This window comes from Homo sapiens, chromosome 14, assembly GCF_000001405.40.
Source record: "Homo sapiens chromosome 14, GRCh38.p14 Primary Assembly".
In the NCBI taxonomy this organism is placed as follows: domain Eukaryota; kingdom Metazoa; phylum Chordata; class Mammalia; order Primates; family Hominidae; genus Homo; species Homo sapiens.
In genome coordinates this window covers 63,204,044-63,312,786 of record NC_000014.9, presented here as the reverse complement: position 1 = coordinate 63,312,786, position 108,743 = coordinate 63,204,044, and the positions used below count along the sequence as shown (strand labels likewise).

General features: G+C 40.5%; 1 protein-coding gene across 3 annotated transcripts, besides 2 other annotated features; it reads right to left on the bottom strand.

Annotated features, from left to right (window-relative positions):
* Window positions 13,531-14,030: an enhancer, noted in NCBI's record as "H3K27ac hESC enhancer chr14:63765475-63765974 (GRCh37/hg19 assembly coordinates)". NCBI's record gives its function as "activates a minimal SCP1, AML or CMV promoter by ChIP-STARR-seq in primed H9 embryonic stem cells {active_cell/tissue: H9 hESC(primed)}" and the evidence as "EXISTENCE:reporter gene assay evidence [ECO:0000049][PMID:30033119]".
* Window positions 14,031-14,532: an enhancer, noted in NCBI's record as "H3K27ac hESC enhancer chr14:63764973-63765474 (GRCh37/hg19 assembly coordinates)". NCBI's record gives its function as "activates a minimal SCP1, AML or CMV promoter by ChIP-STARR-seq in primed H9 embryonic stem cells {active_cell/tissue: H9 hESC(primed)}" and the evidence as "EXISTENCE:reporter gene assay evidence [ECO:0000049][PMID:30033119]".
* RHOJ (ras homolog family member J) lies at window positions 19,279-108,344 on the bottom strand. Of its 3 annotated transcripts, none has more exons than NM_020663.5 (5): window positions 107,740-108,344; window positions 43,619-43,677; window positions 31,652-31,816; window positions 29,571-29,666; window positions 19,279-21,909 (listed from the first exon to the last, which is right to left on the bottom strand). In NM_020663.5, the coding sequence occupies exons 1-5, from the start codon at window positions 107,915-107,917 to the stop codon at window positions 21,763-21,765; spliced, it is 645 nt and encodes a 214-aa protein (NP_065714.1). In that variant the 5' UTR covers window positions 107,918-108,344; the 3' UTR covers window positions 19,279-21,762. The 3 variants fall into 3 exon arrangements, with proteins under 3 accessions (NP_065714.1, XP_011535295.1, XP_047287569.1); XM_047431613.1 differs by lacking the exon at window positions 19,279-21,909 and adding an exon at window positions 24,470-24,599; XM_011536993.4 differs by lacking the exon at window positions 31,652-31,816.
* Between the last annotated feature and the right edge of the window lie 399 nt (window positions 108,345-108,743).

Below are 108,743 nucleotides of genomic sequence, written 5' to 3'. Positions count from 1 at the left end.
CAAATGCAGCCTACTTATGCTAAAAGTTCAAAACAATATTCGTGCCTTCACCAAAATAATTTCTCCAGCTCACATACCTGCAAATTAATTTTTCTTTGCCTTGAGTCTTGGAACATAATTTGTGTATCACAATCCTCCCCCAATTTGGACTTATAATATGCTAATGATTTAAACACATGGGATGTAATTAGGATATGGGGCTGGAAAGTCTTTAAATTCTCATGTTCTATTTAACCTCTGATCTCCAACCGGATTTATGATTAAAGGGCTAGAAATGAACAAAACCCATGTACTAGTCTTCCTTACCCCAGAGGAATTCCAGCTGCAAGCTTCTTTAGGGAAAATGCTCCCTTCCCCTTTTAACTGAGCAATTATCTACACAAGAAATAAGACTGCTCAGATATACAAAGAGAGTAGCTTCAATGAAAAGATGTTTGGATTTGGATAATTCTTTTCCCTAGCAAAATTCGCTAGCTCCCTTAAGAGTCTTAATAAAGAGGCTACGTTGGGATTAAAAGAAAAAAAAACAGAAATAAAATATGTAACTAATAGCTATCTCATTTAGCCTTAAAAACTTATTAAACTAAACTCATGTTTTAGAGTATGATGTTCTCCCAAAGCTATGGCAAAATGGCCAATCACAAGTATTCTTCCCCATTTATCATATTTTCAATTTAAGTTGTAACTTACTAAACTCAGAAATTTTATATGCGTTTAGGGGTAAAACTGCATGGCTGGCTCAGAGGAAAAAGCCTGTGATTTTCTAGCTCCTGCCTCTCTAAAATCTTACAGTAGCTAATTCTGTGGCTGGAAAAAACCTCCAAAACTCTAATGTTATGCAAATGTCTTTAATTCTGGCATTTTTGGGGTTGAATTTAACCTTGTTCCTTTTTCATAATGTGCCAAGAAAACCTATATTAATGCCAATAAAGCATGTCCTCTGTCTTTTGGATTCATGACAACATTCAAGAAAGTCTTTTTAATTCTTAGTATACTTGGAGTAACAGTGAGAAGCACACCTCAAATACACTACAAGGTTATTTTTACTTAAGCATTTATGTGGCATGTCATGTTTAGTAAGGGACACAGACAGATGACTCTGGGTAGCATGAGTCCCAACGGTGGCACAAACTGCCCAGACATACCCCTGGGAGCCAGGAGTCCTTCTTGAATAAGAACTCAAGGAGTCCCCCTAAAACACAGTAAAGCAAATGTTGAGATTGACAGTCAAGTACTGGGTTGCGGGGTGAACATCTGGGAACAAAGGGCAGGAGCAAAATCCACCCAACCTTTAGCAGATGTGTTGGTAGGAATGGAAGTCACTCTAGCATAAGAAGAAGGCAAGTACTTGGGGTCTCTGCTGGAACAGTGGGTGATGATTAGGGATGAATCCTGAGTGGTGCCACTCAAGTGTTTTCAACCCACCCCTAAAGACTCTCCTCAGAATTTTCTGAGGCACAAAGGGCTTGCCAGGATTTGAGAAAAGATGACCGTAGCATGAATAAAGGTCCTGGCAGGAAACCGGTGATCTATTGTAGTGGGATACAGAAGAGACGATTTACAAATGTGTGGGCAGAATTAAGGAAACCAACAAGTGGGGTTGAAACAGATCTGGTTCAGCGGCAATGGACAACCCTAGGCTGAAGGAACAAGAGGAGGGAGTGATTGTCAGACCCCAGAGAGAACTGTAGGAGTGAGATCCTTGACAGGAGCTGCAGCCTTTGGTAGGAGGATGCAGCCCTTCCCAAACTGAGACCTGGTAGGGAGGGAGGTGGGGGAGCAGATACCCATCCTCACTCTCCTCCCATCCCCTGGTCTTCTGTTGAATGAAATGGGAATCAAGCTGGGCGTGGTGGCTTATGCCTGTAATCCCAGCACTTTGGGAAGCCGAGGTGGAAGAATTACTTGAGGCCAGGCGTGTGAGACTAGCCTGGGCAACACGGTGAGACCCTGTCTCTTCAAAAAATAAAAAAAATTAGCTGGGTGTGGTGGTGCGCAGCTGTAGTCCCAACTACTCAGGGCGCTGAGGTGGGAGGATCCCTTGAGACTGGGAGGTCAAGGCTGCAAGTGAGCTGTGATTGTGCCACTGCACGCCAGCCTGAATGACAGAGCAAGACCCCATCTCTTAAAAAAAAAAACAAAAACACGTGGGAATCAAATGGGAAAGCAGAGAGTGAGAAAACCCATTGATTCAGTCCATAAATGTTGGCCTTCTAGGCAGCAAGTTGAAGAAAGGTAGAGAGTGGATTTAAGGGGCCAAATGAATAAACTCTGGCTTAGCTGTCTTTTGGGAAGCTCAGCTTTAATGCAGGACGTAGCATGCTGTAGCATCACAATTACAGTCATGGGTCACTTAACGAGGGTACGTTATGAGAAATGCATCATTAGGTAATTTTGTCATTGTGAGAACATCATAGTGTAATTACACAAACCTAGACAGTATAGCCTACTACATAGCTAAGCTATGTAGTATAGCTTATCGCTGCTAGGCTACGAATCTGTACAGCAGATTACTATACTGAATGCTGTAGGCAACTGTAAAACAAAAAATACAAGTATTTGTGTATCTAAACATAGAACAAGTACAGAAAAAACATAATCTTATGGGACCACCATCATATGTGCCGTCTGCCATTGACCAAAATGTGCAGTTCACGTACTGACTGCCTTGTAGTGAATTGATCTGGAATACACATGGGAAGGCATGCACTGGCTAATACAGTAACATTTGGGAGATATTGAAGACCATGGTAATTATAAGGACAGTGGGATTAGTTGGTCGTTAAGTGCAATAAAAGCCCTCAGGCATGATATGAAAGCTGATTTGAAGAGATTGTCTTCGAATGCAGCTGAAGGACAGACTGTGCTGAAAATTAGGCCTAATATCTAATTGAGAAAGCAGCTGAATTAATAAAAGGGCTGAATTTACCACTCTGGCAAGTCTCCTATACTTAAGTCCAGGTCCTAATAGGGAAAAAGTGAGACATAGAGACCTGGAATGGGAACAGTTAGGTGGATGATGGACTTGAGGTTTCCCTGCAGAGGAACCTCCTGGCCCCTCCTTGCTAGTGGAGAGCAGACTCCCCTTGCCTGGAGACCAAGCTGAGGAGGATGCTTTACATGATGATACTTGCCTTCCTCAAATACTGCCCACAATCCCGTATTATTCTAGATGGTTCATTATAGTCAAGTCTCAGGATGATCTGGCTGGGAAAGGACTTGCTCTGTGGTGGGAGGAACAAGTGTCTCCCCTGAAGGAGCTTCAGGATTTGACAGTTTCCAGGAGGAATTGGTGGAGTGTGCTTAGCAATGGATCTCGGGGGGTTCAGACAGGGATATGGGGGGTGGGGTGCCAGAATATAAGACTGGATAAGAAGATTTCATCCATATGCAGGCATTATCAGAATGTAATGTAATCAAAAGGACACCTGGATCTGGTCCCAGTGTGCTGTTGGGAAGTGTCCTTCAAGAGTGAGGAAAATGGTGGCTTGCATTAATGAAAAGAAGATACCAGAACTGTCCTGGCAGAGTACTGAGGAACAAAAGGCACAGAGAGGTGGGCCTGCCAGAATGGATTTATTACATAAGACCAGAGAACTCGCCAGTTGGCTGTGTTCATCTGGAGGGTTTAGTGGCCATTTCTTTTACAAACCAACAAAGAATGACTAGTGAGGGGTGCGTCTCAGAAAAGCTTGATCGTCACTGTCCTTTCTAGGCTGAGGTTGATGCCAGGGGAAGCTGCTGTGGCACTGGGCTTCTGGTGTCAGCGTAGGAGACAGGGATCTAGGACAACAGGGACCAGGTGGCGACATGCAGCTGTGAGAGACAAGGTGGGCAAAATTGTTCTAACAGGTAGCAAAGCTGCAATGGCCACCAGAGGGCTCTGATCTGCGGGATCTGTGTGCTAATAGTCCATGGTATTCAAACAATTTCCTCAATAGATCTATGTTATAATCAGAGAATTTATTAGTGAAAAAGAGGAAAGCCTCTATCAGGATTTATACTGTGCTAAACTGGAATCTTTTTCGTCTCCCTTTTTCTTTCTCCCTTCCTTCTTTCCACAAATATTTATTAACTTAAATTTTGTGCAAGGTACTGTGTTTGGAAAATAAAAAAATATGTATTGTTACTATTTATGAATCTCTTACTATAAGCAGAATCCTTTATATTAATACTTCTTAGTTATTGTATTAACTATGCTAGTAAGCATTGTCATTGTCATTTTACCATTAGCATTTTACAGATGATGAAATAGAAGCTCAGAGAGGTCAAATAACTTGCCCAAGTTCACAGAGCTAATAAGTAGCACATGCTAGGTTTCTTTGAATCAGAACCAAACGTTTTCCACTAGAGCACAGTGCCTTTTTGGAATGCTTCTTACAAGTTATTCCTGCTTGGAGAAGTCTTTAAGTTTATCGTCAGACTATCTCTTACCATTGATTAGCATTTCTGCCATCTTTCCTGGAGGTGGCTCCGTGCAAGGTTGGGCTGTTTTATGGAGAGTGGAAGTTTTCTCTGGTTTGCTGTATAACCTCTAGGAAGATAATGTTTTGCTGTAGCTTAAATGAAAGCTTACCATGGAGGAGACTGAGGGAGAAAAAGCAGAGCCTTGAAGGGAAATTCAAAGAGACTGTTGCGGAACTGAGGGATGTATGTTCTAAACTTGTTTCCTAGGCATGTGAGGAGTGGTGCAGGGGAATTGACTCTGGTGCATAAACTAACTCTCAGCAACTCCTTACTCTTGGAAATGTGTTTATTTTTTATTTTTAACATACGTTGTTGGGGTACAGGTGGTATTTGGTTACATGAGTAAGTTCTTTAGTGGTGATTTGTGAGATTTTGGTGCACCTATCACCTGAGCAGTATACACTGCACCCTATTGGTAGTCTTCTATCCCTCACTCCCCTCCCACTCTTCCCCCAAAGACCCCAAAGTCTATTGCATCATTCTTTTGCTTTTGCATCCTCATAGCTTAGCTCCCACATTTCAGTGAGAACATACAATGTTTGGTTTTCCATTCGTGAGTTACTTCACTTAGAATAATAGTCTCCAATCTCATCTAGGTCACTGCAAATGCTGTTAATTCATTTCTTTTTATGGCTGTGTAATATTCCATTGTATATATATATATGTATATATACATATATACATATACATATATATATACATATGTGGTATATATATATATATGTATATGTATATATATATATATCACAGCTTCTTTATCCACTGTTTGGTTGATGAGCATTTGGGTTAGTTCCACGATTTTGCAATTGTGAATTGGGCCACCATAAAAATGCGTGTGCAAGTATCTTTTTTGAATAATGACTTCTTTTCCTCTGGGTAAATACCCAGCAGTAGGATTGCTGGATCCAATGGTAGTTGTACTTTTAGATCTTTAAATAATCTCCACACTGTTTTCCATAGAGGCTGTACTAGTTTACATTCCCACCAGCAGTGTAGAAGTGTTCCCTGTTCACTGTATCCACACCAATATCTACTGTTTTTTTGATTTTTTGATTATGGCCATTCTTGCAGGAGTGAGATGGTATCACATTGTGGTTTTGATTTGCATTTCCCTGATCATTAGTCATGTTGTGCATTTTTTCATATGTTTGTTGGCCATTTGTATATTGTATATCTTCTTTTGAGAATTGTCTATTCATGTCCTTAGTCCACTTTTTGATGGGATTGTTTGTTTTTTCTTACTAATTTGTTTGAGTTCGCTGTAGATTCTGGATTAGTCCTTTGTCAGATGTATAGATTGTGAAGATTTTCTCCTATTCTGTGGGTTGTCTGCCTAATCTGCTGACTGTTCCTTTTGCTGTGGAAAAGCACTTTAGTTTAATTAGGTCCCAGCTATTTATCTTTGTTTTTATTGCATTTGCTTTTGGGTTCTTGGTCATGAAATCCTTGCCTAAACCAATGTCTAGATGGGATTTTCCAGTGTTATCTTGTAGAATTTTTATAGTTTCAGGTCTTAGGTTTAAGTCCTTAATCCATCTTGAGTTGATTTTTGTGTGAGATGAGGATCCAGTCTCATTCTCCTACATTTGACTAGCCAATTATCCCAGCACCATTTGTTGAAAAGGGTGTCCTTTCTCCACTTTATGTTTTTGTTTGCTTTGTTGAAGGTCAGTTGGCTGTAAGTATTTGGGTTTATTTCTGGGTTCTCTATTCTGTCCTCTTGGTCTTTGTGCCTATTTTTGCACCAGTACCACGCTGTTTTGGTGACTATGGCCTTACAGTAGAGTTTGAGATCAGATAGTTGCTTCTGTCTCACAGCTCTTAAGATTTTTTTCCTCCGTCTTAACTTTGGATAACCTGATGACAATGTACCTAGGTGAGATAGTTGAGATCAGACACCTCCAGATTTGTTCTTTTTGCTTAGTCTTGCTTTGGCTATGCGGGCTCTGTTTTGGTTCCATATGAATTTTAGAATGGTTTTTTCTAATTCTGTGAAGAGTGATGGTGGTATTTTGATGGGGATTGCATTGAATTTGTAGATTGCTTTTGGCAGTATGGTCATTTTCACACTATTGAGTCTACCCATCCATGAGCATGGGATGTGTTTCCATTTTTTTGTGTCATCTATGATTTCTTTCAGCAGTGTTTTGTAGTTTTCCTTGTAGAGGTCTTTCGAATCCTTTGTTAGGTATATTCCTAAGTTTCCTTTTTTTTTTCTTTCTTTTGCAGCTATTGTAAAAGGGGTTGAGTTTTTTATTTGATTCTCCACTTGGTCGCTGTTGGTGTATAGAAGAGCTACTGACTAGTGTACATTAATCTTGTATCTGGAAACTTTGCTGAATTTTTTTTATCAGTTCTAGGAACTTTCTGGAGGAGGACTTAGGGTTTTCAAGGTAAACAATCATATCGTCAGCAAACAGTGACAGTTTGACTTCCTCTTTACCGATTTGGATGCCCTTTATTTTTTCTCTTGTCTGATTGCTCTGGCTAGGACTTCCAGTGCTGTGTTGAAGAGGAGTGGTGAGAGTGGGCGTCCTTGTCTTTTTCCAGTTCTCAGAGGGAATGCTTTCAACTTTTCCCCATTCAGTATTATGTTGGCTGTGAGTTTGTCATAGATGGCTTTTATTACATTAAGGCATGTCCCTTTTATGCTGATTTTGCTGAGAGTTTTAATCGTAAAGTGATTCTGAATTTTGCTGAATGCTTTTTCTGCATCTATTGAGATGATCATGTGATTTTTGTTTTTAATTCTGTTTATGTGGTGTATCACATTTATTGACTTGTGTATATTAAACCATCCCTCGTATGAAACCCACTTGATCATTGTGGATTACCTTTTTGATAATCTTTTTGTTGGATTCAGTTAGCAAGTATTTTGTTAAGGATCTTAGCATCTACATTCATCAAGGATATCGGTCTGTAGTTTAGTTTTTTGGTTAGGTCCTTTCTTGGTTTTGGTATTAGGGTGATGTTGGCTTCATTGAATGAATTATGGAGGGTTCCTTCTTTCTCTATCTTGTGGAATACCGTCAAAAGGATTGGTACCAATTTTTTGAATGTCTGGTAGAATTCTGCTGTGAATCCATTTGGTCCTGTACTTTTTTTGTTGGTAATTTTTAGATTACCATTTATTTCAGTCTTGCTGCTTGTTGTTGGTCTGTTCAGGGTATCTAATTCTTTGGTGATTTACCTAGGAGGGTTGTATTTTTCCAGGAATTTATCCATCTCTTCTAGGTTTTCTAGTTTATGTGAGTAAAGGTGTTCATAGTAGCCTTGAATGATCTTTTGTATTTCAGTGGTGTCAGTTGTAATATCTCCTGTTTTGTTTCTTAGTGAGGTTATTTGGATTTTTTCTCTTCCTTCTTGGTTAATCTTGCTAATGGTCTATCAATTTTATTTATCTTTTCAAAGAACCTGCTTTTTGTTTCATTTATCTTTTGTATTTATTTTTGTTTCAATTTCATTTAGTTCTGCTCTGGCCTTGGTTATTTCCTTTCTTCTGCGGGGTTTGAGTTTGGTTTGTTCTTGTTTCTCTAGTTCCTTGAGGTGTGACCTTAGAATGTCAGTTTGTGCTGTTTCAGTCTTTGTGATGAAGGCGTTTAGGGCTATGAACTTTCCTCTTAGCACTGCCTTTGCTGTATCCCAGAGGTTTTGATAGGTTGTGTCATTATTGTCGTTCAGTTTGAAGAATTTTTAAATTTCAATGTTGATTTCGTTTTTGACCCAACGCTCATTCAGGAGAAGGTTATTTAATTTCCATGTATTTTCATGGTTTTGAAGCTTCCTTTTGGAGTTGATTTCCAGTTTTATTCCACTGTGGTCTGGGAGAGTGCTTGATATAATTTCAATTTTCTTAAATTTATTGAGGCTTGTTTTATGGCCTATCATATGGTCGATCTTGGAGAAAGTTCCATGCACTGTTGAATAGAATGCGTATTCTGTGGTTATTGGATGGTAATGTTCTGTATATATCTGTGAAGTCCATTTGTTCCAAGGTATAGTTTAAATCTATTGTTTCTTTGTTAACTTTCTGTCTTGATGACCTGTCTAGTGCTGTTAGTAGAGTACTGAAGTCCCCACTATTATTGTGTTGCTGTCTATCTCATTTCTTAAGTTCATTAGTAATTGTCTTATAAATTTGGGAGCTCCAGTGTTAGGTGCATATATGTTTAGAATTGTGATATTTTCCTGTTGGACAAGGCCTTTTACCATTATATAATGTCCCTCTTTGTCTCTTTTAACTGCTGTGGCTTTAAAGTTTGTTTTTCTGATATAAGAATTGCTACTCCTGCTCACTTTTGGTGTCCATTTTCATGAAATGCCTTTTTCCTCCCCTTTACTTTAAGTTTATGTGAGTCCTTATGTGCTAGGTGAGTCTCCTGAAGGCAGTAGATGGTTGGTGAGTTCTTATCCATTCTGTGGTTCCATATCTTTTAAATGGAGCATTTAGGCCATTTACATTCGATGTTAGTATTGAAATGTGAGGTACTGTTGCATTCATCATGCTCTTTGTTGCCTGTCTACTTTGTTTTTTTTTTTTGTTTTGTTTTTGCTTTTTAACTTGTATTTTTGCTTTACAGGTCTTGTGTGGTTTATGCTTTAAAGAGGTTCTGCTTTGATGTGTTTCCAGGATTTGTTTCAAGATTTAGAGCTCCTTTTAGCATAGCAATTCTTGTAGTGGTGGCTTGGTAATGGCGAATTCTCTCAGCATTTATTTGTCTGAAAATGACTGTATCTTTGCTTCATATATGATGCTTAGTTTCGCTGGATACAAAATCCTTGGCTGATAATTGTTTTGTTTGAGGAGGCTGAAGATAGGGCCCCAATCTCTTCTAGCTTGTAGGGTTTCTGCTGAGAAATCTGCTGTTAATCTGATAGGTGCTTCTGTGTCACAGCTCTTAACATTTTTTTCCTTCGTCTTAACTTTGGATAACCTGATGGCAATGTACCTAGGTGAAGATTTTTTTTTTTTTTTTTTTTGAAATGGAGTCTTGCTCTGTCGCCCAGGCTGCAGTGCAGTGGCGCAATCTCGGCTCACTGCAAGCTCTGCCTCCCGGGTTCACACCATTCTCCTGTCTCAGCCTCCCAAGTAGCTGGGACTACAGGTGCCCGCCACCACACCTGGCTAATTTTCTTTTGTATTTTTATTAGAGATGGAGTTTCACTGTGTTAGCCAGGATGGTCTCGATCTCCTGACCTCATGATCTGCCTGCCTCGGCCTCCCAAAGTGCTGGAATTACAGGTGAAGATCTTTTTGTTATGAATTTCCTGGATGTTCTTTGTGCTTCTTGTATTTGGATGTCTAGGTCTCTAGCATGACCAGGGAAGTTTGCATCGATTATTCCCACAAGTATGTTTTCCAAGCTTTTAGAATTACCTTCTTCTTCAGGAATACCAATTATTCTTAGGTTTGGTTGTTTAACATAATCCCAGCCATCTTGGAGGCTTTGTTCATATTTTCTTATTCTTTTTTCTTTGTCTTTGTTGGATTGGGTTAATTCGAACACCTTGTCTTTGAGCTCTGAATTTCTTTCTTCTACTTGTCTATATGTGGTGTTTTCTGCCTGGAATAAATTTTCTCTCTCTCTCTCTCTCTCTCTCTCCCCACCACCCCCAATAGCTAACTAGAATCACCTCTCAAGGAAATCTCGCCTCCATGAAGGTTCTTAGCTTTGGTGGTTTAATGTTCTATTTTTGTGCTGGTCGGCCTCCTGCCAGGAGGTGGTACTTTCCAGAGAGCATCAGCTATAGTATTATGGGGATGACTGGTGGGGGGCAGGGCCCTAGAACTCCCAAGATTATATGCCCTTTATCGTCTGCTACCAGGGTGGGTAGGGAAGGACCATCAGGTGGGGGCAGGGCTAGGCATGTCTGAGCTCAGACTCTTGGTCAGGTCTTGCTGCTGCTGCTGCTGTGGGGGATGGGGGTGAGATTCCCAGGCCACTGGAGTTGTGTACCCAGGAGGATTATGGCTGCCTCTGCTGTGTCTTGCCGGTTGTCAGGGAAGTGGGGGAAAGTCAGCCGTCACAGGCCTCATGCAGCTCCCACGCAAACCAAACAATCTGTCTCACTCCCACCGTGCCCTCCCACCCAACAGCCCCCCAGACCGTTTCCAGGCAGAGGGGAATCTGGGCTTGAAAACCTGCCCCAGGCTATCTGCCTCCCAGCTTCCAAAGAAAAGGGCTTGGTTCTTCCCCGGCCTGTGGAGTCTGGACACCGGATTTGCGTCTTCCCCTGAGTTCTGGCCAGGAGGCTTCTCACAGAGTCCAAACTGTTACAAAGTTCAGCTAGACAATTCCTTCTTCCTGTGGAGTTTTACCCCCTGCTCCTCTGGCCACCCTCCTGATGGATCCCTGTGGTGCCATGCAGGAATGGGCTGCTTGGGGACCCAGCGAGCTCCCAGGGCCTTTCTGCTTCTTCCTGTACCCCTGTATTTCCCTTGGCTTTCCAAATTGACTCAGCTTCTGGTAAAGTTGGAAACTTTTCCAGCAAACAGACCTTCATCTTCTCCAGTGCAGGTGTGTGTTCAGGAGAGGAGGGTTTCCCTTTCCCCCTTCCACAGTTGGGGCACTCACAGTTTTGGGGGGGTCTCCTGGGTCCTGCAGGAGCAGTCCGCTTCATTCAGAGGGTCTGTTAGAATCAGAAGTGTGTTACTTTGTAGCTAATAAATGGTAAAAAGGGGAATTTCCTGGAATTTTATTTTTCAGTGGGAGCTTTTTAATTTTGAAACAGTGTTTCTCTCTGTCACCAAGGCTGGGGTGCAGTAGCACGATCTTGGCTCAATGCAGCCTTGACTTCCCAGGCTCAAGGCTCAGGCAATCCGTTGGTTTAATGAATGGGATTGTCTGGAATTGTATACAGGGAAGTCTAGTAGGCTTAGAGGCTTGTGGTTGTGATCCTAGAGTGTCTGAAGAGGGTACTGAAGCTTTCTGAGCAGGTGATATCTGGGACAAGAACTAGGGAAGGATGAGAAAATAAGGGGAGCAGGTGTAAAGCACTGTAATTGGCAATGTAAGGCAGGGATTTGTCTCCAATGTTAAGAAATGTAGAGGGATTATTCTATTCTCTTTTCCAGGTCCTCATTATCAGAAATAAAGTAAACCTTTCCAAGCTCTTTGGATTTATATTTGACCCTAAGTTCCTCTGGCTGTACAATTTCTTTAGCATACTAAATAATTGAGTTTTTTTAATAAAGGCTTCCTGATACACAAGAACAGTTAGTTATATGCTTTGACCTTGATTGTGAGCCACTGGGGCTTTGGAAAGTCATGCAAAGCCAAAAATACAAACACCTCCTTATCCACGCCCCTGACAACACCAAACAAACAGACATTCGCTAAAAGACAAAAAACATTTTATTTTAATAAAGAATATCAATAATACTAAGAATAGTAGTTTTCTTTTGGTAATTTCAAAGAATTACAAGCAAGGAATAAATGTGACTATCTCCAAGTTGCAAATGTGAGTTAAAATTGTTTGAAAGAGCATTTATTCACTGAAAATAAACTGTACACATACACAATAAGGGATATTGATGAACTATTAATAGTTATTATCTCGAGGAAGTATATACATACAGAATTATGCACTTAAAATAAAAATTTTATCCTGTTAGTTTGCAAGTTCTTTCTACATGAAATGCATGAACAGATCATGCTTTCTTGGTTTTACTGTGTTGCTCACGTAAAGATTATTCAGGTGATGGCTTGGCACGGTGGCTCATGCTTGTGATCCCAGCACTTTGGGAGGCCGAGGCAGGCAGATCACTTGAGATCAGGAGTTCAAGATCAGCCTGGCCAACATGGTGAAACCCTGTCTCTACCAAAAATACAAAAATTAGCCGGCTGTGGTGGCACATGCCTGTAGTCCCAGCTACTTGGGAGGGTGAGGCAGGAGAATCGCTTGAACGTCGGAGGCAGAGGTTGCAGTGAACTGAGATCACACCATTGCACTCCAGCCTGGGCAACAGGGTGAGACTCTGTTTAAAAAAAAAAAAATTTCTTCAGGTGACCCAACATGGAGGAGTGAGCCGTCAAAGTCAGACGATCTAAGCTTCCAGACTGTTTTGAACCTCCCATCTTCCATTTCTTCTTGGAATCTGCATATCAAAATTAAAATATTTTGGGGGACCAGTTTTACTGAGTGGAATTAAACTATCCAGCATTTTAAAATATGTTGGACATGTTTTTAAGAGGAAGATCTTGTTCAGCTTTTGGCTCCTGCTTGAGCAAGCTCAAGGAGCAAATGCTGAAACATCTCCCCACTGCAATGTCAACTCATTAATGAGAAGCAAAGTCCAACTGAATTCAGCTGCAAATTTCAGCATTAACAAAATCTGAGCCAACTTCAGGACAAAGCCGAAAGGAACTAATGTACCATAAATTTACCCATGCCAACCTCTACGCTGCAGACAAGGCAAGGAGAATGTGTGGGTTCTGAGCAAGGGCAGGGCAGGGAGGGTTCTCTCCTTCAGGATGTGATCATTTCAATGTGCCTAATTCAGTAGAAATGTTTTTATTCAAATGAAGAGAGGGCTTTAGTTATCCTGGATGGGGAATTTATTTTACCACTACAGAAAAGGCACTGGGAATTAAACATTTTTAAGATTACAAGTAAATGGATTCTTGGAGGCAAATGGATTGTTGATACCAGTTTTCTCCCATTCATTTTTTTTGAAGAGGATAAAATAGACTTTCCTTTGTGGCCTGGGAAAGGAAGTAGCTGGGGCGGGGTGCCATGCTGTGGCAGGCTGTAGGAAGATAGGCAGGCCCTTGTGGTAGAAGCCCTTTTGGCTGCTTGCATCAGTGGTTACAAGGAAGAAATCAGGGATACATTTGCAATAAAGAGAAATAATCTGCTGGGCACGGTGGCTTACATCTGTAATCCCAGTACTTTGGGAAGCCGAGGCAGGCAGGTCACCTGAGGTCAGGAGTTCGAGACCAGCCTGACCAACATGGAGAAACCTCATCTCTACTAAAAAAAGACAAAATTAGCTGGGCGTGGTGATACATGCCTGTAATCCTAGCTACTTGGGAGGCTGAGACAGGAGAATCGCTTGAGCCCAGGAGATGGAGGTTGCCGTGAGCCGAGATAACGCCATTGAACTCCAGCCTGGGCGATAAGAGTGAAACTCCATCCAAAAAAAAAAAAAAAGAAATAATCTTTGGTAAGATTCTGTTTTGGGATTTGCTGAAACCCAAGAATGTTAGCTGCTTTGGCTAGCTGAGTGGCTCCCAGAGGTGACAGCTGTCCCAGTTTAAAAGCGTGTTTTTTTTTTTTTTGAGATGGAGTCTCACTCTGTCGTCCAGGCTGGAGTGCAGTGGTGCGATCTCGGCTCACTGCAACCCTTGCCTCCTGGGTTCAAGCACTGTCCTGTCTCAGCCTCCCAAGTAGCTGGGACTACAGGCACATGCCACCATGCCCAGCTAATTTTTGTATTTTAGTAGAGATGGGGTTTCGCTGTGTTGGCCAGGCTGGTCTGGAACTCCTCACCTCAGGTGATCTACCCACCTTGGCCTCTCAAAGTGCTGGGATTACAGGCGTGAGCCACTGTGCCTGGCCTTTAAAAGCTTTTCAGTTGAAAGGTAATCTTGGAACACAGGTGGGTTCCAGTTGCTTGGAGCATGAGGAACACCTGATTGAATGTCCTAACGTCAGACGTGTGTCTGCAAGTGGAAAGTGAAGCCTGCTGCAGGAAGAGGGAGGTGGTTGGTGCTTCCTAGAAGGGGTGGGCCTTTAATGACTGCACCTGCACAGTGCTATCAGGTCCTTATTGTGGGACCGAATCACTGACATCCTAATGAAAAAATTAGCTAGGCCATTTGCAGGTACAAGAGCACAGGTGGTCCTTGTGCTCTTTTTTGATTCGTTTGAAGGTAGGTGTGATTTGCCTTCAGGACTTCATCAGCAACAATAGGATTTGAATAAGTGGATAGGCTGCTGTATGTGGTTGTGTACAATTTTTAAAGGGCTCTTGTACACAGGGTGGGGTGTGGGCAGGGAGAACAAAGCATGGTCCCCAGTGATGTTTAGTAAAAATATGTCTAGAAAGTTAATAAAACTCTGGTCTGTGCTTAAGGCAATAACAACATGAGTCTCTGGCATGAATCTGTGTCCTGTTTAGAGGACAGGTTGTTTGTAATCAACCCTTATTCTGTCATCTAGAGTTCCGTGTTTTAAGCAATGAAGACAGAAACTCTATCAAAAGTTTCATGCCTCAGAAATTTGTTTTATCTTTACTTTGTGAGTTTATAAAACTTCATGTACCCTGAATCTTTCTTATGTCTTCGTGGAAAATAATTTTGGGGGAGCACTTTTTTCTCACCCTAATAAACATGAAAAAGACTTTCAGAACAGAAGTACTTTAGATCTAGCAGATCTAGCAAACCAGATGCTGCTTTTCTGCTTTTGATTCTAAAATATGCATATTCCTTTCCTGCAGCTGGGCAGCACATGACAAGAAAAAGAAAAGACTTCTGACAGCCCTTTTATTCATCCAGTAAATGTGAGCAACTCAAATATTAGCCTAAGGAACACTCAAAAGGTAGCATCTGAGAGACAGGCTAAGTTGATGGTTCTTCATTAGGCAGCTATGTGTTTGGATATAAAGACTGATGATGAACTTGGTTGTCTCCGAGACCAGTACTTCCCCTATTTCACTGTGTATACAAATCACTTGGGGGTCCTGTTAAAAATGCAGATTCTGATTCAGTAGGTCTGGGCTGGGCCTGAAATTCCACAGTCCTTGGTAGCTCCCAGGTAATGCTGACGCTGCTGGTTCCCAGGCCACATCTTGAGTCACAAGGGGCTGGACAATTTCTTGTTCTAACAAAGGCCTGGAGAAGGCAATTTTCTGGAATGGCAGATGGAGACACCCTCAGATTTCCCAGAAATATGAACAGAAAAAAGACGATTTAATGACTTAAAAGTCAGAACATGGCACAAAATAAATTGTAATGTTAAAAAATGCATAGAATAGGCTGGGTGCAGTGGCTCACGCCTGTAATCCCAGCATTTTGGGAGGCCAAGGCGGGCGGATCACAAGGTCAGGAAGATTGAGAACATCCTGGCTAATACGGTGAAACCCCGTCTCTACTAAAAATACAAAAAAAAATTAGCTGGGCGTGGTGGCGGGAACCTGTAGTCCCAGCTACTTGGGAGACTGAGGCAGAATGGCGTGAACCTGGGAGGGGAGCTTGCAGTGAGCTGAGATCGTGCCACTGCACTCCAGCCTGGGCGACAGAGCGAGACTCCGTCTCAAAAAAAAAAAAGCATAAAATAATATTCCAATAATTATGACACAGGCACACAGAATCACCATTACATAAGATGCAGATTGTAAGAACGCCATCCCGTGAGCAGGTCAGCCTGCTTCCCTTGACGATCATTTCCTCTGCAGAGATTACATTAGGAGGAACATGAACTGTTGCAATTGGGATAAAATTCTGCTGAGATGTACTTAAACAGTAATTACTGTTTACTCAGAGCAGAAAACAATTTAAACCAGGTGATGAGAAGGATGTAGAATTCATTAGTTTTCTTGCCCACAGCTCCTCTAGGAGAAAAGAATCTGATTGCTTGAAAAAAAATTGATTTAAAAAATGGCAAATGGAGGTAATTTTAGATATGTATTCACAAAGCTGCCCCAAACATACTGCCCTATTCAGAAGTTGTTTCTATTTTTTTTCCCCCAAAGAACTAACATAAGCTCAAAAGATTGAGACAGACTTGCACAGAATCACTGGGAGGCTAAGTGTGCTGAGGTTGCTTCAAGGCATGACTCAGGTGTGGGCCCTGGAGACCCTCTCCTTGTAGAGCCTCACACATCATTTCCCCTGTAACACTGATCAGATTCTGTTTGGCAAAGATCACAGCATATACTGGGAGGCTTGGAGGACATGGCTAAAAATACAGCAAAATTACTCCAGTTATAGTATCATGGAACTTCTGAGTCACTGCAGAACTCATAGAACAAAATGAAATGATCAAAGTAGAACATATTTAAAACACACGCACACACTGAAGCAACCCTAGTTTTTTGACATAATATCCTCTAAGGACAAAAACATAGATTGTGACCAAGACTAATGGTGCAGATTTTACTCTAATTTCCGGTAGTGGAATTTCAAAGCCAAGAACTATTGTTGAACTTGAATCTCACCATTTCACAGAGCAGCCAATCCCGCTTTGACTCATTCGTCCCCTAACAGAAAGAGATCTTCAAAATAGCACGGCGGAGCTTCTGATGGCTGAAGTGCTGCTGAGTAGAACTTGTGCTTTAATTTCCTTTCTGGTCTTTGTTGACCGTTGTGGCACTGTGAACTGTTGCTTTATCTCGTATTTTTTTTTCTGTTATTGTAGTTGTACATTTTAAATACAATCTTTCTATTGAGAAATATCACACTGACGGTGAATAAATATTATTCATGCAAGTAACTATCCTTCCAGCTATCCCCAAATCATCCTTTTCATGTTCCTGCTCAATGAAACTTTCAAAATCATTTATTCACTCATATTTCTTGGCAAGTTTTCCTTGATTGCCTGCTGTGTAGAAGCAGAGAAAGTGACAGGGTGATGTCCTCCATTGCTATTAAAGCCCCAAAGGGCTTTGCCCAGGGTTCCGCTTGTTTTTTAGTGAACTGTGAGGTGGAATTACCCAGGATTATCACATGGTTAGCCCTGTTGACTGACTCTGCCTAGATACCCAGAACCCTGGAGTGTTCTTCACGCTAACAGTCCTTTCTTCCTGTGCTTCTAGAGACCAGGCAGAAGTTACCAACTTCCCGGAATAATTGTCAGCTGTGCGTTTTGGTTGTTTGGGTTTAGCTTCCTCTCCGTTCTCTAAATATTTTCTTTTTCAAAGTGCCTCACTTCCTTTGTTAGAAACTAAGTTTCCCTGACCTTCTCTTTTCCTTTCTGTTTCTAATGGTCCTTGAAATGAAAATAGTTCGTTGAGTTTCCTTATGTGTACTTGGGCAGCCTACTCAATGACTCCTGGGAGAATAATAGCTGGTGACCTGTGGCGCTCTCCGTTGAGAGAGAATGCGCAGTTTGCATTTTGGCAGCTAAACATAGGGATGGATTTAAAAACGAATGTGTAAGTAGCTGGATAATAATTTCCAGTATGATGTCAACATTTCTTTAAAACAAAGCCTTAATTTCTAATCTTCTGTCACTTTGGTCTCAAGGATGAGTTTGCCTTTATGAATGTAATATGGCAATCTTGAAAGCCTTACCTCAAGTCAAATATTTCTTCTTGAAGATGTTCTACTTTGCAAGGTACTGCCCACAGGAACGTATACCCTAAATAATGACTTTTTTTGTTGTTGTTGGCTTCAAATTCTGGATTTAGTTTTATTTTCTCCTAAAATTGTGAGTGTAGTCGTGATTGCTTTTTTACTACCATGTCATACTATTTCCTCCTTGGGGGTCCTATGCAAATTGCGTATGGTCCCATCCACTTCATTTGGTACTTCCCTTATGAACTAGAAATCTTCCAAATGGTTCTTTGCATATCCTGATCGGACATATTCTCACTGAAGTCTCAGGACCAACCCCCGCACCTTGTCATATGTGTATGACTTAGTTTTTGACTTCCTGGCTTAGTGCTTTCTGGTTTAGGGTTGCTATAATTATTGTCTTCAGCAATTGTTCATTTTTCTTTCTTTTTATCCATTACTTCTTTTATGTCGAAATTTCCCCACGTGATCAAGTAATTATTCTTTGTAACTTTTCTTGGCAGAGATCAGCCCGGATTTCTTACTGTGGATGTGGCTTTGATTTGTGTCCTAGTCCTTTTTTGTTCCCAAAATAGCCCAAGGAGTCCATTCCTTCTACCAAACAACCAACCATCTGAGTGAAATAAATATGTTTAGCTACTTGATTGAGCCACTATTAGATGGGGGTTAAATTGCCATATACTGTGGATTTCAGGCATCTTAGTATGTAGGTCAAATTCTCTAGTGTATTACTAGTTTGATGGATTACTTTATTTTTAGTGGCCTAACTACATGAAGTTATGTGTTTAAAATGTGGCTGGAATCTATAGGATAAACAGTTGCAACTCTAATAACATGGCTACAAATCTCCAGCTTAATATGTGATAATAAATACATTGTAGTATTGGGTTGAAGAGGATTGTATAGGAAGCAGAAAAACCGAGATCTGTCCCAGCACTGCTACAACACACCTCTTTTTACCCATCTAGGCCTGAGTTTCTCATTGGTACAATGAGGAATTCAACTATAGTTTCTGAGGCCTTGTCTAGCTCTGAAAAGCTAGGATTCTACTTTCAAATGGATATCAGCTGCCACTTCTTGACTTTGGAAGACGGTGTAGACCATTAAAGGATCCTTCTTCAAATTTCTATGTCTCTTCTTTTTTTTGGAGATAGAGTCTCGCTGTTTCGCCCAGGCGGGAGTGCAGTGGTGCGGTCTCGGCTCACTGAAAGCTCCGCCTCCTGGGTTCACGCCATTCTCCTGCCTCAGCCTCCCGAGTAGCTGGGAGTACAGGTGCCCGCCACCACGCCCAGCTATTTTTTCTGTATTTTTAGTAGAGATGGGGTTTCACTGTGTTAGCCAGGATGGTCTTGATCTCCTGACCTGGTGATCTGCCAGCCTTGGCCTCCCAAAGTGCTGGGATTACAGGCGTGAGCCACTGCGCCGGGCCTCTATGTCTCTTCTTATCTTTGGTTTCAGAAGACAGTTTAATCTTATAGCAGAAAACACTTTTTAGTGAAACAAACTGGATCTTGCCGTGAAACAAGGAATAACTGATTAATTTGGCAGAATGACATCAACTTATTTAGGTTGCTTTGTTCTAGATTGTTTTATTCAGTAATTAGCTCTTAAGACCCCTGGGAGCCTGTGCTCTACCCAGACACTAACAACAGTCTCTATCCAGTTGCTGGTTCTGGGTGACGTGATCTCCCCATCAAGATCAACTTACTTCCTGTGGCCCATTAGGGAAGTGGTGACCTCGGGAGCTATTTGCCTGTTGAGTGCACACACCTGGAAACATACTGCTCTCATTTTTTCATCCACATCAGTGAGAAATGAGTGGCCCGTTAGCAAGATATAACTATGCAATCATGCAACAAAGCTGCCTAATAACATTTCATTTATTACAGGACTAAAAGTTCATTATTGTTTGTAAAGGATGAATTCATAACCTCTGCAGAGTTATAGTTCATACACAGTTGATTTCCATTTATAAAGGCAGAAAGTCCTTGTTTTCTCTAAATGTCAAGCTTTGACTGAAAACTCCCGTTTTTCCAGTCACTGGAGTGTGTGCGTATGAAAGAAAATCTTTAGCAATTAGATGGGAGAGAAGGGAAATAGTACTTGAAATGTAGGTTGTTTTTTTTTTTTTTTTGACAGGTTCTTTCTCTGTCACTCAGGCTGGAGTGTAGTGGCACAGTCACAGCTCACTGCAGCCTTACCTTCTGGGCTCAAGTGATCCTTCCACCTCAGCCTCCTGAGTAGCTGGGACTACAGGTATGTGTCACTACAACTGACTAATTTTTAATTTTTTTATAGAGACACAGGATCTCACTATATTACCCAGGCTGGTCTTGAACTCCTGAGCTCAAGCGGCCCACCCACCTCAGCCTCCCTAAGTGTTGGGATTACAGGCATGAGCCACGGTGCCTGGCTATCACGCAATTCTTAAGTGCTTATTCCAGTAGCAGAAGAGATTAGAAAGGCTGGCTTTTTCCAACAGTGGGAGCTTGAATCTGGAAAGTCTTAAAGTTGTTGTAATTTCACACTACTAAGAAGCACTTTGCTCATGCAACTGAAAAAAAAATTAAGTGCCTACCTGGGTGATTCCAGGGCACTTATAAGCAACTAAGACTAATTAGAAGTCCTCATAGCCTCTAATGAAAAGATAGGAAGTAATTCGCTCTATGATACAAAAATTCCTGGATGTTTGGAATTGTTTTACATCATTGGGCACAGGATTCCTTACTGGGAGCTTTTGCTTTCCCAGGGCCAAAGTCCCTGTTCTATGTCACACATTGTGGAGGGCAGGGGACAAATGGATACAGAGCTTGGTATCCACTGATATGGCTCCCACAAAGACATTTGGGAGGATGAGTAAGGAAAGAGAGAGGCAAAATCTCAGTACCAGTTGTAACTGGAAAATGTCATTTACATGGAATGAGAACTTACATGGGGCGAGCTGAGAAGCACTTTCAGTTGAAGCAAATAGAAAAATTAAGGCACTTTCCTTTACTTTTAGTTATTTTTAAACACGTATCTTTATGCTCAGATCTTTCTTTTATAACTGGGTTATAACTGGGGAGAATAAAAGGATCCGGGCATGAGAGAAAGTGAAATCAAGGGAGGAAGAGGGCATGCAATGGGGGAAGGGAGGAGCAGGAATGTCCACTTTACTGAATACAAAATACTGTAAAAGATGGATCCTGCCATATTCTTCCCCCAATCAACTTGGATGAAAAACAGAAATACTACATTCTTAAACACAGTTCATTTTTAGTTTGTCGTGGCAATACATGGAAAAAAATCAGGCCACTACTAAGCATCTATAGAGTGTATCTTTGGCAAAAATGTGGACCTGCAACAATTCAGATGGTTTTCTTTCAATTAGGTTCAAAAATCATGGCTCTGTAAATTTCCAAAACTTTTAAAGTCTTCTCATGTCTTCTTATAATCGGGCATTCAGAGGTACGTGTTGGTTCTAATAGCTTTGGTAGAAACATGCTGAAAATAGAAATGAATATAAAATGCCTTGTCTTTAGGCTAATTTGGTATGGATTAGTAAGGCCTGAGTGAACTGGAAATTAGTACATTTCTTGAAATAATACAAATGAATGTGAGACACATGGGTAGAACAGCAGATTCAGAAAAAAAGGTTAGTATTGTAGTCCCAAGTTTTATAAAAGACATCAAGTAAGGCCAGCAATAGAGGAATCAAGTTTCTTTTTCGGGTTCCCTGGGGTGATTTCCTATCAGCTTCACGTTCATGAGCTGGGGATTTGTAAAATGTGAGATGGCCTTTGACTTTGTTTTTGATGCGATCAGCAGCGGCACTGTCTGCAATCCAGGCCCAGCATTCTCAGACAGCGTGCAGTACGGATGCTTCTGGCTGGCAGGGAGGTCGTGGCAGTGGGCTGACTAGTGTGCTGTGTTGGGAGGGCTCAGAGGGTGATGGGGCAAGCCTCCGTGCAAAGGGAGTTCCTTTCTGGTCGTGCCCTCCTTTTTGGCTGGAGCTTGGCCACAGAGATTGGCTGCCATTCTCATCCCTGGATGGGGTGGAGGCAGGTCCCAGACAACCTCAGATAATTGAACAGCAGCTGTGACCCTCAGAACAGCGTTTCTTCTTTTTCTTGGGGTGGAAAATGGTGAGGATTGCTTCATCAAAAACCGCTTTGAGACCTTTCTGAGTCAGAGCTGAACATTCCAAGTAGCACTGTGCTCCGATCTTAAACACAAAAGAGAGAAAGGCATGAGAGATAAAAAAGAGAGAAAAGCACAGTGGTATCAACTCACTGCCCAGACAAGCACTTACTTCTGCCTGTCCTACAAACAGCCTGTGGGGTGGTTTGGATTATGTTTGTCTTTTTTTTTTTTTTTCCATTTCAATTTGTATCTGCTATCCTATTTTTTTTTTTTTGTATTTTTGTATTTTTTACTTTCCTTTATTTGCAATAAATGGTTGTGGATTACTTCTGGAAAGCAGTAAATCCTAAAATTGACCCATAGCCATTTATTCCTAAGAACATAAAAAATGCAAAGATCTAAAAAATTAGGAGACAATTCAAAACCAATGATATAATTTAAATATGTTTTGTGAAGAACAGGGGTGCATGATCTTGTTTTTCATATCCTCTCATTTGTAGGCAGAATGTGTAAATCATGTACAAGTGAAATGTATCTTCTTTGGTATGATAAAAGGCAAAGTGTCAGCTTGGTTGATAAAGCAGATAGAAAGAGAGTGAATGATATGGTTTTATAGGTCATTCTTGATTAAAATGTACCTCTTTTAAGGTATCCCTCAACAAGGTAATATCCAATTGGCATTATTATTTAGTTTTAACATACTTTATTTATTTATTTTTGAGATGGATTTCGCTCTTGTTGCCCAGGCTGGAGTGCAGTGGCACCATCTTAACTCTGCAACCTCTGCCTCCTGGGCTCAAGTGATTCTCCTGCCTCAGCGTCTCAAGTAGCTGGGATTACAGGCGTGTGCCACCAAGCCGGGTTAGTTTTTGTATTTTTAGTAGAGACGGGGTTTTCCCATGTTGGCCAGTCTGGTCTTGAACTCCTGACCTCATGTGATGCGCCCGCCTCAGCCTCCAAAAATGCTGGGATTACAGGCATGAGCCACTGCAGCCAGCCTTAACACACTTTAAAAGGCATATTTTTTAAAAAGTTAAAAAAAAAACCCACTAAAACATGTAACAATAACAATAAAACATGTAACGATAATCATAAAAGACATTTAATGCCAGAGACATCCTGTCAGTGTACAGTCTATATATTTAAATGATAAGGTATTTCATACTTGCATAGGGCTTCATTTTAAATATTCTGATGATTTCATACTATGGTGTGTTTGATAATCACAAACCTCTCATGAGAAATATAGAAATTCAGGCCAGAACTATAGATTCTCATTTAAAAATCACAGACCAGGGCAGACCATATTTAGCAGTCAGCTTCTTGTGAAGGAGACCTGCGGTTTTATTTGTTCATAAGCTCAGGAAGAGTCAATGATGTGATGTTGGCCTTTTACTATTAAGGACATCTGGAGAAATGACTTTAGTTTTTGATTCGCATTTTAAGAATCACTTTGAAAAATTAAAGCAGATTCAGAAGAGGTTGGCTAAATGGCGAGTTCCTGGAAACTACAGCAGACAAATGGCTAAAACAAGGTAGCAAAATCATAGGCCTATTATGCCCAATAGCTTATGTAAATGATAAAGTGGGGCTGGCGCAAGACAATAGGGAGAGGAGGGGACTATGGTGGGCTGTAAAGCACATGCCCCCTCTAGGGTGTGCAGTCTTATCAGCTTCCAAGTGGTAATGTTGGTTTACTATTGCCCATTTTTGTATTTTTCAAGAGGAGTTGGACATTTGGATTTTTTATTTAATATTTACCAGTTTATGAACTATTTACCATGGGCCAAGCAAGACACTGATGTGGGATATATTTGGCAGCAGCCAGCCAGTTTGCAATGTGTGGACTAAGTGAACTTGTGGTTTAGCTTAGAACAGAGCGGGAATAACCCCAGAGAGGTAAAATGAATTGCTTATGGGCACTCACCTAGAAAGTGAAAGAAATAGACCCAGAATCTGGGTCTCTTGATACATGTTCATTTCCTTGCTCTGTGGCAGTAACTGTGACCCCTATCACTCAGCTCTGCAAGAAGCTGGTCAAGTTGACAGTTAATGAAATGAGATTGTCCACTTATTTCAAAGGCCACAAATATGAAAACTAACCATCAAATAAAGTGGTTTTGGTTGGGCCCAGACACTATTTCCTAAACTCTCCGACAGAGATTATGCATTTTTCATTTTTTTCCTGACAAGAATGGTTACTGAATGAGCCAAGGGAAAATACCAAAAGAAAACGATGTTGGATGTTGAAAATCTATTTTATGGCTTTCATTTTGACCATGGTTTGGTTTTCAGATTAGAAAATAACTTTTTTAAATAATTAAAAACAGTTAGATACAAGAGAGGAATAAAGCGCAGAGAAAATTTTCCTAATAACATAATGAAATGCCTTCTATTGCATTTTGGGACTGTGTTCAATGCTTGATTCAAACACATGTGAAAAGCACATTAATCTAATGGCAACAGCGTTGCCAACTGAATGATTCTGAATGACTTGACTGTAACGTGGTGGCACTTGTCTGGAAAATACCTAGAAACTGCTGTAGCACCTTTCTATCTGGAATACCTCTCCACTAAGGATCCCAAGCCTAGGATTGATTCTGCCTGGAATTCCAGGACAGCTGGGCTGAGCTCACTCACACCTGGAGTCCTGCAGGAGGGGCAGGGCACTCCCCATCCTCCTGCCCCCAGTGTGCAGCTGACAGCATGTCAGGCTTTGCCTTTCGATGGAGCGGGAGGAGCCCAAGCTTGTCTCTTCCAATTCAGACATTTCTGAAGATAATGAAATAGCAGATAAAGGCATTATTGTGTAACTGAGTTAATATGACATTATGTTGTACTGATAGAAAAAGTAGTCATCAGATTATTGGTGTCATTTGGGAAACACGTGTGAGAAACAATCCAGTTATGAGGTAGGTATTGTTACCATGTGTCAAGTGCTATGAGGGTCGGAGAAGAATTCATCCCGGTTCAAGGAAAAAGCACAGCCAGATTGCTAAAAAAAATGATCTGTGTCCTCAAAGATGTGAAATGAAAAATTGTCTCAAGGAAATGTGGCCCTTATTACAGCAGCAACTTCATCTGCTCCTTGGAGCAAAATGACCTACACAGTCAAGTATTTAGAAGCCATCTGGGAGGGTTCAGGATTCAAGCCTCCTTGTTTAGATACACATGCAAGCAAACTGGAATGTGTTCTACCCAAATGACTTATTTTCAAGAAAAAAGTAGAGATTGAGGGTGTAAACTGAAAAAACACTTTTCTTATTGTTTTATAATAGCTAAAACTTATTATCTCAAAAGCAGGGACATTTATCAGCGATGTACAGAAGATACAAGAGTGATAAGAAAAAAAAAAAAAAACCGTAATGACTAATCAAGTAAAAGAAAACCTAGTACTTCTTCCATGTTGTTCTAGTTGGGGCAGGACAAGTTATAGAATAAGATAGAAAGTAACTGGAAGGGATAAAGGCAAAGAGATCTTCCCAGCTGTAGACATGTCTGAGAGGGCTCATGGATTTAACAGCAACTATAGTTTGCTGAGCTGGACCTTGTGGTACATGAGCTAATTTCATTGTCACAAGAACTTTACAAGGAAAAATCTGTCACCATCCTCATTTCACAGCTCAGGAAACTGATACCCAGAGAGGCTAAGTAACCTCCCTTATGGCCACACAACTAAGAAAATGGCAGAGATTCGAATTTGTCTGCCTCCTGAGCCAAAGTCTTAACTACTCTTTTGGGCTGTCTCTAGCAAATGTCATGAAATTGTGGCTGAAAGAGCAAAATTAATGAATAAATGGGCAAAGCTGTTACGGATATAGTAAAGGTGATGAGAGAAGGGAAGAAGAAGGAAGGCATGTCCTGTAAATGGAGAGAAAAGAAGAGAAGATGTTAGTGGAATAAACAGAGTAAGCTCGTATCTAAAGAAATGGCTAGTAGCAGAGTAGTTCTGTATTCCTCATTTGAGAATTAGCAAAGGCACACAGAGAAGGCAAATAGAGAGCCAAGAAAAAGAAAAAGAACCAAACAGGTTGTAAGAGAAAAGCCGCCATCTCAACAAGTCAGCATTATGATCAAATTGGTGAAAGAGGAAAAACATTTCTAGGCCAGACAGATTTGCTGCTGATCTTTGAAGACTATAATGCAGAGATGCCAATTCAAGGCTGGATAATGTAAAGTGTGTTACTTGAGTATAGGATAATATGGAGTGGTGGGGATTGTGGCAGACTGAAGAATACATGCTTAATCTAAGAGACTGTTTAACAGTTTCTGTTGATGAGGAAATGCTGGGCTAGAGTTGCTCGACCTTCTGAATTTCTTTTAGAGGCTAGAAATGTGTTTCCAAACTATTAAATGTTGGCCACTAAATTGCAATAAAAATATGTGTTTGGACTAATGAAAACATTTGTGGGTGAACTTTGGCCCGTCAGTTGCCAATCTGCTCCCTATGCTTTAAAGGATGCCTTTGCATGTCCTGGTCTCCCTGTCTAGAATTTTATGCCCTCCCCAGACCCCTTTGCCCACCTGAAAAACTTTTCCTCATCCTTCAAACCTGGATAAGATGTTACCTGGTTAAAGAAATCTCTGAAACCTCCTTCCGTGAATGTATTAGTCTCTCTCTCTTCTGTGCTACCTGGTACATTGCCCAGATGTGTGTTACTGTGTTTATCCAGGTGGCATGCTTTTGTTTGCCTGTCTCCCTCCTCTTCTGGCCTTTGTAACCCAGACACCAGTGGTGAAGTGACTTTCAATGACCAAGGGAGAAAGGGAAAATGGCCAGCACAAGGCAGGTGGCAGTGACTCTTCCAGTCAGGAAGAGGGCATTAAAGACTCCAGTTGATTAACGTGACTGAACATTGATGACAGGGTGTTTGCAGCAATTTTGCTGCTTTAAATCCCACCTGTGCATGTTAAAAACCCAGCAGGAAACTTAGCAGGTGCCAAGTTAAAGAGTGACAACGACAAAAGGCACAGTGTGAAGAAGATGGCCGGAGAGGGCAAAGAGAACCCAGAGATTAAAAAAGAAAAAATGGCAAATTCCTGTATCAAAAAATACCTTAGGAAGTCTGAACTTAGAAGATCATGTTTAGACTGTATTAGATAGAACTGGGAAAGAGAATGCACAAAGAATTACAATCTTAGAGCTAAACAGTGTAGCATCCAGCATAGCACCTGGCACATATTAGGTGCTTAATCAATTGTTGTTTAATAATTCTAGCAGCAATAGGGGCAGTTACAAATGTGTAAAAGAATGGGAAAAGTAGGCTGAGGATTAAAAACTACAGTAATAGAAAGAAGAGGGAGAATAAAAGAAGTCAAAGAATAATGAATATTTATAATAAATTAGTGCAAAATATGTAAATGTGGTTGACTTTGGAGTATAAAGAATTGTAAATGTGTATGATATAAAAATGTCCTTTGAAAATAAAACACCCTTTGAGACCAAAAAGAGATGTTAGGTGGAAAATGCTTTGGAAATGGAAAAGTATTGAACAGAAAGAATCAGATATGAAAAATCTGAACTTGCAAAGCCTTTAAGTTGGGGGGGAACTTTGCACATGAAAATAAGGGACTCCAGTATATAAAAAAGAAGCCCCAAACCTAAAGGTTTCTTTTCAGATTATAGGAGGGAGGCAGAAGAGCAGGTGGTTAAAGCACAGTTTTCTATCCTCACTCTGCCACTTGCTAGCTGGGCGATCTTAACCTCTCTGAGCCTCAGTTTCCTGTAGGAAAGTGGAGATAATAATATACACACCTCAGGGGGTTGCTGTGAGGATTAATTAAGACAAAGGCTGTAAGGCGCCTGGCACCAAGCCTAGCACATTATAAACACTCCATAAATGCTAGCTGAGATTATAAACTACTTGACAGAAAAGTCAGAGAGTAGAGAAACTTAAAGCATCTCTATAATTACATGAATTGTGATAAAACAAGTTAAAATCTTGCTAGGTTTTCTTCTAAATTGGATTTTGTAAGCTAAACATGATTCCGTCTGTATCTGAGAGCAGTTGCTAGGAGAAACTAGCAAAAGGCAATATAAATGGTGAACTCAGCCATTGTTCCAAAAATAAGTATGAAACGAGATGGGAGGCTTTGAAACGACTTCTTTTCAGACAGAAAAAAAACAACTTCCCCAATGAGAAGTGAGGCTAGGAAGCTGACGGCATGAAGGAACACAGAACGCGAGTTCCTGCAAGAAGCTGGTGCCGGCCAATGGGGACATCCTGGCTGTGAAAAATGTGTAGAAAGGAGCCACCTACAATTATTTATGGAGCTACATATTTAGGTATCTTAATGAGAGCATTTGAGGATGAATGTTTGAGGAGAAGGTAGAAGCACCTACAGGCATAAACCCATTTCACCCAAGGAAAGATACACAGTTGGAGGTCATTTACGTGACGGTCAGGTACACGAGTGGTGATGTCCACAGAGCTGGATTGGAAGTTTTTGACTTTGTTATTAGCTATGTGCTTGTCTTCTAAGACTGTTTCCTCATCTGTAAGCTGAGACCAACGCTATCTGCTTAAGAGGGTTATTATGAGGCTGAAGTGAGAGATATTATTAAGTACTTAGGATCCTAAGGACTCCATGGACGTCTGGCGCTAGTTAGTATTGACATTACTGTGCATAGAAGTAGGAAGAGTTCAGTATCTCGATCAGGTGTTGTGAGAGGTTCTCATGCAGGATACCTGTAAAAACATGATTGTATTTAATTCATTTCTAGTTGAGTGTATCATGCTTAGTTTTAGTGCCTGCAAGCAAGATTTAATAAGATAAATGCATACAATTTTGTAAGTGAAGAATTTGTAGTTAATATTCTTGACTGGCTTGAAGAGAGTGACTTCTAACTCTGCCTGCGGTATGCGTTTTACTAGGTTAGTCACTTAGAAAGTAAGATTGAAAATTTCCAAACCTCTGACCTGGGTCAATAGATTTATGACTTGATGAGGAGTCCGATTTAAGCTCTGGAGGTGTGATTTATCGGCCTCCTCTTGCATAAAGCACGTCCACCCTCTCGAATATTTTTCAGTGGCTGCTTTGCTCACATCTCGGGGTAATGGGGGAGGCAAAGACTTGGTGTCTGGCAAAAACTTTCTAAAGCATTTTCTTAACTCTTCATGTTAAGCTCTCAAGAAGGAAGAAAGGTCCATGAAAACAGTTCCAGCTCTGAGCTATTATCTGCCAAACAGCCACTTAGATCCCCAGCTAGTCACTTTTTGGTATCTGTTATCCTTCCAGATGCTGTTTGTGACACAATCCAGGCTCTCTAAGTGGCTATTCATTATATGGTGAGAAATACTGGACAAATATAACCCTGCCAGATGCTAACCCAAGTCTCTCCCAAGAAAATCACAAAATGCCTCTTATGGGGTTATTTAAATGAGCTACATCCATAATAAGCAGTGAGATTTACAAATATATATCTAACGACTCCCTATATTCATACTAAATATGGCAAGTAGATGTTCTAGAGGTTGCTAAATCAAATGATAAGTGCTTCAGCTGTTTAAATTCACCAAATTGCTTTCTGAATGAAAAACAGACAATGCTGGCTGACAAGAAGGCTAACCAAATGGCTCCTTCCAGCCCGACTAGAACAGAGGGGGAGAATAGAAAGCTTAGAGAAGATTCTAAACACATTGCACTTTAAAGCAAAACCCAGTGTTGCACACCCATTTCCAAAGCATACAACACACTCTTCTCTCAGCATACATTTAAAATGAAATTCAAATCTGACTGTACCGCTTTTGCGAGCTTCACACCATGCTCGTAAGTGAGAGGTTTCTCTTTCATATACAGCAAACGGGCCAAGGTTTTTGGGTCATCACGGAGATCAATCTGGCAAGAAAACACACGTGAAAACTTATTTGTTTTCTCAGGCCTTGCCAGATATTTTAAACTGTGACATCATAGAGTCTTTTTCCCTGTTAACATCTTTGAAGTTGCTAAATTTTCTTTAAGGAAGCAGATTCACATGCCCATGTTATGTCTAAAAAAGTAAAGCCATTTCTTTGTAAATGTACACAACAGACTTTCCTTACGTTTTCCCCTTCAAACAGTTACCCTGCAAGCTGAAGACTACTCGGATGATTCTGTTGCTATCTCAGATGTTTTTTCAAAATTTTCTATTTATTTCTAGATTCTACTTACAGGGCATGCAAGATAACCAATCAGTCTCATTACCTTTCAGTGAGGCCTTATTTGATCCCAAATTATATTACTCATTATTTACTAGTTTATTTCCTGGCTTTGAACCCATCTTTTTTTTTTTTTTTTCGCTTTTCCAAATAAAATCTTCATCCTCAAAGGAGGTATGAAGATTTGCTACCTGTGAGGATATTCTAACAAATGTTCTGCAAGCTCTGGAAGGCAAGTCCCTAAGAGAAGTTTTCAAAGGGTTTGCTCAAGATAAGCATTCATCTTTTCAAAGGTAGAACTTTGAAGATAGCATTTATATATCTGGATTAGATTTGATAATTTAATTACATATTTTGGTTGCTTTAAAGCCTCACTGTGTATGCGAATCCATGTGTTCATGAGTGGGTGTGAATGTGGGAAAGCAAGGGCTTGTGTCTTAAAGAAAGACCAATATATTAGGGTCCCTTTTATAAGCATATTACTCAGCTCTACTAATTGTGTGTGTGTGTGTGTGTGTGTGTGTGTGTGTGTGTGCATGTGTTTGTGTGTGTGATAATTGTTCAATTTTGTGCCTATCTCTAATAAAATCAGCTTGAATCACAGAAAGGTGATTGAATGTTCTGTCACATATTTGGCAGCAGGGATTCAGGCTCCATCAATATGGGCAAATATTATTATCTGGAATTCAAGGCAAAAGACTTCATTTAAACAAACGATTATCTTTCAGAGCAGAAGCGTTAACTATGATTACTCTGATTTATGGAGATGTGTATTCCTCTACTTTCTCTAAGTAAATACATCTACTGTGTACCTGTCCATATCTTCTTCAGGAAATATTTTTCTTTTCTCTCCTTTGTGTTAAAAAATTCTCTTGTTCAAAAAGAACATAAATGAATAATAGAAAGAAATAGCGTATGAAACAGATAACAATGAAGCCCTTCAGTATTCGTATATTCCTATGTCTTTGGGATAGTCATTTGGATTTTAAAATGCCAAAGAACAAAATCCATTTAAAACTATAAACAGTAACAATCCTTAATACATTTGATGTGATTGGCTTACTACTGGAAACTCAAACTATGGAAATTGATTAGCTTTCAGAACACTGTAAAGGCTTTCACAGTCGTAGGTTTGTTTAGCTGGTATATGTGTTTTAACTTCTTCTCTAAGATCTGGAAGACCAAGAGGTTTAAAAGGAATAGACAATGGTGAATTTTTATCTTCCTTCTCCGGAAGTGTAATTAAAGAGTTCCTGTCATAGAATGCCTATTCTGATTGCTGTGGTCACCTTGACACTCCTACCTATTTTGTGATTTTAAAACAACTGTGGGTTTCAGATATAAAAAATACTAGATAATATGTTCAATTGACACCCTCACCTCATTGCTCTGATTCAAGCCTGGCAAAGGGTGTCTATTTTAAAAATTACTTTGTTATTTAAAAAAAATCATAGAGATTAATTTTTGAAGGCCATATCAAAACTTTCTGCTCCATATTAAATAGCTCTATTATCTTTTCCACTATGGGCTAAATCATCACGCACACCTTAAGAACTTCTGTTCATAGGATTGACATGTCTGAGACACACTTCCATAGCGTTTGGCAGAATAGGATGTTCACGAGGTACCTAAAGGGTCTTCCCATTTTTGCAGCCCGCTCCACCCTGCCATCGCCCACATTTTAACCTGGGTCCCTATGAGGACATAAGGCACGTGAGGCATGCAGTCCTTGAGCTCGGGGACCCATTCCTCCTGGACATTGTGGTAAGAGGCAGGGTTTACGACAGAGAAGCAGATCAAAAACACATCCGTGTTGGGGTAGGAGAGTGGCCTCAGCTGGTTGTAGTCCTCCTGTGGGAAGAGCAGACAAGGGTTTGTACAGCCTGTGTAAGGTGTGTCCCATGTAGTTCCAAGGTCAGATTTCAGGTAAGAGTCCACTACAGCGCACTGGGATCCCGTTTCTTCCTCAACCCTGGAATCTGGTAGTTCTTTCTCTACTAGAACTAAAGGAGCCATCAGTCAGAAAAATACCTTTTTGTTACGTACAGAGATTATGTATTGCCCCTTCTTAAGATGAACTTAAAATATTTTTAGCAGTTTTATTGAGATATAACTTATATACCTACCTATATATACCATAAAGTTCACCCATTTATTTTTATTTTTAAATTGTATACATTTAAGGTGTACAACATGGTGTTTGATATACATATATATGCTACAGTGAAACAAATTAACATATTCATCTCCTTACAGCTTACCTTTAAAAATATATTTTACGGTGAGAGGACCAGAGACCTACTCTCTTAGCATATTTCCAGTATGCAATATAGTATTATTAACTATAGTTATCATGCTGTATATTACAGCTGTAGACTTATTCACCCTAGCTAACTGCAGCTTTGTACCCTTGATCAAAACCTCCCCGTTTCCTTTCCTTACTTGCCTCTGGTAACAATAGTTCTACTCTCTGTTTCTATGTATTCAAAAGTTCACCTGACCAGGCACAGTGGCTCATGCCTGTAATCCCAGCACTTTGGAAGCCAAGGCGGGAGGATCACCTGATTCCTTGAGCTTGAGATCAGCCTGGGCAATATAGCGAGACCCTATCTCTACAAAAAAATACTAAAATTAGCTGGGCATGGTGGCACACGCCTGTAGTCCCAGCTACTCAGGAGGCTGAAGTGGGAGGATGGCTTGAGCCTGGGAGTTTGAAGCTGCAGTGAGCCGTGATCATGCCACTGTACTCCAGCCTGGGCAACACAGCAAGACCCTGTCTCAAAAAACAAACAAAATAAAACAAAAGACCAAAAGTTCACCCATTTAAAGTGTAACATTCAGTAAAGATTATTGCAATTCTTCCATCATGTTGGAATTGTGTTATATTGAATATACTATATTTAAATTAGTGAGCTATTTGCCAAGGCAACAGGAATCCTCTCCTCACACGATTAAAAAAAATTATATCCAAATTTAATTTAGAATAAATGAACTAACATGCAAAACAAGAGTTATTGCCAAATTTGACACCACAATATTTGAAGAAATATGTTGAGTGAGGGTTTAGAGCTAAGAATTTTGGATTTGTTTCAAGTATTACTTAAAGGCCAAATAAAATGCTGGCTTAATTATTTTCTTTCTAAAGATTTTTCAGAGCAGAATATGCTCATGGAAGAGTTTCTGGTTACATAAGATATTTATGTATTTGCTATTTTAGTGGGAGTTGATAAATACAAAGTAAAACTGCGCATCATTTCGACTTTGGGAAAATGTTGGCAAGGGCTTTTACTGTATGTAAAATGTTTTAGGAGGTTCCACGGTAAAACCTGATATTTCAATAGAAAGTTTTATATGTTTTTATAGAATTTAGTAACACATAAACAGACAGTAACTTTGTGTGTAAGCGTGCATACACATACCATATTTATATATACATCACATATCGCAACATGACATGTGTCCATACACACCATACATAATTTGTATGTGTATACACACTATATATGATGTGTGTGCACTATATATGTGTGTATACTATATGTGCAACTAAACTTATATGTTCACACCTATGATATACATGTATTCATAGAGATGGGTTAATAAATAATTAACTCATTTATTAGGGGCATGACTACTCTTCATGAAACATTTCAGAAACTTACAAAACATGTATGTGCTCATTGCAAAAATGCAAACATTGAAGAAGTACACAGAGTTGAAGTGAAAGCTTGTTTTCATCCCTGATATGATGTCTAATAGTATTTCCTCTCCCCAGAGGGAGCTACTGCTTAAACATTGTCCTTCCAAACATTTTATTTTACTTTATTTTATTATTTGAGATGGAGTCTCAATCTATTGCCCAGGCTGGAGTGCAATGGCGTGATCATGGCTCACTGCAGCTTCAGACTGCCGGGCTCAAGCGATACTCCCACTTCAGCCTCCCAAGTAGCTTGGACTACAGGCACATGCCACCACACCCAGCCAATTTTTATTTTTTTTGTAGAGATGGGGGTCTCACTGTGTTGCCCAGGCTGGTCTTGAACTCCTGGGCTCAAGCAATCCTCCTGCCTCAGCCCCCGCCAAAGTGCTAGGATGATAGGCGTGAGTCACCATACCTGGCCCATTTTATATTTATGTATGTATACCACATACACATGTTTAGTTTAAAAACAAATTGATTAAATTGTTCATATTGTTGTGCCACTTGTGTTTTTTAAAACAATATATCATGGATATATTTTTAATATCAACCTTTCTATTGACTCTAATAATATATTTATTAGATAACGGGTTGATGGGTGCAGCAAACCACCATGGCACGTGTATACCTATGTAACAAACCTGCACGTTCTGCACATGTATCCCAGAACTTAAAGTATAATAAAAAAAATTTTAAAAAAGACCAGAAAAGGAAGTACACACATGTGCACACTACATACACATGAGACTGAAAGGAAGTACCTTAGAATGTTAAGTATGGTCCACTCCTGTTGGTGGGCATGCATTGATCTATTGTTTAGCTACTCAGAGTATGCAGAACACGGGACTCAGTATATGTGGCCACTACTGCTACTACTATTAAAACTTAAGCACAGGTTTTAGGTACCTAATGCAAAATGCAAAGCAAGAGGGCAATGATGCTGAAAAGTAAAATCCTAAAAAATAAACCCAAAACAAAAAAAACCCCCACTATTGTGGCTAATTTACCACATTTCTAGTCAATAATTGGGAGTTGGGTGCACAGCTGAATAATCACTGGTCATACTGGGAAGTTGTGCCAGGTCTACTGGGTTGCATCTCAGCCAAGTTGTGCCTATGTCTGTGTGTGTGTGTGTGTGTGTGTGTGTGTGTGTGTTTGTGTAGCTGGTGAGGCAGTGGAGAAAGGGATAGCTAAATTCTTGGCACTACCCTCTCCTCTTTACACAACTAGCTCTGAAAAACAAACCTCCTCTTCCATGGTCTCCCCACTTCTCTCTTTTCTCTCTGGAGTGTTCCCTTAAAGAGCAGCTGTAAGGCCCGTGAGCCAAGAAGTCTCCTTCCCAGGCTATAATCTACAGCTGTTCACCACACCACCTGCCCTCTGCCACTGCATGCTCCCATCTGGATTGTCATAAATGGAGTAGGGACCATGTTGATTTTTTTCTCATCCCTACAGGTACTCTTTCCGCAGTAAATATTCAATAAATGCTATTGACAGACTGGAAGAAATGACCTCTACAGTGACCTGCAAATGAACACGTGGCACTTCTGTGGGCCATTTATTGCAGTGACTTTTATTAGAATCACCTGGGGAGCTTTTAAACCATCCTGAAGCTCTGCTAATCAACTCCTTGCTCCACCCCCTTTTCTACTCTGGAACCAGCTAAATTAGAATCTCTGGAGAGTGGGCCTGCGTATCTGGGAGTTCTGACTTAATTGGTTTGGGGTGGACCTGGAGTTGAGAACACGGCTGTACTTCACTATCATCTCCAACATTAATGGAGGATGCACCCAAGGGGTTATTGCTAAAGGTCAGCCATTGTTTCAAACTCTTATGTATGTTCTCATTGCATCCTCCTGATGGAACTGGAAGGATGGTACCATCAACATTCACATTTCATAGAAGAGGAAGTTAAGGTTTAGAGAAGTTCCATGATGGGCCAATGTTACAGAGTTCATAAATACCAGGATGGGGTATTTAGCCTAAATCCAGCTCTGGCTCTCAATTGTGACCACACTGTTTTCTGCAGCTCAGAATTTAAAGTGACAGATTAAGCATTTTCTTAACTCACTTATCTAGGAATCTTGACTCATATGTTACCCAGCAATCAAAATGTTTGACCACAGGATGGATCATCTATTTGATGGCCTGCATCTGCTTCAGATTACCACTGGATGGCAGCAACACTGTATATTTAAAACTTCAAAGCCAAAAACCAAAGCAAAACATCATCAGGAGAAATGTCACAACTAGATTGGGTAGGAACAAATAACTGTTGTTAATAGTCGGAAAGGAGTATGCTTGTCTGATTTTTTAACCCAGTGGCTATCAAAGGATTTCTATTTACATTATGGAAAAGTTGGAAGACCATGGGTTGCTGGGTTGACTGTAGGTGGGGCAGGTGAGAGAAGTCTGTTTCTGATCATTTACCCTCCTGGCCCTCCAGCTGAGTCGTTTTTGATAGTGTCAGTCACTGGGCTCACCGTGCTCTGTATTCTGGATCTCTCTTCTGTGGAAACCTTAGTCCTGCTGTATCATTCCATTTAAAAAGATTTCGTGCCTACTGAATGCGTAGCACTGTTGAGGATGCTGTATGAACTATATAAGGTGAATAAGAATTGGCAATTCAGTTGGGGAAAGAAAATGAAAATACATGAAATTATTCGATTTATGTGGAAGTAAGACAGGTTAAGTTTCTCTTACTCTTTGCTGGCTAATCTCAAAATGGAATGATGTAGAATAGTTATCTGACTGAATTGGGAAAATACAATTCCAACACTAGAAAAGGCCTTAAAGATTAGCTAATGCAGTGGTTTCCAAACTACGCTCTTCAGTCCAGCAGCATGGGCATCACCTGGGAGCTTGTTAGAAATACACATTCCCAGGTGCCACGCAGCCCCCGCCCCCCCCCACCGAAGCTGAGGCACTGGGGGAGAGGCTGCACCATCAGTGCTGTAACAAGCCCTCCAGGTGATTCTGATGCAGCTCAAGTTTCAGAACCACAGGTGACTGTTCTTCCCTCTCCCCTGAGCCAGTTTTATGGTTTAAGAAACAAAGGTCTAGACAGATGGAGTAATTTAACCAGGACAACAGAGCAAAAATACTTTTAAAGAAGGCTCACACCTGGGCTATTGGGAGCTAACCCTGGGCTACAGCTATAAAATATGGTAAAGGGGTCAGGATTAATAAAAGAAAGTGTCCCCTTGGGACTGGGGGTTGGGGGGAGTTGAATTTGTGCCAGCTGGTAACTTAATATTTTTTCACAAGGGAGCATGCTTTGGCCCTGGGTTAGATGGTAACAGGTGGAGATGATGTCAAGCGGCTACGAGAAGTGGATAAGTGGTTTAGTTGGTATTTGAGGCCCTTTCTAATGCTGAAATTCAGAATGGAAAACAGGTGCTTATTTGCTTCTTGAAGAGACAGCGTTTTAATCTAAAAGAGAGGCTCAAATGGGGCTTTGGAGGTAAAGTAGACAAAGAGGCTAGGATTGGGGAGTGCAGGGAAGGATTTGGGGCAAAGTAGGCCTTTGAGTGCCTTTAGCCCAACTTCACCCTGAAGGCAAGAACATGTTCAGTTTGAAGGCAGATCTGGTGCTCTGGGGTGACTGTGGGTGATTATGAAACACGAAAAGTTCAGAGAAAGTGTTAGCATCAGATGCGCCAAACACCTGGGCCCTAAATATTATAGGCTGCATCATGACACAGGTAAGTGAAATTATTTTCTAGATAGCACTTCTTAGACACTACATATATTTGCATCACCTGTGGACCTTGTTAAAAATGTAATTTTGTTTTTGTTTGTTTGTTTGTTTTGAGATTGGGTCTCACTTTCTGCTCACACTGTAGTGCACTGATCATAGTTCACTGGAGTCTTGAACTCCTGGGCTCAAGTGATCCTTTCTCCAGCCTCCCAAGTAGCTGGGACTACAGGTATGCACACCACGCCTGGGTAATTAAAAAAATGTTGTAGAGATAGGGTCTCGCTATGTTGCCCAGGCTAAAGTGCAAATTCTTATTCAGTAGCAGGACTGGAATGGAGCCCAAGAATGTGCATTTCTAGCAAATGTCCAGGTGATGCTAGTGCTACTGGGTCCAGGGGCCACACTTTGAGCAGCAAAGAGAGGCGCTGAGCTCCTCCCACCCCGCCATACCCACATTAATTTGGAAATAGAATTCTGCTTCCAAGTCTTGGGTTTAATGACATTTATCTCAGATTTTTTGGTACAAGTCTCATTTTCATATTCACCCATAAATCAGGCTTAATTTGAAAAATGTGGGCACCATGTATAGTGTGCGTGCATAGCATGGTGCTTAAGAACATGGGTGGTGGGTAGAAATTCTCTGGGTTTGTGACTATGGTGTGATCCTGGGTAAGTTCTCCATGCCTCCCTTTCCTTATCCATAAAATGAGGCTAATAGTGCTGGCCTTATGAGTTGTTATGAGAATAAAATACGTTAATATTTGCAGCCACTTAGACCATTGTCTTGAACATAGTAAGTACTTTAATGATCCAGTAAAAGAGTCCGTCCTCCAGCCCATATCAACAACAGCTGCTGGTCCTGGAAGCATTTCCCTACCCTTATTGGATGCCAGGGCTGATTCAGAAATTAACTTTTTCTGAACTGAGTAGTAATAAGACCCAAATGTTTGCAAACTCCAACTGCAACTCTCAGTGTTCCTACAGCTCTCTTTTTCATAATTTGGGGAGAAGTAAGATTGTGTCCTGAGGTTGCTTTTACTAAGCAGCTGTCATGTGGGCAAACTTCTCCCTAATCTCCCAAATTGCCTACTCCTGAAAATCCCACATGAAGATACACGTGAGCAAGAAATTTGGAGTTGCTCATTGAGGGAAAACATTTGTTCTGAGGTTTTAGGCAAACTTTCCATAGAGGGTTGCTGCCAGATCCTGTGCTCCAGATGGCCCCATTGGATCAGCCAATAGCAAAGGGGAAGGCTTATGTGTGTCCTTCCAAGTGGAGCCTGGGTTGCCATTCATAAACCCTAGCTGTGCTTGCTTCCTTGCTTGGTTGCGTGCTTCCTTAGCCATTGGGGGAAAGCGGGACTTCAGAAATCAGGGCCTGGGGGAGATGTGCAACAAGCAGCCCTGGGCGAGTGAGGGGCTCGGCTGATGGCCTTCCTTGCTTCTCTACTCCCACAGACACTGGTGACAGCTGAGCTGCTGTGGGCTGTGGTTTCTCAGTGACAGACACCATTCTGTGCTTGCCCACATGCAGTGGTTCACCCTTCCACAGAACCAGGCGCCTGGCCAGGCTGCACCTGGCTCCTGACACCAGGAGACGGTCATTCCTCCCTGGCAGTGCTGCTAGCTGCCATTTTCACAGGTGTTGTGTCTGAGATATGCCCATCCTAGAGTCTTGCCCAAGAGGCCACAATCTGAATAGGGCTTTGCCCACATCATCCTTCTAGGTGAGGCCACATCAAGAGAAGGAGGCAAGACCTTGTCTTAGTACTATGGCTGGTTCCACTGTAATGACCTGCAGTGAGGTAGGAGGACATCTGGCTGCAAGCCATAACCTGGGAAAGAGCCCTCTCCCAGTCTGAAGTTCCTCAGCTGGTGAATGCCCAGGGTTGGCTGTGGCGTCCCCAACCCAACCAACACCCTGCTGTCCACTTGGTCTCTCCTGAAGCATTGTAAACAAACTGGCCTGCAAGGACATCATGGGAAAGTCAGCTCTGGGACTCTTTCATAGCTGAGCCAAAGATCTGAGCTCTAGATATCCCTTTAACATTCAGTAACACACTACTAGGGATATGTCTCGTACAGGATGAGTTGGCACAACCTAAATAGATTTGGCTTACAGGGCTGGTTGGCCTTATTTCCTTCCTAGTGTGATCTGAGAAGTAACATGCACTCACCCTGAGAAAAATTCCTCAATTCATTGCCTAATCTAATGTTTGGAATTCTACCTAACAGGGAATTAAACGGAGTTGTGAAGAATCTATCTTCAAAGGGCTCCACTCCAAGTCCAAATGTTAGTTTGTTTCAGGGTTTGGGGAAGGGAGCTAATGTTTAACAGCAGCCACCACATGTTGACAGTGTATGCAAGTGACTTCATTATAAACTCTCTTTCTTTTTTGAGATGGAGTTTTGCTCTTGTTGCCTAGGCTGGAGTGCAATGGTGCGATCTCAGCTTACTGCTACCTCCGCCTCCCAGGTTCAAGGGATTCTCCTGCCTCAGCCCCCCAAGTAGCTGGGATTACAGGTGCGCGCCACCATGCTCGGCTAATTTTGTATTTTTAGTAGAGATGGGGTTTCACCGTATTGGCCAGGCTGGTCTTGAACTCCTGACCTTGTGATCTGTCTGCCTTGGCCTCCCAAAGTGCTGGGATTACAGGCATGAGCCACCGTGCCCAGCCCATTATAAACTATCTTTAGCACATGCTTGCCTGAATTGCGGAGGGGCAGGAGTATCTCAGGCCATGGCTCATGGGGCTGTAGCCAGGTCTGAGGCAGACTAGGTGCCTCAAAGTCAAGGGAAAGCAGGTCAAATGATTTTGTTTAGCGCTGACATTGAGGGTTGAGACAATGAGTTCCTATTACTTTACCTCTCAGAACACATTTGCTTCAGTTAGTTCAAGACAAAGATGTGGAGGATTGCTTCTTGGTTTATTCACGCACAAAAATCTAATTATTCAAGCAAGATGGACTCTATAGCTGGATTCAGAGACATTTTCTTTTTGTGGTTCAGGGATTAATCAATTGGTTTTGAAATCATCTCTCTTCCATTGTAATTGACCAAATGAATATTTTGAATTATATGTGTTCTTTAGCTATCCAGCACATTTACTAGAATACAACTGAGAAGAGGCAGATTATTCTACCTAGGACTAGGAATGGAAATTTTGGGACACTGTTTCCAAATTAAATTTGTTACAAAGTCTTAATAGCTGAATTGTAGAACTACGGGGATACATTTCAGTAATGGTTATTTTCCATTGCATCCTCCTAACTTTCAGAACAATGCCTCAGCCACCAGAAACGTTTAGGTAGTGCTTCTCAAAATTTAGTGTGCATTCTAATGATTTGGAGATCTCTTAAAATGGATTTGCAAATTCAGTAGGCTGGGGATAGACCTTGAGATTCTGCAGTTCTAACATGCTTCCTGGTGATGTTGATGCCACTGGTTGGTGGACCACACTTTGAGTGGCTCTCAAAGTATGGTGTAGGGACCAGCAGCAGCATTGCCAGAAAACCTGTTAGAAATGCAAACTCTTGGGCTCACATCTGTAATCCCAGCACTTTGGGAGGCTGAGGTGGGTGGATCACCTGAGGTTGGGAGTTTGAGACGAGCCTGGGCAACATGGTGAAACCTCCGTCTCTAGAAAAAAAACACAAAAATTAGCTGGGTGTGGTGGCAGGTGCCTGTAATCCCAGTTACCTGGGAGGATGAGGCAGAAGAATTGCTTGAACTCGGGAAGCGGAGGTTGCAGTGATCCAAGATTGCGCCACTGCGCTCTAGCCTGGGTGATGGGAGTGAAACCCTGTCTCAAAAAAATAAAAAATAAAATAAAATAAAAGAAATGCAAATTCTTGGGTCCCACCCTAGACCTGTAGAAGCAGAAATTCTTGGAGTGGGGCACAGTAGCTGAGTTTTGACAAGCCCTACAGGTGATTCTGACACATACTCCAGTTTGAGAATCACTGTTCTAGAAAATGAATTACAAGTTATCCTGTAGTGTAACACATTCCCATTATTTAGTAAGCTTTTACAGCTGAAAGGTCTCCCATGGGTCTAGCCTCAAATCCTTTTGCCTAATTACTCCAGTTCTATCAGGATTTCTTGAGATTATATGTGAAAAGTCCTCATCACAGAATTTTAGGCCTAGAAGGAACTTTAAGATATATTCTGATTCCTTTTCCCCATGCTTTATGGTTCCTTTTGAGCCTTGTCTACCTCTGAATATAAAGCATTCAAGTGAGAGTTAGTTGAAAAAATATCTTATAATCTATTTGTTATATTTTATCAGTCTTCATCGCTTTTGTGTCAGAGGTTTGGGCCATTCTGTTTGCTTTGATGTGGAGTTTAAAGATATTTTTACAATGTCTTACAGCTTCAACTCTTATACCAGTATTATTTAAATTTTTTCTTAAAAGGACAGAACAGTGGGAAAAATAATTAAACTCCACAAGAGCTTTTAAAGAGTTTTATTGGATTTAAAATTAAACAGAAGCCTGTGGAGGTTTTTCTTGGGGCAGTTAACACACAGGAGGCAATACTTGTTGGATTGCTGCAGAAGAGGGGACAACTGACTGGGCAGCAGGGGACAGAGAGACTTTTTCGGAAGCCAGAGGGACCAGAGAGAGGTTTCCGAGTCATGACATAATCATTGCCATATTGAACTTTTCAAACAGGATTATATTAGTAAAATTTGACTATGAGGCAAGAGGGTATAAACTCCTCTCTCTTTCAGTCTATGAGTTCCTGATGAATGGGGACACCCCAGTGATTATGTGAGTGAATTAGAGCAGGCAACTTTGGCCTCCAAAGTGGTGTACCCTTGTTGCTGGAATGCTTTCTGTTTGGGGTATGAGTTATCCCGAGGCTCTTGTATCTTAGATCAGAGGGGCAAATGATTTTTTTCATTGGAGCACATGGGGGGCCTCCTTTCTTAGTCGTATGTCTTGCTATTGGCGTGAGAGGTTGCTACCACTCCCAGTTCCTGGCGGTAGCTTACCAAAACAGGCATCTGCCAATGAGGGGACGCCGGATGCTCTTAGAAGCTTTGAGTCTGGTGCTAGATTTTCCAGGTTCCACACCCTAGCCTGGCCAACACCAGCCTTTGATGTTCCACACACATTTACACAGTGGTCCTTACAAATTTTCACAGAAATCCCCAAAGAGAATTCCATTTATTTATATTCTTGTGAAGAACTTTCAAGTTGAGCAAAACGATGTATATCCAAACAATTGTGAAAAAAAAAAAAAAAAGGCCTAGACGAATGCATCGCTACAAATAACAATTCCCAGGAAACTCACACTGAGAAATAGCAGGGTAAAATGTTCACTCCAAAGAATTTAAGATGTATGAATTTGGACAGACTGAACAACCCGCTGATTTTGACCTAAATAGATGACCCAAGACATACGGTAACAAAAGCTCTATCCAAGAAATTGGGCTACGGCCATCAGTTGCTTAACCACTTCCCCTCCACCAATCCGTGAACTGGATTAGAACATTAGAACTTGAGAAACTTCGTAGCGATGTGTGGGATGCTGGGAAAGACAGATTAAGTGCCATTTTCACCCAAAAAGAGCATGTGCCAGCTGATTAATTGTTGAGGGTTTTAGCCCGTTGTCTTGTGTTATTGGTGGGCCAGTTTCTCCAACTTGAAGAAACAGTCCTGACAAAGTGAGAATATTTCAAGAATCTTAGGGAAGTTAGAGTCAACCTCCAGTTATTCAGGGTTGACTCTCATTTTGGAAAACATCTAGGATCCTGGCTTTTCTTCCTTCCAACACGTAATCCATCTTCTCCCTCTCTCCTCCCCTCACCCCCACCAATCTCTTTTTGGGCCTTTTCACAGTTCATTAGGCAATTCAAATAAAGCGTGGGCAAAGAAATAACCTGAAAAAACATGTGTGGAACTAAAATTTATGAAACTGACCTATGAATCCTGAATCTGGAATAGGTTTCCACAGAAAGAAATTGAAACTCGTGGTCACATATCTGTTATTCTGGTTTTTGATGGTCATCAGTCAAAAGAATCATTATTTACCTATCAATGCCTTGAATGATGTAACAATTTAGATTTTTGTAATTTTTAAAATATTGAGAATGTGCTTTTGGTCGTCATTTAGGCAGACAATAAATTGGCCCCAAATGATCAGAATGGGTAATATCTGTGCTATGAGTCCCATCTGCATAAGCAAATGGATCTTTTTCTCCCCTACACCACCGCCCTCCAATGAATCAAGATAATAAAAATGTACCTGTCCCGCGGTGTCATACAGTCCGAGCAAGTGTTGCTTGCCTCCCACAGTCACAGTAACTAGGGGAGAAGAGAAAAGAAAAGAAGAGGAGAGTCCATAAACACAAGCTTCAATCAGGAGCCTTCACATTGTTTCCATGCCAGCATCTCCTTGGGCAGCAAGAAGAAGCATATGCCTCGCTCATGTACATTCTAAACCAAGTTGACAGCATAATTTCCAAATGAAAGGTAACCTTGGGCTGCAGTGATGGCAGATGGTCTGAGCCAAGTCCAAATTTCTCAAAAGAGATGGATATTATTGGTGCCACCAGGACACTCTGTGGGCTACCCACTGATCCTTATTCGGCTCTAGAACACCAAGCTTCTGATGAAAAAGAATGCTGGGCCCCTTTTTCATTAGGTTATTGCCTTCTTTTCTTCGGTTTGAGACACCTTTCAGGGCACAGAATTGTGTAAGTAGCTTGTCTATTAGAAATCTCTCTGCTTGTATTTGTCTTTGAAATATTTATAAAACCCTAAAAACAAAGAATATTATCACACCTATTAATACATACTTTTATAGCCTATAAAGCAAGGCAAATAGTTAAATGAGAAGGGCTTAGCGTTCATTTTGAAAAGTTTTTTAAAATTAGATATTCCTGTGCTTTTGCACAATTGATTCATTATGATTTTGAACTTTAGTTGCAGAAGATGTTGTATGGGTTCAGTCTCACATACATAAAGGGCGCTTAGAGGGTGAAAAGTAGTGAGTTTGACTTAACTCAGTAGCTTACTACTTTGCCAAGGAATTGTGCCCTGAAAATGAGAAGGAAAACAGGGACAGCAACCACTCTGTACATGTCTGGAAATGAAAGTCTCAACTTGAAACTAAACTGAGATTGAACAGATTGAATGCAGGAGTAATAGAATTCTTTTCGTGAAAGGAAAGAGCAAATTTAAATTTCCAAAAAAAAAATTGAATCGCTTTTTGGAAAAAGGAAATAAAATATGAAGAAAAGTGTGAGTTTTTTCTCTTGTCAAAATGTGCAAATTCAGTGTGAAGATGATTTTTGATTCCTCCTATCATTAGCTGTGCAGGAAATGAAAGATAAACTGAATAGCAATCTTTTATAACCATATCTCTAACAGCCAAATTCTCTAGCCTGCTGCTTAGAGTTGCTGATTCGGTATTGATTTTACTTTTATTTCTTTTCAGGTTCATGGGCTACATGTATACAAGGAACTTCTTAATGGCTCGTTCTTTGAAAAGCAAAGCACTTGTTTAAAAGCGCTACGTCCCCAGACACTGGGAACTATTTTTATAATCTACTCAGATCAACGTGTGTTCAGCTTGATAACATGGCTGCAGCCGCTCAGATGAGCTGTTAAATGTGTATTTTAAAATGGTACACCCAGCTCCGTCCACCCCGGTTACCATGCTGACAGAAGAAGGACATTTAAATGTTTTCACTTCCTTTCACAAGTCAGGCTAGCAATAGGAATGGAGGTGAGGCTGTGTGGCCCAGAGCTCTTGTCCTGTTTAATTTTTCCTCTTCATGCACAATGGTAGAAGAGAGCCCAGTCAGATGTTTCTGAAATCTGCCTAAATGGTTTCTTCAATGACCAGTTCACTAAGTTGTCATGGATTAGGCATGAAGGGAGACATCCAGCTATCACAGCATGGAACCTTAGGTGAGCCCAGTACATGCAGGTCAGGGGCAGCTGTTCCAGAGACCCCTTAGATTGTCTCATGACATACAGGCCCGGGGCCATCTGTGGAGTGATTCCTAGAAGTCGAGTCATCCTCACTGCCCCACTGGGCACTGCAAATATTCCTAAGCAATGGCTCTGACCTATGTTATGGGAGCCCTGGAGTGCCTGTTCAGATAGTCCTTGCTTTCTCAGTCATTCTCTCCAGTCTGTTTTTCCTCGGGCCTCACCCTTTTCTCCTATGGCAGCTTTGATCCCTGGGAATTTCACCAGGCCTGAAGTGAGCACAGGAAGGTGAGGTGGTGGGCAGAGGGTCTGGACGAAGCTTTCTGTTTCCTCTGTTCTTTCCTTCTTCAAGAGTCTACCAGGTTCCTGGACTGAACTCAATGGTAGGAGCAGAAAGACCAGATTCAATTCTTCCTGCCATGGAGCATGGAGACAAGTGGTTTCCTGGTAAAGCATGGGCACTGTGCAGTGTGGCATGAGCTGTGTCAGGGGTAGTGTGAGGGGTGTGGGGGCTTGCGGCAGGGGCACTGCTGGCTGTGCATATGTCTGCACACACACACTGTGGAGCTGGATCAGAAAAGGCTTTCTGAGCAAAATATGAAAAGAGGAAGTCAAACTATCCTTCTTTGCTGACAATATGATTCTATACCTAGAAAACCATAAAGACTCTGCCAAAAGGCTCATAGAATTGATAAATGACTTCAGTAAAGGTTCAGGATATAAAAATCAATGTACAAAAATCAGTAGTATTTCTATACACCAATAACATTCAGGCTGAGAGACAAATCAAGAACACAATCCCATTTACAATAGCCACACAAAAATAAAATACCTATGTCTCTACAAGGAGAACTATAAAACACTGCTGGAAGAAATTATAGATGATACAAACAAATGGAAAAACATTCCATGCTCATGGATTGGAAGAATCAACATTGTTAGAATGGCCATACTGCCCAAAGCAATACAGATTCAACAGCCTTCCTATCAAACTACTGTAAACCAAAAACAAAATTCTAAGCACCCCAACTGACTGAATGGAACCCTCCTCTTGGTTAAGGGCATTCCAAAGTAAACCTGAAAAACTAGTTCAGGCTATGATGGGAAGCGGGGCTGGGTGGGACATGCCTCATCATACTCTCCTCCCTTTGGAATTTAGGCACAGCTGACCAGCATTAACATGAAAACAGAGGTCTTGTGACTGACAAAACAGGCTCTGTAGTAATAAGATACCAAATTGCAACCTGACTCTAGTATAGCATCACATGAAAGAGAACAAGCCTTGAAAGAAACCAAAGTATTTTCCCCTAAAATATCTTTGAGATATTTTGAAATGGCCTTGAAAAACTGTCTCTTGTCTACAGTCCATAGAAAATTCCTTTTCCTTTCCATGTCTTTTCCTGATCCAGGAGAGATTTAACTAAGAGTCTGGCACTTTCAGGGTCTGACAAGAGACGCTTACCGTTTGTTCTCTCTGAAGCCGGCTACCCAGAGGCTTCATCTATATAACTATCTACCTATATATTATATAGATAGGTTGCAGAACCTTGGTTTCTGCAACTCCCCTTATCTTAACTAGAAACATTTATTTCTGTTGATTTCAACTTTTCAGACAGAGCTTAACCCTTTCAACCAATTGCCAGTCAGGAAATGTTTAAATCCACCTATGACTTGGAAGCCCTTGGCCTTTCCAGGCCTAACCAACGTACACCTTACATGTACTGATTTATGTCTCTGTAACTTCTGTCCCCCCCTAAAATGCATAAAATCAAGCTGTAACCAACCATCTTGGGGACATGTTCTCAGGACCTCCTGGGGCTGTGTCATGGGTCATGGTTTTTATATTTGGCTCAGAATAAATCTCTTCAAATATTTTACAAAGTTTGACTTTTTATCATTGATACTACCAATGTCATTTTTACAGAATTAGGAAATACTATTCTAAATTTCATGTGGAATCAAAAAAGAACCTGAATAGCTAAAGCAATTCTAAGCAAAAAGAACAAAGCCAAAGGTATTACATTACCCTACTTCAAACTATACTACATGGCTACAGTAAACAAAACAGTGTGGTACTGGTACAAAAACAGACACATAGACCAGTGGAACAAAATAGAGAACCCAGAAATAAAACTGCACAGCCACAGCCATCTGATGTTTGATAAAGTTTACAAAAATAAGAGATAGAGAAAAGACACTCTACTCAATAAATGGTGCTGGGATAGCTGGCTAGCCATATGCAGAAGAATGAAACTGGACCCTTACCTTTCACCATATACTGAAGTTAAGATGAATTAAAGATTTAAATATAAGACCTCAAACTATCAGAATTCTAGAATAAAACCTAGGAAACACCATTTTGAACATTGGCCTTGAGAAAGATATTATGACTAGGTCCTCAAAAGCAATTGCAACCAAAACAAAAATGGACAAGTGGAACCTAATTAAACTCCAGATCTTCTGCACAGCAAAACAAAAACAAAACAAAACAAACTATCAACAGAGTAATCAGACAACCTATAGAATGGGAGCAAATATTCACAAACCACACATCTGACAGAGGTATAATATTCAGAATCTATAAGGAATTTAATTCAAGAAGCAAAAACCAAAAAACTTTTTAATAAAGACATGAACAGATACTTCTCAAAAGAAGACATACAAGTGGCCAACATGTTTATGAAAAAATGTTCCACATCACTAATCACCAGAGAAATGCAAATCAAAACTATAGTAAAATACTATCTCACACCAGTCAGAATGGCTATTACTGAAAAGTCAAAAAACAACTGATGCTGGTCAGACTGTGGAGAAAAGGGAAACCTTATACACTATTAGTGGAAATGTAAATTAGTTCAGCCATCATGGAAAGCAGTTTGGATATTTCTCAAAGAACTTAAAACTACCATTTGACCTAGCAATCCCATTACTGGGTATATATCCAAAAAAACCAAAGACCAAAAAACTGTTCTCCCAAAAAGACATATGCACTTGTATGTCCATTGTAGCACTATTCACAATAGCAAATACATGAAATCAATCCAGGTGTCCATCCAGGATGGATTGGATAAAGAAAGCCTTGTGCATATACCTCATGGAATACTATGTAGCCATAAAAAGAATAAAATCATGTTCTTTGTAGCAACATGGATGCAGCTGGAGGCCATTATCATAAGCTAATTAATGCAGAAACAGAAAACCAAATACTGCATGTTCTCATAAGTGGGAACTGAACATTGGGTACTCATGGACACAAAGATGGCGACAATAGACAGTGGGGACTACTAGAGTGGGGAGGGAGAAAGGGAAGGATGGGTTGAAAAACTAACTATTGGGTACTATGCTTACTACCTGGGTATGTAGTAAGCATAGTACTCAGGTGATCGGTACTATCACACCCCAAACCTCAGTGTCATTCACGATACCCATGGAACAAACCTACAGATGTACTCCCTGAATCTAAAATAAAAGTTGAAATTAAAAAAAAAAAGAAAAGGCTTTCTGGAGGAGGGGGTGTCTGAGCTGAGTTCCTGAGGATGGCCAAGAGCTACCCAGGGTGCACTGGGGGAGGAACAGCTGTGGTCCTGAGCTGCCCAGGGTGCACTGGGGAAGATGATGCCAAGAAGGTAGGCACACAGGGTGGAGCTGCCCTGGCTCACTAACTGAGGCTTCATTCTGATGGCTTTGTTAAGCTTTGAAGTCCTGAATTATTCTTTTCCTCAAAATGAGTAAAAGAGAATGACTTAAAATAATTTCCTTGAGTTAAGGCAAAATGGTGGGGGAAGGGAGGATGCCATTATGGGTGTGGAAGCCATGTTGGATGTTCAGCTTTGCTGTGTAGTGGCTGTCTAGTCTGTCTGTGTGTGGGGCCAGTACTGCTGGAGGAATCCTAAAAAGAGGGGGCAGAGCTTGTGCCCTTAACTTTTCATTTCCTCTTCTCGGCCCTTTTATTCTCTCGTTCTATCAGAAGGAAGATAAGTAGATCACACAGTTTATGCCAGAGGATGTCAAGGGACAGCCAGAGATAGATCAAATGTCAATCAAACATTGAGGGTTATACGGGTCATGGCTTCGTGAGTCCTTATCTTGGACTAGCAGTGGATGCCTTATTGCTTGCCAGCCTGTGTCCTATGAGGCTTCTTAATTTGGAAATCAGTCAGTCACACCTGCACAGAAGGAAGCTATTGTCATAAAATGCTAATGGTAAACATAGTGAGGTTCAAAGAGCAGGATCTTTCAAGTCAGATAGTTCTGTATTCGAATCCTATCATTGCTATTCATCACTGTAATGACCTTGAGAAAGTCACCTACCATCTCTGAGCCCCTCTTTCCTTATCTATTAAAAATGGGGGATAACATCACCTACCAAAGAAAGTACTTGTGAGAAGGAAATTAAACGAGAAAATGCCTGGAACATAGTCTGACCTATGGTGGGTACTAAACGACTGTTATTTTTCCTCTTTCAGCAAATGCTTACTGAACCCATTCTAAGGACAAGGACTAGCCTGTCTTGCTCTCCACTGAATACTCAGTGCACATTAACTGGCACATGGTGTGATCTTAATATTTGTGAATTACTAGTCATTTTCTACCCTATAATAGGTATTTAGATCTGTCTGATATTCCCCACTGGACAGGAAGATCCTTGAGGGCAGAGTCTCCATGCCCAGTATACCCCAGAGTACACAGCCAGTTCCTGGCATACATAATAGATGCTGAATACACAGTGCAGATATACAGCACCAGGGGCAGAATAAAGTTCTTCGAAATGTACGGAGGGGCAGCTTGAAGCTCCTGGCAAGATTGGAACTGCTGGGAAGTGCCTCTAGCCAGCAAATCTGCCTGGCAGACAGTGGTCAGACTAAAATCTCAGATCACCTTCTATTCCTGGAGCTATTAGTGTTGCTTTCTGAGCTTAGAGAGGTTTTAAAGAGAGTAGGTCAAATGACCTGCTAATGGCTCAGAGGGTTCTCTCAATAAAGTGTGAAAAGTTGTCAGTGACCTGTTAAGTATGTAAAATGAAGGTCCTTTCCCCCAAATCCATTAAACTCTTTACTCTCTTGTCTTTCTTCTTTGAGTGAATTGGAGTGGTTAATTTTGTGACTTGGTATGAGATGCTAATGAAGTCTAAGTCCTGGTCTTGCTGTCTTGAGTTCCACCCAGAGAGAAAATAGCTCAGGTAGAACTTACGTCTACTTCCCTTAGCATTTCAGTCATCTCACAAAACAGTGTGTGTTCTGCAAATCTGGATGAGGAAGTGTCGTTCATGCCCTGTAAACCATCAAAGCCCCTTCCTCATTGGGTTGGCTGTCTCAGCTGCCGAGAGTGGTCTTTTGAAGTCAATATGATGACTATAAGATGGCTTTCAAGAGAAATGTTGGAAATGTCAGGTCAGTTATAGGGACGCCTCCAAGTGCCGTTCAGTTGCTAGCACATAACCAGCTATCTGCATTATTGTGTCTAGTGTACTGTGTTTGCTAGTTAGAATGAGGCATGCCTGACTGTGGTGTATGTAGTACCACAAAGCTGCTTTGTTGGAGGAAGAAACACTAGATTCTGGATATAGCGAGAAATATAATTTTAGGAAAGTTAAAAACACAGCTTTCATGCGAATATAGGATGAGCACGTCAAAGATTTATTAACTCATTGGTGAGTGAACCGGTAAGATGGTAAATCTTGTTCAAAGAGCATTTTGAAGAACTAGGCATTTATAATATTTAAAAAGCAATGTTAGGCTAAGTGCAGTGGCTCATGCCTGTAATTGCAGCACTTTGGGAGGCTGAGGCAGGAGGATTGCTTAAGCTCAAGAGTTTGAGACCAGCCTGGGAAACAAAGTGAGACCCCATCTCTACAAAACATGAAAAAAAAAAAAAAATTAGCTGGGCATGGTGGTGTGTATCAAGTAGCCCCAGCTACTTGGGAGGCTGAGGTGGGAGGATGGCTTGATCCCAGGAGATCAAGGTTGCAGTGAGCCATGTTTTTGGCACTTCACTCCAGAGCTTGGGTAACAGAGTAAGACTCTGTCTCAAAAAAAAGGAAAAAAAAGAAAAAAGGCAATGTTAGCATAGGTGGTTAGGTTCAATAGAAAACTGATTACTGTCCTATAGAAAAGATAACTTTTGATGTTATCAAAAAGAAAGGTAAATACACCAGGAAAAATGGTTACAATATATGAGGGTCAAAGAAGATTATATCTTTGATACATAAACAGGTTTTCTAATCAATAAGGATTAACCCAAAAGAAAAAAAGAAAGAATATAGACAATTTACAAAGAAATAAATATAAAGGGCAAATTAACATTGGAGTGAAAACAATTTAAATTAAAGAGAGATACAACCTTGGGTCATTCAAATTGGCAATGACGAAGAGAAGAAATACCCAGTGCTGGTGAATGTGGACACTTCACACTGCTGGAGAAAATGCAAATTTATGGATTCATTTTTTTGGAAAGCCATTTGGCAATATAGATCAAAGCCTAAACAGGAAACATCTTTTTCACATTTGACTCGGCAGTCTTATTTCTGCAGTGTATCCCCCATGACAGAATAAAAGCTAATGTAGTGTTGATATAAGTACTATCAGGTATTTATATCAAGAGGGCATTTGGTAATTATGGTAAAAAAAAAAAACCTGTACATGTGTACAACAATGTGTATATGTAAGTCTATTCGTCATCAAAGTGTTTATAGTAGCTAACAGTTGGAAACCATTTACACACTCAACAATCAGGGATTGGTCCTTAACAGTTACGGAGCAGCCTTAAGATGGAACCTTTTAAAAAATAATGGGGAATGTGGTAAAATATTCAGGATATAATGTGCAGATAGCAGGAGATAAAATTCTACATGTATATGTAAAATAACCACAGAAAACACTTTATTTTTTCCATTCTTTGCTATCATGAACATGTAAAACAGTTAGAAAAACTAGTATTTGGATGCTCAGCAATCATGGTTATTGTGCTGTTGTTGATGTATATACAGATTGGATTAAATGTCATTTAACTTACCTCCCATCACTTAAATTCTATCATTTCTCCTAGATTGACTCTCAGAAGCTTTCGTCTTAGGCTTATCCAGATTTATTTTAGGCTGTAGGACCAAGCTTATAATTTTACGAGTAGAACGTGTGATAAATAGGTCTGCTGCAGTGGAGGTTTATAAACTGTGTATTGCAGAGCAACTCATCTTTTTCAGAAAACTATGATGAACCACTAATGCTCTACCTATACTTGCTTTCCAAAGGTACCAAGAAAATATTGTGCATTTGAGAATGTGGGAATTTGCCAAAATGTATTAGTTGTAAACTGAAAGAAATATATGAGCTATAAAGACAACATAGTAAATTAGGTTCTAAATATAGCCCTTTATTGACAATGTCTAGGTATAGTGAGATAAACTAGCCAAGTGAATATTTAGTGTGTGTTTCTGCTCTCAATAACTTCTTTTCCATATGATTACAATATAATTTGGAGACCATTAAGCTGTTTTTCTCTGTTTTCTACTTTGGTGCATGGTTGTCATCCTAAGATTATATTTACTTGCCTGTCTCTTTGTTATTCAGTCCTAGAATTTTATGTATTTGTGGTTTTTCCCTTTATTTATTTCATTTATCTTTTTCTAATATCGCCAGCCAGAATATGGGTTCTTTTTAGGTAACGAAACATAGGTTCTTTTCAAATAAAAATAACGTAACCTTATTTTTTATTTCTTAATATATGTCAAGAAATATTCATGTCTGCTGATTCACATTTGATGGTTAATTATGATTGGGGAGGATTGTATATATGATAATTTGCGATAAAACAGCGGTTGGATCCTTTCTGCAATAAGTATATGCAAGACCATCTTTCACTGTTACCTTTATTATTAAGTATGTTCTCAGAATTTGTATAAGGTAAGAAGTCTACCACTTCTCTGTCCTTGTTCACATATTTTTCCTAATTGTTTTCCTTCAAAGCACCTACAAATAAAAATATAATTTTTGGGATGCTTATCAGCAACATAAAGTGCATGGCTAGCTACTCCTCTTAAGGAGAGTTTCAAAGCTGGTGAAAGGATGCACTTAATGTTGACTCCTTTCAGAACCTATGTTATGCGTTGTCACTGAAAGATAGAAAGATGCCTTGTGCATATTTGGCTCCTGGGGTCAGTAGGTTCACTGGATTAGCAATCTGAGGATTTGAATTTTTATTCTTGGCTTTGCTGATGTGTTTCTGCCCAGTTTTAGGTAAGGTACAATTAATTCACTAGAATTTCTGTGCATTTAAAAGCATTTAAGGCTGAGGAGGGTGGATCATGAGGTCAGGAGTTTGAGACCAGCCTGGCCAACATGGCAAAATCCTATCTCTACTAGAAATACAAAAATTAGCCAGGCGTGGTGGCACGCACCTGTAATTCCAGCCATTTAGGAGGCTGAGGCAAGAGAATTGCTTGAACCTGGGAGGCGGAGGTTGCTGCGAGCCAAGATCATGCCACCGCACTCCAGCCTGGGCAACAGAGTGAGACTCCATCTCAAAACAAAACAAAGCATTTAAAAAATGCAACTCAAATATAAATGGGAACCATGTGGTACATTCTCATGGTGGCTTCACATACAAGGAAACACACAGTACCTGCAGCCAAAAATGCTTGTAAACCATTCTGATCTCACCTGAAAGATAAAGACACCAGAGTGGATTCAAATCCTGAACCATAGCACTGCTTCTTAAAACCACCTTCTTCTCAGAACTTTTCATGGCCTGCCACAGCCTTGAAGCTTTGCTTCTACCCTCTTTAACAGCATGCCTGTGTAAAGGGTTTAGTCTCCTTTCTGGCAACTCAGGAAAGCCCAGGGCATGGCTGGTACCCTCATACTCTCCTTTGGGCTGTTGGGGAGAGGGAAGCTGGGTGGCCAAGGGTGCTTTCTCTCCTCAGTCAAAGGAGGGGAAAATAGAAGGGGAATGATGATAAACTTTTATAATTTAATACTTTTTCTTGTAGTCCCAACATAGAACATTTATAATACTATATATATATATATATTTTAAACAGTTCAAGGGGTTATTTGCTAAACTCTCTTATTATACTAACCTCATATCTTTCTCTTGGAACCTGTAGATGCTCAGCTGCGTAAAGTATGACACTGTCAAGGCTAGCATGGGTGGCTGAAACTGCAATCTCTATTAGACCAGAAGGTTAAAGGCTCCAGGATAGGAAAGGGAATTAGAAATAAGATGATAGCCCTTTTTTTTTTTTTTTTTTTTGGGACAGAGTTTCACTCTTGTTGCCCAGGCTGGAGTGCAATGGCGTGATCTTGGCTCACTGCAACCTCCACCTCCCGGGTTCAAGCGATTCTCCTGTCTCAGACTCCTGAGTAGCTGGGATGACAGGCGCCCGCCACTGAGCCTGGCTTATTTTTGGTATTTTTAGTAGAGATGGAGTTTCACCATGTTGGCTAGGCTGGTCTTGAACTCCTGACCTCAGGTGATCCACCCGCCTCGGCCTCGCAAAGTGCTGGGATTACAGGTGTGAGCCAGATGATAGCCCTCTTGGAGTCAGTCACTAATGGGTTAGAGGCAAAGTGAGGTTGTGCCAGGGAGCCCTGTGGATGAGGGGTTGAGACTTCCCCTGGATGGAGGGATGTGAAATCACCTCCCCTCCTCTGTCCCCGTGGAGCAAGGTATTCAGGACCTGGCACGGGAGAAAGGCTGGGGAGGGGTGATATTCAGTGGCTTTGCCAGTAACTGCAGAGAAATGACAGCCTTGTGAAAAAAAAAATCAGAGGAGGGGAAAAAAGTCATATTTGCAGGGGAGAAGGATGGGGTGGGTGGGGAAGGAATATGGTGAGGAAGGAAGGAGGATGTAGGGAGCCGTGGGCTACTGTAACCTGAATCCATCTTTGAAAGCACCTCCTGAGAAGAAGGGGCTGGTTCAGTCTGGTTTCCTAGGCTGTTCGGGCCTGGCTCACAGCTTCCACGGTATCTTCATTGTTGCCCTAACCTGACCTCGTTGCTCAGATAACTTTCTGACCTGTGGCCTCTCTCTGCTTCCATCAGTCTTGACCTATGACCCTTCATCTGGGAAAACCCAAATGAATTCTGGAGGATTGTTAAACTTCTTGTCTAAGCTGGCTCTGCCTGGAAGGGCAACTCAGCCTGAGCTGGGCTTGGCTCTTGAGTGGATAGGGGTCAGGGATGCTGGGGACTGGGTCGGGGTGAGCTGGTAAAGAGACTCTTTTTTTTTTTTTTTTTTTTTTGGAGACAGTCTCACTGTGTCACCCAGGCTGGAGTACAGTGGTGCGATTTCGTCTCACTGCAACCTCCAGCTCCTGGTTTTAAACAATTCTCCTGCCTCAGCCCCCTTAGTAGCTGGGACTACAGGCATGTGCCACCATGCCTGGCTAATTTTTTCTTTTTTTTTTGGGACAGAGTCACGCTCTATCACCCAGGCTGGAGTGCAGTGGTGCAATCTTGGCTCACTGCAACTTCCACCTCCCGGGTTCAAGTGATTCTCCTGCCTCAGACTCCTGAGTAGCTGGGACTACAGGTGCATGCCACCATGCCTGGCTAATTTTTGTATTGTTAGTAGAGACAGAGTTTCACCATGTTCGTCAGGCTGGCCTCAAACTTCTGACCTCATGACCCGCCTGCCTCGACCTCCCAAAGTTTTGGGACTACAGGCGTGAGCCACCACGCCTGGCCATTTTTTGGTATTTTTAGTAGAGACAGGGTTTCACCATGTTGGCCAGGCTAGTCTTAAACTCCCGACCTCGTGATCTGCCTGCCTCGGCCTGCCAAAGTGTTAGGATTACAGGCGTGAGCTACTGCACCCAGCCAAGAGACTCTTGTCACTTCGGTCCAGCCTATTCTTTCCTGGGGGGACTGGTACATTACTGAGCCCTGCCCTCCAAGAAGGGACTGGCCAAGAGACAAAGGATGTTACAGAAGAGCCACGTGTGAGTATGATTGGGGTGAGCTGCAGTAGCATACTGACTACCTTTGCTGTCGCTCTGGCATCCCTATCTTGTGAAGCTTACGCCTCTCCCTCCCCTCCAATCACAAATTTCTAATGAGGGCTACACAGTGGGACTGTGCACTCTGATCCACAAGCTCTTGCTTAAAGGACAAATGTCTAGCAGAGTATTTGGCCCACTATAGGGATTCAACAGATGGATAATAAATAAAAGAATATTTTTAGTCACAGAGATCTGATGCCGGCCCCCGGTTGGCATATAGTGCAGGGAGTAAGTGACACAGGGATGAGCTATGGAAGCATGTGGTTGAGGAATAAGGGATAAACACGTGGCCAGGCATGGTAGCTCACACCTGTAATCCTGGTGCTTCAGAAGGCCAAAGCAGGAGGATCGCTTCTTGAGCCCAGGAATTCAAGAAGAGCCTGGGCAACTAGCAAGACCTTGTCTCTACCAAAAAAACAAGCAAACAACAACAACAACAAAAAACAGTTAGCCAGGTGGCACGTGCCTGTACTCTTAGCGACTTGGGAGGCTAAGGCAGGAGTATTGCTTGAGCCCGGGAGTTGGAGACTGCAGTGAGCTACTACTGGGCCACTGCACTCCATGCACTCCAGCCTAGGCAACAGAGTGAGACCCTGTCTCTTAAAAAAGGTAAAAAAAAAAGGATAAAGGTGCCATAATGATTTGCGAATGCCCCAGTGACACAGAATATCCTTCTGTTCATGGTAGAGTTGGCATTCTTGGTGAAGTCAAGGCCAGAGCCTCTTCTTAAGGCTGCAAGAAATGTGTGGCTCCAAAACAGAGATAGGAAAGCTCACACCTGGATTGGTGGCCCTTCAGTTGAGTGTGAGACAGGGCGGCAAGCAGGGCTGGAGCTGTTTTCTCCTCCTGCTGCCATCACAAGTGCATTTGAATCAGGAGCATGGAGTGGGGGAGGGTAAGGCTGGGGGGAGGTGGGGCTGGGTGGTGGTGGTGGTTCTTGTGAATGTGAAGGTTCTATTTCAGATGGTCTGGTGGGTCCTGAGAATCTATTTTTCTAATAAGCTTCTAGGTAGTGCCCTTGCTACTGGTCTGCAGACCCCACTTCAAGAGACAAGGCTCTCATCCTTCCCTTAAATGTAGCTTCTCTGAGCCCCTAAGGTGGTTGACAGTTACGTATAAAGGGAGCAGTGTATTCCACAAAGGAAATGCAGAGAGGCAACTGGGTCAGGACAGCAGCTGGAGTGCTCATCCTTGCCCCATCACTAGTCACCAGACCTTAAGAGGGTGGGGGCATGGTCCCGGATGAATTCCTGCAGAGAGCTGCAGGGACCTGCTGTGGGAAGAACCTCCCAAGAGGGCTGATGGTTACCTCAGGGGGGGATTTGAGGCGTAGAAGGGACTTTGGCCAAAAAGAGATGAAAGAGATGAAATTATAACAAAGTAACCTTAGGTCTTGGAAAATTTTCTCTTGCTCCCCTGGGTCATTATTAAGGGGATCATGGCCTCAACATTTGAGAGCGTGAGTAAAGGGAGGGAAGTGAGCGATGGGGGCCAAGAAGGCTGGGAAAAGAGCCGCTTTTCTGTTGTTCAGTCCAATATTTCAGTAGATTGTACCCAGCAGCTTGGATCGCTATAAAAACCCAACGTGCTTTCTTCTATATGGGGACTTCAAGAGTCCTTTTGAAGTTCTCTGACATAATTTTAAAGATGTGCTTCTGGACCTGTGGAAGTACCCACTGTTGCTCTCTGTCCATCTGTCCATCTGTCTACCATGGCAGCCTGTGTGGGCATGGCTTTAGGAGCAGCTGGGGAAGTTGCACATGTTTATCTTCTCTGGGTGAGCTCCGCTTTCCCTGCTTTCTCCTCCCTAGCCTTGGAAATTGGTATCCCGCTTCTCTCTTCTCCTTGACTAAAATCTATCCAATTTTCTTTTTTCCCCCACACAATGAGCTACTACAAATGCTTAATAGCTGACTGGACTGTGAACTCCTTACAGGCAAAGAGAAGCCTCTAAGGCCCAGCACCGTGCCTTGCAAGTAATGAGTATTCAATCAACGAGGTTTGCTGAATGAATGGATGGCTTAAATGCCCCCCTCCCCCAGGAGCACATACATTTCTCAGGGGATCACATCAAACGGATAAAGCTCTGCTAGGGATCTCAGGAGCATCTGGTGGACTGGAAGTGAGTTGTGGAGTCTTGTAGCTTTCCCAGCACCCAGGAAATCATAGCAGAAGGCCACGGTGATACTTTCTGGTGTGCATGCCAGGAGACCCAGTTGTTGAATTGAAACTGATCAATTCTAGAAAATAAGGAAGGCTATTGAGCCCATGGCTTGGGCTCACTCCAAGATAGACAGTGATGGAGTGTTTGGCCAGTTCCCAGCACTGACAGCCGAGACAATGCTGATCCGGTCCTGTGTGACATAAGGCAGCCATTGCAGTTGTCAATTTCAGGTCCTGGGGGATCAGCTCAAGACCTTGACCCCCACCTCCACAAGCGGCTGGCTCTACCATCACTCCAACCACTGTGCTGCCTGGGAACACTGTCAGGGACAGTTCTAGAGCTGCAGTGACTCTGCTTCCAAATCTGACTCCCAGCGAAGAGACAGAGAAAAAAACAGAACATACCTGCTAGTTACGTTCCAGACTTAAGAATTAGTGAAAATAAATGGATATTAGCCATACCTCCTGAGACAAACTCAAGCAGTGTGTGTGTGTTTTTAACTATCACATTGGTTGACCCTCTACCAGTCAACAAAAAATGTTCTCTTTTAGACTGTGCTGCAAGGATCAGATCTTCTGCTCTTTGACCATGGCATTTGTAACTAGTTGTTTTTGTCATATGATCTTAGAAACAGTAAGAAGGGAGTAGCCTTACAAATCAATAAGTGCTAACCTGCCTAAAAATAGAAATGGCTGGAGGAAAGCAGAGATAGGTAAGGAGGGGGAAGTGTCCTAGATGAATACAAGAAAATAACTAAGCAAATGATTTCAAATTTTATCTAGGGGCCAGGTACAGTATCTCATGCCTGCAATCCCGGCACTTTGGGAGGCCAAGGCAGGAGGATCACTTGAGGCCAGGAGTTTGAGACAGCCTGGGCAACATAGTGAAACCCCATCTCTAAAAAAAAAAAAATTAGCTACTTGGGAAGCTGAGGCAGGTGATTCTTTAACCCAGGAGTTTGACGTTATAGTGAGCTATGATTGCACCATTGCACTGCAGTCTGGGTGACAGAGTAAGACCCTGCCTCTAAAAAAAATTATCTAAAGCCTATATGCTTTCAAAGCATTCAGGGAAGTGTACTTTTAGCAGATGGAGGAACTAGGAGTTGGCATGTGCAAATGACAGCCTTAGGCTCAGGACCGATAACAGACATGTATCTATTGAATGACCCCTTGCATGACCTTGAGAATGATAGAGGCCTTCATCTTTAAGAGTTTATAAGAAAAGAAAGAATAGGCAAGTGATATAAACAATTTCTATACAGATTCAGGGCTAGAAGGAAAGCTAGAAAAATTGTCTAAAAATCCAGCCAAATGCCAACCTAAATAGTTACAGAGAATTTTGTAATTTGTCTGTTAGAAATGATCTCATCTTCATGTTCCTATTCTTAAGAGGTGCTTCTATCAGGTGTGGAGGCTCATGCCTGTAGTCCCAGTTACTGGGAAGGCCGAAGTGGGAGGGTTGCTTGAGGCTAGGAGTTTGTGAATAGCCTGGGCAACATAATGATACCCCATCTCTTAAAGAAAAAAGAGATATATCTTATTCCATTTTCATGTCCCTTTCCTGATGCTGTTGCCTTTTTGGGAAGGCATGGAGGAGTGAGGGAGAAGATTAGGAGATGGCTAGGAGTGAGAGTCAGGGGTATGGGGGATTGGGGGACAACAAAGATAGTAGTAAATTCTAGGCAGGAGGAATAACAAGATCTTCTTTCATCACAGCTGCACACTAGAGGACTATTGATTAGGAAGGATGTTTTTCTTGGGGTTAAAACAACGTTTTGAAAATATCCCTGGGCTACTTTTTCAGGATGAAAAGTATTTTATATCATGTCTTTGGGCTGAACTGTTTGAATTCATGAACTGGTCTGAATGGATGATACCGGATACTGAATCAGTAGACAGTTCTTGGATATGGTTTTAATCACATCATAAATATATACCTTGGCTTATCCACAGACCTCTAATTATTTGACATAACTATTGTAGGTGGAATAATGGTCCCCCAAAGATGCCCACATCCTAGTTCCTGGAACCTGTCAGAGAAGATGATGTCAGAATAGAAGCAGAGGTTGAGGTGCTGTGGAAGGGCTCATGAGCCAGGCAGCCTCTAGACACTGGGAAAGGCAAGGAATGAATTCTCCCCTGGAGCCTGTAGGAATGCAGGTCTGCTGGCTCCTTGATTTGAGTCTAGTGAAACACATTTTGGACTCTATTTATTTATTTATTTTTGAGACAGAGTTTCTCTCTGTTGCCCAGGCTGGAGTACAGTGGCGTGATCTCGGCTCACTGCAACCTCTGCCTCCTGGGTTCGGGTGATTCTCGTGCACCACCAAGCCCGGCTAAGTTTTGTATTTTTAGTAGAGATGGGATTTTGCCATGATGACCAGGCTGGTTTTGAACTCTTGGCCTCAAGTGATCAGCCTGCCTCGGCCTCCCAAAGTGCTGGGATTACAGGCGTGACCCACTGTGACATTTTGGACTTTTGACCTCCAAAATTATAAGATAATAATAAGTTGTGGTAATTTGTTACAGAAGCAGTAGAAAATGAATAGAGACTTTATCTTATAAAATACTTACTAAATAAATGTTATTAAGTCAATGATGTTTGGGAGAGAGGACCTCCTTTCCCTTGACGTAATATTTCCATGTGACGGAAATCACTTAGGGTCAACACACTTGGCTTGAATGCCCCCAGTGGAGTGAGAGAATCATCTGATTGGTAAATCTGGGAGCAGTAACTGGGTATGCATTGCTCAGCACCTTCCCCTTTCTCTTTGGGTTTGTCTGCAGAGAGCTTGTTGAAGCTTAGGCTTGTGTTCCTCTCTCAGGAAAAACACTATTTCTAGAATTGAGACTGTGAAAAATTCTTTTCTATGGGTTTTTGTAAAGAGAAGACTTACAATAATGTAGTGAACAAGGTTCTAAATGTGATCTTGAGTAACTATGGCTATATACTTCAGAAGCCATTTCTTACAATGTCCTTCAGTTTAAGGAAGTGGTACAATAAAACATACTTCTTTTCTTTACACTTAATAATTATGTATTGAGAATCTACTATGGACCAGGGGCAAAGCTGGGTGCTAGGGCATCCATGGGTGAAGAAAACAGAATTATCCTTGCCTTCAGGGAGCTTATAGTTTGGAAGGGGAGCCAGATACTGTACAAATAACCCCTTGCTAGGAAAATATAAAACAGGACTCAAGGGGAATGTAAAACAGGAGGCTCAGTTGATTTTTTTAACTTTTTAATTTTTTAAATTAATTAATTAATTATTTATTTTTGAGACGGAGTTTCACTTGTTGCCCAGGCTGGAGTGCAATGGTGAAATCTTGGCTCACTGCAGCCACTCCCTCTCAGGTTCAAGCGATTCTTCTGCCTGAGCCTCCTAAGTAGCTGGGATTACAGGCACCTGCCATCACGCCCAGCTAATTTTTTGTATTTTTGGTAGAGATGGGGTTTCTCCATATTGGCGAGGCTGATCTGGAACTCCTGACCTCAAGTGATCTGCCTACCTTGGTCTCCCAAAGTGCTGGAATTACAGGTGTGAGCCACCGCACCCAGCCTCTAGAGGCTCACTTTAGATTAGGGGTCAGGGACAACCCCTTTGAAGAAGTGACATTGAAACTGAGCCCTGAGCAGTAAGTTGAGTGTGCAAGCACAGTGTTTGTGTGCATAGTGGAAAAAAGTCCTGGTGTATTTGTGTGTGTGTGTATGGGGGGACATTCTAGGCAGAGGAAAAAACACATACAGAGGTCCTGAGATGGGAAAGATGTGAGGCCAGGCGCAGTAGCTCACGCTTGTAATCCCAGCACTTTGGGGAGGCCAAGGTGGGCAGATCGCTTGAGCCTAAGAGTTTGAGACCAGCTTGGGCAACATGGCAAAACCCTATCTCTACAAAAATTACAAAGATTAGCAGGGCGTGGTGGCATGTACCTGTAGTTCCAGCTGCTCAGGAGGTGGGAGGATCACTTGAGCCTGGGTGGTTAAGGCTGCAGTGAGCCATGTTCGGGCCACTGTACTCCAGCCTGGATGACAGAGTGAGGCCCTGTCTCAAACAAAACAAAACAAACAAACAAAAAGAAAGGTCAATATGGCTGGAGTGTAGTGAATGAGGGGAGTAAGCAGATAATGGCCTGCAGAGCTTTTATATTTTATAGCTTGGGAGCATATTACAGTGGCCCAGGGAAAAGATGATGGTAGCTTAGACCAGGTGGTAGCAGTAGAGATGTGGGAGATGTGTCTAGCTGGGGCAAAAGCATGCACAAATGGGTGACTTGCTGTCCATGTGGAGAACATTTCCCCCTATTTCCAAATTTGATTTAATCCTGGGTCAACTTTAACTGTTTCCTAACTGGCTACAGCATTTAAATTTGTTGCTTGTGCAAATTTGACATGCTTCCTAGGAGACATTATCTTTGTCTCTAACGTGGTTCTACTAAGAGCAGTGGTTCTTAACCTTGGTTGCACCCTGGACCAATTACAACAGAATCTATCGATATCCAGGCATTGATGTTTTGGGGTTGAGACCTAGGTATTCATATTTCTTAAAGCTCCCCAAGTGGCCGAGGATGAGAACCACTGACTTAGAGCATTAGATTGATGAGGTATAACATATAAGCTTAGAAATAAATCCAGCATTCAAGGTGGAAAACAAGATTGAGAAGGAATATTTCTACTAACATGAGGTTCAAATGGAGCTATTTTCAGTTTTCTCTAACTAGGTCCACTTGTTAATCAAAATTAAATTATGATTAAATGAGAAAACTAATATCCTTGCAAACACTTGAACTTTCAGCAGCTCTTGTCAAATTTATCTGAGACCCTGAACTTCATAAATAAAGGTGAATTCTTAGGCACTGCATGAGTCAAGGCGTAGACTAATTGGACACAAAAGGTTTCACCTCTAAATCACTGCCAGAGGCCAGCAGTGTTGAGCATATGCTGGCTGCTCGGTGGTAGTTTTTAACAGAACACTTGGACTGCATCCTGTTGCTGTGGGAAGATTCCCAAGACTATGCACTTGTTAGCCCTCATCTATCAGAAATGATTCATGTGTGTGTAGGGTTGGTGAGTTCCCATTATTCTGCCAACTCTTTAGAAGCTTTTTGCTCTGTAAGGACAGGGACTTCAGTGGACATGTCTTGTTCCTTCCAGCATCAATTTCATGCCTTCTTTTCTTTCCTAGAAGTGCCCTGAGCTTCTCAGCCATATGCAGTGGGCTCTGACTGTTTGCAAGAATGGGCTCTGATGAGTTTAAACCTGTTGTATATCCCATGTCCTTGATCACATTGATTGCTTAGGCACTGGTACATGACCTGAGTCAGACCAATTGGGACCAACAATACTCAAGTCTAGGTCCTTTCTTTGAGTGAGGGTGGAGATGCGGGGGAAGTGGGGAATGGTTCCTCTTTCTGACTAGTAGTGCATAAGTAAGGAGGCAGCTCCAGGAGCTGCTGGGAGCCATCTGGGAACTGTGAAAAGAAATCTATCTGAGAATGGAAGCAACCCTGAGAAGGCAGGGCTGAAAGATGTCATATGAGTGATGTTTAAAGCTTCATCTGAAGCTAGGACTAACCCTGTAACTTGTAGTGTTAAAGGGACTGTGTCTGCCTTGTTCATTCTGTGGCTCCACCATGCCAATAAATGTTTGTTAAATAAATGAATGGTAAACAGAGGAAAGACAGCAATGTTAGGAAATATAAATCAGTATTGAGTTTATATAATTGCAGAAGAAAAGACCATTCTATTAAGGGCCAAATTCCCATCATTTTTTCTGTCTCTGAAATCTACTCGAAATAGTAAAATATGGAATTCCCTTCTGGATACCTTAGAATGACAAAGGGAGCTAAAATGGAAAAGAGCTATAATAAATAATAAATCTGGCAGTGGAATGGATGGGAGGGAGCAAATTCTTTTTTCCATAACACTGGTATCTAGGGAAGTCTGACTCAGATTTAAGGCATGTAAGTCAAGGAGTTCCAAAACTTGAGTATTTTATTATTTCTTTAGCTCTACAAATGTTCCACTTCTTTTAGTTGCATTTGCCTTGACATAAATTATCAAAATTTTGCCCCCATTTGAATTTATAGAATTACTGTATTATAAAAGAAAATATGTATATGTTTTGATACACTACTCAAGACTAACACACCTAGTCAAAGATCCATATCTTAATTTATTAATATGATACTTAATATGGTTTGGCCGTGTCCCCACCCAAATCTCATCTTGAACTGTAGCTCCCACAATTCCCACATGTTGTGAGAGGGACCCAGTGGGTGATAATTGATTTATGGGGGCAGTTTCCCCCATACTGTTTTCATGGTAGTGAATAAGTCTCATGAGATCTGATGGTTTTATAAGGCGTTTCCCTTTTCACTTGGCTCTTATTCTCTGTCTTGCCTGCTGCCATGTAAAACATGCCCTTTGCCTTCTGCCATGATTGTGAGGCCTCCCCGGTTAGTGGAACGGTGAGTCCATTAAACCTCTTTTTCTTTTTAAATTACCCAGTCTTGGGTATGTCTTTATTAGCAGCATGAAAACAGACTAATACAATACTTGATTAGGGGCTATACATTATATGAGGAATTTATCTTATTTCACACATAACCAATAGGTGAGAAGAAGGCAAAACAGATCCTACCAAAAGCCATGATGATGCCCCTATCATTATTCTACCCAAGGGCACATTCAAATATGAGAAGGAGACAATTTACTTTCATAAGTGGGAATAAGGATAGTTTGCATTTGTTAATAGAAACTTAGTAGTCTCTTCCAAGAGAATTTACAATGAAAATGTCCATCATTTCTTCTAAGATTATAGTTTCTTTATTTTTTCTGTATATTTTTTTTCACCTACTCACTAGAACACACTAGATTGTAGGGCTACAGGAAAGAGAAAAGTAGAAATGGAAGAATGATGAAAAGAGGGTAGCCTGAAAAGAAAGGTTTTAATTTCAAATTCCATGCTTTGAAAGCTCAGATACATTTGGTGAGCAGGGAAACACCACTGGAGGTGCTGTTCTAGAAGGCTGTTCTTCCAAGTTCATTGCTTAAGGGACTTGTTGAGGGTCAAAAGAGCCCACATACTACTTACTGTTTACACTGAGAAAACTTGTGTATTATTTCAACACAATTCTACCAACTTTTTCTTAGTCTTTGCTCTGGCTACTCCATTCTTCATTCTTCACCCAAGATCAAGGCCAAGATTCCTTTCTCTCCTAGAAGCCTCCCAGCCTAGCTCCATGTCTTTCTGATTCCAGACTTGTTCTGAATCCCCTTCCAGTTCTGTCTCAAAATCTGTAAAATGGAGCTGGGTAAGAATGTGGGGAACAGTTAAAATGGATTAATGAATTAATGAATTAAAGCCCTATTTCCACTAAGGGCTGACTCTGAAGCCCCCTCTCATAAACCTGTAAACAGGTTGTGATCTAGTTTGTCAAGCTGAATTTGGAACCTGGAATATATTTAGCTGCCCACCCTCCATTCCTCGTCACTTCTACGTTTAGATTCCTAGGCTGGCTCACAATAGTGCACAGTAAAGCTGACTTCTTATAAATATATAGCAAAACAGAAGGTTTTCTTACTCTACATACTGTTACCTTGAAAAAATTGTGAAAATTTTATTTTCAATCCTAGTGGTCAAAGAAAAACAAGGTGCAAGAAATAGGAGGAGAGAGAGAATCATATGAATAATAGCTAATGTTCATGGCATGCTTACCTTGTAGGCACTGTACCAAGTGCTTTATGTGAATTATCTCATTAATTTCTTACTTTAATAGTACAGGAAAAAAAGAGTCTCAGGTTTTGTAATTTTTCCAAGAACACAGTAGTGGTAAGAGTTGGAGCTGAGAATAGAACACCAGTTTGTCTGGTTTCAAAGTCCAGGCTTTACCTACGATGTGGTTTTTATAGAGATTCCGAAGAAAACCTCTGGATGCTTATTATTATTAAGCCCAATTTCCCTGAACACTCTAGACTTTTAATTTTTATCTTTGTTTTTGTTGTAGGTTGTGCTGTTTACTTATACATGAAATGGGAGGGAAAAGAAATTGCCTGAGATTAAGAGAGAAATATTTCCAAGACTGTAGTGAAAGGTAGTGGGTTAGAAATGAGTGGTGAGTAGAGAGGATGTGAGAGAGAGGAGGGAGAAAGTGAGTAGTTAAGAAGGTGATGGGAACCAGACATGGGGTTGTGCCCTTCTCTGGAGCTTGGCCCAGCAACCTGGGTTGTTGCCAGGAGACAGCTGGGGTGGAGGAGGGGAATCAGGAGACTCCTAAGCCGGGTCTTTGAAACACCAGGAATCCTTGCACTATGGAGTCTCCTTTGGGTTTATGACAAGGTCATAAATCATCTAATAATAACATCCATTACCTGATTAATAGGTGACAGAGCCAGGATTAGAATTCAGGTCTGTGTGAATTCAAAGCTTGGGCTCTAATCACCCCCTTCTTCTGATGACTCTGATGGCCTGGGCCACTGCACCTGTGGACGTCTTCTATCGAGTAGCATCCATGGTTAGTTAAGGATTTTTGCAGTGTCCCAGACCCTTCAGTTTGTAAGCATTTACCAACAAAGAGATCATAGTTCCAGATTTATACATTGGTCTAAGATCAGATTTGTACAGTTATAACCCCTCCACTCCCCTTTTTTTCTTTTTTTGAGACAGGGTCTTGCTCTGTCATCCTGGAGTACAGTGGCACAATCATAGCTCACTGCGGTCTCAAACTCCTGGGCTTAAGTGATCCTCCCTCCTCAGCCCCCTGCCAGGTAGCTAGGATTACAGTCATGTATCACCATGTCTGGCTAATTTTTAAATTTTTAATAGAGATGGGGTCTTGCTATGTTGCATGGTGTCCATGGTGGTCTCAAACTCCTGGCCTCAAGTCATTCTCCTGCCTCCTCAGCCTCCTAAAGTATGGGATTACAGGTGTGAGCCAGTGCACCCGGCCAAGAGAATTTTTTAAATAGTATACCCTGTGTATTGATGTAGTCAGTTGTGTTTTCTGCCTTTTTTTTTTAATGAAGCAAGACAATCTTGAACATCTTTTCTATTATGAGTTTGTATGTGATAACTAAAATGTAGTAATGCTCAGACACAACAGCACTGAAAGAGTTGAAGTTGCTTCAGTACCCTGATGCTTACAGAGTTTTTTAGAACAAGATGGAAACACTTTGGGTTTAATATTTCCAAATATATGATTGAGGATGAGGGAATGTTTGGATTTTAGTTATTCAGCAACTTCTACAGTTAAAGACAGTGATATGCAGAGAGGGTCATATAGCCAGCAAGCCCTGGACACTGTGTGTAAATTCATGTTTGTTGAACTCCAAAGCTCATACAGTTTTCAATATGCTGTGCTGCTTTTGGAGTGTGTGAACACACGTGTGTACACACAAATACCCATGTGTGAGTGGACACAATCAGAGACAAGAATAATGACATCAAAACTAAGCCTTTGCCTACCTGAGAACTCCTTTATTTATTTGTTGAAAATTAATTTTTAAGTAGTTCTATGACCTTGGGCAAATTATTTAATGTATTTCAGTCTCAGTTTTCTTGTTTTTGAAATTGGTATCTTAATACTTTTGTGTTATTCTTGCAAGGATTAGAGATAATGTGTCTAAATATCACTAATGTAATGCTTGAGATTTGATGGGTGTTTAAAAATGGTAGCCATTACTAATTTTCAAAGATGACAATTTTCAACAGAACGTTACCCTTTTTGTTTTGTTTTAGACAGAGTTTTGCTCTTGTTGCCCAGGCTAGAGTGCAATGGCGTGATCTCGGCTCACCACAACCTTTGCCTCCCGAGTTCAAGCGATTCTGCTGCCTCAGCCTTCCCAAGTATCTGGGATTACAGGTATGTGCCACCACGCCTGGCTAATTTTTTTTTTTTTTTGTATTTTTAGTAGAGATGGTGTTTCTCCATGTTGGTCAGGCTGGTCTCGAACTCTTGACCTCAGGTGATCTGCCTGCCTCAGCCTCCCAAAGTGCTGGGATTACATGCATGAGCCACCACACCCGGCCAGAACATTACCTTTTTTTGATAATGTTCTCAATAGCTTCACAAACAACAATAATAGCAACAATAGCAGCTAAAATTTATTGCCTTCTTGCAATATGCCAACTGCCAACAAATTTTTCTGAGCATGTTGTATCGTACGTCTTCCTCCCAACAAATCTATGAAGTCGAAGCTCTATCATCCCTGTGTTGGAACTAATAAGACTGAAGATGAGAAGTAAATAGAATCATCTGTTTCAGAAATGAATGTCGTACATGTTCTGAGTAGGAATATGTACTGTTAATCAATTGATGTTAGTCAGTTATAGAAGGTCATCTATAAAGTATGCTTTTCATCATGTCAATCTTTTGGCATCACATCAGAAAGAGTGCCTTTTGCACAATTACGCAAATGACTGCTGCTTGCCTTGGAAGAGAGTGTATGACCTCTCATAGCCCAATTAAAAAAAAAGTTCACCATTCCAGAGTAGTTACTGCTATTGTTGTATTACGCATAACGTGTTTAAAGGAGTCATGAGTTAAGCCTTCCTCACTCTCTGAGGAGTTGTTTCATGGCAATGCTTTTTAGGATGTCCTTGCCGTTTAGACTTAAAATATGGTGTTGGTCATGGGGTTAACTCCTCTTTGGTGCATTAGAAATGTCAAGTTTTGGCCGGGCGTGGTGGCTTATGCCTGTAATCCTGGCACTTCGGGAAGCCAAGGTGGGTGGATCACCTGAGGTCAGGAGTTTGAGACCATCCTGGCCAACATGGGGAAACCCCGTCTCTACTAAAAATACAAAAATTAGCCAGGCATGGTGGCGGGTGCCTGTAATCCCAGCTACTCGGGAGGCTGAGGCAGGAGAATCGCTTGAGCCCAGGAGGTGGAGGTTGCAGTGAGCTGAGATCACGCCACTGTACTCCAGCCTGGGTGACAGAGCAAGAGTCTATCTCAACAACAACAACAAAAAAGAAATGTCAAGTTTTATATCCTTATGCCATTCCAAACAGCATGGGAATAGGAGCAGCTAGTTTTGGTTCTTCACTCCAACTGAAACACCAGTTAATAATGACACCAGCTGGGTTACCTCAAGACAGATGAGGAAAAATACTTGTTTTCCCTTTGGCTTTTAAAAGAGCTTGTTCAGATTGGGGCTAGAGAGAACCTGAAGGTATATTTTATCACTTTTTTCCCTTTGAAATTTTCTTCAATTTGTTTTTTATTTCAATTTAAAAAGTTATGAGAAGGTGCAAGTACCGCTTGTCCACTTTCCTATGCCTACAATATGCATTGTCATGCCCCTTGGAATCCAGTGGGTTCCTTGTATTTGGGGATGTGGATGACACAACATATTGATCTGAACTGTAAAATTCAATAGGAAATGGAACCTTTAATTTTTAATCACTTGCCAGTTTTTCATTTATATAAAAATACTGCACATAGCAAAAAATTGTGGCATTTCATTTTACATCTTTGAACTACCGTCCTTAACATAACTGGTTGTATAGGTCTGTTGACAGTGGAGTTTGGTTTGGATGAGAGCTTATGAGTTTTTTCTCACAGAATTGGAGTGTGGAATGGCTTAAAGAGAATCACGGCAAAGAAACTTATGGTGATTGTCAATGTGTGCCTTCCCATCACAGCCAGGCTTCTCCAAGTGGGTTTGAGCAGTGAGGCACAGAGAAGGAATGTGTCTTCCTGCACATCAACTCCCAACAAAACCCCCTGGCCCCCTTTTTTCTTTTTTGAGACAGGATCTTGCTCTGTCGTCCTGGAGTGCAGTGGCACAATCATAGCTCACTCAGTCTCAAACTCCTGGGCTTAAGTGATCCTCCCTCCTCAACACCCCAAGTAGCTAGGACTACAGTCATGTACCACCACGTCTGGCTAATTTTTAAATTTTAAAAATAGAGATGAGGTCTTGCTATGTTACATGGTGCCCAGGGTGTTCTCAAACTCCTGGTCTTAAGTCATTCTCCTGCCTCCTCAAGTATGGGATTACATTTGAACTATAAAACTCAATAGGAAATGGAACCTTTAATTTTTAATCATTTGCCAGAGTTGTTCACTTATACAAAAATACTGCATGTAGCAAAAAATTGTGGCCATTTCATTTTACATCTTTGAGCTATCATTCTTTTCTTTCTTTGAGACACAACTACACTTAGGCTATTCCAGAAAGAAAGTATATACGCTTCATTTTCACTTTAAACAAGGCAATATTATGAGGTAGAATGCCAAATTCACAAGGATATTAAAACATGGACTTTCAAAGACATTTTGTGCTCTCTGTTTCTGGATACACTCCCATACCATCTCCAAGTCACTCAGCTTCCTTTGGACTTACCACCAAAGCATTTACTTTGTAGTCATTTTCTGCCAAAGTACTACATTTGGTCAAAATTTTTGAGAGGCATTGGTGATTTCACCAATGAACTTTTAATTCACTTGAGGGTAATGTAGCTTTGAAAAATAGTGTCCTTATACTACTTATTCATTTTTCTTTAGTCCATGGAACCTCCTGGCCTGAATATAAATTAGTTTGACATTTTGCTACTGGATCAACCAGTGCCGATGGGGCTTTGCGCCTTCAGATACCCTGCAGGCCTTAGGCTGACTTCCCAGTTGGCTCTGGTGCCAGCCTGTACTTTTTTTCCTCGTAACCTCTTAACAACATAACTAACTGCTCTGCAAAGTTAACTGGATATTGATGTTCCTGTCATCTGCAAGGCTGCAGAAAGCACATAAAGGTAGTTAATGCGAGTGTCTTTTGCTTGTACTTGCTTTCCTTTGTATTAATAAATCTTAAACCTTCCCTTGAAACCACCAAAAACTATTGGCAAGCCATTCTTCTGAATGTGTGCCCAGAGACAAGGGTAACAAGTATTCTTTTAAAATATAAAAATAAAACTGGCAAGTTGTTGATGGGATTAGTAATCTCTTCCTCTCTCCCTGTCTCTGTGCCTCTTGAGTATTTATGGCTCTATGGAAGACTTGGGAGGATGCAAATGATTTTTGGTCCTGCTTTCCCAGAAAACTTAGAGGACAGATGGTCAATACATTTAGGATGACACTGAATTTTTGACTCCCTGCTTAAAATCCACATTACAAAAACGTAGACTTCAATGACCATGGAATGAATGCGCGTATGGCGTGGCCTCCACTGCACTGGACTTTTCCCTGAGCAGCATTTTGCAAGCCACTCTAGAACTGATGGTAACCTCAAAGGGATTTTCTGGATGTCTTTGTTATCTGGTATTTATATATTATGTTAGTTACTGTTTCTCCTGAGCTCTCTGGGGAGAAAGCAAGGGAAATATTCGGAGAGGACTTGCCATGGGTTGAATTTGAAACCAAAAGCTTTAAATACTTAGTCCACTGTTGAACACATTCTTAGTGAGTTGCCGTTTCATGGAACCATTGTCAAAAATGGGAAAAGCAATACAGTGGAATCCTATTATAAATGTCTTAGTTACATTAAATGAATTGAATAATTTTCCTTGAGAAACCTAATTTCATGGGGAAAATCCTGACATAACTTGATTTCATTATGTTTTGTTACTTGTTCTGTAAGGGTAATAGGTATTTATGAAATATCTATTGTGTGATTTAATAACAGGTTTATAAAACAAGTGACCCTATAGTTTGTGGGCTTGCTTTTTTTTGTATTTTGACAGCTTCTGCTGGGTATCAATCACCCACTCCTTCCCTTATTACTTTTACCACATATTCAATGTAAATATTCCAGTATCTATTTATTCACATTTCTCTTCTCATGCCTGGAGCCCTATACATCTTCAGCTGTATCTTTTTTTCTTTTCCCTTCTCTGAGATCAATCAACCAGCAAGCATTTGTTATACTGTGCTACAGCAGCCTCTGCAGGAATGAGGCTATAATTCCTAAAGAAATGTGGGATTTCGGTCCAAATTGCTCCGCATAGCAACTAATATAGTAGTATCTCATGCCAAAAAACACTTAATGGTTTTGATGACAATAATAAATGTGCATCTTTGAAAAGGATGAGATTTTTTACTCTCTTTCTTGTAGATACAACTACACTTAGGCTATTCCAGAAAGAAAGTATATTTACATACTCTTATTATTAAAACTTTTAATATTTTTGTTTCACCACGAATTACCTCTCAGCCTTTGCTTCTTCCTATTAAACAAATCCAACCTTTTAAGGGTTTTCTCAAAGGCCCTATTTTCAATGTTTTAAATTATTCATTTTCTCATTCTACCATATTTACAGAGTATTTACCATGTGAAATAAAATATAAAAATTCTATGGCACTTTATAAAGGAAATGCAAGTCAGGGCCTTTACTCCTGAGGATTAGAAATAGTGAGATTCAGACATCCACACAAGTTTTTATTTCGGTTCTTCAGAATTTCATCTCTAGTCTTTTAGCCTGGCCCTGACTTTCTTCATAAGCTTCCCTTTTCTCTGCCCTTAATTCCAGAAAATACCACACATAGATTGGTAAAGAAGCTTCTCTTTCCCTTTCTCTAATCATCTTAAGAGAAGTCTGCTTCCTTAAGTCTGTCCTGCAAGTGGATAGCAGTGGCCATCACAAAAATGGCAGCCAAGGCACACTGACATGATTGTCTTAGCCCCTGAAGCAGAGAAGAAGCTCTGGTCGGGTGCAGTAGGTCAGTCAAGTCAGCTTCTGATAACTAAGTTAGTGGTTCTAGTCAAAGCAACTTTCAGCAACAATTTGAATCCATTGTAATTTTTTCAAAGGAGTCCATGTGAGTATGTGGATTCTTGTCTTCAAATGTTCTTAGAATGACAGGAGAATTACAGAAAATCTGTGGGCTCCCCAGAGTTTCCCTGTAACATGGGCCAAATTTGTTGTCTGAATGCTCATTTCAATTCCTACTTTAAAATGAGTTGTTGGCCGGGTGCAGTGGCTCATGCCTGTAATCCTAGCACTTTGGGAGGCTGAGGCGGGCGGATCACTTGAGGTCAGGAGTTCGAGACTAGCCTGGCCAACATGGCGAAACCCCGTCTCTATTAAAAATATAAAAATTAGCCAGGTGTAGTGGCTGCCATCTGTAGTTCCAGCTACTCAGGAGGCTGAAGCAGGAGAATCGCTTGAATCTGGGAGGCGGAGGTTGCGGTGAGTCGAGATTGTGCCACTGAACTCCAGCTTGGGTGAGAGAGTAGACTCCATTTCAAATAAATAAATAAAAAACAAACAAACAAACAGAAAAAAAACCATGAGTTGGTATTCACTCGAATAGGTCCCAGCAGTGTCTAATGACCTGGAGAGACCGCATGCTAAGTTGGGCCCCCACTTTCCAGCCTAGGGTGTGACATAGCAGAGTGGTTTAAGGTTATGAGCATGGGATGCAATTCCAACTCTGCTGCCCACTCAAGCATGATGCCACCATGGGCATGTTTCTTAATTAAGCTGCATCATCCTCATTTCCAGCATTGGGCAAATCACAGTTACCTTCCAGGATCCCCAGGAATATGTGCGGATATATATGAAAATCCCCTTCATAGTTCCTGAGGCATGAACAGGGCTCCATAAGCTCCATGCTGACTGTGTTTACCATCCTATGCACTACTGAAAGTACATAGGCCAGGTGCAGTTTCTCATGCCTATAATCCCAGCACTTTGGGAGGCCGAGGTGGGCAGATTGCTTGAGCTCAGGAGTTCGAGACCAGCCTGGGCAACAAAGTGAGACCCTGTCTCTAAAAAGAATACAAAAATTATCCGGGCATGGTGTTGTGTGCCTATAGTTCCAGCTACTTGGGAGGTTGAGCTGAGGTGGGTGGATGGCTTGAGCCTGGAAGGCAGAAGTTGCAGTGAGCTGAGATGGCACCACTGCACTCTAGCTTGGGCGATGGAACCAGACCCTGTCTAAAAAAATAATAATAATAATAAATAAAATGCATAGCTCAAGACTTTCTTCTGACCCTGATCTTTGAAAAGCTAGTTTTATACCATGCTGATGATGACTGTTGCTTCAACAGTTTACATGGCTTCCTAAAAGTGGTCTGGTCTGAACTACATTTTTCACTTTGGCCCAGGAAAGCAAGCAAGCAAGCAAGCAAACAAATAAACAAGCAAACAAAACACAGGAGCTACCTCTAAGAGTACTTCTAAAATGAATTTGATTTCAACTTTCTAAATATACCTGAATTGTACAATTTTTTGTTCTCATCTGTCACGAATTATCAAGAAAGATTTTTTTCCGTATGTGAAAGATTTGCCATGTTAAGCCGTGATCTACTGCTGGTGGAAATCAAGGCCAAGGGATGAACTCATTAGAGTGAATCTAGAGTGTGGTGAATATGGTCTGAAGCTTGCCAATGCTTGGCAGCTGAAGGACCAGCAGGACAGAGCAGGGTGGGAGAACAACCAGGCGTAAGCGGCAAGAAAAATTTATCTCACACCTAAGTTGTACTTGTTAAAGAAAGAGAAGCATGTGAAAAATCCCTTTGTCTCACTGTGCTGTGATAACAAGACCAGGTGTGATGGAGATAGTCTGACGATCCACACCGATTAATTCAGTCTAACCTTCGAATCCAGTAGAAATTCATAAAAAATCAAACTTTAAACAAATGTATAGCTAAATTATCATCAGCATTTCTCAGCTATTTCTGTTGTTTCTGCCATATTTGGATACTATTTGGAAAACCAGAAGACGAAATTGCCCTTTGAAACTATGAAATTTTAAGTTAAACTGAAACTTAACAAGTGTGTATTGGAGTTTTTGAGTCATGGCTAACAGGATGCATGCCACATACTAGTCTCCTGCTTTGGCCTAAGAGGGAAGCTAGGAAGATTTTAGAAATGATAAAGACTTTCAAGAGCAGACACTTTTTAATGTTTAAAATTAAAAATTATCTGGGGACTGCAATTGATCTGACATTTATACTGTTTCAAGTGTTGTGCAGAGTACTTTGGAAACTAAAGAAAATTATTCTTTTTAAATTTTAAAGCTTTTTTTCTCATAAAATAAACTGAGCTGGTTAATATTTTGTCAGATCATGCTTTCTAGGTTATATCATCTTATTTCATACGGGTCCAAGCTCCTTCTTAAAAAAATAAGAAAACTTTGTTTTTTATTCTCTTGCTCATATTTTCTCTTATTTCTCTAGGCAAGCTGTGTATCATGAAACATCTTCTTTTGTCTATTCAAGTTCCTTTGAATTAAAGTTCTGCACAGTAGGTTAGCCCTCCATATCTTTGGGTTCTGCATCCATGGATTCAACCAACCAAGGATCAAAAATATTCAGGAAAAAAAGGGACAATTGCATCTGTACTGAACATGTTTTTTTCTTGTCATCATTCCCTAAACAATACAGTATAACAACTATTTGCATAGAATTTACACTGTATGAAGTATAAGTAACCTAGAGATGATTTAAAGTATACAGGTGGATGTGTTTAGGTTACATGCAAATATTACACCATTGGATATCAAAGACTTGAGCATCTGTGGATTTTGGTATCTGTGGAGGGTCCTGGAACCAATCCTCCTACAAAGATTGAGAGACAACTCTGTGTGTGTGTGTGTGTGTGTGTGTGTGTGTGTGTGTGTGTTTCAAGCCTCTTCCCATGAAGAGAGAATTCAGGACACTTCACTACTTGTTGGTAACTAGAAAACATTTCATGCCACATACAGACTGGGTTGGTTTAACTATGTCCTCACCTAAATCTCATTTTGAATTTCCACGTGTTGTGGGAGGGACCCAGTGGGAGGTGGCTGAATCATGGGGGCAGGTTTTTCCCGTGCCGTTCTTGTGGTGTTGAATGAGTCTCATGAGATCTGATGGTTTTAAAAAGGGGACTTTTCCCTGCACAAACACTCTCTTTGCCTAACACCATCCACGTAGGATGTGACTTGCTCCTCCTCACCTTTGGCCATGATTGCGAGGCCTCCCCAGCCATGTGGAACTGTGAGTCCATTAAACCTCTTTCTTTTGTAAATTACCTGGTCTCAAGTATGTCTTTATCAGCAGCGTGAAAACGGACTAATACACAGACCTTGAAAAAAATATTCCAGAAGGCATTCAGCTGGGTATTCTACCACCATAGCTGGCTTACACAGCAGGCTTTACTGAAGAGACCTTGTTCCAAGAAAAGGTACTATGTCAGGTGATGCATGAAACAGAGCCTGTAGCCTCTCTTGGAACTTGTTGGCCGTAAAAGAGAATTCTGTAGGGTCAGAGTAAGAAGAGAGGATGTAGAAAGGAAGGTTTGTTATATGTGGAAAAATCTAAAACAATAAAACCTGTTCATGATTGCTGCTTTTAAAACATTGAAATAATTAAGAAATGTATTTAAGGATGGAGAATTTCTTCCATGTGTTTCCATGTGCACATTTTTCTCCTGGGGAATACTTGTTCAAGCAAAAAAGCATTTATTACAGAAAGCTATAAACTTATATTTTGAGATTTCTTCTCTAGGAGAAAATAATTATAACCTCAAGTCTTTTGATAAGTTCTATGGTAAGATTAGCAAATTCAATTTTCTGATTTAAACACAGTTCTGGAGTTAATAATGAATGACCAACAGACTTATCTCTAATACTAAATGACCTTATCAGTTTGAAATAGTGTGTGTTGCAGCAGAAGGGACAGTTATTATTTTAAGAAAATTTTTCTTCAAAGAGGATTTTATTCCAATTTTTTGTTTTGAAAATTTTGAAACATACCAAAAAGTTGAAAGAATTGTAGGAACACCTTATGACCCCCATCTACATTCAGCAGTGTTAACCATTTCCCACAAATACTTTCTCTTTGTATATGTATGCACATATTTTGCCCCCTGAACCATTTGAAAGTAAATTGTAGACATGGTGACATTTTACCTATAAATACTTTAGCAGCATCTCTTAAGAATAAGAGCACTCTCTTAGATAACCACAGTAGCACTATCATAACCAAGAAAATTAACATTAATTTCTTAATGTAATCTAAATCACTGCATATTAAAATGTCCTTAATTGCCTACAAAATGACTTTAATAGCTTTTTTTCTTTTTAAAATCAGGATCCAATCAGCTTAAAACAGAGCATTTAATCTATAGCTGTCTCTTCACCTTTTTTTTCCTTCCTGCGATAGTGCCTCTTTTTTTTTTTGGAGTCCAGGAAAGTTTTCTTGTGGAATGTATCACATCCCGGACCAGTAATAGTTTTGATATGCCTTTTGATAATTTAGAGTCCCGAAAGAAGAACCCCGAGAACTTAGTTTGGCATATTAGTAAAGAGATAGTCACCAAAGTGCTTTCACCTTAGCATAGAAACCCGAGGAGATTTAGATTAGACAGAAGAAACTTGGCAGGAAACATAACAGTATTTTGGGATCACAATGTTTCTGAGTTTACTGGTTCCTAGATATTTTAAAATTAAAAGGAAGGGAACTAATTTCTTTAACGGGGCACCATGCCTCAGTGGATATGTTTAGCAAATGATTGGAATGTTGGTTCGGGGCTTACCAAATAAATTGTGGTTAAAGAAAACAGTTATTTGCATAATAGTGCGGATGGAGCTCTGTGGGGACAGAGAATTTCACCTTTCTTTTCTTAAGTACAAATTTATATATATTTTTTGGAAAAAATATATGTGAAAAGTCAAAAGTGAGAAAAATTATGTTAATGGTTTATTTTATCTGTTTTAAACTCTTTCATGTTCAAATATGAAAAACTATATAATTATATGTGTGTGTACATGTGTGGGTTATATATTCAAAGGCTTTAGATCTGAACAACCACAAAATGGCATTACTATTACTAGTACCAATAAAACATATCTCTTTTATATCAGGTCTTTTATACTGAAGCGAAAGGATGATTTGTAGGTAATGTTGAGCATATTCAAATAATCTCTTTAGTGCCCTTTTTTCACTTATCCAAGGCATTGTTATGTACCTATAATATATCAGGCAGTATATTAGGAGCAGGGATGCAAAGATGAACAACAGAACATGATATCTGCCCTTGAGGGATCGTAGTTTAGTCGGAGGAGCAGAGATGTACAAAGTTCTATCAGTGTGAGCCCTGCTGTAATAAAGGCGCAGATAAGGTACTATATGCTTGACCCACTGTATGCTTGACCCACTCAATAAATATTTGTAGAATACATGGGTGAATTAAGGAATCATAGTATGGGAATCACCCAGTAGAACATCTGGGGAAATAGAGAAGCTTTCAAGAAGGAGGTAAAGTTTGAGTTGTGTATTAAAAGATGTACAAGAGCTTTCCAGGGACAATGACGGTTGTACACACCAGGTGGCTTGCACAAATGTGGAAATGAGAGTGTGGGACTGACATGTAGTGCAGTGCGGCCCAATCCCAGGGTTCACTTGGGTGGTAGGTGGGGATATGGTTGAAAAGAGGAGTCAGAGCACAGAAAATGAAGGCATTTTAAGCCTGTCTAGAGATTCCTAACTCTATTCTGGGAACGGTTGGGAGCTGCTGGATGATATTGGTCAGAGGATTGATGTGCTTGGATTTGTTGTTGTTGTTGTTTGGAAGACCTCTCTAGTGGTAATATGGAGAATGAGTCCCAAGCGAGAAGCCAGGCTGGTTAAAGGGCTGTTACTGTATAATGGTCCAGGGAAGAGAGGATGACTAAATCAGTGACAGTAGGAATGGAGATGACAGATTCAAGAGTTATTTGTCCTGGTAGCCAGGTGTTATTGTAGCTATTAAATAAAATCTAGTTTGTGATTTCAGGAACTAAGGACATTGATGAATTTATCTAATAATTTGAAATAAAATTTTCTCTCCTGTTATTTCAGTTGTTAGCTACTGTCTAGTTTGAGGTTCACTTTCATAAGCAAAGGCATCATATTACTGTCTTTACTTTTCCCCCTTCCAATTATTTTTTCAGCATTTTCATTGGGATATAATTTGCATACCACACAATTCATCCATTTAAAGTGCAATTCAATAGTTTTCGGTAGAATCACAGAGTTGTGCAACCACCACCATAATACATTTCAGAATATTTTAATCACTCTAAAAAGAAACCTTGTACCCAAGAGCAGTTACTCCCCATTCAGCCCTTTCACAGTCCCTGAAAACTACTAATATACTTTTTGTCTGTCAGGATTTGGCAGGAAGTTACTTATTTCGTGAGCTCAAAGGCCATGCTCTTGAGCCCTGTTTCAGAATACAAAGCCCTCTCTTTTTTTTCATTCCCAAGCAACTTTTCCATTTCTTTTTACATACCACTTCCCATGATCCTCACATTCTCCTCAATTAATATTGCCTCACCTATCCTTTGGCTACTCTCCTCAACTTTGAAGAATTAAGAATACTCATGAAAATATGTCTTTATTGAGTGATGGAGGCTGGGTGCGGTGGCTCATGCCTGTAATTTCAGCACTTTGGGAGGCCGAGACAGGTGGATTGCTTGAGTCCAGGAGTTTGATACCAGCCTGGACAACATGGTGAAACCCTATCTCTGCAAAAACACAAAAATTAGCCCAGCATGGTGGTGCATGCCTATGGTCCCAGCTACTTGGGAGGCTGAGTTGGGAGGATGGCTTGAGCCTGGGAGATGGAGGTTGCAGTGAGCTGAGATCGCGCCACTGCATCGCAGCCTGGGTGACAGAGTGAGACCCTGTCTCAAAAAAAAAAAAAAAAAAAAGGCAAGAAAAAAAGACTTTAAATGGATGAATTGTATGGTATAATTATTATGCTTGCATAAATCATATTTATTATTGCCTCTCGATCTTACATGAGAAACATGATAATGTGACTTAATTTAAACCAACTATGGCTTATTGAGTTTTGATATAGACTGTGCAGTGAAGAGCTTCTTGCAAGGAACCAGGGTGCATTGGCTTTAGATTCTGGCCAACTTGCTAAACAGCTATTCAGGGAAGTGGCTCTGACACACAGACTGTGCTTGTTTTCCTTGTTGCCCACTTCCCAGGTACCTTAACATACCTTTCTCCCTTCTGCTACCATCTAAATCCTCTTTCAGATTATATTGGATCAGCAAAATGTAGTTTTTAGGGAAATAAGACAGCTTTCTTATTCTAAATTTAAATTTAAGAAGGACTTGTGAAAAAGTAATCTTTTGAAGTATCAGAAAAGAAAAGTATGCTTGAATTCCCAAGAATGTAAGACTTCACTTGAGGGTGGCGGCTGTGATTCTCTAGTTGAAAATGATTTGATGAAACTCATAGTGTATGGAGCTTTTCCCAAGAAAAATAAAATGTAGGCCTGGAAGAGACCCCAGGAAGTCATGTCGCATCATTCCCTGCCTCGGGCATGCCAGTGTCCTAAGCACTCAACTGTCATGACTGTCTGCTCTCCTTATGAAGAGACTGTCACACATGTGTGCACCATAACTTCCCACCTCATTTCAGTGTTTTAGGAGCCAAACCAACTGACGTTAATCCACACTGGTTTTGTTTGTGGACATTTTGTATTATTTGCTCTTCCCTGGATATAGGAAACTGAGCATAGCCAAAGAAAATATAGTCTATGAGATGAGATATTACAAAAGGACAAAAAAAGTTGTATCAAGTATCTTTCCCACATGAACAGAAACAACAATAGCAGAAGCCACCGATATTTGTTCAACACTGCTACATATATTGATGCATTGGCTTAATTAATCCTCATAAGTTTTAGGTGAAATAAGTCCTATTATTATCCTCATTTCATACATGAAGAAACAATAGCTTAGAGTTTAAGTGACTTGTCTAAAATCAAGTCACCACTGCAATACCGAGCTGAGTGTTTAATTTGTGCATATTTGGTTTAAAATCACATCTTTTGACCACCGTACATGTGTGTGCGTCCATTCCTAACATGGCTATACAACGTTATTGTAATGTGAAGTTTTGCAAAAGCATGACTAGTTCTTTGCCCATGGAACCAGGAAAAACAATGGTTGAAGCAGAGCATGTTATAAAGGAAGTGATTTTACTTTATTTGAGTAGTTGTTAACATCACCCAGCAAGGTAGTTGTGTTCACTAGTGAATTATGGAACTGGTAAATGTTTCTGTGCTTATTCATAAGTACTCTCTTACATCCACTATAAAGGGCTTATAACATCAGAGGAAAAAGGTAGGGATGGATACAAATCATTGTTGGAATTGCGGAAGAACTAACATAAAAATAATTAAAAGTGAAAGTCTCGGCCAGGCGCGGTGGCTCACACATGTAATCCTAGCACTTTGGGAGGCCGAGGCAGGCAGATCACCTGAGGTCAGGAGTTTGAGACCAGCCTGGCCAGCATGGTGAAACCTCATCTCTATTAAAAGTACAAAAATTAGCTGGGCATGGTGGTGGGCGCCTGTAGTCCCAGCTACCTGGGAGGCTAAGGCAGGAGAATTGCTTGAACCCAGGAGGCGGAGGTTGCAGTGAGCCGAGATCACACAGTTGCTTGAACCCAGGAGGCGGAGGTTGCAGTGAGCTGAGATCACACCACTGCACTCCAGCCTGGGCGACAGAGTGAGACTCCATCTAAAAAAAAAAAAAAAAAAGCCTTGTACCCTTGTAAACTTCCATTCACTCACTCAAAAATATTTATTGAGTGCAGGAATTCTTCTAAATGCCAGAGATATGGCACCCTTTTCTTAATAGAGAGATAATAAAGAAGTGTGTATGTGTGTGTGTGTGTGTGTGTGTGTGTACATATGTGTGTGCAATGTATTAGATAGTGATAAATTCTACTGAAAAATAAGGCAAGATGAGTGGAGAGTAGCTCGTTTTTATACAGCATGATTAGGGAAGATCTTGCTGCTAACGTGACATTTGAGCAGGGTTCTGAAGAAGGTGTGAAGGACAGTCATGTGAGTACTGGGGTCATAAATGCTGGGCAGTGGGAACTACTGCTAGTTTTGATGGTACTGTTATATAGAAGAGCAATGTCAAATCAAAGGGAAATAGAGAATAGACACGCCAAATAATACCATATAATAAGAAAGGAAGGAAAGAACTTAAACATAGTTATAGGGAGAAAAACTAGAAAACACCAAAGTCAGTTGAGTTGATGGCAACTTCAAAGTCTTTATGTGAGGGACAACATTTCTGTTTTCAGTAGGACTCCACTACTGAAGTAGGTGTGGGGAATTTCCTTCTATATCTTGGTCAGTCTTAGATACCTATAGAAATTGGACTTACTAGTTTTTTTTTTTAACGTTTTTTGTTGTTCAGTCTCCTGTGACAATTTTTAGGATTGTCCATACACATACCTTTGCTTGCATCACCACTGCCACCCCACTCTGCCCTCCCACACACTGTTTTTCTGTAAGGGTGGTTGAGACAATCTTTAGACACACCAGCTGGTGTTCTCAGGTCATTAAATCCCAGAAATTGAAAGGAGAGAGAAATATGTGGAGAAGGGAGAAAATTCTTAGCGGCCTAAATTTGGGTTACTATTCCTTAGGGATAATTAGTGTTGACATGTTAAGAGCCAACACGGTATGGTGGAAATAGTTCTAAAATAACCCCAGTGATCCTTGACCCGTGGTATTCCATGTTTATGTTACTGTTACCCGGCAAAGGAGATTTTGCAGATGCAATGAAGTTACCAATCAGCTGCCCTTAAGATAAGGAGATTATCTGGATGAACCTGACTGAGTCACATGTTCCCTTTAAAAGCAGAGAGTCTTCTCTAGCTGGTAGCAGAAGGGAAAATTAGATATTTAAAACAAGAGAAGAATCTGTTGTGAAGGCAGTGCTTCACTGAGAGCTTTGCAGATGGAGGGGGCCATGTGTCAAAGACTGCGAGTGACCTCTAGAAACTGAGAACAGTGCTTGGCTGATGGCCAGCAAGGAAACAGGAACCTCAGTTCTACAATCCCAAGGAAATGAATTCTGCAAAAAAAAAAGAATAAGCTTAGAAGCAGATTCTTCTCCAGAGACTCCTGATAAGACCAGCCTGGCCACCAATTTGATTTTGACCTTATGATACCTTAAGCAGAGAATCTATTCATGCCTGCTGGACTTCTGACCTACAGAACTGTGAGCTAATAAATGAGCATTGTTTCAAGTCACTAAGATTGTGGTAGTTTGCCATACAGCAATAGAAAATGAATACATAATACTAACATAGTTAAATTCAAACTAACATTCCTCCTTCTTTTTTTTGCTTTAAAGCAGTTATTTGGACCCAAATTATTTGGACTCACTTTGTAGATATACTATCTAAGCAAACAGTGTTGAGCATTTTACTTCTGAAAGGAAACAACTTATTTCCTATTGACTTTTTCTTGACGAGCATTTTGTACACCTTGTATGAAGCAGGCACCATGCCAGATGCTTAGAGATTTGGTTCCTCTTATGAAACTTCTATTTTAGTGGAAGAGACACCTCAGTAAATAGGCCATTATAATACAGTGTGATAGGTGCTATGACAGGTCAGAAGAAGGAGCTATGAGAGCATGTAGGAAAAGCAGGAAATCCTCACTGAGGGCTCTGGAAGGCTTCTGGAAGAAACTCGGAAGGTAATGCTGCCATGAGGTCCTTCAAAAATTACTTAATTGTGAATGCATAATAACATTCATGAGTTAAAACATAAAAATGTATAAATGCATGCAGTGAATAGTCTAATTCCCACTCATGTTTCTCATTTATCCAGTTTACAACCTCCAATAGATGATTGGTGTCTTAGAGTTTTGTTTATTCTTCGGATTTTTAAAGTGTGTGTGCATTGCAATTGTGTTTCTATTCTGTTTTCGTCTTTTTTTTTTTTAACCACATATGGAAGCATACTATACACATTTTTCTGTAGTTTGACTTTTTTTCACATACAACTTTATCAGAAGGTATTTATAGATCAATTCTTTAAGCGCTTCCTCATTATTCTTAACAATTGCATGGTATTCCATTTTATGAGTGTGTCATCCTTTATGGAATCAGTCCCCTGTTCTTAGATAGTTGGATTATTTCCAGTTGTTTGCTATTACAAACAACGCTGCCAAGAATGAGCCTGTAAGTCATTCTGCACATGTATGAGAACAGCTGTAAGATAAAATTTCAGAAGGAAGGATTGTTGGGTCAAAAGAGTATGTGTTTGAAATTCTGATAAATTTGCTCTCCAGTTTACATTCCCACCATCAATCAATGGATGAGTTTTCTTTAAGAAAGATAATCCAACAATAGAAATACAAAGTTAGTGTAAAAGTGTACATATATTTTATTTAGAATGAGAAACATATCAAACCTTGTATCAACTCCGCAAGTTATTCTTCCAGTGCTGGGTGCTTGGACATGCTCATAGGACAATAGAATCTATGGCCTTTCACCTCTGTCCTACAGCCCTAGGGGAGTTGGTAGGTGGGTCACAGGAATATTCTTGGAAGCCGTTCTTATCCTAGGAAGGCTACCAATAACTTAACGGGGCATAAAAGCAGCAAAACCCTATACCGATGTGACTAAATTCAAATTAATAAATCTATGACCATGTGAGCACATTTTTAGAGCCATTCCAGAACCTTGGAAGGTGCTCCTGCAAATGAGGGGCTCTGAAACGTAATCTTCATTAGCTTCATGTAAATCTGTCTTTAATGTTTATTTTTCTACATCCTTGCCAGTCAAGTGTGTTATTAAGCTAGAATCATTGTCAGATCCAGCAGTCTCAAAGTATTTGTTGAATAGTTTGTTTTTCTTCTGCGAAAGTCCCCTTTGCATTTTCTATGTTTTGACTTTCTATAAAGTACTGTTTTGGATGGTCGGTACATTTATTTGTCAGTCCCACACTGTTGTAATTAGAGATTTTATAATCTGTTTTAATGACTCATAGGGTATTGTTCCTTTTTGTGTTCTTTAGATTTTTCTTGGCTATTCCAGTTTGTTTTGTTTTTCTATATAAACTTGAACTAGACTTTTTATTAAGATTGTGCTAAATATATAAATTACATAGGGAAGAGTGGATCTTTGTTATATTCGTATGTATTACCATTTGTTCACATTGTTTTGGTGTCCTTAAGAAACATTTAAAAATATATTAGTTTATTTCCCCAAGAAAGCCTCATGAGACCAATATTCCTAGAGTCCTTGCATATTCAAAACAGTTTATTTGTAGCCATTACTTGAAGTATTATTTGCTGAATATAAGAATACTTAGCTCGGCTGGGCGCGGTGGCTCACACCTGTAATCCCAGCACTTTGGGAGGCTGAGGCGGGTGGATCACCTGAGGCCAGGAGTTCGAGACCAGCCTGGCCAACATGGTGAAACCCCGTCCCTACTAAAAATACAAAAATCAGCTGGGCATGGTGGCAGGCGCCTGTAATCCCAGCTACTTGGCAGGTTGAGGTGGGAGAATCGCTTGAACCCAGGAGGCAGAGGTTGCAGCGAGCCGAGATTGCACCATTGCACTCCAACCTGGGCAACAAGGATGAAACTCTGTCTTAAAAAAAAATACTTAGCTCATACTTCCTTTTTTGGATTATCTTTAGGTATTGCCCCATCATCTTCTAGTATTAGGAATAGGTCTTAGTAATATATAACATGCTCCCTTCATCTCATTACGTGACCTGATCTTTTTGCCTGTGTCTTTAAAGCTAGTATTCTTTAACTTTTCTAGGAGTTGTATTTGCATTGACTGTGCCAGTTTAATTATCCTAGCAAAAATTTTCCAAGGTGTAGATTCATGTCTTTTACTCCAGGATATTTTTTTTTTCTTGAGCAATATTCAAATCTGGTCTATGACATTACTATGCTTTTATTCTTTCATCCTTTGGGAACTCCAGTTATACATATGCTGAGTTTCCCTTGTTTATTCTTGTATATATAGTTTTATTTATGTATTATATTCATATTTTATTTTATTTATATATTGTTTTATATATAATTTTCTCTCTAATTCTTTTAAACTATTTATGTTACATCTGGCTTACTTTTCATATCTCTATTCTCATAACCCTTAATGTGTTTTCTACAGGGTCTGTTTCTGTGATGTTTCCAATTTTACCTACATTTCTCTGATGGCTTTATATTTCCTTCTAATTCTTTCCTGAGTTTTGCTAGCCCACATTCCCCTTTCTCCAGGTGTCTTGCCATCTCTCCTTGATTTCTTGCATTTTTGCCTTGTGTTCTTTCTTCATAGAGGTAATTGTTTCATTATGTTTTTCTCAGTCATAGCAAAATATTTGTTCACAATATTTACCTATCATATGGCATTATTTTTCCTGAGAGCAAGTCTCAGCTGCTAATAAATGTTGCTGATTTTTTCCTCCTTTATTTCTTCTGGCACCTTTAAGTGCAATACTAGTTTCTTTCAAAAATTGATTATTATATAAAGAGGTGAATTTTTCTGTATAAGCTATTGTGAATGGTCACGAGAAGGGGTCAAAGGGGTATTCCAGGTTGGGCAGTTTTTTTACATGAAAAGGCTGATACTTTCAATTGTTACAAAGACTATGTCTTCAGAAAAATATGGCTCCATCTGCATTATTCTTCCTGAAGCCCTTAGCTTCTGTGATGTGAACCGGGTCTATTGAAGGTTTCTGATACCTGCAAGATTAATCTTTTTTCTGAACCTCTTTTATATACATGGGTTGTAGTCCTTTTCCCCTCTAGGCCTGTCCCTTGCCTTCAAAAAAAAGTATATTTTTATGGGACATTTCTGAGACCTGACAACACTGGTCTTTCTTTCTACTTCCCACTGTTGTCTCTTCTGTGAATTCTGTTGTTTTTTTGGCATCCTTTTCAAAATACGTTAGAGTCTGTGTCCTAGTTTTACTGAAAATACAATTTGTGTTTTTGTTTCCCATTTTTCTTTTGGGTAGTTTTCAGGAACAGAAGAGAAGAACACTGGATTTATACAATCATGGTCATATCAGAAGTCTCAATGAGATATTATTTTACAGAAGTAAAAATGAAAACATCAGATGGGTTTTCAGAAACTCTCAGTACGCATTTGAGAGTTGAAATTGCTTGAAAAATGAAAGATTTTCAATGTTTATGGGAATAGGGATGAGATTGCTTATAAATGGCTTTGTTTTCTTTTTTCTTCAATAGCAAATATAACCCTCTCCTGGAAAGCTGGAGGCAATTCATGTTGCTCCAAGGGAAAATTTTTCTCCCCCATCAATTTCTAACCTTTATTGTTTAAAAATATATGAATGAGGCCGGGCATGGTGGCTTGCGCCTGTAATCTCAGCACTTTGGGAGGCCGAGGCGGACAGATCACGAGGTCAGGAGATTGAGACCATCCTGGCTAACAGAGTGAAACCCAGTCTCTACTAAAAATACAAAAAATTAGACGGGTGTAGTGGCGGGCGCCTGTAGTCCCAGCTACTCGGGAGGCTGAGGCAGGAGAATGGCGTGAACCGGAAGGCGGAGCTTGCAGTGAGCTGAGATCGTGCCACTGCACTCCGGCCTGGGCCACAAGGCGAGACCCCATCTCAAAAAAAAAAAAAAAAAAAGTATAAATGATAGTTTATTTAAGTGATAGTTGGATACATCTGAGAAAAGTGGCTTTCCTTGAAGATTGACCTCAAACACTTCCAAAATTGAGATGGGGTCGAGGGGCTGGGGGTTAGCTCAGGGCTCCCAAACTGGGAGTGTGGGATAAGAGTGGGCATTAACTTCCAAAGTCAGAATGCTAGGGGAATCAGGAAAGAAACAAACAAAATCTTCCAAATAACTAAATTCTGGATCTATCCTAGTAGGAACTCATTGTGCTTATTAATTATTCTGTATAAAGCAGGCCTGGATTTTTCACTAGACAATACATTGTTTTAGGTATAGTATCAACAGTGAACAGTACAATTACAATGATGTCTTTTAGAATAGAGTGTTTTAATATCCAAATGTTCTTATTGGGAGTCTTTCTAAGGTCATACAAATGGATTTACATGCTTGATTAGGAACGATTCTTCTGGTACTGCAGCTAAGGGATGTGGGCTGTGCCGATCCCCCTCCCCCCAACTGCTGCTGAGATAATGCAAACAGCTTGGAGGCATTTCTACCCATAAAAGGAACAAGACCGTGCGCATGAGTTACAGTACATGAAGCAGAGACCTCCAGTTCTGAGCCCTATTTCTGGCACTCATGTATTCATATTGCTTATGCATGTGTGAAGGAACAAATAAAGATTAACTACATTCTTAGAGATGCAGTGTTGGGGAAAGAGGATGTCTTTGGTTTTATGATTTTGCTGTGCCTTGTGGCTAATTACACCTTATGTCATTCTACACTCCTGGCACATTTAATAAATTAAGTGATTTATTACTCATAAGAAACAATAACATTTCTTAGGTGCTTTCCAGCACACAAACACTTTCATGTGCATTATATAATTTGTGATTTCTTGGGAGTGTTTGGCTAGCAAAGGATTAGTTGCCTGGGGACCCCTGGAGCGCTATGTTATCAAGAAGACAGGTTATTTCCTAAATACCTGGTTTCAATGTAAAATTAAATATTGGAGAGAGATTGCAAGCTGTGGTAATAAATTTGCTCAACAAGCTATTTTTAGAGGCTCTCAGGATTGAGTGAAATTGGACTATGAAATGAGACTATAAAAACTTTTAAAGAGCTTTCATGGAAAAAAATTAAAACATGTTGACGTCATCTTTTAACGATGAGGTTGAACCCTAATCTGAAAAAGCAGAGTTTGTGTAGGGGTATTGGAGGACAATACTCGAGGAATATATTAATATATCTCCCTCCTTCTTGTACCACCAAGAGAGATGAACTCTTTGTATCTCTGTCTCTGGTTTTCTCTGTCTTTTCTTCCAGGGGTGTCCTTGAAATTCAAGGTTGGGATATTCACATTTAAAACATCCTTCCCAGCTCTGAACTAATGAGATAGGTATGAAAGTTAGCCTCTATGAATATTTCATAACTTTCCCATGAAACTCTGCAGATAATAATTACCTCCCGGTAAGAGAAACACTGATACAGGGGGATGAGAGAATGGAGTTTTGGGCAATACTCAACTTGTAGATCCTGAGATGATGGGAGAGTAGGGTAATTGTTAAACATGTCATGTGTAAATGTAAACTTGGATGAAGAGGAGAGAAAAGTGATCTGTAACACTAAGGAAGAGTCATCTGTCAAGGGTGGGGGTTCAACACAGAGAAGCTGGGTGGGGCCTTGGAGATAGAGGATAACAGGACCTCTTTCCTAGACCAATAGGTCCCACCAGAACCAATAGTCCAGATGGCTGACCACTGCTTCTCAACTCTACCCAGCAGTGTGGATAAAACTTGGAGAAAGTGCCTCCAAGATGGAGCATCTTCACATGCGACTTGCATCTATGAATTCTGTGAAAAACAAACTCAAGGTCCACTGATTTGGTCATGAGCCCAAACTCTGCTCTGACTCCTTCTTGTCCCTTGTCATTCATCAATGATAGGTGAGTTGAGAGCAGGAGGAGCTGTGTCCTTCCTTCCCTAGCTCCTTTGTGTTCTCCAGAAACACAGAGGTGAGGAGGGCAATAAATAAAATGCTTTTTAAAAAGTTGCATTCTTATGGGCAAGGACTTCATGTCTAAAACACCAAAAGCAATGGCAACAAAAGCCAAAATTAACAAATGGGATCTAAATAAACTAAAGAGCTTCTGCACAGCAAAAGAAACTACCATCAGAGTGAACAGGCAACCTACAGAATGGGAGAAAATTTTTGCAATCTACTCATCTGACAAAGGGCTAATATCCAGAATCTACAAAGAACTCAAACAAATTTACAGGAAAAAAACAAACAACCCCATCAAAAAGTAGGTGAAGGATATGAACAGACGCTTCTCAAAAGAAGACATTTACACAGCCAACAGACACATGAAAAAATGCTCATCATCACTGGCCATCAGAGAAATGCAAATCACAACCACAATGAGATACCATCTCACACCAGTTAGAATGGTGATCATTAAAAAGTCAGGAAACAACAGGTGCTGGAGAGGATGTGGAGAAATAGGAACACTTTTACACTGTTGGTGGGACTGTAAACTAGTTCAACCACTGTGGAAGACAGTGTGGCGATTCCTCAGGGATCTAGAACTAGAAATACCATTTGACCCAGCCATCCCATTACTGGGTATATACCCAAAGGATTGTAAATCATGCTGCTATAAAGACACACGCACACGTATGTTTATTGTGGCACTATTCACAATAGCAAAGACTTGGAACCAACCCAAATGTCCATCAATGATAGACTAGATTAAGAAAATGTGGTACATATACACCATGGAATACTATGCAGCCATAAATAAGGATGAGTTCATGTCCTTTGTAGGGACATGGATGAAGCTGGAAACCATCATTCTCAGCAAACTATCGCAAGGACAAAAAAACCAAACACCGCATGTTCTCACTCATAGGTGGGAATTGAACAATGAGAACGCTTGGACACAGGAAGGCGAACATCACACACCGGGGCCTGTTTTTGGGTGGGGGGAGGGGGGAGGGATAGCATTAGGAGATATACCTAATGTAAATGACAAGTTAATGGGTGCAGCACCCCATCATGGCACATGTATACATATGTAACAAACCTGCACGTTGTGCGCATGTACCCTAGAACTTAAAGTATTAAAAAAAAAATGTTGCATTCTTCTGCCTTTGTTCTCTTGACATTCAGATCCACCACAACACCAGGCTGCGCCCATTATGTAGTGAATCCACTCACACCGAAATCTTCTCAGAGCCTCTGAAGGGGGATGCCATGACTACTTTGGAAATTGCATGACAATGTCATATTCAAACTGTCTAGTTTAAATTTCTCATTTTGGAGTTTAAAATGAACTCCTTGGGCACATCCATGGGAGATGCGTAACACAGTTCTCATCACTGGGGAATCCGTTTTGTTTCTGACACTGGAAAAAGTGCTGTATCCTTTCATATATAATGCTGATTTTATTTCTAATGTCAGAGAATGCTATCACCATTCTCCAGTAATAGAATCATTCTCTAGAAATAGAATCAGCATTTATTACCAAGTACCTACTCTAAGCCCATGTGTGACAGGAAGAAAGAGGCTTGCCTTGTTAGAAGGAAGAGCCTGGCAGAGGGATTAGAAGCAGTTATATATATATACATATTTTGAGACAGAGTCTCACTCTTTTGCCCAAGCTCAGTTCAGTGGCTGGATCATGGCTCATTGCAGCCTCGATCTCCTGGGGTCAAGCAATCCTCCCACCTCAGCCTCCTAAGTAGCTAGGACCACAACCATGCACCACCACATCCGGTTCATTTAAAAATTTTTTTGTAGAGACGGGGTCTCCTCATGTTGCCCAGGCTGGTCTCGAACTCCTGGACTCACGCAATCTCTCTGCCTTCGACTCCCAAAGTGCTGGGATTACAGGTGTGAGCCACTGTGCCCAGCCCGAGCAGCTGTTTTAGAGGGCGTCTCTGTAGCTGAGAGACCATAGAGGAGAAGTAGGAAAGTTTGTGGGGTCTTACTGCCTCAAGAGACCAAACACAGTATAGATATTTAGAAATAGAACAGAGTGTCAGATTCTTTAGTAAAAAATTCCGTTTTGCTTTTTGAATTTCTGTATCATTAGCCATTGAAGGATAGTGTGTATGAGGGAGGAAGGAGTTTGGGAAGTCAAGTTAAAAGTGCAGTCTTTTGTATTCCAGGGAACACTTTGATCTTTTCTAAGAATATCCAGCTCCCTTAAGTTAGACATCAGTTAGAGTCTTGGAAATTACTTGAGGAACCGCATATAAAAACTTTTATGATGCCTACTCTGATGTAACAGAACAGGATTCCAGGCAGATCTTTCTTTCAAAAGCACATCTCCTGGCCAATGAGATGGAGCTGCCCAGCCAGGATTTCTGGGCACTGGGTAGTTCCTCGGCTTGTCTTCCTCCCTAGATTACATGGAATCTTCTTGTTTCTGAGACCTGAATTTTGTTTGGTTGGTTGGTTGTTGTTTTTTTTCTATTTAACGTAACCAACTAGATTTTTTTTTTTTTTAACTTTTAAGTTCAGGGATACATGTGCAGGTTTGTTACATAGGTAAATTTGTGTCATGGGGGTTTATTGTACAGATTTTTTTTTAATTACTCAGGTATTAAGAGACTTGATATTATAATGAGAAAAGAGCAGAAGTTTGGGGAATAATAGAGGAGGATCACTGTCTGCACCAAAGAGAGGATACTAATGAATCCTAGCAGAACAAAGAATGGGGATTAAAAAAACCTTGTCCTTGAAGAATCACAGAGAAAAATATTACTTAATTTTATCTTTCTGTAGATTTGATAGACATTGCTTGGGGATAGACTTGCATTATTTCTTCAGAATCTCTGATTAATTCACCGAAGAAGAAATATGCAGTCCTCCTTCATTCCCCTTGCATCGCAGCATAATTTTCATAACTGAATTTCTATGATTCTCATATATACCATTAAAATATTTTAAGTGTTTTTATTTCTTAATAAAAGATGAAATTTAAATAGTACTACGGTGAAATTTGGCTTATCAGGAGCTGCTCGTTAAGTTAATGTACTGCTGCCTTTCTCTTAGAGAGATGCGCATTCCCCTTCATGTAGAAATTCACCAGACAGAGATACTACAGAGGGGGAGGAAAAGAGACCTTTTTTTTTTTTTTTTGAGATGCAATCTCGCTCTGTCACCAGGCTGGAGTGCAGTGGTGCGATCTTGGCTCACTGCAACCTCCGCCTCCTGGGTTCAAGTGATTCTCGTGCCTCAGCCTCCCAAGTAGCTGGGACCACAGGCATGCGCCAGCACACACAGCTAAGTTTTGTATTTTTAGTAGAGACAGGGTTTCACCATGTTGACCAGGATGGTCTTGATCTCCTGACCTTGTGATCCTCCCGCCTTGGCCTCCCAAAGTGCTGGGATTATAGGTGTGAGCCACCACGCCCGGCCAGAAAAGAGAACTCTTAATGCACTTACCAAAGAAAGTTTAGAAGCCTTTAAAAAAGAAGTAGAAGGCAAAAAGACTAAATAAGAAAAAACAATTTTTCTTGATTAGTAGATTCTTGATTTTAACAACCATGAAATGAAAAAAAAAAGTGCATTAAATCCTCTGAAGTCACCATTATCAGATACTTTGTTTAAAGGTTGCTGGTCCCCATTTTCAAAGAAGTCGAAAAATGCTAACTTTTTTTTACTGAACAAATGGATCCTTCTGTGGGCTGACCCTTTTCACCCTCAAAATGCTCTGTGTGGTGCTCTTTTCTGGGCTCTGAGTTAATTGCAGGGTTTATGGGAATAACTAGATACTGGCTGTAAAATTGGAGCTAAGTGTCTGCCAATAAAATATAATTCTCTTCCTCATTTCACAGGGAACAAGCTTCTAAATTGCTCAAGAGATGGTGAAAGATAGGAAAGCTGAGGCAGTAAGGATATCACAAAGGAAAACTATGGTAAGTTTACTAGCTCCTTGTGACATTGAAGCGATATATCTATTTATCTATATCCCAACCCTCTTCTACTCTTCCTCTCCTACCATAAGTGCAGCACTCGGACATCAGTTAGAGTCTTGGAAATTACTTGAGGAACTACATATAAAAACTTTTATGATGACACAAAGCCATTTCTTCTGCTGTGTATACGACTATACTTAAGGCTAGTTGATGAAGTAGTAGGCTCCAAGATAACTTGTGGTCAACTGTAGTTGTCTCAGGGATTGTTTACAGCTTAGAGCCTAAGATTTCTTCCTGTGTCCAGAAAATCTGCTGAGTTCTAGATTACCCTGGTATAGAGTATCTTTTGTGAAACTGGAATTGGATCTGTAGCAGTTGGTGAGGTTGCTAAATAGGATGTTTGGCTGATGTGCACTACCCTTAAGAAGCTTTTAATGTGTTAACTGATAGGACGGGAATGAAGCAAAAGAATAACTTAAGATGAGGTGGAATATACTGCATACTAAATCTTAGTAAAACTAGACTATCTATTAAAATGATACCATATTCATTACTATAAAACACAGTGATCTATGGTAATCACAGGGACGAAAATGCATCCTTTAATACCAAAAACTGTTGAGCCAAGATTAAGTATGCTCTTCAAGTGCCATGACATACTTATATTTCCCAAACTTGCCTGGTCATAAGAAAAGCTTACTTGTTAAAAATGCAGATTTTTGGGTCCATAAAAGGGCTTCTAAACCAGACCCATTTAGAGACAGAGCTGTGAATATGAATGTCAATAAGCTTCATAGGCATTTCTAATTAGGTGCCATGTGGTCTCTTGAACTTATATGAAGATCCCACAATGATATTAATTCTTAGATCTAAAGAAATCCTGTCTTTTGAAAGCCTTAACATGATATTATAATGTAGATAAACCTGGGATAATTGAATGGAGATTTATTAAAATGCCAGAAGAGAAATGTAGTACTCTCATATTGGTGACTTCAGTTGTCTACATTTAATTAGTTTGATCTAAATTAACTTGCATACCCAGGGGAAAAAAGAAAAAGGGGAAAAAAGAAAAAGAGGTAATCTAAAAGAATATTTAGAGTTTACATCCTGTTAGGCCTGCAAGTAATCGTGTCGACAAGATATCTATTCCCACCAAAAAGTGCAAGAGTGACTGTGTGCTTGCTGTAGATTTGAAATGCAAGTCATTTGTGATTGACTTGCAGTGAATACATGAAAAGCTGTCCATTAAAAAAGCGGGAAAGTTTTCTCCCATTTTGTAGGTTGCCTGTTCACTCTGATGGTAGTTTCTTTTGCTGTGCAGAAGCTCTTTAGTTTAATTAGATCCCATTTGTCAATTTTGTCTTTTGTTGGCATTGCTTTTGGTGTTTTAGACATGAAGTCCTTGCCCATGCCTGTGTCCTGAATGGTAATGCCTAGGTTTTCTTCTAGGGTTTTTATGGTTTTAGGTCTAACGTTTAAGTCTTTAATCCATCTTGAATTGATTTTTGTATAAGGTGTAAGGAAGAGATCCAGTTTCAGCTTTCTACATATGGCTAGCCAGTTTTCCCAGCACCATTTATTAAATAGGGAATCCTTTCCCCATTGCTTGTTTTTCTCAGGTTTATGTCCTTTGTAGGGACATGGATGAAATTGGAAATCATCATTCTCAGTAAACTATCGCAAGAACAAAAAACCAAACACCACATATTCTCACTCATAGGTGGGAATTGAACAATGAGATCACATGGACACAGGAAGGGGAACATCACACTCTGGGGACTGTTGTGGGGTGGGGGGAGCGGGGAGGGATAGCATTGGGAGATATACCTAATGCTAGATGACGAGTTAGTGGGTGCAGCGCACCAGCATGGCACATGTATACGTATGTAACTAACCTGCACAATGTGCACATGTACCCTAAAACTTAAAGTATAATAATAAAAAAAAAAAGAAAAAAAGAAAAAAAAAGCGGGAAAGAATAGGTCAAGTAGCTATGGGGGAGTGAGAAGGATCTGGGTGTATCATCTGAGGATGACAGGGATGAGAATTTTCTAGGTCTTGAAATACATGAAGAGTAATTATTCTGAGGATAATAATGAGGTGTTCTTCATCTTTGCTCAGCTTGAGGGAAAGAAAATGGCTCTAACCAGCCTGACAGATTTAGTTTATCCAAAAGAAAGAACATGATATGGAGACTTATTAAGAGGCTAAATGAATGAAATGAATAGAGTAGGATCTTTACAGCAAAGTTTATGCCTAATATTGACACTGAAGATGTAGCATCAACTCTTTGTCTCTTTTGAAAAGTTTGGTTAAAAGTGTGTTTACTATGGAAAACTCTTAAGGCTCTTATTTACCAGCTTGAATTATTGCAAATGTCATTTGAAATTCATTTTAGTTTAGAAAAAAAAGCATTTAGTGCTTCCAGTGCAAGCTAATTCAATATGAGCAGAGAGGAGGACTCCTGAGGAGAGAGAGCATAGCCTTGTTTTCCTCCTAATAATTCTTACTTTGACAAGTATAAAGGGCCCCATTATTAATGAATGTGAACATAGTCATTGCATCTCTTGCAAGCATACCAGTTGAAAATTGGTGTACTTTCTAAGAGATGAACAGTTACATTTTATGAACATTCTTCATAATTCTTAGGAGGTTTGTACCTGGCATATATTAAGGAGACTACTTGCTGATTATTTTTCCTCTTAATTAATCTCATTATTTGAAAAAATGTATGCAGCACATACTTCAAGTAATTAAGTTTTTCCCTTTGCCTCTAGGATATAGCATCAGAATATAACAGAGGTAGAACAGAAATCCTCAATATAATTAGGAAAACAACTTTATGCCTAGCTAAATCACTCAGAACTCATAAGCTTAAAATTTGACTGGAAGCAAAACCTTTTGGTGTTTTCTTTTCCAGAGAAAACAATTTTTTTACAAGTTTTAAATAAGGTCAATATAATCTATTTTAATGTATGCTCATGGTGCTTACAATATATCCTTTCAGCATGTGGGAGGATAAAATAATTTCAACATAGAAAATTATCCTGAGCGTCCACATAGGATGCTAACTTCAGTGTAGTGCACTGGTTAAGACTGAGACTCTTGGATGTCATTCATTCATTCATTCAACAAACAGTTCCGGGTGGCTATTATGTTGTAGGCTCATTCCCAGGTATGGAGGACATAAAAGTAAACAAGACAGAAAGGGCCCTGCCTTCAGGAATTATATATTCTAGGGGGAGACAAGCCATGGAAAATTAAATAAACAAAGAAAATTATAATGACAGAGAAGGTAAATAAGTTTTGAAAGGGGGACCAACTTAATCAGAGTGGGCCCCCTTTGTGGAGCTGATAGATTTGAATCCCAATTCTGCCATTTCTTTGCTGAGTGATGTTGGACATGTCACTTCTCTGAGCTTCGGTTTTCTTGTCTGTGGAATGAGGATACTTACTACCTAGAGAAAATGTGAAGCTCAAGCAAGATAACAAAGGCAACACAGGGCTGGACACACAGTAAATACTCAGCTACTTAATGTTAGCTAATTAAGTAACTTGCTGCAAAAAGATCAGGAATCATTTTGTTCACTGTGGTGCATTCTGCTCAGGCCATGCAGAGTGTTGTTTTTCTCTTGTTGGCAATCTGGATTCAGTTGATTTACCAGTTTGTATTAAAACAGCTGGAGAGACTAAAGGAAGGCTTGGTACCCGTTTAGTAAGAGTGATTGTAAACTGGCTGTCCAGATAAGGGTGGCTGAGTTCTGGTTACAAAAGATCTGTCTCTCCCCAGATTTATGCATCTTTCTTTCAGGAAGACCTAAGTAGAGGTCTTTTTGGACTCAGAGAACTTGTACTGTAAGAGGTTTTCTGTTTTTGTTTTCTTTCCTTTTCCCCAAATGTTAGGTCAAAGCATGAAGAAGAACAGAAGGATTTGCAGAGGGGAAACAGATGTTTACTGTTCATTTCATAATCACAAGGCTGGATGAATGTGGAACAACAAATCATAGCTTCCAAAACACAACTGCATCAAAACCACCCCAAAGATCCCAGGCTCTTTCCTGTTTTTTTAAGATTCCTTTGTTTCTTCCCATGAGGGCAGGTGCTCTCTAATTTCCCTCAGTGACCCCTCTGAAGGTCTTAGAGTCATGTTGATTATTTTTTTCATTTGCGGAGTGATTCACCCATATGTAGCTTTGCAGATTATGCCCAAGCTCAAGGCTTTTCCCCCAGCAGCTGGTACTTGGCTACCCATGGCTGCCCTTGGGTAAGTAAGGTTAGTCTCCTTACTGCTACGCATCAGAATTCCCACTTGCCTCTAGTCTGACTCCCTGAGGCTTCTCCTCCCACCCTGCACCAGCCCTCTCCCAATTCTTTCTGTTCTTAGCCTTCTGTATTCTCCTTCTTCCAGGAGCTCTCTATGCCCCCACCGCAGGTACAGATCTTTTTTGAGAACACTCTGTTTCCTCACTTAGGAGTTTGCTAGCCGTTTCCAAGAGGCACTAAAGGCCTTTTCTGTTTGATACGATCTGCTGGAAACTCCCAAGTCAAGAAATTTTACATGCATATCTGTTTTTAAATTGCTTTTTACTGATGGATGGTTGACTATAGAATTGCTCCTTTTGGCTTGATTCATAGGCACCATTACAGCATAAAGAAGGGTTTTCTGAACCTACTAAGTCACATTAGCTGAAACTATATACATTTGTGATATCTAAATGGGTTTGAACTCTAAAACAGCAGTGTCACAAGTTCTACCTAATTAGAAATTTCTATGAAGCTTATTGACATTCATATTCACAGCTCTGTCTCTAAATGGGTCTGGTGTAGAAGCCCTTACATGGACCCAAGAATCTGCATTTTTAACAAGTAAGCTTTTCTTATGGCCAGGCAAGTCTGGGAAATATAGGTATGTCATATGTAGTGGAATAAATAGGGAGTTAAACATGGTGCTAAGGCAGTTGATATGTTTATCTGTGCGTATTGTATTTGGTATAAGCAATTTCAACTTAATGACTGTGGTGAAGATGACTAAGTGTCTATTAAAGTCTGTTTGTCCCTTCTTTGGGCACATCGCTGGCCTTCCTTGTGATAATGTGTGGCCTACAGTTTAAGTTCTCTCCAGTGAAATGTGAACAGAAGTGATGCATGCCACCTGTCAGCCTGGCCCATACCACCACTCCCTACCCTTACTCCTCCATAGTCTTTCATCTTCTAGTGTCTAGATACAGAGCACCACAAAGCCCTAGATGATGGCAGGGTACCAAGATGGAAAAAAGTAGATCCCTGAATGACTACATGGAACAGAACTATCTCACCAACCTGAAGACCTGCCAAGGTCTCTTATATGACCAAAAGCAGGATTCTACCCAGCAATCCTATTACTGGGTATATATCCAAAAGAAAATATATCATTATGCCAAAAAGACACATGAACTTACATGTTCATTGCAGTATTATTCACAATGGCAAAGACATGGAATCAACATAGGTGCCCATCAATGGTGGATTGGATAAAGAAAATGTGGTACATATACAACACAGAATCCTATGTAGCCATTAAAAAGAATGAAATCATGTCTTTTGCAGCAACATGGATGCAGCTGGAGGCCATTATCCTAAGCAAAGTAACATAGAAACAGAAAACCAAATACTACGTTAGTTCTCACTTATAAGTGGGAGGTAGACACTGGGTACACATGGACAGGAAGATGGCAACAATAGATACTGAGGACCACTAGTTGGGAAGGGAAGGAAGAGGGCAAGGGTCAAAAAACTAACTATTGGGTATTGTACTCACCACCTGGGTGACAAGATCATTCATATCCTAAATGTCAGCATCATGCAATATACCCAGATAACAAACCTGCACATGTACCCTCTAAATCTAAAATACATGTTGCAATTATGTAAGAAAATAGGATTCTAATAGTTTGAACCCTTATATATTTTAGCCTATCTGTTACAGCATCTTAGCTTACATAGTAGTATGGTGCCATCATTACAAAAACCTAAAAATACATGTGCTGTTGGCTTAGCTGTTAGGTGGCAGATGGTGACAAAACAGAGCAGGTTGGAAAGATGATCTGTGTTATACTGTGGCAAAACATTTTGTAAAACTATTGTTTGTGAAACCTGGAAGGTAAAGCTACTTCCCACTGAGTCCATAGCACTCTATGAAGAGACCGGAAAATGACAGAATGTTAGTATGTATTAATTGTTATTTTACATATTTAGCAAGGTGTTATAAGAAAGGGAAGAGATGAATTGGTTGTTTTTAAAGCTGAGATTGATAGAACACAGATTTTCATGGGTTCAAAGAGTTAGAAAATGATTGTTTCTGGATTCCATTAATAGATGATACTATCAGGATTGTCATCAGAATTCTATTATTGCAATGTGTCTCCCATTCTTCCCTTTCTGAAAGGGAGTTTGAATGTTTTGATTATCCCATTCCTGTCCCACCACCGCATGGGGCAAATTGTGTATATGGGTAGATAATTTGTCTTTTATTGGATCACAAGGAATCACGTTTAGATCAAATGAACAGAATCATGCATCACTTAACAGATGCTGGTCTTTGACACAGTTGCAGTGCCAGAATGCAACTCTAGGTGGTCCTTCTGGGGAAAAGAGTGAGTTTTTTTTACATGTGGGAAAAAATGTGCAAGGATATTTGGTGGCCACAGAGTCTGATGCAGGCAGAGATTGCTAGCTTCCATCAAAATCCATTCTTCCCTCTTTTGGGCACAGAGGGGGGCTTTCCCTCCAGCCTCCTTTACAGTGAGGCATGGCCTTGTGACTAAATAAACTCCTATGCAGTGTGATTGAAAACGATGTTTGTCACTTCCAGGCCTGGCCCATAAAACTTTCCATTCAAGTTTCTCCATGCTGTTTCTCATTCAGCTGTGTGGATGCAGATAACTGAAATCCTAGGGGATGTCAGAGTTACCAGATGTGAGAAGCCTGAGACATTAAATGACCACATGGAAGAAAGCAGCCCTACTGACTTGAATACCTGCTCAGGAGCATCACATGAGCAAGGAATACCTTGCCATTGAGTTAATCCCTTACATGTTTGGTTTACTTGTTAATAGCAGGTCCTAACTAACAGTGGCTCTTTTATTGTTATTAGCTATACACTGCTCATATTGTTTACTATTCCATGGCCTCCACTTACCCCATTACAAGCAGTTTAGCCTTGAGGGAAATAGAGTAGTATCTTTGTGCCGGGAATTGTTCATCAGGAAAGTTGAGAAAATGATAGCACCTTATGATAAAGAAGGGTTGGCTTTTTGGTACAAGGTACAAAAATACAGTTAGATGGAATAAAATCTAGTATTCAGTAGCACAACAGAGTGACTATAGTTAACAATAATTTATTGTATATTTCAAAAGAACTAGAAGAGTAGATTTAGAATGTTCCCAACACAAAGTAATGATGGATGTTTGAGGTTATGGATATACCATTTACCCAGATTTAATCATTACCCATTATATGCCTATATCAAAACATCACATATACTCTATAAGTAAATAAGAACAACCATTAATGTATCCATAATTTTTTTTTAGAGATGAAGTCTTGCTCTGTTGCCCAGGTTGGAGTGCAGTCGCATGATCATGGCTCATTATAACTTTGAACTTCTAGGCTCAAGGGATCCTTGTGCGTTGGCTTCCCAAAGCACTGGGATTACAGATATGAGAGACTCTCGGGTGTCTTCAGAAAGAGCAAAAGAGAAACTTATGAATAAATTTTCCCAAATGAGCAGAACTATGTCACAACCTTTTATAAACCTGGGACTTTATTTTTATTCACTATTTATTATAATTATGTTATTTTTTCCCCCTGTGGATTGGACCTGTTTCCCACTCCCTGCTCTGGCCATTAAGGTTATGACTGTCTACCTTGGGCTGATCACCATTTAACTAAGTGGAAAAAGTTAGAACTGACTTTCAGCTTTCTGTAAAAACAACTTCCTTTTACATCTCAATCAGCTGATAGAGTAACTGGATTTCTCTTCTTTCCATGAATTGTGTTAATTTCCTGCATAGGCAGCCTGGGTTTGCAAATAGTGGCTTCATGTGGTTTTCCAAATTTGATGGCTTTCAACAAAGAAGCTCTAGGAGGGTGGGTGATAGAAGAAAGATTCACAGACAAAATAATACAGAGGATGGTGGAAATGGTGAACATCGTAAAGAGGTTTCAGCTGGAATGAGCTTATTTTACACACCTATGTACCCCGACATATAAACCATGTACACAATCTAACTCAACATACAATCTAAATTCAAAATGGAGCTCTTATCCTTATGCTATATGTCAAGTGAAACATTAATCGGTAAGAATATTTTACCAGTGAGGGGTCTGCTACAAAACTCAAAACTAAAGATAGGATGGGGGAAGAAATGCAATTCTTCCATGGTAAGCTGTGAAAGCTCTAAAGGTTGTTGGGACGCGTTGAGTCATCCCTGGAAGGGAGTAAGGAGCAGAGCCCAGGGTTGTTTCTTAGGCACACTTGTAATAAACAAGAGTGACTTTTCCCACCTTCATCCCACTGCTCCTACCCTTTAGACCTAGCCGTCAGCCGAACTTAGGGTTACTCTGAAATATGCTCTGTATATTAGAACTAGAGGAGTTTGAGTGAGGCACCCAAAATGTATGTCAGCTTTTGAACATAATGTAGATGAAGGAATCCCAAGTGATATTTACACATTATATAGTTAAGCTATTCAGTAGATGTGACACTGGCCACTTAGGTCAAGAAAATTCAATGCTGGCTGGGCGTGGTGGTTCACGCCTGTAATCCCAGCACTTTGGGAGGCTGAGGTGGGCAGATCACGAGGTCAAGAGATCAAGACCATCCTGGCCAACATGGTGAAACCCCGTCTTTACTAAAAATAGAAAAAAATTAGCTGGGCGTGGTGGCACGTGCCTATTGTCCCAGCTACTTGGGAGGCTAAGGCAGGAGAATCGCTTGAATCTGGGAGGCAGAGGTTACAGTGAGCTGAGATTGTGCCACTGCACTCTAGCCTGGTGACAGAGTGAGACTCTGTCTCAAGAAAAAAAAAAAAAGAAAAAAAAGGAAAAAAAAAGAAAATTCAATGCTATATTACAGTTACAGTGGGGATAAAATGATTATTTAAAATATGAATAAAATAGTTCAGAAATATAATAAATATAATAAACATTTTTGTATGTTCATTCCTAAACAGATATCTATTGGACAAGCAATTTGTTCATTTATTCATCAAAGTTTTAATGGACCAGAAACTATCTAAGTGTTGGAAGGACTAAGATTGCAAAGACATAGTAATTCATTTATTCAGTTGAGAATAATCTGAGTTGAGAGTCTGTTGAGTGTCTATAATATGCAGGACTTTGTTTTTTGAAGCTGGAGATAGCAAATACATATATAATATCAGGTAGTATTAACTATTATAATGAAAGATGTGGCAAGATAGGTTAAAGAGAGAAAGAGAGTGTGTGTGTGTGCAAGCACACATGCATTAAATAATGTGGTCAATTGAAGCTAGGGGGGATCTAGCGGAATAGTATGAGACTGGGGAAAAAGCAAGTACAAACTCTTCAAGGGAAGGAGTTGGGTGTGCTTGAGGAATAACAAGATGGTGAGTGTGGCTAAAGCAAAAACACTGATGAGGAGAGTGTTAAGAGATGAGATTGGAGAGATAACAGGGACTGAGTCATGGAGTGCATCATATACAACATAATATAGGGTTGGGTCTGAGTGTTAAGGGAAGTGATTGGAGAAGTTGGGGTTTGGGACAGTCCCTCTGCCAGCTATGTGGAGAATTGATGATAGGGGGCAAGATTGGAAGTAGGGAATTGGGAATTGATTATAGTAGTTTGGATGAGAGATGATGGTGGCTTGGACAAGAATGAAGGCAATGAAGACGGTGATAAGTGATCAGGTTTGGGATGTATTTTGAATGTTGAGCTGATTGGTAGGAGGAAGGGATGATAACTAATGGTTTAAATGGAAAGGGAGGGGAATGTTGTCAAAGGAAGAAAGGAGTCAATACCAAAGTTTTTGTTTTCAGAAACCGGGTGGAAAAGAGTGGTCATGTACATACATGGGGAAGCCTAGGGGAAGAGTAGCTTGGGGAAGTTAAAAAATTCAGTTTGGACAGGTTAAGAATGAGATGCCTATTAGATATTCAAATAGTCGGATATATGAATCTGAGTCTCAGAGGGTTTTGATGATGGAGCTACAAGTTTTGCCGTTATCAGGATATGAATGATGTTTAAAGTTACAAAACTAGATACAATCAAGCATACCCTAAGTGTAAATAAAGAAGAGGACCCAGGGACTGAACACTGAGGTTTCAGTGTTTCCGAACATTTGGTGGTTGGGAAGACAGAGGGGAGGTGGCATTGGAGATGGAGAAAGATTTGCTGTTGAGTGGAAACAAAACCAGGAGAATGTGGCATCCCAGAAACCAAGCCAAGAAAATGTTTTAGGAAGGAGGGTAATGAACCATAAAAAAAGCTTCCAAGAGATCAAGAGGAGGACCTAGAATTGACTGTTGGATTTCACAGGACATGAAAGACACAGCTCCTTTCCCTTAAGGGGTTCCCAGCACAGCAGAGATGGGAAAATAAGGAAGCATATAAATTGTTATACAATAGTGGAAGATCCTAGAGATGTAAACAAATTTGTGAAACTGGATTGGAGATGGAACAGGGAATTATTCTTGGGGAGTCAAGGAAAGCTACATGGAGCAGATGTGCTTTTGGATTTTGGTAGGTAGGAGGTAGGGATACATCAGAATTCGTAGAACTTTAAAAATTGTTTTTTGTAGCTGGTCGTTGATTTTTCCTGCAAAAATAAACTCATTCAAAATAATTTTGCGTAGTTTTTACTCATGCAAAACTGATATTTCCCCTCCCAATTTAATATCCTATTACTATTACCTCATATAAACATATTGTTAATTATCAGTAAACATGGTAACTATTTTATGAAGAAAATACATACACTCCATCCTACCTTACTCTTCTAAAGGATACTCTTGTAATTACATTTTTCCTTCTTGTAGTCTTTATCTTTTAATTACATTTTCATTCCTTTTCCTGGCTGTATGCAAGTATCGAGACTGTATTCTTAATAGCTACCATGTACCTAACTCTTATCACACATGAGGCACTGTTCTAAGAACTTTACATATGTTAATCACTTTGTTCTCACACACAATTCTAATACCTTAATTGTCCCTGCTTCTCATTTGTGATAACTGAGGCACAGAGAGGTTAAGTAACTTGCTCAAGGCCACAAAGTAAATGACAGAGCCAGTATTAGAACCGGGCTGTCTGACTTCAGAGATCACCATCTTGCACAGTAGGTTGTATTTCCATCCTTACTATTTTATCTCTACTTTTCTGGGTTGGGCAGTTATTAGTAAAAAGTCTTCAATGGATAGGCTCTCTATGACTTAAATTATAGCTTCTAAAGTCTCAGCACTCAACTGCAGGTTGTCATTTTAAAGTAGGCCAGTAGGACCCAGGAATTAGATACTGGATCCAAATGGAGAAGAGGGCATTTAGTTTTTTACAATTGATTGTAGATTCTCACGTGACTGCCTAAGGATTTATGTTCAACCAGGTCATATACCAGGAGAGTGGTGGTAAAAGGAACTCAAGTCTTTGTGGTGGAGAAGATCCCTCTGCTTATAGAAATGACCACTTCTGGTTGGGCGCGGTGGCTCACGCCTGTAATCCCAGCACGTTAGGAGGCTGAGGCAGGCAGAACACGAGGTAAGGAGTTCAAGACCAGCCTGGCCAGCATGGTGAAACCCTGTCTCTACTAAAAATACAAAAATTAGCCAGGCATGGTTGCGTGCGCCTGTAGTCCCAGCTACTCAGGAGGCTGAGGCAGGAGAATCGCTTGAACCCAGGAGGTGGAAGTTGCAGTGAGCCGAGATCATGCCACTGCACTCCAGCCTGGGCGACAGAGCAAGACTCTGTCTCAAAAAAAAAAAAAAGAAAAGAAAAGAAAAGAAATGACCACTTCATTACAGTCCTAGATGTATGTGGTTCATGTCTCCATCCTCTTTTTAACCTTACTGAAACCACATGAGACGATTATATACTTAAAGAGGTACAAAGTGTACATCAAAGTAACCATGTTTAGGAATGCTTACTATGTGCAAAGTATTGCTCTGAGTATAGTGGCTGTGATTTCTTGGGAGCTAAAATAATAGACTAGCCGAAATCTTTAAGATGCTTTAATGCTCAACAATAGTAAGTATGTACATTATTAAAACATAAAATTATTGGAGCCTAGTGGAATCTAGTTGTGGTTCAGCCTTTGTTTGATTTCTAGTGTAGATTTTTTATAGGCTGACTTGATTCTCTTTTTTCCTGATACCATACTGTAACTGGCTTCCTGAATACATGGGGATTTGGATACATAAGTTTCATAGGCATTTGAAGCCTCTCCCTTTAGGTTTTCAGTTCCGCCTTTGATTTAAAAGTTTTTGAAATAAGGTAGCCACTTTCCCTTTCTTGGCAGAAAGAAGGTGTAGAGTAAATAACTTTTGCTAAGATGGTTTCAGGAGAAGAATCTGAGGAACTTTCTCAAGGCGCAGACCCCCAAATTTTATAATTAGTTTTTTTCTCAAGATGAAAGTCAACCTGTTCTTCTCTTTATTCTGTTCTCATTAAAATGTTCTTCTCTGGGCATAGTCATTATATTTTCAGAAAGGCTTAAGTGAGCCAGCATTAAAATTTGCTCTTAATTTCTACAAATATAGAAAAACCTGCTGGGAAATGGATACTGTATTCACTGTGGTTCTCTCCCTGTCTGCTGTGTAACATTTTCATACATCATGTAAGTGTAGGGGGAAGCAGTGACTTAGGTGATGGCTTAGTTCTGGAAAAGAAGCTACTTTCTATAGAAGGAGGATTTCAAATGGCCACATTGCCAAGCAGACACTCATGCTGGTTTCCTGTGGGCCATTTCCCCTTTGTTGAACCTGACCCAAAGCCAAAATGAAGGAGGAGAAATTTTCCATTCACAAGGTCTCAGATCTCTGATAAAGATCACTATGATAAAAAAGTTATAAAATGTAGGCTACCATAAGCTTGAAGAATTTCATTAACTTGCTTTTGATAAACTTAATAAAATTTGTTTTGGAAATTAACAGAAAAAGAAAGAATCAAAATGGAAGAATTTAGATAATGCTATCACCCAGACAAGTACACCTACAAACTTTAGAACACTCGCAAAACAAAAGGTCCCCTGTAAGTTGTGACTACAATGTCTTAACTGCCATGCTTTAAAATATTTTATGTGCATTTTGTCCTCTCAGGACATACTTTAAAGTGATTCAGATTTTATTTGTATTTTTCCTTTTAAAAACATGTTAATTAAATATTTTTCTTTTAAGATACAGATTGCCTAATAGATATTTAAAACCTTTTAAAAACTCTCCCCCAATCTACAACCTCAGGAAAACAAAACTATAGTATTATAGCACCAATTGTTATAGAAAAAATGAGTGTTTTATTAATCTTAGCATTTTCATTTATAAATGGCATGAGGTGAATACGCAAAGAGCGGCAAGAACAATCCTTTCACCATTTGTGTGTCTAGTGGTGATTCTTTTTTTTTGGCAGAAAAGAATTGTGATGCAATTCCACTGCATTTAAAAATGTTCACAGTAAAACTTTAATGAATGTTGAGGCAAATGTTGAGTAAAAGCTCTGGCCCCCAAATCTAGAGGGCACGTCAGAGTATTTTCCTGGCGTTGCCATTCGTTTTACGGGGGAAAAGTGTTACCATACACATTGATGCACAAATTGTTCTACCAACAGTCAAGTCCTGGGTTGTATGCTACGCTAAGCTCCCTGGTTACTGCCAGGCCCGCACCCAATACTGACATTAGAAATGAGCCAGGCCCCTCTGAACTTAGGGTCTCGCCCCCTGCATCGTTTGTCTGGATGCAGAGAGTTTCCCACTTTTTCTTACCTGCATAGTGGTCAAACACAGTGGGCACGTATTCCTCTGGGAAGGCGTCGTTGGCGTAGCTCATCAGCAGGCAGGTTTTCCCCACGGCACCGTCCCCCACCACCACACACTTCAACATCTTCTTCTCGTCGTTGCCCCTGCAGCCGCAGCTGCTGTCAGTTCCCTCTTTGCAGTTCATTCTTGCGGCTCCAGCTGCTGGGGACTCCTGCTGCTATTGCTTCTCCTGCTTTTTCCAAAGCACATGAAGCGGCAGAAAGCCAGTGCCAGGCTTGAGTTTACTCTGTCTGACTTTGGGTACCTTGGATCATACAGACATGTCCGAGGCTGGGATATGTCCTGTTGCTTACCATGCTGGTAAAGAAAGGTAACACACACTTGAGGGAGTTATGAAAAGGGTCTGCCCCTTTCCGCTCTCAGTGTGAGTTAAGAAACCCTCATTTTCACAGAATTCGAGGGGCTTCCTAACAGCCTAGAAATTTCAGCAGCCTGAGGGTTTTACTCTGCTCTCCCTGTCTCTAGCCTGGCAAAAGATACGGTGGAATTTTGCTAAATCTTTCTCATTTTCCAAGTCACATCTAACATGGAGGAAAGCTGGGCTTTTTAATGGAGTTTTTTTCCCTTTGCTTCCTCCAGCTTGCCGAGTGTCAGGAAATCATGGGTTTCCTGCTGAATTCCATATTAGGATCAGTGGGCTGAGGAAGGCTGCAACAATGGGAGCTCTGTGTGTGTGTGTTTGTACTTCTGGGGAACGATGCCAGGACATGGAGTGGGAAAACACTAGGGGTCCCACTGCAGACTCAAGCTGTCAGACTTCCTGTTTCATCCGCTGCTTGCGAGCCTGTTCGCTTGTGGCTGGCTGGGAAGAAGCTGACTAGAGGATGGAAAGCGGGGATTACTGCCTGCCACAGAAGCAGGGGGAATGGTTAGAGCGAGCAGAGAGAACCACACCGGCAGTCCTGGGATAACATATGACATCACTCTTCACTGAGTCACTAGTTAAAAGC

Bases quoted from the DNA above. Each gene is read 5' to 3' on its own strand.
- RHOJ (NM_020663.5), bottom strand. From the start codon at position 107,917: ATGAACTGCAAAGAGGGAACTGACAGCAGCTGCGGCTGCAGGGGCAAC. The intron at 43,678-107,739 runs GTAAGAAAAAGT...CTTCTCCCCTAG, and splicing joins TGTGTTTGACCACTATGCAG to TTACTGTGACTGTGGGAGGC. The intron at 21,910-29,570 runs GTACAGTCAGAT...TTTGTGTTTAAG, and splicing joins GTGTGAAGCTCGCAAAAGCG to ATCGGAGCACAGTGCTACTT.